Source organism: Pinus tabuliformis, chromosome 4_2, assembly GCF_031772625.1.
Source record: "Pinus tabuliformis cultivar Carrire ecotype Pingquan chromosome 4_2, CPIR1, whole genome shotgun sequence".
In the NCBI taxonomy this organism is placed as follows: domain Eukaryota; kingdom Viridiplantae; phylum Streptophyta; class Pinopsida; order Pinales; family Pinaceae; genus Pinus; species Pinus tabuliformis.
Genome location: NC_142304.1, coordinates 930,010,298 through 930,154,476, shown reverse-complemented (window position 1 = coordinate 930,154,476; position 144,179 = coordinate 930,010,298). Strand labels below are relative to the sequence as shown.

At 37.2% G+C, this 144,179-nt stretch overlaps 1 pseudogene; it reads right to left on the bottom strand.

Annotated features, from left to right (window-relative positions):
* Positions 1-99,103: 99,103 nt before the first annotated feature.
* LOC149172750 (antifungal protein ginkbilobin-like protein pseudogene) lies at positions 99,104-99,490 on the bottom strand (annotated as a pseudogene).
* Between the last annotated feature and the right edge of the window lie 44,689 nt (positions 99,491-144,179).

The following is a 144,179-nucleotide window of genomic DNA, read 5'->3' as shown; positions in this document are numbered from 1 at the left end:
ATACTAAGAGGAATTTGGTGCTCAAGTACCGCCACTGTCTACACAAGTACATCTAGGACAAGATGGAGTTCTTGGACATTCCATCGCTCAGCACAGCGTATTGGTACACTGTCAAAATTGAGTAGAAGTTTAAACACAAGAAGAGGGACTTTGGATCTGCAAATCCAAAGCAAGTAAAAGGCGCCCCCAAACAACATAACAAAGGACCAAGACAAGGCAGGGCTACCCAGCATAGCCCGCTAAAGCTGCAAGCAAAGAACAACACCACAAAGATGAAGAAGGACATAGGAAAATGGTATGAGTTGCATAAGTGCTCCACTCACAATAAAAGTGAGTGTCGGGTGAAGCACTCAATGGTGGCGAAGCTGAGGGCTTCCGAATCAGATGTAGGTTCTGACTTTGAATCAAAACTCAATAAGGAAACTAACAAAAGGAAGCATATCATTGGTTGAGAGACCAATGTTACGATGGCCACCACCAAGATCTAGAAGATTGAGCCTGAAGATCCAGTGGAGAGCGAATGCCTCTACCACTCATAGATTTGGATGAAAGTTTCTCCACTGTAGTTCATTGTGAACAGTGGGAGCCAAAAGAACCTTGTTTTAGCAAAGGCCATGAAGTGGATGGGCCTAAACACTAAATAACATACATAGTCGTAAACCATTGGGTGTCTTCACCAAGGATGAGATCTTCGCTTCATCCATCAATGTCTCCCTCGCTACAGCATCAAGCCCTTCAAGGATGAGGTACTATGTGACATTTCTCCTTTTGACTTTTGTGATGTATTGTTAGTACAACCATATTGTGGAAGAGACATGTTGTATATGAGTCTATACCTCACCCTATGATTATTAATTTGGCTAATTTGTTGTATAGGATACCAGAGGTAGCCCCGTCTACCACCATCTCCTTGATCACTAGAACGAAATGCAGTAATATCATTTCCCATACCAAGAAATTTGTTTTCCTTATGATTCCCCCCCAATACAAGAAGAAGGTTGTGGCCACAACCTGTAGACATGGCCCCCCACACTACAACAATAGATGGACAAGGTCATTGAGGAGTTAGAGGACATCTTCACCTCCCTGCAAGGGTGCCTCTGCAATGTCAAGTCAAACACTCCATCGATCTGACCCCAGGTGCATCATTGCCCAATGGACCAATATATGAGTGCATTCTTCTGTAGAATGATTACATCAGGAGGCAGATTCAATAGTTGCTGCAAAAGGGTCACATCCGATAGAGTTCATCGCACTGTGGGAGCCCAATTATGTTGGTACAAAAGAAGAATGAGAGTTGGAGACTCTGTATAGACTATCAGGCGTTGAATAATATCACTTTCTGAAATAGGTGCCCCATCCCACGGATTGATGAACTTCTAGACCAACTCAAGGGGGGCAAATATTTTAGCAAGATCAACTTGAAGTCTATATATCACCAAGTACCAATCAAACCCTCTGATGTGTGGAAGACTACTTTCAATTCCAAGGAGGGCCTTTCTGAATTGTTGGTTATGCCTTTCGAGTTGATGAATGCTCCTGAAACCTTCATGAGTCTCATGGACGACATCTTGTGGCCATTCACCAACTCATTTGTAGTGTTATACTTGGATGACAACCTGATATTCAGCCAGAGTTGGGAAGAGCACCTCCACCACATTTGATAGGTTATCCAAACACTGTGATAACACAAGTTGTGTGCCAATTTCAAGAAACACTCTTTTGCCATGACCCAGGTTTAGTTTATGGGATACATTATTGATGAATTTGGGGTGCATGTGGATCCATTCGATATTTGTCGGCTCCAACCACTCTCACAAAGTTCTGCAGCTTTCTGGGTCTTCCCAATTTCTACCGCAGGTTCATGTTGGGGTTCTCTAATATCACTTGGCCCTTAAGCGCGCTTGAGCCAGAGGAGTTCTGGGATGGGTGACCTCCTGGGAAGTCCTGGTTACCGGGTGCAAGCCCCGGAAGTGATGATTGATGCTATGTGATTCGTTCTCCACATTTCACTAGTTTCAATCCCACTTCTTCACCCCTGTGAGCATCACCCGATGCAATGAGTGCTAAGTGAACTATTCAAAAATCATGAGAAATTAGTCAGTTACGACTACCTCTCATGGAAATTGTCATACGTTTGAATGACTTACTTAACGCAGTTGAATCCCAAAAATGATATCTCATATAATGCACTGCGTAATCCCCCATACTTAAAAAATAAAAAAATTATTTTGGTCAAATCTCAATAGAAGGCATTCACAAAGTTGAAACATTGCTTCTGCTCTTCACAAGTGCTCACATTACCAAACTTGCAACAACCATTTTATATTGAGACAGATGCCTCTGACTATGCTATTGGTGTAGTCCTTAGTTAGCATGGGAATCCAGTGGCTTACCACAGTTAGACACTTTCAGACACAGTCCAAAAAATACCCCACTTGCAACAAAGAAATGTATTCCATTATGCATGCTTATCGTCAATGGAAGAATTACATTATGGGGAAGGAAACGGTCATCTGCACAGACCCCTGACCTCTACAGTTCATGCAGACACAAGGGAAGTTGCAGAACTATCGCCATTAGAAATGGTCCACTTATCTGCAAAAGTTCCATTTTAAAAATAAGTATAAGAAGGGAAACACCAATAATGTCGTTTATTTGCTCAGCTAACCATCGGTCATGGTGTTGATAACTATGCTCGACTCTTGTGGGCATGAGACCTCAGCGTGGTCACATCTTTACAAGAACAATCTAGAATTTGACATCATATAGCAGGCACTCCTAGATGGGGAGTAAGCTCCAAATTTTCACCTTCAGGATGTAAGGTTATGTCACCTAGCACACATATGTGTTCCTTCAAGTCAGTGTGCCAAGATGATTTGGGAGGAGCACTATAGTCAGGTCAACGGACATTTCGAAGTAGACAAAAGAGTGGCAGTATTGCAGAAGTATTTTTATTGGCCGAAACTTCATCAGGATGTTGGAAAGTACATTAGATCCTGTTAGCCTCCTGTTGCGACAGGTGTTCATTTTTCACGATTGACATTTTTCATGCCAAATATGTCATACTTTGCATGCTGCAGTGTTCCGTATTTCCAGAAGAGACCAAAGAAGAAGCCATGAAGTGTGCTAGTCCAAATGTCACTGCTATCTTCCAATTTTGATGAGTTGTTCCATTTTTGAAGAGTTCTTTAGGTTAAGGGAAGGCCAAAGAACTTAATCTTTGCCTCCCCAGGTTTCAATTTTCTGTTTTAGAATATAGAGAATGATATATGTCCAAACAGCTTAATCTTGGCAGATTTGTAGATAGGTAGAGAATCAAAGGAGCCCAACTACTTAATCTGGGCCCTTGGCAGAAATAAGTGTAGACTTAGATAGTAGAATAGAAAAAAGAAAAAATTGTAAAGCTGGGTCTGCAAGTTTAAGTGCACCCAAACCAAAAAGAAGAAAAAATGTTAGGAAAGTAGGCTGGGTAGGTAGCTTTTGAGGTTGCAGAATAATGATTCATGATCAATTATGTGTTCTAAAGTGTTATATCTTTTCAGATCACATAAATGATGCAGTTTTTCATCTGGAAAAGCTCAATCTGGACATAACTAACTCCCCTTTCTCCTTACTCCCCAAATCACTCACTAATTTCCCCAAAGAGGTCAAGATCTGCTTGAGCCTCTTAGTTTCATCATGTTCCATAACATTGGCCTTGGTGAAGATCTGCCTCACTCAAGGATTTCCATTCTTCTTTTACAAAGATATATTCCCCCAAAATAGCCTAAGGTTCATTACCTTAGCGCTTTCTCATCATCTCCATATTGACTACTAATTTTATTATCTAACTCCCTAGACTCTTCCCTTTCCCCTACTAAAACTATGTATAAAAATCCCCAAAAAAATATTAAATATCCCCTCCCTGGCATTATAGCCCTATTCTCCTAAGTCTGGGAAAAAACAGTCCATCTGGGGTCGTTGTTAACCCATCCGTGTCCTAGCAGGAGTTACTTTGACACCTGGTCAGAATAACAACCTTCAGCACCCCTTTACCCCTTAAAACCCCACATTTTACCCCTCTGCAGTCTTTTCCCAAAGATTAATGTTCAAAATCTTGATTAAATGTTAAGTTATGTCCCCCCTGCCTAAACTAACCCACAAAAACCTGCATTTCCTAAGCTTTTACCCTCCCCGCCATGCTATATCAAAATACAAATATTCGCACGCCCCTCCATTATTCCCCTGCTGATTCACCTGTTGCGTCCACCGTCGGATCGGGCCCTCCCCATCCGACGGTTCTCGGCAATTTCGGAGGTGCCCCGCTGCTCAGTCGTTAGCTTCCGATGGCGAGGCGGTTTCTCCGCCGTACAAAAGACACCTGTCCACTTTCTATTGCATCGGAAGGGCTCTGACGGATACCACTCCCGTACAGAAAGCGGTCTGATGAAACCACTTTCCGCCTTCTGTACGCGCGCCCCATGTCACCTGTCCTGTTCTACGTGCCTACCGAGTCACCGCACCACATCATCTGCACACGTCGGCCTCCTACCGAGTCACCCTTGCCATGTCATCCACCGTACATGCTGACGTCATCCTGCCACGTCATCCGCCATACCATGGTCCCACCCACTGATGTCATCATCAATTTTTGGAGCGAGAGGCGAAAATCGTGCTTAGGAAGACCGGATTAAAATTCTGAGACAGTTTTTCATGCGCGATTAAATGGGCCGAAATGGAAAACCCCTCATTGTGCAGCCCCCAGCAAGCCCAAAAAGGACCGAATGACACATTTTTCTTCGCAAGGCATTCAGAATGGAGCAAAAGACAGTTCTAAAGGAAATAGAGGGCCGAACAGCGGCCACTAAATTTTGATTTGACCCACAACAAAGGAGAGAATCGACTCGATTCATTTGTCAAAGAGTATCAGAGGAAAGATGAAGCGGCAAAGAGTATCAGTTAAATTTTTAATGGAAATCTTCAGTTCCCAAAGCAGGTCAACATTGAATGGCCTCCAGCAAAGTCAAATCAGATGGTGTAAGCCCATCCCAGCTCTCAAATCACAGTTAAAGCACTTAAAGCCACCGAACTACAACGGAGCAGAAGTCCATGCACAGTTATTGCAGAAGCACTGCACCAAGCCATCGAGGACAACACATTAATTCAATTTTGATACGGCTCCCCTCAGCGCAGCCCATAGATATTTTCTTGCATTTATTCCTGGTAGATTTAGTTTAAAGTAATCTTTTACTTTCAGACTTGTTTAGGTCACAACTGTAATAAACAATTTTGGAGAATTTTTCCTATATATACCACCCTCTGCATTGTTTCAAGGGTTGGTCGATTGATAATTTTCGCTAGAGACTCGCATTGTATACCTGATATGTTTTACTTAATCAAAGACTGGTGAAGAGATTGGAGGAACGACTGTCTGCTCTATGTCTAATGATCTGAGGAAGTGAATGTGGAATCCTTGTGCTGCCACATGACTCAATAAGTGCTTCTTACCTCTGTTTTCATCTTTCACCCTCTAAATAGCAGAAAGAAATATTAGCTTAGAACTTGTTTAACTGCACTCTAGGCTCAATTTTTGCTATTTCTTTATGTTTTTTCATCTAAACTGAACTGGACATCAATATGAATTCCCGGTGGCTCATATTTACTCTAATTCACATGTGTTTGACAGTTATTTAGGTATTCTTTACTGACCCTAGATAGATCTCATTCACCCTTCTCTGTTAAGCTGATTGAGAGATTCTTAATTGCCTCTACTTCTTTAGCATTCTTTCCATCCTTTAAACTTGAAAAATTGTTCCATGTGCAGCTACCTTGCTCCTTATTCCTCTTGTGACCAAGAAAACGCACCAACAGTCCTATTCTTTGACTCCATGCCCAATGGTTCAAAACATTCACACTATACCTGCCTCTTTACTTGAAAAACATCAATCTTCCCACCAAAACACAAACAAAACCCCTGAACTCAATAACTAGCCTAAAATCATCATCAACAAAGCTAAATTAGAAAGAGATAGCCCTCTCTAACTGCAGGTGGTCTAGAACCTGCAGCCCAAAGTTGGTTTGTGGTTACCTCGGCCGTATCCTTTCTGGAGCTTCAGGACAACCTGAGTGATAACATATCCTACACCGCTTGCACCATTGCCAAACGAACCATCAAGAAGCAAGGCTTCTATACTCCTTTACCTACTCCTATCCGGCATTGGGAATCTGTCTCCATCAATTACATTTCAGGTATTCCTTCTACTAAGAATGGAAACAATTTCATTTTCATGGTCATTGACAGATTCTCTTCTTTTAGCAAGTGTGGGTACACTTTGGGATCCCATATTCCATTGTCACAAATCAGGACAACAAATTCCTGATTTCATTTTGATCAAGTCTTTGGTCAATGATGTATACAAAACTTACTAAGTCCATGACTTTCCATCCCCAAACTCATGGCCAAACATAGGTTGTCAACAGGATGATCATACACATTATGCGCATGTACAACTCGAAGAATCCATAAACTTTGGATGAAAGTATCCCCTATGTCCAACACAGCTACGACAAATCTCTCCACAACTCAACAGGCCACAACCCCTTTCAGGTAGGGTTGGCATTTCAGCCATTATGCCCCATTGATATGGCCATACCATTTGCAGCCACTCATGTATATTCAGATCACATTCATTTCGAAGCTGAAAGGGCTAATAACTTCATTGAGCACATTCAAAACATTTTCCAAAAATTCCATGATATATAGGATAGAGCCAATACTAAGTACAAGCAGTGCCATGATCAACATCGAGTGTCACATAAGTTCCAGGTGGACGGCAAAGTTTGGCTACATTTGCAGAAGCAGCACCTTGCTCGACCGTACCACAAGCTTTTCCCACTCCGATATCTGTCATACACCATCACCAAGGTTGTTAGTGATAATGCCTTCGAGCTCAACATCCCACCATTCTTTGGTATGCACCCAGTGATCAATGTAGATTGCCTTTGGCCATACTTTCCACCATTCTTGGACACATCTAACATTCCAGAACAACTCACACCAATAGAGCTCAACTTGAACTACATGGAATAGGCCACAACTAATCATATCATGGACACATAGATTAAGAACACTCGCCAACAGAGGATGTGGCTATGTTGAGTTGCCAAAGCAGGCCAACTCTTTTACCAGGGCAAGTGGTTCACCAAGGACTAGGTTCAACAGAAATTCCCTCACCTCATGGAGGCTCTGCATGTACTGCGGAACATTACTTCATAACGTGGGACGAATGATCCAAGTGGATATTGGTGGCCACCTGCCTATTCCATCTAGACCCCACAGTTAGTTTCATTTGTTTCCTTGTTCATTTTAGAATTTACTACTTTTAATTGTTTTTTGAGTCCTGACCTTTCGGAGAAGTTTTGACCCCGTAAATAATGTTTTTTGAGGTTTGATGTAGAAACGTAGTCATCAGTAGGGGCCTATGGAAAAACTTGTAGTACTTGGAAAGACCGTTCCAACAAGGTATCATATGCGCCAAACGAAGATAATATGACTAAGTTACGACCCCGAGAAGTTGGCTGCCCAACTAACTCCAACAGGTCCCACAAACTCTTGGTCTTACATATCCTAGGGTTAGGGTTTTGGTTGTTCACGATTTTCTCATGATTTTCAATAATAAATAGGCCCTTGGACCTCATTGCAATGAAATTCAAAGGCATGTAGCTGCCACATCTCTTCTCAGAGATAAGCTACCATCACCTGAGCGATCTTATTTCCATTCTATTTGTAAGCATAGTACAATATTTTTATACTAGTGAAATGAATTTTTTTCCTATTGCATCTCTGTGTTTATGATTATATCTGTAAGATTGTTGCGTTCATTTTTAATTTCAGATCATCAAATGTAGGATCCTTCTCTCTAGCTGAAAGAATAGTAATAAAAATTTGATATTCATCAAGGATTCCATTTAATGTCCCAATAACCAAGTTTGTACTAGATATTGTTTCACCAATGTCACCTAATTTATCCTTTATATCCTTAATTCTAGAAACAAAATTACTGACACTTTCATTTTCTTCCATCTTAATTGAAAGAAGCTTACTCTTTAAATACAATATTTGATTTGTACTATTCATGTCATACAAATTTTTGATAGTGTCCCGTGTCTCCTTGAATGTTTTGCACTCTCTAAGGTGTGGAATAATGTTGTACTTAACAGACATCCGCAAAATCACCTTCGCTTTGTTTTCCCATCGCTCCAAATCTTAAATTTCAACATCTGTGGCTTGAGGGGGCACTTGCTTGACTTCAACTCTAGACACAATCTTCCATATATTGTAGCCTTCCATCAAAGTCTACAGCGTTCTATTTTTCATAGTTTCTGCCATCTAGCTTGTTAGAGTCATATAAATAATATTCTTCCAATACATTAGCCATGTTACTAATTTTCACCAAGTAGCATCCACCAAAACATACTAATTTTCACCAATAATTTTCTTACACATATGAACCCTCAAGCATAAGTCATAAAATTTTATCCAATATCATTGGATAATATGGTTTTTTCCTTTTCTTTAAATATTTCTTCACCCTTATATATATATATATATATATATATCTATATATCTATATATATATATATATATATATATATATATATATATATATATATTATTATTACTTAATCCTAAAAACAAACCAATATTTCACCATTCACCACCATTGTAGCTCCTAATCTTCAATAATTCTTTAAAAGAACCCTTCATACGAAACAAAATATACCAATTTCATAAACTTAAAAATCACAAAGTTCTCCCAAATCACAAAAACAAGAACTAGAAACAAAGACTGCAACTACCTTTTTTTTACTTAGATCGAACTTCCGATATGTAAAATATCTCACTTTTAGACTACCGGATCTACAACTTAATTCCAAATAAAAAAAATTAAAATCTTCATTTTTTGTTTTTTCAGAATACCAAATTTATCCCTAGGTATGGTATTACTTTTAGAATATATGGATTAAATATACTGTGGTCGATTTTTAAAATATTCATAGGATGTTACCATGTACCAACAAAGGCTCCTTAAGCTCCAGACTGAAGAGATGATGATCTTGTTCAAGAAGAAACAACTTTGTCTCACTGTCACTAAAGCAACTCTTTCCTCCAGTGAGTCTCTCAATTGCACTCTGCAGTCTCAACGGAGCAGCTCTTTCCTCCAATGGCTGGGCTCCCACCTGGTGCGCTCCAATATTGCAGCAATGATGCTGCAACTCCTGGGACTCCCTTCTTTACTTTTATCAACCCGGTAGTTCGTAACAAACTTGGAAGCGACGATGCTATATGCACAAGTACTAGCTCTTACTGCAGGTTGTCACTTGATCAGCTGGCACAAGTTCGCTAGGAGCTTAAGCCAACTTCTAGGAGTTCTTAGAAGAAGCTTTTAACTGTGATGCACGAAAGCTAACTCAGAAGAGGCTAGTCTACTTGCAGAAAGAAGATGAAAGCCGAAAGGAAATGCAAACCTTTGCAAACCTTAGTTTTACCGACTAACCCTACTTGTGCAAGAAAAGAGATGTAAGCTATTGAAATGGATGCCATTGTCTATTAAAGGTAAAATGCTTGTACTTAAGCTATTTCTGAAGGAGAATATGGAAAAATCATCTTTTTGTGTTGTTAATCAATTTTATACAGAATTATTATGCATGCTTTTTAACTATTTTTGACTGTGCAGAGGTTTATTGGTAAAAGGAAATGGAGTGGGCATTTGCATGAGGTTGGGAAGGTGTGGGGAGGACCTAAGGGGTCTCTAGCACCCTTCTGGAGATTTCCACCGTGCTCAGATCTCAAAAAATCTCTCGCGTGAGCTTCTATAGGAGGTTGCAGGGGATCTACAGGAGATTCTATAGGAAGTTCTACAAGAACAGGCCGAAAGTGATTTTTAGAGGGTTCGTGGAAAAATGGTGGAAAAGTGGGAATGAAGGATGGACAAGGATGTTAAGGGGTCTAGGATCTGGTAGATGAAGCTCAGGAATGATGTAGATGGTTGGATCTATTCAAGGATGAAGGAAGCAATGTTGCACAAAAATGTAGAAATTAGGGCGAGTTGGAAAAGTGTGGCGAATGAGGGAAAGAAATCTTGAGTGAAGGATTGAAGTAGGTTTTATGATGGAGGTAGGATAGGCTGGAGTGTCTTACAGATTTTCTGCACACTACTTTCCAAAATTGATCCAAGCAAAGACTAAAAAACTGAGATTTATCTATTTTGACCTAATCTGACCTAAAAACCAGAAACATGATGAACAGAAGTTTATAGATAGGAAATCATGCAAGAAAGCTATCGAAACTGAGCAAGAACAGATCTAAACATGAGAACACAACTGATATCAACTTTTACAACTTAAAATCTAACACTAGCAATTGCATTGGAAGGCAAAAATAGTGTTTTTGTGGCAGCAAATGTTGGGTCTTAAAAATGTCATTCATTTCCATTACACTTTCACTATTATGTCCATTATATCACCTCCATTTCACTACTATGTCACTACATTCATCCCACTTTCATTATCATTGGGCCACATTTATGTTTTTCCAAACTTTATTAATTCTTAGCATTTTTAAGTGAATTTGTGGTTAAAAATTAGAAAATAATGTGCATATGCTTATACCTAGCATGTGGGTTGAGGATGTTGACATGTGTAGCTTGAAAGGAGGGTTCTAGAAGACCCTTATGTGGCACTCTAAGACCAAATTCGAATTTGAGTGGAAAGAATCATGGGATCATGAGGATATGTGTCACATCTCCTAATTGTATTGAAACTCTAAAAAGACATGTGTCTTATCAAATCCTATTTTGATTAGGACTCTAGAGGTAGAGGGAGAGATTCATGGACTCTCATCAATGAGACGACTTCTCATCTTTTTGTATAAATAAGAAATCTCTCTCCTTCATTTGTTAGCTTGTTAGCTTGTTAGTCTTAGCTTAGCTTGGAGTTTATAATTCTTCCTTGATGGCTTTTGAAAGCTTTGGAGAGCTTTGTTATACTTTGTAATTTAGAAGAATTTGAATAAAGCTTTGATGTCCTCAACATGGAAGGAGATGTGAAGTAGATGTCATGGAGCACATTAAAATGTAAGGTAGAGTAGATTTTAATTTGTAATTTTGCTTTGATTTCATTATGTCATTTGATTGCTTTCAAGTTTGATAGATTAGAGTTTCCATTGATGCAACTTTAATTCATCCAAGTGTGTTCAACCAGTTGATTGTAGATTAGTTTTTCTTTACATGTGTTTGCATCAAATAGTGACATGAGATTTGCCTCTCTGCTGAACTTTTTCTTAAGCTTTTCAATTTCAGTTATGCTTTGATTTCAGTCTTATTTATTTGCTGTTGTTAGTTAGTTTAGGTATCAAATTCTTCATGTCAATTGACGTTATCTCTAGAGCCATGGCTTGACCCCGAAAAGATACTTGGCGAGCTACCAGATTATGGGTGAAGTGTTTTGATTTTACTTTCATCTTTGCAATTAGATATCAAGTTCTTCATGTTATTGACGTTATCTCTAGAGCCATAGCTTAACCCCAAGAAGCTACTTGGCGAGCTATCGGATAATAAGTGAAGTGACTTGATTTTATTTTCATTTGCAAGTAGGTAATTTAGATATCAATTCTTCATGTTATTAACATTATCTCTGGAGCCATGACTTAACCCAGAAAAGCTACTTGGCAAGCTATCCGATTATAAGTGAAGTAAATTGATCTTGCTTTCATTAGTCTGCAATTTTTGGTTTGTTTGAGTGCAATAATTTAGATTTTATTTCTGTAATTAGATGGGCAGCAGAGACAGTGATTTCATAATCAATATTTCATCTTTTGTTTGATTTAAGTAGCTGCATATTTACATTCCCGTTCAAGTATTAATAGCATGTTTTGAGACCTTTTGAAGTGCTAAGTTTTGGAAATTAACATAAGGGACATAAACCTTGTCTTGAAATCTACATCCATACTTGACCTTTAAAACTATTCTTAAGACCTTAGAATAGGATTTGCATTCGCGTTAAACACTTTAGGAAACCAGCAAGAACAAAACCCCAAAAACAACATAAACTATAAAACAACGAAGTAAGAAAAAGGTTAACTAAGCACATATGGTGCACCACACTTCATCAGTTTACGATACCCGGATTGATAATTTATGTAGAGCAATTTAAGACGTTAAATTGACTAGACATTTTGGCGATGTTGCTAGGGAAGTGTAATTAGGAGACCTTATTTCTTACATCTAAAAAAATTGAATAATTCTTGAATATGCTCTCCTCCTGCACTCTGTGTGATCTGGAGGATTAGAAAAAGGATTGTTATGTAAAAAAAATATTTAATACTTCTTGAGTATGCTCTCCTACTGCACTTTGTGTGGTTTGGAGGATCAAAAAAATGATTGTTATGTAAAAAAAAAATGGGGACAAAATAAACTTCATCATTTCAATTGATTCAATAAAAAAGAATGAAATAAAAAAAAATGAAACCCAATTGCTTTGATAGGTTCAATTGTCCAATATTGACTGGTTATGGTTTGTAGTGATCCTCAAAAAATTGTATCCTGTTTTAATAAGATTTTGCAACTTAGCTGCGGAATGTAGCCTAGTTCTGCAGCTAACTGTGAATTTTGCAGCTGATTTCAAGGTTTAGCAGGTTATAGGCATCCAATGAAGAAACTGTCCACATGGGCATCTCCGGAATTGTCCTAACATGGATCCTATCCTAGTCACCCAGCCTAGATTGATAAAAAATCAGCTTAAGACCTCAGTCAGAGTCTTATTTTTAGCATGTTTACCTTGAAGTCTTTGCTGCCTGAAACTTAAAATCATTAATCATTCTTGTAAAATTTCACAATTTCAGAAAAAAAGAAGAAAAAAATCTATGGCTATGTCCAATTCCAGTCTCCACTATGGCCTCAATAAAAACCTACATTCTTTGTGGTAATTTTGGTACCGATATTTGATGTTGATTTAGTTACAAGTGCCATTTTGCCCATGGTGAAAAGGAGCTTGGGAAGGTAAATGTAGTAACACACAATCTTAAAGATGATCTGGAAACAAGACTTTTTGGCAGTACTTTCCTAGTTGGTGGCTTAGATGGGAAGTCTGGAGGTCATCCTGGCTATCATGAGGTTACTCCTCCTAGTATGGCAGCTGTAGTTACATTTGGTGCTTCAGCAACTGCAAGAAAGAATATTAAATATCGATGTTGCACTTGCTGGTGTTTTAATTTGGAAAGGATGTGTAAAATCTAAGTAAATTTTCAACTGGTGAAAAATTGGCTATAGGAGACCATGAGTCTGATACTAACCTGAAGAATATTGAGTAGGAAAGCAGTTTTGAGCAGATAAAGGAAGTCGGTGCCTGTGTTTGTCAACTGATCGCGCACACAAGTACTACATTTCCTATAAAGTAGATTTCATTTACTACAAACAATTTCAAAACCATGACCATTAGGAATCAATAAGCATAAATAACAACCCTGCAAATAAAATTCAACCACAACAATATAGAAAAAACGCAGAACAGAAAAAACGTCAAAATTTGAATGCACGATTTGGCCAAATGGAGACGAATTTGAAAAAAATAAAACATGGGTTGTTTCTGCAATAGGGTCAATTAGATAACCCAGAAACGGTTTTAATGAATTCATGGTGGTGTGAGAGAATTTTTCAGTTCTCTGAAGTCTCTCTTTGCTTGCCGTGTGAAAAAAAAACGGAATTTCAATTAATGAACTGAAAGTTGATTTAATTTGGCTTCTTGCGATTTGAAATCAATGGCATGCTGATAATTAACCATTTTTTGATCATACATCTCCCACCTTTTGCCACCCATCTAACACCTGCTCTACCACTTCCCGATTAATAGCAATTCTAATTGGATACGGCTCTTCATTAATAGACGTAACACCTGCTAATAGCAATTCTATTGGATACGACTCTTCGCTAATAGACGTAACACCTGTTAACAATCATCTTAATTAGATACATCTCTTCGCAACCAACCAATAGACGTGGCATGGAGCTTCTTAGCATTCGATGCAGAGGCCATTTGAAAACTCACTCAGATTTTTTTCATGTATATTTCCTGTGATTTAAACCCAAAATTGCCTCTAATTACATTGGTTGCCTGGAACTACCAGAGAGGAAGAAAAAGTATCAAAGTGGAATGAATCCCATGCAAGTAGTTATGTTGATTGTTTTTAGAATTATTGCCTGGATATTCCTGGGAGTTGTCTTAAAACATGAGCTATGGCTCAGTATATGCATACCTGGATTCAAAACAGCGTATTGTTGCAGCATGAAGCTGCACAAATAGTCCAGTCCTTGCTTAGGCCAAACAACTATGTTATTATCAAGAATGACCTTAGTATCCTTCATTATTTATCAGACTTGATCTGCTATTTGTATGGGAAGCATGGGGCTTATTGTGTAGTAACACTGGCATTTTTAGTTAGAGAAGGGATCAATATCATTTTGGTTGGTTTTGTTTCAACTGAAAATCTTCTTTTAAAGATGAATCACTTACTTTTAGGGTTGCAGAAACTCCACAGGGAAGTGCAGAAGAGATAAAAAGCTATGCATGATACAAGTATCCAAATATGTGTAAAACTAATGGTTGGTTGTCTTTTAGCTGCGGAATGCAGCCTGATTCCACAGCTAACTAGCAATTCCGCAGCCATTTTCATACTTCTATAGGTTATAGGTGTCAAGAGACGAAACAAACCACATGGGTAGCTAGGAAAATGTCAGTACATGGATGGTGTCCTATTCATTTGATCCAATTCGATGAAAAAGACCCCGGTCAAAGGGAAGTCAAGGTGTGTGTTATCACTAAGTTGCCGCATGTCAAAAAAAAATGAATCAATGAAATGAATAAAGTCATTTTCTCACTTTTCTAAAAGTATTGATTAATTTTGGACTGATAATGAAGGATGAATGGCTAACATTTTATTCAAGATTTTTAGCTACAGAAATTGTGCACATTCCGCAGCTAAAGTCCAATTCCACAGCTATTCTCTAATTCCACAGCTGAAAATCCTCATTGTTCAAATCAGCCTAACTTTCTCATACAAAATCATATTTTGATGATTCAAGTACTGTTGGAAAGATCTCAACAAGATCTACACAATGAGAAATCCATCATTAGAGTTTGAAATGGAAAATAATGAAATAAATTGCTGAAATGAAGCAACATTCAACTTGGGGCACCAATTCCAGAGCAGGTATAAATTCTTTTGATTTTTCCTTTGAGAACTTGTTTCATCAGTACAAATTCCTAGTTTTGTGTGTAAATATCATAACTAGAGAGATTGATCACCTCTCTCCTTTGATAATCTTACATTCCATTGCAGAAGAAGTATTAGTCTTTTTGCAGGTTCTAGGAGGAAGGACAAATGACTACAAGAGAATGGTGTCTCTCTAAGAGACCAATTTGTTTCATATGAGGATAATCAACAACAAAGTGGAAATATGCTGATGCAAAATCAGATCCAAACATTTGAAAAACTTTCAGATACTATTGTCTCCATCACATCCATACCTCATAATAAACCATTCACCTCATTTCACTTCATACATTCCATTTACATTCACATACACTTTCCATCTCTTTTTGTCCATTCATAATCCACAAATAAAAGCAAGAGGCTCATTCACATGCTTATTACCCATTGCCATTTCTGCTCTCTATTGCCATCTTCCATTTCCACCTTCCCTTTCGTGTCATTTTCATTCCGCAAATAAGCCCTGCTTTAATGCTAATTACTGAGTTCATAGTCCTTTCAGTCTAAGTTCTTTGTAAAAACACCTTGAGGCTTGCATGCCTTAATGGAAAGTCCTCGTGTTGACAAACAATGGGAATACATTAATGTTCGTTGTTCATCAGATCTTCTAGGTGACTCGACATCCTCAAAACTATTCATACCTAGCAAGCTGTGTTTGGGCATCTTGACTCTCATTGTCATCAATGGTGAGAGTTCTCGTGTTGATTAGTGGCATCCATCAATGGCCACTAAGTCAACAATTTCCTACTATGTTCGACATCAGAACATGTTTTCACATAGTAGGAATTGTGCCAATGCATTTTGAAGACATGAAGACTATTATTTTCAGCGTTTTGGAGCAAATTCAGCAAGTTTTAGTAGAAGCAATAAAAAGTCATCTTAACTCTTTATCCATGACTCCTCTTGTTCAGCCACTTGAAGAAGAATATGATCAAAGTTTTGCAGCCACCACACATACAACTGATCCGTTCCAAAGGGTAAGTTAAAGTACATCATTATCTAACTTTTGACCATAGAATTCCTTAAAAAGCTAGAATGATAATTGTTGGAAAAACATTTATCTTCCTCATTTCATAAAATTTCCAATACCATCAGTTGGGGGGGGGGGGAATATATTCATATTCATATCTTGTCATGTCCATATCATATTCAGGAGCCCACATACTTCCAACATATATTAACTATTACATTTTTATTATGACCATACAATGGCTTTTCAAAAGTGCTTAAAGGATGAATTGGATACAAACAAAATCATAGTTGTCACACAAGAACCCACCATCATCCAATCCAATAAAGATATACTTTGCAAACAATAATCAAAATATCATTATGCAAAGTTCAAAGATCAAAATAGAATGCAACAACAACAACAACAAAAAAAATTGGTTGTAACACAAGAACTAACCATGTTGCAATTCAAGTAAAACACTTTGCAAAAAAATATGAAGTTATCAAATGGTATCATTCAAAGTTAAGCCAAAGCTCAATGATTAAAAGAGTTAATGTAATAAATATTGCATGAGGACATGCAATAACTTCACTTGGGGGGTATGTTGGGTCTTGAAAATGTCATTCATTTCCATTACACTTTCACTATTATGTCCATTATATCACTTTCATTTCACCTCCATTTCACTACTATGTCACTACATTTATCCCACTTTTATTATCATTGGGCCGCATTTATGTTTTTCCAAAACTTTATTAATTCTTAGCCTTTTTAACTGAATTTGTGATTAAAAATTAGAAAATAATGTGCATATTCTTATACCTAACAAGTGGGTTGAGGTTGTTCACATGTGTAGGTTGAAAGGAAGCTTCTAGAAGACCCTTATGTGGCACTCTAAGACCAAATTCGAATTTGAGTGGAAAGAATCATGGGATCATGAGGATATGTGTCACATCTCCTAATTGTATTGAAACTCTAAGAAGACATGTGTCTTATCAGTTCCTATTTTGATTAGGACTCTAGAGGTAGAGGGAGATATTAATCGACTCTCATTAATAATATGGTTTCTCATCTTTTTGTATAAATAGGAGATCTCTCTCCTTCATTTGTTAGCTTGTTAGTCTTAGCTTAGCTTGGAGATTATAGTTCTTCCTTGATGGCTTTTGAAATATTTGGAGAGCTTTGTTGTACTTTGTAATTTTTAAGAATTTGAATAAAGCTTTGATGTTCTCAACATGGAAGGAGATGTGAAGTAGATTTCATGGAGCACATTAGAATGTAAGGTAGAGTAGATTTTATTTTGTAATTTAGCTTTGATTTCATTATGTCATTTGATTACTTTCAAGTTTGATAGATTAGAGTTTCCATTGATGCAATTTTAATTCATGAAAGTGTGTTCAACTGGTTGATTGTAGATTATTTTTTCTCTATATGTTTTTGCATCAAATAGTACATGATATTTGCCTCTCTCCTGAACTTTTTCTTAAGCTTTTCAAATTCAGTTATGCTTTGATTTCAGTCTTATTTATTTGCTATTGTTAGTTAATTTAGATATCAAATTCTTCATGTCATTTGATGTTATCTCCAGATCCATGGCTTAACTCCGAAAAGCTACTTGGCGAGCTATCAGATTATGAGTAAAATGATTTGATTTTACTTTTATCTCTGCAATTAGATATTAGGTTATTCATGTTATTGACGTTATCTCCAAAGCCATGGCTTAACCCCGAAAAGCTACTTGGCGAGCTATTGGATTATAAGTGAAGTGACTTGATTCTACTTTCATTTGCAAGTAGGTAATTTAGATATCAATTCTTTATGTTATTGACATTATCTCCGGAGCCATGGCTTAACCCAGAAACGCTACTTGGCTAGCTATCGGATTATAAGTGAAGTAACTTGATCTTTCTTTCGTTAGTCTGTAATTTTTGGTTTGTTTGAGTGCAATAGTTTAGATTTTATTTATGTAATTAGATGGGCAACAGAGATAGTGATTTCATGATCAGTATTTCATCTTTTGTTTGATTTAAGTAGTTGCATATTTACATTCCTGTTCAAATATTAATAGCATGTTTTGAGACCTTTTGAAGTGTTAAGTTTTGGAAATTACCATAAGGGACATAAACCTTGTCTTGAAATATACATCCATACTTGACCTTTAAAAGTATTCTTAAGACCTTAGAATAGGATTTCCATTTGCGTTAAACACTTTAGGAAACCAATAAGAACAAAAACCAAAAAACAACATAAAATATAAAACAACGAAGTAAGAAAAAGGTTAACTAAGCACATATGGTGCACCACACTTTATCAGTTTACGATACCTGGATTGATAATTTGTGTAGAGAAATTTAAGACGTTAAATTGACTAGACAACAAGTATGCCTTGGTCTCAGCTCATGGTCCCAAGGAGGGAGAAATGAGATCAAGGACTGCTTGATAGCCTTTTTGTGGATATTTTTTGTTACCAAACTGTCAAATCAACCTGAAGCATGAACAACTATCCTAATCATAAAAAACAACCTAAGTAACAAAGCAATATTTAACCTATATAACAAAAGTTATCCTATGAATGTAGTAAAAACACATAAAAATACACAAATGAGGTACTGGACACAACCCCAAGAGCTATAGCCTCCTAAGAAAGCTCAAAGCTGCTACAAAGAAGGATTCATCTTCATTGATCACAAAATAATAGTTACATCACAAAAACTGTCTGCAAGAAGAACTCAAAACTGTGCTGATATAGGGCTGCACTGAAGTGTGAAAATAGACTATCAATTAGCTAAACTACTGACTAAAATCTCACTAACCAAACTGAGGCCCTAAGCCTTCTTATTTATAAAAATGGGGACCTCCAACAGTCCTCCCAAAATCAAGGAACTCAGCTTCCTGGAACTAAAGATAACATCAGTCCTACTTGACTTGCTTGGCTGCCTCTTGGCTTTGTGCTCCAAGTTCTTTATGGAGAATTTGAGGTAAGGGCTCAAAAATGAAGGGGACACCCTCCTACAAATCCTCTACCTTGTTTTTTGATGAATTTGGCTGCCAAATGCTCATTAAACCTTTGATTTTGTCTCAAAATTGACCAAAAATATGCATAAAGCACACATTAGACTTTTTGGCATAATGACTAACCCAATTCACTATATTAGCATAAATATGATTAAAAACATACAATAAACTAATGAGAATGGTGGATTAAGTTGAATTAAGAGGTAAAATGAGCCCATATAATTACCTATTTCTGGGGCTCATCACCTCCAGTGGTTCGATTCCCTCTAGTGGATTGTAGTTGCTCTCCTTGTTGTAAAACACTAAGACGAATCATTTACTTCCCACAAGATTAAACTCCAACCGGTTCGCCCTTCCCCAGAAGCTCTGCACAAAAACTCTCTCCAACACACCCTTAACGATCTGTCACAATGACCGCTCACATAGAAAGAAAACTTCACACTCTTAACACTGAACCTCACTCTAATACCAAATCAAAGAATGCACATTTAACAACAACAACTTGGTAAAGAGGGGTATTTATACAAATAGAAGAAGTTTTTGGATCGCCTAGACTTTCATTGGCAATGGCTTCTTCAAGAAGCTATAAAAATATCTAGAATCTTTGAAACAACGTTCCTCGAGAATTTACTGTGGTAGGTTGGAATTACTATTTATCCAACATTTACATGCTTGTGGAATTTGTTATAGATAGTTGGTGGCGTTATTTATCACGTGTTAATGACGAAAATGAACCTGAATTGAAACGTCACAATAATATAGGGCGCCTTGAAATGTTACATAGTCTTCCATATGTGCCAACATATGTTACACTCCTCACTTTAGACCAAAAGAAAAATGATATGCCTAACTTGAGAGATTTTTTCTCTATTCACGATATTCCTAGCACTTTTAATAGAAACAATATGGTAGCCACCATTCCTAGAAAAAAACACATTATAAATGGGATGAGACAGAATACATCATTTTCTATATACGTTCTCTCTTCATTTCTAGGGATTATAAATGCATCTTGCATTTCATTTTTGAGAAGTGTCTTGCACGAAATATCTTGGTTTGGGAGGTGGCTTACACTACATATCTACATATTTAACCAATTATGCACAATAACAGAGCCCTTACCACTACAATTTAGCCTTGTCCTCTACAATTCATCTACCGGGATTGTGACAATGAAGGGCATCTTATGGACAATGATGTAATATGTTAACAAGTTCTTAATTGGAGAATAAGATAAGAGAAACCCTATAACTAGAAATACCTAATGGAGTGAGTCATTCCTTGACCAGGGAATATGTGACTGGGCCTATCTTGTTCCCGCTATTCATTTAAATATAAATAATATAGTTTGTTTAACGCAAAGGTAAAGTTATTACAATGAATAATAATAGTAAAGTTAGTCAACATTACAATCATTAGTATATTCAATACCAAATTTGATAGTTCCCTTAAAATATTGAAGGATCCTTTGAGAAAATATCTAATGGATTTCACGAGGCTTAGGCATGAAATGACTAAGTATGCTAACTACATAAGAAATTTCTGGTCTAGTGGTAGTGAGATAATTCAAGCTTCCCAATAGTTGTCGATATTGTTGGGTTGTGTTATATTCTTTCCATGACTGGCCCACGTTGTTAACCAGGGGGTTACAAGGGGGGTGGAGTCCCCCCTTCGCTGCATCGATTATGTAGCGGGGGGAGTCATAGCAGGTTTGAGGGGTGCAGGTAACCCCACTCTATGGGGTCCAGGGTAGCACCTCAGAAAATTTTGTTTTTTGACCCTACATTAGGTTGGGTGGACCTACCTATGGTTTCATGCATGATTTTTCACACATGGTTTTGGACGCGATGGTTTTTGGTCCATGGTATTGGATGCTTCAGCATGTATAAATATGTATTGTAACATTGAAAGGAATATAATGAAAAATCAAACTGGTAGTCCCGGTTTTTGGATGCAGGGGAAAATCTTTATGTATATGTGTTTTATGTGTTATGATCTCGAGTTGTTTATTTTCTGTGTTTTAGAATTCATATGCAGGTAATTTATGTATGGGATTAAAACTTACATTTGGTATCAGAGCTATTTTGGCTTCAAGGGGATGCCTTTGTTGCTGAGGGGTTTTGCTGGGGCCTATGGTAGACCCTATTCAGTGGGAGATATGCGGAATTGATCCTAGTGGTGAAAGAATATGGTGAGCAGTGGAAAGATAGAGATCGAGAAATTTAATGGTCAGAGTTTTGAGTTATGCAAACTCAAGATAGAGGATCAGTTTGTGGATAAAGATTAGTGGATCGCAATAGATATGAGTACTAAATTAATAGGAGTGTCTGATGAAGAATGGAAGTTGGATCGGAAGGCAGAGAGCACAATACGATTGTGTGTCTCAGATTCAGTATTGCTGAATGTATCACAGGAAGCTACGACTACGGCTTTGTGGGACAAGTTAGGGACTTTGTACCAATCTAAGTCTCTAGTAAATAAACTGTTTATATAGAAAAAGATGTATAACCTGAGGATGAAAGAGGGAGACTTGGTGACAGAGCATCTGAATGCATTTAATATTATGATAAGTCAGTTATTATCTATTGATATTAAAATTTCAGATGAAGATAAGTGCATCAGTTTTTTGTGTTCTCTACCAGATTCGTGGGATAGTCTAGTTATTGCAATAGGTAGCAATACAACTGCCTTGTAGTTTAATGAAACGGTCTCATCCTTGCTGATGAAGGAGATGAGACAGAATAATATGGAGAGCCAGAATGGTGATGCCTTGTCTATACGAGGATGGTCCCATAACAGAAACAAAAATAATTCATCGAGTGGGAGATCAAAATCTAGAGGGAGATCTGAATCTAGAAGGAGATCTAAATCTCTAGAAAACTTGTAAGGGTGGTGTGTTGGAAATATGGAAATGAAGGGCACTACAAAATGGACTGTAAATCTAAAGCTCCTGATAAAGGAAAGGGATCTAATGATGCTCCTTCTGCAGAGGAAAAAACAACCTTAGATGAAGGTGGGGATGTTTACTTAGCTTCTTCAAGTACACATGTAGATCATGAGGCATGGTTGATTATCTCAGGTGCATCCTTTCACTTCACTCCCCATACAGAGTGGTTCTGCAAGTATGAGAAATATGATGGTGGTGATGTCTTATTAGGGGATGAGAGGAAGGATAGAATTATTATTCGCGGAAAAGTAAAGTTGAAGTTGCAAGTTGGAAGGGTTAGAACACTTCCGAGTGTTTTGCATATTCTTACATTAGCCAGAAATCTTATTTCTGTAAGCAAGCTAGATGATGCAGGTGTAAAAACAGTGTTCAAAGAGGATACCTACAAGATGGTTTGGGGGGCACTGGTATTGATGCAGGGAGTTCGAATTGAAACTCTGTACAAGCTGCAAGGTAGCACTGTTGTTGATGGGTATAACAATTTCGTTGTTCTTGAAAGTGGAGTAGAAAATATAGTGGTCTCTGGAGGGAAGACCATGCTGTGGCATCAAAGGCTTGGACATATTGGAGAGAAGGGCCTTAGAATAATTCATGGTAAAAGTATGGTAGAATACTTGATTTCTGTGAAAATTGTGTATATGGGAAGCAAAATCGCGTGAGTTTCCCCTCTAGTGGTAAGAGGGAGAAACAAATATTAGCTCTTGTGCACAATGATGTGTTTGGACCTGTGAAGGTTCCATCACTCGGTAATTCTATGTACTATGTATCATTTATAGATGACTTCTCAAGGAATACATGGATATATTTCCTTAAGAAGAAATCTGAAATATTTGACAAGTTTAAAGAATTTAAGGCTCTGGTGGAAAACCAGACATAGAAGAAGATAAAGGTGTTGAGGTCAAATAACGGTGGAGAGTTTTAGAGCAAGGATTTTGAAGAATTCTGTAAGAAGTATGGTATAGCATGGCAGAATACTACACCATATACACCTCAACAAAATGGAGTTGCAAAAAGAATGAACAAGAAGTTGATGGAAAGGGCAAGAAGCATGCTTAGTGGTGCCAGGTTAGGACAAGAATTTTAGGCAAAGGTGGTGGAGAGAGCATGTTACTTGGTTAACAAATCACCTTCATTAGCGTTAGAGGATAAGACTCCACAAGAGGTATGGACTAGTAAGAAACCCTCTCTTTCACATCTGAGGGTATTTGGATGTGATGCATATGTACATGTTCCAAAGGAGAAAAGAACCAAGTTTGATAGTAAATCTGAAAAGTGCATATTTACTGGGTATAAATATGGTTTAAAGGGTTATAAGCTTTGGAACCTAGTAATAAGGAAGGTTGTGTACCGCCCAGATGTGGTGTTCGGAAAGGTGAAGATGTTATTAAACATGAAGTACAACCAAAAGAACTTGAGAAGATGGAGTTTGAGCTAAAGGAGGAAGACTCAGACTCTACAGCAGAGGAGGAATTAGAAGATGAAGAGCCACAAACTATGGGTGTGAGAAGATCAGTTTGAGAAAGAAGGTAGAAAGAAAGGTATAGTTCGTCTACTTTCTGTTCAAATTTTTCTTTAACTATTATTGATCATGATCCCAGAACTGTGACGGAAGCATAGATTTAGAGGATGGAAAACTCTTGAAAGAGGCCATGGTTGATGAAATGGCATCTTTGCACAAAAATTAGGATTGGGATCTGGTCGACTTGTCGGCTGGAAGGAAGCCCATTGGTAGCAAATGGGCGTTCAAGAGAAGACAAATGCAAAAGAAAAGGTGGAGAAATACAAATCTCGGTTGGTAGAAAAAGGTTATTCTCAGGTGTCGGGAATTGATTTTGGTGATATTTTTTCTCCTGCTTCCAAGGTAGCTTTTATTATATTATTTTTATTTCTTGCTACTACTTTTGATTATGAGGTAGAATAGATGGATGTGAAAACAACATTTCTTCATGGAGATCTGGAAGAGGAGATCTACATGAAGCAACCTGAAAGTTTTGCGGTGAAGGGTAAGAAAGAACTGGTATGCAAGTTAAAGAAGTCTCTGTATGGGTTAAAAGAGTCACCAAGGATGTGGTATCAAAAATTTGATACATTTATACGGGGACTTGGCTTCACCAGAAGCAAAGTAGATCACTGTGTGTATTTTAAATTAATTTTTGATCATGTTATTTATTTGGTCTTGTATGTGGATGATATGTTGCTGGTTGGAAATGACAAAGAAATTATCCAAGATTTGAAGACCCATTTGTCGTCCAAATTCGACATGAAAGATCTTGGTGCTGCAAACTATATTTTGGGCATGGAAATTAAAAGAAATAAGACAAAGAGGAAGCTCTGGTTAAACTAGAGGAAGTATGTCGAGATAATATTGCAGAGGTTTAATATGCAGGATAGTAAACTGGTGAAGGTTCCTATTCCTGTAGGTGTAAAGTTATCTGTTGAACAGTGTCCTAAGAAACAAAAGAGGAAGAGGACATGTCCCGTGTTCCATGTGAAAGTGCAGTTGGTAGCCTGATGTAGTGATGGTTTGTACTAGACCAGACATTGCACATGCAGTAGGAGTATTGAGCAGGTTTATGTCAAAAATAGGGAAGGAGCATTCGACAGCAGTGAAGCGGGTTTTCAGGTATTTGTGTGGCACAAGTGATTATGGTTTGTGCTACCAAGGAAGACTAGGATTGGACAAAGTGTTGGATATTCGTGGCTTTGTTGATGCAGATTGGGCTGGAGATCTGGATCATAGAAGATCTACAAGTGGGTATGTGTTTAACCTATTTGGAGGTGCAGTTAGTTGGATGAGTAAGAAATAATCTGTAGTGGCACTATCTACTACAGAGGCAGAATACATGGTAGCCACTCATGCAAGCAAGGAAGTAGTTTGGTTGCATAGATTTCGTTCAAGTATGGTGTTCGTACATGGTGCTATAATGATATACTAGGACAGCCAAAGTGCCATTTTTTTGGAAAAGAACCCTGCATATCATTCAAAGACAAAGCACATCGATGTTCAATATCACTTTGTGAGGGATATGATCAAAGACATAAATATGTTCCTGGTAAAGGTGGACGGATTGAAGAATATTACAGATGCATTGACAAAATCTGTGAGCTCTGAGAAATTCTCTTGGTGTAGAGAAACAATGGGCATTGGAGGGCTGGATAAATGACTAATCTCTCTTGTGGTCCCCTATAGAAAGAAAACAAGAAGTGGGAGAATGTTGGGTTGTGTTATATTCTTTCCATGACTAGCCCATGTTGTTAATCGAGGGGTTAGAAGGGGGGCGAAGCCCCCCCTTCATTGTGCCGATTGCGTAGCAAAGGGAGTCACAGGGGGGTTGAGGGGTGCAAGTAACCCCACTCTATGGGCAGACCTACCTATGGTTTTATGCACGATTTTTCGCACATGGTTTTGGATGCAATGGTTTTCAGTCCATGGTTTTGGACGCGATGGTTTTCATTCCATGGTATTGGATGCTTTGGCATGTATAAATATGTATTGTAACATTGAAAGGAATATAATGAAAAAACAAGCTGGTAGCCCCAGTTTCGGGATCCAGGGAAAAATCTCTGTGTATATGTGTTTTATGTGTTATGCTCTTGTATTTTTTATTTTGTGTTTTAGAATTTGTATGTAGGTAATTTATGTATGGGGTGAAAACCAACAGATACAATGTTCCATTCACCTCTTTTGCTCCATCATCATTTCTGAATTTGATATTTTCTTCTAATGGAGTACTCACAACTTTAAATCCTTTCATATGAAATTTCTTTAGCCCTTCATTTGTATATTTTCTTTATGTGATTAAAGTGCTTCCATTATCTATCCATACTTCAAGACCTAGACAATAGTGCAATTTTCCAAGATCATTCATCACAAATTATTGTGATAACTTCATTCTACTAAGAATGGAAATTATTACATTTTCGTGGTCATCAATAGATTCTCTTCTTTGAGCGAGTGTGGGTACACTTTTGGATCCCACAGTCCATTGTCTCAGAATGGGATAACAAATTCCTGAGTGCATTTTGGTCAACTCTCTGTTCGATACTAGATACAAAACTTACTAAGTCCATGACTTTCCATCCCCAAACTGATGGCCAAATAGAGGTTGTCGACAAGATGATTGCACAAAATATTGGCATGTACAACTCGAAGCATCCACGCACTTGGTATGAAAGTGTATCTTGTGTCCAACACAGCTACACCAAAGCTCTCCACAACTCAACAGGTCACAACCCCTTTCAAGTAGGGTTGGGATTTTAGCCATTATGCCCATTGATATGGCCATACTGTTTGGAGCCACTCATGTAGATTTTGTTCACGTTCAGTCCAAAGATGAAAGGGTTAACAAATTCATTGAGTGCATTGAACACATCCGCCAATAGGTCCATGATATATTGGACAAAGCTAATGCTAAGTACAAGTAGTTCGATGATCAGGATCGAGTGACACAAAAGTTCCAAGTGGGAGACAAAGTTTGGCTACATTTGCAAAAGGAGCGGCTTATTGGACCCTACCGCAAGCTTTTCCTGCTTCAATATGGGCCATACAACATCACCAAGGCCATTAGTGACAATGCCTTCTAGATCAACATCCCACCGTTACTTGTTCTACACCCAGTGTTCAACGTAGATCTCCTTTGGCTATACTTTCCAACATTGTTGGACACATCTCGCATTGTAGAGCATCTCACACCAACAGAGCTCAACTGGGACTACATGGAGCATGCCACAACTGATCAGATCATGGACGCATAGATCAAGAACACTTGCCATCAAAGGATACATCTATATCAAGTTTTCAAAGCATGCCAACTCCTTCACCAAGGCAGGTGGTTCACCAGGGACCAGGTTCAACAGAAATTTCCTCACCTCATGGAGGCTCTACATGCAATGCAGACCATTGCTTCCTAAGGGGGGAGGAAAGATCCAGGTGGATATTGGTGGCCACCCACCTATTCCACCTAGATGCCCAAGCCAGTTTCATTTGTTTCCTTGTTCATTTTAGCATTTACTATTTTTAGTAGTTTTTCGGGTCCTCAACTTCCAAAGAAGTTTTAATGCCCTAAACGACGTTTTCTATGGGACCGCGGTAGGCCCGTAGCCATTGATAGGGGCCTATGGCAAAACTTGTAGTACTCGAAACCTTTACAACAAGGTATCGCATGTGCCAAACGGAGATAATATGACCAAGTTATGACCCTGGGAAGTTTTCTTCTGAGCTAACCCCAACGGGGCCCACAAACTCTTGGTCTTACATATCTTGGGGTTAGGGTTTTGGTTGTTTAGAGTTTTCTCATTTTTTTAAATAATAAATAGGCCCTTAGCCTCATTATAACATAGTTCATAGGCGTGTAGCTTCCACATATCTTCTTAGAGATAAGCTACCATTGCCCGAGATATCTTATTTCCATTCTATTTGTAAACATAGTTTAGTATTTTTATATTAATGAAATGAAGTGTTTTCCTGTTGCATCTCTATGTTTATGATTATATCTATAAGATTTTTGTGTTCATGTTTAAGTTTGGATCATCAAATGTAGGAGCCTCCTCTCTAGCTGAAATACTAGTGACAAACATTTGATATTCATCAAGCATTCCATTTAACGTCACAGTAACCAAATTTGTACTAGATATTGTTTCACCAATGTAACCTAATTTATCCTCTAAATCCTTAATTCTAGAAATAAAATTACTGACACTTTCATTTTATTCCATCTTAATTGAAAGAAGCTTACTCTTTAAATACAATATTTGATTTCTAATATTTGTCTCATATAAATTTTTGAGAGTGTCCCATGCCTCGTTGAATGTTTTTCACTCTCTAATGTGTGGAATAATGTTGTCCTTAATATACATCTGCAAAATCACCTTCACTTTGTTTTTTCGTCTCTCCCAATCTTGAATTGCAATGTCTATGGCTTGAGGGGTCACTTGCTTGACTTTAGCTCTAGACACAATAGTCCATATATTTAACCTTCCATCAAAGTTTGCAGCTTAAACTTCTATTTTGCATAGTTTCCACCATCTAGCTTGTTAGAATCATATAATTAAGATGATGCCAATACATTAGCCATGTTACCTATTTTCACCAAGTACCAACCACCAAAAAATACCAATTTTCACCAATAATTTTCTCACACATATAAACCCTCAAGCATAAGTCATAAAATTTTATCCAATATCATTGGATAATATGATTGTGTCCTTCTTCTTTTTTATTCTTTCTTCACCGTTTTATATATATATATATATCTATATATATATATATATATATATATATATATATATATATATATATATATATATATATATATATATATATATATATATATAATCCTAAAAACAGACCAATATTTCACCATTCACCACCATCGTAGCTCGTCGTCTTTATTAATTCTTTTAAAAAAACCCTTCTTTCAAAACAAAATATACCAATTTTCATAAACTTAAAGACCACAAAGTTCCCCCAAATCACAAAAACAACAACCACAAACAAATATCACAACTACCTATTTTTACTTAGATTGAACTTCCAATATGTAAAATAATATAAAATATGCACATAATTGAAAAGGAGTTGTAGCTCTCATGTGAGTACAACACCTAGAGACTACACTCAAACAGAGAGATCACTCTACATTCATGAATCAGAAATTACATCTTTAAGTACATAACTCGAAATCAAGAAGTTGCAAACAGACTCCTAAATTCTAGGAACAAATCCTAAACTAAGGAGATACGTTACAACTTATGTAACCTTTTCTCCATTAATAAACAAATAATATAATTATTTTCAACTCCCCCCCTTAATGGAGAAAGGATTCTCCTGAACTCCTAGCATCCTTCTAAACAATTCAAACTTTACACGTGCAAGAGGCTTAGTAAAAATATCAGCCATATTGTCACAAGTTTTACAATATTCAACAAGGATTTCTTTTGACTGTAGTTTCTCTCTAAAAAAATGGAACTGAGTGTCAATATGTTTGGTGTTTTTATGAAACACTGGATTGTATGCTAGTTTAATGGTGCTCTGGTTGTCACTTTTAATGGAGGTTGAGTTTTTCTGTTCTTCTCCCGCATCATTGAGAAGCCTTCTCAACCAGATCGCTTCACACGTTGCTGCACACAATGCTTGGTACTCAGCTTCACATGAAGATAATGCTATAGTGCTTTGATTTTTGCTGCTCCATTCTATGACCCCGGATCCTATGTTGAATGCGTAACCTGTGATAAACCTTCGATCATCCAAGTTACCTGCCTAGTTTGAATCTGAAAAACCTGCTAGAGTAACATTAGATGTGTCAGTGTATAAAATGCCATAATTAACAGTACCACAAAGATACCTCAACACGCTTTTTGCTGCAACCTAGTGACTTTCAAGTGGTGTTGACATGAATTGGCTCAACACACTAACAGAGTATGCCAAGTCTAGTCTAGTTGTTGTGAGATATATCAAACTCCCAACTAGCTGTCTGTACATAGTGGCATCCACCTCCTTAGTGCCATCGTCACTGCATAACTTCAAATTCTGCTGCAATGGTGTTGCTGCTGACCTACACTGATCCATGCCAAATTTTTCCAGCAGACTTCTAGCATACTTTCCTTGAGTAAGAAAAGTTTGTCCAGTATCTCTCCATACTTCCAATCCCAGACAGTAATGGAGACTTCCGAGATCTTTCATTTCAAAAACTTGTGCCATCAGCCGTTTGATTTCTTTGATTAAATTATTTGCATTGCCTGTTATGATCATGTCATCCACATACAAAAAAATCAAAATAATCTGCCCCTGTTTATTGTACTTGGTATACAAATTTGGGTCATTCAAACTCCTATGAAAACCATGCTCTAAAAAGAAAGAATTAATATTTTCATACCAAGACCTGGGTGCTTGTTTGAAGTCATATAGAGCCTTTTTCAATTTGCAAAGAAGATGTTCATGCCCCTACTTTACAAACCCTTCAGGCTATAGTAAGTAAATTTCTTCTTTTAATTCACCATTTAAAAATGCAGATTTAACATCAAGCTGGTGTAGCTCCCAATTGTGTTTAGTTGCTAGAGAAATAAGCATTCTGATAGTGTTTAACTTTGCTACAGGTGCAAAGGTATCATCAAAATCTATACCTTCTTACTGTGAATACCCCTTTGCAACCAGCCTAGCTTTCAGTTTTTCTATACTTCCATCTGCATTCATTTTAGGTTTAAACAACCATTTACATCCTATGGGTGTTTTATCTTTAGGCAGTTCAACTAAATCCCAAGTGTTATTTCTAATGATAGATTCAATCTCTTCATTCATTGTAGCCCTCCATGCCTTAGATTGACTAGCTTCTTTGTAATTAGTGGGTTCTACAATGTTTAAAATATTTGACATCAAAGCATAGTCTTTCAATCTGGATGGTTTTTGAGTCTTCCTACCTGATCTCCTTGGTAGGGGACTTACCTTAAATTTGTTTTCTTCAGATTTATTTGGGCTTGCATTATCACCTTCTTCCTGTTCTTCTTTCTGCTCTTCTTTCTGCTCCTGCTCTCGTTCATCCTCGCTGCTTTCCTCCATCAACAATGGAATGTGCCAATCATCATCACTGTCATCTTTCCCTTCTTGAACCTGTTCATGAAACACTACATCCCTGCTTGCAAATATCTTATGAGACTCAGGATTGAACAACTTATATGCCTTAAATTCTGTGCCATATCCAACAAAGATGCATTTGATAGCTTTAGGGTCTAATTTCTTCCTATCAGCTTTGGGTATATGGGCAAATTCTTTTGACCCAAATACTCTTAAATTATTTACTGTTGGTTTGAGTCACTATAAAGCTTAAAAAGGGGTTTTGAAGCCAAAATATCTGGTAGGGATTCTGTTCTTTAAATAGACAGTAGTATTAATAGCTTCTGCCCAAAAACTATTAGATAGACCCTTACCTTGTAACATGCTCCTTGCGCACTCCACTAAGGTTCTATTCTTGCACTCTGCCACTCCATTCTGTTGTGGTGTGTGTGGCACTGTAAACTGCTAAACAATCCTGTGAGATTTCCAGAATTTGATGAATTCCCCTGACCTGTATTCTCTCCCTTGATCAGATCGGAGAATTTTTACACTTTTTCCAAACTGTTTTTCCACCAAGGTTTTAAATTCTATAAAATACTGGAAAGTCTGACTCTTTTTACTCAAAAAAAAACCCATGAATATCTAGTGCAATCATCAGTAAATAAAAGAAAGTAATATGCTCCACCTAGCGACCTCGTCTGCATAGGTCTACATATGTCAGTATGCACTAATTCTAGGATATCTCCTTCCTTCCTCCTATCATGCACAGGAAACCCTTCTCTATGCATTTTACCTAAGGCATATCCATCACAATTTAACTGAGTACTGTGAAAGACAGGGAGTCCCTCGACCATACCTTTTCTCTGTAATAACATGAGGTCCTGCAAATTCAAATGACCGAATCTCTGGTGCCAGATTTTTTTGGCTGTCGATCCACCTGCAACCATGGCTTGCTGTGGTATACTTTTTACATCCAGTCTGTATAGGCTTCCTACATGCACGCCTGTTGCAACAATTTCTTTTCTGCAATCCTTTATGACACAATGAGTCTTGAAGAATTCGACTTGCATATCTTGATCAGTTATCATGGATACAGATATCAAATTTTTCTTAATTCCGGGTACATATAAAACATTTTTAAGACGACTGATATCACCATTTGGTAACTTTACCGGAATATCCCCATAGCCTTTAATCTCGTATCCACTATCATCTCCTAAATAAATTTTTGATCCATATGTACTTTCTTCAAGAGTTTCAAAACATTCCTTCTTACCTGTCATGTGAGAGGATGCACCAGAATCGACATACCAAATGTCGTCCTCATTAGATGCTGAAAGGGCACAGTCAGCTGTGAACAGTCGAAATTCGTGACTGAGATCTTCATCTTCTTCAACAAAGTATCCTCTGTGCTTCGCCATTGCCAACTTTTTCTTTGCATCATCTGTCTGCTTCTTAAGGCATTCAATCTGTATATGACCCTTCTTTCCACAATAATAACATCTTTTTATAGGATTTGTTAGCTTTGCTGTGCAAAACTATCAAAAATGGATTCAAACACTCTCAAAGGCTGCAAACACACTTATAATCATGCCTAAGGATCCGCATTAATCTCAGCCGTTGGATCTGGCTGATCAACGGTCCAGATCGTGTCGGCATATCGCAAGTCGGGGGAGGTAGTGGCAGTGACAAAGGAGACCTTGCCGATGAGCGATCGCCGATATCGCATCGACGTATCATATCGGCACTTTAAAAAGGAGGCAATGGAGATGGTGATCGACGATTTTGTGTGGACCGTCGATTGCATATCCGGATCAACGGCCAAGATCACGTCGGCTTTTTACTATCGAGGTTGCCAAAGGGACAGGGCCTTACATATGATATGCTTCCGACCTGATAAGCCGGACCTGATGGAATTATAAGTTGTTTTTGATAGATTATCGGGTCCATAAAGATTGGGGCGCAAGACATCATAGATGAGCGATCGTCGATGGGCCAGACCCGATAACATTATTAATTCCTTTTGATAAGATGTTTGAGTCCGCAGGAATATCGGCAATATCAAAGATATTGGGCCTTTCACATATATATTTGCGACCCGATGGGCCAGACCCGACAGCGTTATGAATGCTTTTTGATAGATTATCGGGTCCGTAGCAATATTGGCGCTTCACCAAAGATTGGGGCACAGGACATCGCCGATGAGCGATCGCCGATATCGCATCGACAAGTTGCAATGGAGGACATACAAATGGGCTTTTATATTTCGCCGATGAGTGATCGCCAATATCGCATCGGCGTTTCCAATGGAGCATGGGCCTTTCACATATATATTTGTGACCCGATGGGCTGGACCCAACGGCAGTGTAAATTCCTTTTGATAGATTTTCGAGTCTGCAGCAATCGCCGATATTGCATCGGCGTATTGCTATCGGCGATTTAAAAGGGGCAGGGATTTAACATAAGTTATGTGCCAATGCGATGGGCCGGACCCGATGGATGTACAACGCTCCATTTTATAAAATTTCAAGTCTGCGCCCTTCGCGTTTTTAATGTTTTTTTTTTATTTTCTTTGTATAAAGAAAATACAAAGGGAAGCCTTGAGCAGGTACCGATTGCGATGGAGTTCGGACCCGATGGGTCAGACCCGAAGTTTTATGAATCATTTCTTATATAATTTCAAATACATGCTTAAGCCATTTTCAATGGTTTTGGGCGCATTTTTTGTGTATAAGGAGATATTAAAAAAAAAAAGGATGGGCCTGTTTTAATATGAATTGTGACCCGAAAGGCGGACTTGATAGATGATTGAAGCATGGCCGAACCTTTTAAAGTTAAAATTGAAGCAATGATGGGCGGGAATGAACAGTTTGGGTAGCGTTTCACTGTTTTAAAGCATCACAGTCATAATGGAGCCGTTTTTATGATCAGCAGCAGAAATTAATTAGCTGTATGGCCCAGGAGGAAGCAGGACACCTCTGGGGAGTTCAGAGCATTCAATGGTTATGGTTCCATTGGTATTTCACGCCACCTACTCGAAGGAGGAATGTAGAGCAACAAAGAGGTCAAATCCATTTACAGTACAGCTAGATTTGTATCAGTAGCCCCATTTCTGAATGTAAATGTGGTTGGTGGCCATTTATGGGCTCCTCCACGCATGGGTAGCAAAGATATTTTGCAATGTAACACCATATATACTGAAAAAACAGATGTAATGGGTGATGAGAGTTTGATGAATGAGAGCTTTATTGTTTCCTTTAACTTCTGGAGACTGTAAATACTATGAGACTTGCAGCTTTCGGTCTAGATTTTCAACTAATACAAGCTTCTTTTGCTATCACCTGCTCACTTTCCACTTCTCTTTCTTGTTCTAGGCTGTGCCTGCTTGCATTTATTTGATGTGCCGTGGATTTTTAATGCTAGAGGGGCTGTCATCCCACCTCTGTGTTATAATTTAATGGTTCAATAGAATTGCTTGCAGATTGTTGTTGTTTTAATATCAGGCAGCTGTCATCCTGTCTGTATATTAAACAATAGTTTTGCAGATCTTATAACTGGTTGCAGCTGGCCATCACAGGGTCCTGTGCATCTGCTAGTGTAATTAGTCATCTCCATCATCACCTTTACCTGAAACTGTGAGTAGTTGGTAGTTGAAAGCCTTGTAGTTTGGGGGTCTTCACCTATGTCTGGGGATAATCATAGTCAGAGTAGTTATCTGGCTTAAATGTGCAGCGTATATTCATTTATCCATCATCTTGTCCAACCATAATTATTGAATTTTTAATGTTCCTGAGCATCACTGACTTACAACCTAGGTGAGTTTCTAGGGGTGATAACATTAATTGGCGCCGTTGCAGGGGATAGGAGAATTGGAGCTCAAGCTTCCCTGGGAGAACGACATAGTTTCAAACTTTGATGACAGACAAGGTTTGAACACAGTATTGGTTGTAATATTCTGTTTGGCGACTCCATTGGTGGAAGACCATCCTTTGGCGACTCCACTTTGAAGCTCTGGCTCATTTTGTGAGGCATACTAGAAGAAATCCGCAGAAGTCTCCAGCTAAACCATTGCATGACCCTGAGAAATTTGTTAAATCGAAGAAATCATCACAGAAAGGGGCATCATGATCAGGTAAGCCTAAAAACTCCAATTTATCTCTGAAATATGAGTTTATAACTAAAGAATTACAGCTTGAAGTCTTAGAGCCCAGCACTGTTAGTAAAGAAATTCCTTTAGAGATTAGTTCATCCCCTTGTGCAGTTAGTTCCCCTTTGAATCTCAGTCCAAAGAAAGCTTCCCATACTATCCAAAACATCCCAATATCTCTGCCATCCACTACATTATTTCCTACTATTCCATCTGCTAGTGTTCTTCCACATATTCCAAACATGGCAGGACAGCAAGCACCTACTAGGATTGAGAGGATTGTTGCTGCTAGGTATGGACCTTTCGTATTGCCTGTGCCTCTAAATCCTATGCCTGTGGGAGAATATCAAAAATATATGCCTAAATTTACTGGAACAGAGGGAGTGATAGCAGAAGAACATCTTGAAGCTTTTTATAGTTATGCTGATAATTTAGATATAAGTGAGAATGATGTATGGATGAGAGTTTTTTCCCAGAGCCTTGATGGTGAGGCTAGGAAGTGGTTTAGAGAATTACCCCAAAGATCCATAATAGATATTGAAGCATTAGATGATGCATTTTTGAAGCAGTGGGGAGATAAGAAGGACTCGCTGTATTATCATACAGAGTTTGGAAACTTGAAAAGAGAAAAGGGTGAGTCTTTGCCTGACTTCAATAAAAGATTTAATAGAATGTATAGTAAAATACCAGCTGAGGTAAAGCCTACCCCCACTGCTGCTAAACTCACATATGCCAATGATTTTGACTCTAATTTCTGCTTATTGTTAAGAGAAAGACGATGTGCTACTCTGGGTGATATGCAAGAGGCAGCCTTGGAGGTGGAATCCAATATTTTGCCAGCAGAGAAGTTAAAGAGTCAAGTTGATAGAAGAAGGCTGAGAGGTGAGGCTTCTTCTTCCCCTGCATCAACTTCAGAGCCTAAATTAGAGAAAATGACTAAAATGATCGAGTCATTGGCTGCTAAAATTTCTAAGTTAAAGGTTGAGAAGACTTCACGCAAAACAAGGCAACAAAACACATTTGCTCCAAGAAATCCAAACCCATTTAGAAAAGCAAATGAGCAGCTACAAATTATGCAAAGGGGTGAAGAAGCAAAAGAAGATCATAAAGTAAAAGCTCCCTTTCAGAATGCAGTCATGGAGGGAGAACAGTTTGAAGAAGATGAGGATGAAATTCACTGCTTGGAGGATAAAGGCAGCGCTGCATTTTTAACATTGGCCGAATATGAAGAGTCATTGCTGCAAGAGCAAAACAATCAGAGGTGGGACAATGGTGCTATTCCGCAATCTAGTGAGCAGCAGCAAAAATATAATCTAAGATCCAATGCAAAGAATGCCAAAGAAAATGTTGCACAAGAAGCTGCTTCCCAAACAGTACCACAGAATAGCAGGCAAAGAAGACTAGTAGTTGATCCTGTCACCCTCAAAGCTCCTGCTCAAGAGGTAAAAACTACTGATAAAGTATTCTCTTCTTTTAGTTTTGAGTCAGAAGTGCAGAAATTGAAAATATCCATGCCTCTGGCTGAGTTGGTGAAGAGTGAATTATTTAGAAAACCCATCCTTGAGGCCCTTGGACTAGAATCTAAACAAACCTCCATTGACTCTGTCAATTTGCAAGATGACAAGACTGCTATTGTGCTTAACCCTATGATTGAACCTGCTGATAATAGTTCTCCATATTTCTATGTTTCATTAACCATCCATGATAAAATCCTCCACAATTGCTTGCTAGACACAGGGGCCAGCCACAATTTAATGCCTAAAACTGTCATGGAAGAGTTAGGCCTTCATATCACTAGACCTTATGATGAGTTGTTCTCTTTTGATTCAAGGAAGGTAAAATGCCTTGGATTAATTAAGGATCTAGCCATTACCTTAACCCTGCTGCCCATGAAAAGTATGATGATGGACATAGTGGTGGCTGATGTTCCTCCAAATTTTGGTATGCTGTTGTCTAGAGGATGGATTAAGAGACTAGGTGGAACATTGCAGAATGATCTATCTTTTGCAATTGTTCCAGTGTTTGGATGAGAAAGCAGGAGGTTGTATAGAGAAGCACAGCTGGCATATATCATTAGTGATGAGAAGAATCCTACAAACCATCCCATATATGCAGTGGACACTGATTTTGGAGCTTGCATTCTCCAAATAGAAGAATCTTAGAAAGACGCATTGCAGATCAGGAAACTAATAGCTCAGGCTGAGCATAATACAGGAGGAAAAATTTGGGAGATGTTCTTTGATGGAGCATGTACCAAGGAGACTGTAGGAGCAGGGGTGGTGCTAGTATCTCCACAACAAGAAATAGTTCAGTTATCTCTAAAGCTGGTTTTTCAGGTGACAAACAACATAGCAGAATATGAAGCACTATTTTTGGGCCTTCATGAAGCCAAAGAGAGAGGAATAAAAAATCTGAAGGTGTTTGGAGATGCTGATCTGATAATTCAGCAAGTAAATAAAACATTCCAAGCAAGGCATCCAAGGCTGAGAGCTTATAGAGATGAGGTATGGAGAGTCAAAGAGTTCTTCGATTTTTTCTGCATTTCATATATTCCCATAGCCCAAAATCAGCTTGTTGATTCCCTTGTTGTCTCTGCTAGTTTGTTCATCCCTCCATCGCCTCCCAAACTAGTTTATGAGGTACAAATGAAGCATAGACGCTCTGTGCCTGATAATGTCCACCATTGGAAGGTTTTTGATGATGATGATGAGTTAAATAGGTTCCTTCAAGTCATTGATGTGTTCTTTGAAATCAAAATTGACCAAAATAATGATGTTTTGTTAGAAGATCCCAAGTCCCAACTTAGAGATAAGATTGGCAAGAATAGCATAGTCCAGCTTCCTACTAACCATATCCCTAAAGGTCTAATTCCTCTTGAGAGATTGTTTGACCACAATGATGTGCCTTACAAAGCTGCCCAAAAATAATATCAGTCTGCAGTTTCCAAGAATGATATAACAGGTCCAGGTCAGCCCAAATTCATAAATCTGTCCACTAATCTATCTGCTGATCAAAATGATGAATACTACAAGTTAATGAGGCAATTTGCTGATGTGTTTTCTTGGAAGTACAGTGATCTGAAAACATATGATAGGAATATAATTCAACACAAAATTCCACTTGAGAAACGCACTATTCCTTTCAAACAGAAGCTAAGACCAATGAATCCTATGCTCCTTCCTTTGGTTGAGAAAGAAACTAAAAGTTGCTAGCTGCTAAGATTATAGTGCCTCTCAGATATTCTAAATGGGTGGCTAATCTGGTTTTTGTAAGGAAAAATAATGGAGAAATCAGAGCGTGCGTTGATTTCAGGAATTTGAATAAATGCTCTAAAAAGGATAATTCTAAAAAGGATAATTATCCCCTGCCAAAAATGGAGCATTTGTTGCAGCAAGTCTCAGGTGCCAAAGTAATGTCTTTTATAGATGGATTTTCAAGCTTTAATCAAATCGTTGTGCATCTAGATGATCCAGAGAAAACAACATTTACCACTCCTTGGGGCACGTTCATGTATGCAAAAATGCGATTTGGGCTGATGAATGTTGGAGCCACCTTTCAACGTGCTATGGATATTGCTTTTGTGGGTGAAAAGGATAAATTTGTGCTAATTTATCTTGATGACATAACTGTTTATTCTGGCAACCATCATGATCATCTACAACATTTAAAAAAGGTGTTTTTAAAGTGCAGGAGATTTGAAATTTCACTCAATCCCAAAAAGTCCCAATTTGCTTTGGAAGAAGGGAAACTGTCGGGGCATATAGTGTCTGCTGCAGGTGTTCAGATTGACCCAGAAAGAGTCAAAGCGATTCAGGCCTTGACTCTTCCAAGATCAAAGAAAGACATACAATCTTTTCTTGGGAAAATTAATTTTGTAAGGAGGTTCATTCCTAATTTTGCTAAGTTGGTTAAGCACATAACCTCCATGTTGAAAAAGGGAGCAGAGGTAAAGTGGACTGATGCGGCTAGAAAATCTTTTGAGTCCATTAAGATGGCTATTGTGGAAGCTCCTACTTTAATAAGCCCTGACTATATCAAGCAGTTTCACCTATTTTCATTTTCCTCTAAGGATACCATTGCAGCTGTCCAGTTGCAGTAAGATGAAGCAGGTAAAGAGCATCCAGTGGCCTTTTTCAGCAAGAATCTGAGGGATGTTGAACTAAAGTATGATATTATTGAAAAGCAGGCTTATGCTCTTATTAAATCTTTGAAAGATTTCAGAGTGTACATCTTGCATTCCAAAATAGTTTCATATGTACCTTCTGCTGCAATAAAGGATGTCTTAACGCAGCCTGATGCTGATGGAAAAAGAGCCAAATGGATTGCAAAAATGATAGAATTCAACATAGAGCTGAAGCCCACCAAGCTGATAAGAGGTCAGGGGCTTGCTAAACTGTTGGCTGAAGAAAATTGCAGGTCTTTGGACATTGATTTCTTGTTCAATGTAGCAGAAAATGGTCAAATAGAAGAGCATGAAACTGCTGAAACGCAGAGAGGACAGTCAGTGGCCGAGAACCTAGCTTCATGTAGCTGGTATGCTGCAATAATTAATTTCCTGCTAAAGCTAGAAGTTCCTTCAGAATTTTCGTAAAGTCAAGCAAGAACGTTAAAGCTCAAGGCAATGAAGTATTGCATCAATGGTGGCTTGCTTTATTGGAGGGATCCATCTGGAGTGCTTTTAAGATGCCTGGACAAAGAACAGTCAATAGAAGTTATGCAACAATTCCATAGCAGCATGTGTGGAGGACATCATTATTGGAGAACTACAGCCCAAATCATTCTCAGAGCTGGGTACTATTGGCCCTTTTTATTTTCTGATGTATTTTCTTTTGTTAAATCTTGTGACAGGTGCCAAAGATTTGAAGGTAAGCAGCAGTTAAAATCCCTGCCCCTAAAGCCTATAATTGCAAAAGGACCTTTTCAGTAGTGAGGCTTGGATTTCATTCGTGAAATCAACCCACACTCCAGTGGCCATCACATGTGGATATTAGTTGCCACTGATTATTTTACAAAATGGATTGAAGCAATCCCAACAAGGAAGGCTGATCATAATGTGGTAATGAAATTTTTATCAGAAAACATTTTCAGTAGATTTGTTTGCCCACATAAGCTTATAACAGATAATGCAGCAGCCTTCAACGCAAAAGAGTTGGTGGAAATGTGTGATTCAATGGGCATTAAACTTGTTCATTCCACCTCCTATTACCCCCAAGGGAATGGTCTAGCAGAATCCTCTAATAAAAGTCTGATCAGGATTATTAAGAAGCTGTTAGAGGATAATAAGAAGAATTGGGATGCCAAGCTCAAATATGCACTTTGGGAAGACAGAGTGGCCATCAAATGATCTACAAGATGCTCTCCTTTCAAGCTGGTATATGGTGCTATTTTTCCAATTCAACTTACCCTCCCTATGGCAAAGTTGCTCCAAACAGCGCAGAATGAAGAAGATGATATGGCCAATAGAGTCACTGATTTAATAGAATTGTATCAGATCAAAGAGCAACTGATTGAAAAAGCTACAACACATCAGCAAAAGATCAAGGAAGTCTTTGACAACAAGGCAAAAAGAAATGATTTGCAGGTTGGGGATTTGGTTCTAAAATGGGATGCATTTAAAGAAAAGAAACGCAATCATGGGAAGTTTGATGCTCTCTGGACAGGCCCTTTCATCATTTCACAGATTCAAGGAAACAACACCTTCATACTGAAAAGTATGAGAGGAGAACCAGTCTTTGATGGCCCAGTTAATGGGCGGTTTTCGAAAAATTATGTGATTTAAGGTCTTTTGGCCTTAAAAGCTGTAAATATTGTGCTTTTATCAGTTTTTGTATAGCTGTAGTAGAATCCATGCCCAGTGGAACACTAGGAATTTTGGCTAATATGTTTGTTGCTGGAAAGGCATTGATCTGCAGGTTCTTGAGACCTCACAGGGGGGGATCTCATCCCCAGAAGGAGCCAGTGTTAGCTTTTCTGTGCAAAACTATAAAAAATGGATTCAAACACTCTCAAAGGCTGCAAACACACTTATAATCATGCCTAAGGATCCGCATTAATCTCAGTCGTTGGATCTGGCCGATCAACGGTCCAGATCGTGTCGGCATATCGCAAGTCAGGGGAGGCAGTGGCAGCGACAAAGGAGACCTTGCCGATGAGCGATCGCCGATATTGCATCGGCATATTGTATTGGCACTTTAAAAAGGAGGCAATGGAGATGGTGATCGACAATTTTGTGTGGACCGTTGATTGCATATTCGGATCAACGGCCAAGATCACGTCGGCTTTTCGCTATCGGGGTTGCCAAAGGGACAAGGCCTTACATATGATATGATTTAGACCCGATAAGCCAGACCCGATGGCGTTATAAGTTGTTTTTGATAGATTATCGGGTCCGTAAAGATTGGGGCACAAGACATCGCCGATAAGCGATCGCCAATGGGCCGGACCCGATGGCATTATTAATTCCTTTTGATAAGATGTTCGGGTCCACAGGAATATCGGCAATATCAAAGAAATTGGGCCTTTCACATATATATTTGCAACTCGATGGGCCGGACCCGACGGCCTTGTGAATGCTTTTTGATAGATTATCAGGTCCGCAGCAATATCGTCGCTTCACCAAAGATTGGGGCACAGGACATCGTTGATGAGCGATCCCCGATATTGCATCGGCGAGTTGCAATGGAGGACTTACAAATGGGCTTTTATATTTCGCCGATGAGCGATCGCCGATATCGCATCGGCATTTCCAATGGAGCATGGGCCTTTTACATATATATTTGCGACCCGATAGGCCGGACCCAACGGCAGTGTAAATTCCTTTTGATAGATTTTCGGGTCCGCAGCGATCGCCGATATCGCATCGGCATATCGCTATCGGCGATTTCAAAGGAGCAGGGCTTTAACATAAGTTATGTGCCGATGCGATGGGCCGGACCCGATGGATGTACAATGCTCCATTTTATAAAATTTCAAGTCCGCGCCCTTCGCATTTTTAATGTTCTTTGTGTATTTTCTTTGTATAAAGAAAATACAAAGGGAAGCCTTGGGCAGGTGCCGATTGCGATGGAGTTCGGACCCGAAGTTTTATGAATCATTTCTTATATAATTTCAAATCCGCGCTTAAGCCATTTTCAATGGTTTTGGGCGCATTTTCTGTGTAGAAGGAGATACTAAAAAAACAAAGGATGGGCCTGTTTTAATATGAATTGCGACCCGAAAGGCGGACCCGATAGATGATTGAACCATACCCGAACCTTTTAAAGTCAAAATTGAAACAATGATGTGCGGGAATAAACAGTTTGGGCAGCGTTTCACTGTTTTAAAGAAGCACAGTCATAATGGAGCCGTTTTTAATGATCAACAGCAGAAATTAATCAGCAGTATGGCCCAGGAGGAAGCAGGACACCTCTGGGGAGTTCAGAGCATTCAATTATTATGGTTCCATTGGTATTTCACGCCACCTGCTCGAAGGAGGACTGCAGAGCAACAAATAGGTCAAATCCATTTACAGCACAGCCAGATTTGTATCAGCAGCCCCATTTCTGAATGTAAATGTGGTTGGTGGCCATTTATGGGCTCCTCCACGCATGGGTAGCAGAGATATTTTGCAATGTAACACCATATATACTGAAAAAACAGATGTAATGGGTGATGAGTGTTTGATGAATGAGAGCTTTGTTGTTGCCTTTAACTTCTGGAGACTGTAAATACTATGAGACCTGCAGCTTCTGGTCTGGATTTTCAACTAATACAAGCTTCTTTTGTTGTCACCTGCTCACTTTCCACTTCTCTTTCTTGTTCTAGGCTGTGCCTGCTTGTATTTATTTGATGTGTTGTGGATTTTTAATACCATAGGGGCTGTCATCCCACCTCTCTGTTATAATTTAATGGTTCAATAGAATTGTTTGCAGATTGTTGTTGTTTTAATATCAGGGAGTTGTCATCCTATCTGTATATTAAACAATAGTTTTGCAGATCTTATACCTGGTTACAGCTGGCCATCACAGGGTCTTGTGCATCTGCTGGTGTAATCTTGTCCAACCATAAATATTGAATTTTTAATGTTCCTGAGCATCACTGATTTACAACCTAGGTGAGTTTCTTGGGGTGATAACAGGATTATTTATAGACATACCTCTGTACGGACTCTTCTGCGATGTACCTCCTCCTCTCTGCTATTGTTGTTGTTGTGACTGTGATTGCTACTATGGCAGCTTCCCTCTGAATGATCAATGTTTCACTATCAGAGCAAGATCATCGCTCTGGGGTTTCAAATTATGCCGCCGCTCCTCTTCTTGCAGCAAGATTCCTGTCAATTCATCAAATGTAGGAGCTTTCTCTCTTGCCGCTAGTCTAGTGATGAACATTTGATATTCATCTCTCATCCCATTCAGCGTGATTGTGACGAGATCGGAATCAGACACCTGCTCACCGATGTCTCCCAATCCATCTTTCAGATCTTTAACTCGTGCGATGAATGCAGCAGCAGTCTCACTTTCGTCCATCTTCATTGAAAACAACTTGCCTTTGAGTGCCATAATTCGATTTGTATTCTGGGTTTGATATAAACTTTTGATGGTCATCCAAATCTCAGAGGACGTTTTACATTCTCTGATATGAGGGATAATGTTGTCCTTGACAGACATCTTCAGCAAAACTTTGGCTTTGTTTTCTCTCTTATCCCATTCTTGCTCCTGCGTAGTCGCCCCTATGATTGCATTCGGTCTCTGCTCATCTCCTGTAACTATCGACCATGCATTTGCACCCTCAAGCAAGGTCTGAATCTTAAACTTCCAATTCGTGAAGTTAGATCCATCGAGTTTGCCAGACTCGTGGAGATATGATTCCATAGTGTTACTCATTCTGAACTGATCTACAAGTAAATGAATCTACCCAATTGATTCAGGAGAAAAAAATAAATAAATAAATAAAATCAATACCTGTCAGATCTTGACAACCGATCTGCCACTGCTCTGCTAATTCTCCTGATCCACCTACTGTACCTTCGATTTGGATCCAGCAATATCTGGCAAATCTGCAAAATAATCTTGCTCCAATGAGAAAATCCGTTGTTTCCCAATACAGCCACAAAACTGATCCAATCTGCCTCTCCCGGATAGATCCGCAACTTCTCTAACCTGCAACTTTTTGCAGATCTTCCACCGAAGTGAGGCTTTCCACGGATCTTCCATTGAAGGTGAGGTGGCACCTTTCCGAGCGAAAAATCCACGCTCAAAACAGAAAATATGCAAGGCAAAATCTTGGCGCGGTTTTTTCATGCGCTTCCGTGCCAATCCCGTGGTTTGGCATGCTGGCACGAGTATGGGCCGAACGGACACGCCAATTGCGTTTCTTGGCACGACTGTCAGCGAAGAAAACGCGCCAACTCCCTTCTGCTCAGAGATTAAAAAATCATCTGAGTCCGTGAGCCAGGTGTTACTGCAGTCCACCTGCTCGATCGAGCACAAAGCTCTGTGAGCACACAGCTCTCGTGTACACGCGGCCACAAAGGCACTTTTAGCCACGAAGGTGATTCAGCCACAAAGGAAATAAAAGATCAGGCTCACCCAATCTGAGCTCTGATACCAAGATAAAATATGCACAGAATTGAAAAGAAGGAGTTGTAGCTCTCAGGTGAGTACTGCACCTGGAGACTACACTCAAACGGAGAGATCACTCTACATTCATGAATCAGAAATTACATCTTTAAGTACATAACTCGAAATCAGGAAGTTGCAAATAGACTCCTAAATTCTAGGAACAAATCCTAAACTAAAAAGATACGTGACAACTTATGTAACATTTTCTCCATTAATAAACAAATAATATAATTATTTTCAACTAAATATCTCACTTTTAAACTAAGTGGGATTCAAATTATTCCAAATAAAGCCAATTAAAAAATTCATTCCTTTTGTCTTGTACCAAATTTATGGCCGGGTATGGTATGACTTTTAGAATATATGGATTAAAAATAGTGTGGTCGATTTTTAAAGATATTCTAAGTATGGTTTTACCCTTGTGCACACCATGCCTGGGGCATTCGTTACACATCGTGGAGTTGTTTATCACGTGTTAATGATGAAAACAAACATTTATTGAAACGTCAGAATGATATGGGGCATCTCGAAATGTTACATAGTCTTCCATATGTTACACTCCTCACCTCAGACCTAAAGGAAAACAATGTGCCTGGCCTGAGAGATTTTTGGTCTATTCACTATATTCCTATCATTTTTACGAGAAACAAGATGGTAGCCATTGTACGTGGAAAAAAACGCATTACAAATGGGACGAGATGGAAAACATCGTTTTCTACGTCCGTTCTCTCTTCACTTCGAGCCATCAGAAATTTATCTTGGATTTCATTTTTGAGAAGTGGCTTGCGTCACATATCTTCTTATGGGAGGTGGCTTACACTGCAGATCTTCATATTTAACCAATTACGCACACTAACAGAGCCCTTACCTCTACATTTTAGCCTTTCCCTCTACAATTCATCTATCGGGGTTGTGACAATGAATGGCATCCAATCGACATTCTTGTAATATGTTAACAAACGCTTGACGAGGGAATAAGCCCGGAGCTTAAGTTTATAGCAGATTTTCCGAATATTTGGGAATTAGATGGGCGCGGTTAATCTTTTAACTGTGCTCACATCTGTCCAATTTCCAAATATTCCAAGAATCTGCAATCAACTTAAAGATAAATTCCCAAATATTTCAAGAATCTGCAATCAACTTAAAGATAACTGGAAATAAAATAAAAGAAGCATTATAAGTGACAATACGCGATGGAGTGAGTCTTTCCTTGACGAGGGAATACGTGACTTAGCCAGCTATACCAGCTATACCCGCTAGTCATTGAAATATAAAGAATATAGCTTTTATAGCGCAAAGGTAAAGTTAGTACAGTGAATAATAGTATGGAGTAAATTGTCAATGGAGACATACAAACGGGTAACATGTCTCTACATGATTTTCTAAAATAAACTTCTGAAATGAATAATAACACATGTTTGTGCACATATATTCTTGCCTTTAAAGGCAAAGAAATATCTTTATAGTTAACTTTATACATAACACTTTAGAATTTTGTTATAATTTTACCATCTTAATTAATAATACATGTTACCTCACATAGTTAAATGTGATTATCACAATTTCAATGAATGTTTTGTTTTATGTTTTCCATATTTTTTCTCTCTCCTCGTTTTTGGAATGCGAAACCTCTAAAATTTGTTTCTCGTCATGTTGGTGTTTATTCACTTGCTTTCTATGATATCAACTACATAACACCTTGAAGATCGCTGCCTACCTATACAAACCCTCCATTCCCGACAATGATTAAAATTTACAGGTTGTGGAAATGAAGTAAACCTTGAGTTTTCAAGAGATATGCTAGCAGTCAAAAGAGTATTTATAATGGATGACATAGTGTAACAATAGTATTCATTAAGCATTGAGAATGCTACTGACTATTCGTGCTCCAGAAGAGAATAAAAAATGACAGGCATGTAGAGATACAAAATTTTACTGTTATTGATGGATTGTGTTTGGTTTGGACCCATGTTTTAGAAGTTGAGGCCAGAGACAGTGTGAATCATCATTTGAAGGATGCATAGAAACGTGTAAATAATTTTGATGTCAAGATAGAATGCTCGAAAACTTGTGAAGTCTTATCTGCAACCATAAAAAATAGTGTTGTCTGCCAGAATAAAAAGTGGTGTAAAATAAAAATGGACATACACCCATGGAAATCTGCATTAAAAACTTCTTAATATAAAGCATGGCACAAGTTAATATATTGTAGCATCAACATTTTCTCGATGGCATAATGCTTCGGTCACTTTTTTTAATTAAATATCTTCCTATTATTGTCTGCCATTGGGAGTTTTTGCTTCGAGGAGTTTTATGGTATATAAAGCAAGTTGCAGCTGGAAGCGGATAACGATGACGAATATGCGTTTTGTGTAGAAGGGAATTTCTTCCTTTCGGCCTCCCCCAACACATATTGACTACAGAAGTTGTTAGTATCTCCAGTCATTTCTTCTTCACCTCTTGTCTATTCAAATTCAAGTGGGCTTTTCAAAGAGAACGTTTACGAAGATCAAGTAAAATTCATTTGGTTAACCGTCATTGAAAACACAGTGTATGAGACTTTTGAACAATGAAGATGAAGTCAACGATAGCTATCCACGCAGTGCACATGCAACTATTCCCCTCAGTTACCTGTTATAATTGCCCTCATAGGAGTAATCAAAAGCAAATAAGTTCAATTCAAATGTGGTGATTTTCAATAAAAAGTGTTCAGTGTAAAGGAAATGGAATACATATCACTATATTTACTAAAAAAATATTGTACGTCTACTGATGGAGGTAGCTGTATTTCATCATTTGCACTTGAAGAACGACTCTCTTAGTGACTGGTTTTTTATTTCGGTAATGAAGAAAATCAAACAGCAATTGGCTTGTTAATGGAAGTGACGGTATATAATTCAACCTCTTTGATATGTTTGGAGATATGCATCCATTTCCACAATGAAAAGCATAGAACCGACGTTCATCCAACAATCTCTTTGTTTTGCTGCCATTGAATTCTACGTTGAAGGATTGTTTTTTTTTTTTTTCTTAGACAGTATTTAAAGGCATTCGAGCAATGCAAAAGTAGTGTATTTGTTCAATTGTGGTTGATTGATGATTCATAATTTTCTCGTGCTAGGATATTTTATGGTTATTCAGTAGTTATCATCTAATGACACACTAACACATTGATTATGCCAAAATGAGATGCTTGAATTAATAAATAAAAACTCACTAGTCAGCTCTACGAAGGAGAGTCTGAATTAGGAGAGTCTGGCTCTTCAAAACGCTCTCCATTCTTAATATACTTCAAACATTATATAGCATATATAGCAGTAGGGAAGTTAGAACCATACCCTAAGAAATAGAAACTAATTCCTATCCTAAGGTCTTGTGAACCAACTCACACTATTATAGGATTCTCCATTATCTTCAACACTCCCCCTTAAGAGAGAATGGGTTCACAAATATGCCTAACATCTCCCTAAACATTTCAAACTTAATTTTGCCAAGAGGCTTAGTGAAAATGTCTACAACATTATCACATGTTTTACAAGATACAAGATGGATTTCTTTTGATTGAACTTTCTCCTTGATAAAGTGGAATTGTATATCAATGTGTTTAGTGTTTTTGTGAAACACCAAATTATTAGCAAGTTTCATTGAACGTTGGTTGTCACATCTGATTGTTGTTGCATCTTTCTGTTCTTCCCTGACATCATGGATAAGTCTCCGCAACCAAACTGCCTCACATGTTTCTGCACACATAGCTTGTTACTCTGCTTCCGTTGAAGACAAGGAAACTGTGTTCTATTTCTTACTGCTCCATGTAATCACCCGAGATCAATTGCTAAATGCATAGCCTATTATGGATCTGTGGTCATCTACATTTCCAACCCAGTTGGAATCTATAAATCCTATCAATCTAACATTAGAAGAATTAGTATAAATAATACCATAGTCTATAGTTCCTTGTAGGTACCTTAAAACACCTTTTCTTTCATTCCAATGACTCTCAAGTGCTTTGGATATGTATTAACTTAGCAAAATGACTGCATAAGCCAAATCTGGCCTAGTAGTGGTCAGGTAGATTAAGCTCCCAACTAGCTGTCTATAAAGTGTCGCATCTGCCTCTTTAGAGCCATCCTCACTCTGAATTTTAATGTTCTATTGTAGTGGTATTGTTGAAGACTTACATTGGTCCATCTTGAACCTTTCTAGTAGATCTCTGACATACTTACCCTGGGACATAAAATTTTGTACTGAATCTCTCCAGATCTCAAGACCCAAATAGTATCTTAATTCACCAAGGTCTTTCATTTCAAACACGTGTGACATTTGTTGCTTGATTTCTTTGACTAGAGCAATAACATCACCTATAATAATTAAATCATCTACATAGAAAGAAATCAACACTATGCGCCTCTTTTTATCTTTCATGGTATACAGATTAGGCTCATTTTTGCTTCTGTTGTAACCAAGTTGCAGAAAAAATGAATCAATCTTTTCATACTAGGACCTGGGTGATTGTTTTAGTCCATCTAGAACTCTCTTTAATCTACAGACTAAATTTTCTTTCCCTTTCTAGACAAACCCCTCACGTTGCTCTAAATAAACCTCCTCTTTCAATTCCCCATTTAAAAATGTACATTTTACATCTAATTGGTGAATCATCCAATTTTTCTTAGTAGCTAAAGCAATCAACATTATGATAGTATTTAGTTTAGCTATGGGGGCAAAGATTTCTTCATAGTCAATGCCTTCTTTTTCTGAATACCCCTTTGCTATCAATCTAGATTTTAATTTATCTATGGTTCCATCTGCATTCATCATGGGTTTATACAACCATTTACAACCTATGGTTTGTTTCCCTTCAGGAAGTTCAACCAGCTCCCAAGTGTTGTTTCTAATTATAGATTCATATTCCTATTCCATAGTTTTTTTCCATTCAGTACATTGATTTGCCTCCTTATAACTAGAAGGTTCAACAACATTCATCATACTAGTTATAAGAGAATTTTCCCTATATCTTGCTGGCAACTGAGCTTTTCTGCCTGATCTCGTGAGTGGTGGCGTCGCTTCAAACCTTGTCTGATCATCATTTTCTAGATTTGGCTTCACAACTACATCATCTTCTTTCCCTTCCTACTGTTGGTGTTTCTACATCTGCTGCTGCTCATTGTTTTCACCTGATTCGTCACTTCCTTCTTCCATCAACAAGGGCATGTGCCATTCTTCCTTAGCACTCTCATCTCTTCCATCATTAACCTGCTCATGAAACACTACATCTCTGCTCGCAAACACTTTATGAGTAGAGGGATCAAACAATTTGTAAGCCTTAAATTCTGTCCAATAGCCAACAAAAATACATTTTGTGGCCTTTGAGTCAAGTTTCTTTCTATCTTCCTTTGGGGTATGAGCAAAGGATTTGCTACCAAAAACTCTCAAATCCTTAACTGTAGGCTTATAACCAAATAATGCTTCAAAAGGAGTTTTAAGATCTAAACTTCTTGTTGGACTCCTATTCTTTAGATATACTGCAGTATCAATCGCTTCATCCAAAAAGCTGTTAGAAAGATTTGTACCTTTCAACATACTGTGAGCACACTCCACAAGGGTTATGTTCTTCCTCTCTGCAACCCAGTTTTCTTGAGGAGTGTGGGGTACTGTAAACTGCTGCCGTATCCCATTATCTTTGCAGTATTTGAGTACAAAAGCTTTCTTGTACTCTCCCCCCTTGATCCAAGCAGATAATCCTGAAGCATTTACCTGTCTGTTTTTCAACCATACTTCTGAACTCCTTGAAGTATTCAAAAGTGTTTCTCTTCTTCTTGAGGAAATAAACACAAGTAAATCTAGTACAGTCACCCATAAACAATAAAAAATAGTATGCACCGCCTAACGATCTTGTCTGCATAGTCCCGCATAGATCTATGTGTACCAACTCGAGTATATATCTCTTATTTCTACTAGGATTCACAGGAAATTCAATTCTATGAAACTTTCCTAGTGCACAGGCATCACAATCAATATGAGTAGATTTTAAGACAGGAAGACCTTCGACCATACCTCTTTTATGTAAATGTAGCAAATCATTGAAGGTAATACGGTCGAACCTCTAGTGCCATAAGTCCACTGTAGTCATGGCAGATGATGCCAATTCTTGATGTGGTGTGATTTTGAAACTTAACTTGTACAATCCTCCCACACAAATACATGATGCAATAGGATTCATAGAATCCAACAGGTCTTTAATGACACAATATGATTTATAAAACTCTACCTTGAGATTCTGATCAGTCATAATAGAAATAGAGATCATATTAATTTTTATCCTGGGTACATACATAACATTATGGATATGTCTAATATTTCCATCAGGCAAAACAACAGGAATATTACCATCACCTTTGATTTGGTACCCTCTATCATCTCTAAGATAGATGTTTGCTTCATTGCTAGTCTCTTTGAAGTCTTTGAAACATTATCTGTTCCTTGTCATGTGGATGGATGCACCTGAGTCGACAAACGAGGTATATGTTTCATCCTCCTTAGACGAAAGTGCAGAGTCATATATGAATAGTCTGATGTTCTGACTATGTTCCTCATCAGCAAAATGACCTACGTGCTGCTTATGTCTCTCCCGACCTTCATCAAACTTCTTTTTCATACAATATCTGGCCATATTTCTGGTTCTACCACAATAAAGACATTTGGTCGCAGATTCATTTCTATTGAAATACGTACCCTGAGGTGAAGGCATCTTTCTCTGTGGGGCTGCGCTGCTCTTCTATGTGGGATTTGGCTTTCCTCTTAAGGGATTCTTCTTCGCCATTAAGTCCAGATCTGAACTCTGGGGTTTATGAGTGAGACATTTTTCCTCCTCTTGCATGAGGATCCCCATGAATTCTTCAAACACGAGGGATTTTTCTCTTTCATTTAAGCCACTAATGAACATTTGATACTCATCAGTCATACCATTCATCGTACTTGTGACCAGATCTGTATCTGACATAACTTCACTGCTATCACCCAACTTGTTCTTGAGCTCCTTTATCCAGGAAATGAATGCTACAACTATCTCATTCTCCTCCATCTTGATGGATAGAATTTTTCTCTTCAAGAACAACAATCGATTAGTGTTCTTGACCTCATAGAGATCCTTGAGTGTCTTCTAGATCTCTGGTGCAATCTTGCAATCATGGATATGGGGAATAATGCAGTCTTTGACTAACAATTTCAGGAGAATTCTCACCTTAGTCTCTCGCTTGTCCCAGCCTTGGATTGTTGTTGTTGTTCCTCCTGCAATGAAGTTGGGCTTCACCTCATCATTATTCACAATCGTCCATACATTGTGTCCCTCAAGTAAGGTCTGCAACTTGAATTTCCAAGAAAAGTAATTAGATCCATCCAGATTGTTGTTTTCATTGAGGTAAGATTTTCCTACTTGATTGTTCATCTTGAATGAATAAAAAAATTCAACCCCAATTAAAAAAAAAACCTCAATCTTCTTAAAAAATAAACTGTCTAAAATGTCTGATAAAAATAACAAGCCCGTATCCTAAACAAAGAGAGCCCAGATCTCGCTTTTTTTAATCACCCCCTATTTCAAATGAAGAACCCCTCAAGAATTCAAATTCTTTAATTAATTAAATAATTTAAAAAAACTTTAATTCTTTAATTCTTTCCCCTTTAAAACAATCCCCCCATTTTTTCTTTTTTACAAAATTCACCCCTTTTAATAAGAGACCAGATCTTTAATTAAAAAAAACAATGCACCATACACAAATGTTCAATCTCGAATACGCAAATGTTCAAATGTGTTTTTCCTGATGCACCATCAATCAACATCAAAAAAACAGTGTGACCTTGACCACCCTCCTTCATACGATCCCTCAGAATATCCTTCACGCGGTCTTCGGGAAAGTCGCCTACAATCCGACAGCGAATCCACACTCAGGAAGCAACTATTTGCCACCTCTGCTCACTGAGATTTCATCTAAAACATGCCACCAGTTGACTAGCTGCTTACCATGCCTCCAGGCAAGCAATTTCAACAATACATTTCAGCATGCCTGTCAGACCAGGCAGTAACTCCTCAAAGCAAAATTTATTCGTATATCTTATTCCTTCATGTACATCTTCATTATATACATGAGGGAGAGACTGTTCACTTCATCTCCCGATGACTGTTCATATTACTTATTTATTTATTTACATTATATTCACGCAATCCTGATGATTAGGTGTCAACTTCCCCCCCTTAATCTGAAGGGATGTTGGTGAGTCCAAGCATCATTCTGAATCGTTCAAGTTTTTGTCTTCCAAGCGCTTTCATGAAGATGTATGCAATTTGCTCATTAGTGGAACAATGACGGAGATGGATTGTTTTGGCCTCAACATGATGTCGAATCAGATGATATTTAGTATTGATGTGCTTCGTTCAATCATGGAACTTTGGGTTCTTGGCCAAATTTATTGCAGAGGTATTGTCAATCATGAGTGGAGTTGATTGTACTTGTTTTACCTACAAATATTCAAGAATTTTCTCGAACCACACAATTTCTTTTGTTGCTCCAGCTACTTCCACGTATTCTACTTCTGTTGTGGAGTCTGCTAGAACTAATTGTTTACGTGATCTCTAGAAGATAGCTCCTGATCCAAGACTCGTAGCATATCCTGAAGTAGATACCCCAGTTTCTTTGTCTCCATCGAAGTCTGAATCAGAGTATCCAATCAAGTTGAAGTCATCCACCTATGTATACTTGATTCCAAAGTCTTGAGTTCCCTTCAAGTACCTTAGAACTCTATTTGCAGCAGACCAATGTCCCTCACAAGGCTTTTGCATAAACCAAGATAGGATTCCAACAACAAACAAAATGTCTTGTCTGGTAGTAGTTAGGTAGTTGAGACTTCTTACAAGCTGTCTATACTTTGCTGCATCCTCAAATTCTTTTCCTTCAATAGATGTGAGCTTTAAGTTTTGTTCCATTGGGGTAGTAAGAGGATTGCATTCTGTCATGCCAAACCTATTCAATAGATCTCCAATGTATTTATTTTGAGAAAGAAATATGGACTTTGGATGTTGGGTTACCTCAACACTAAGATAGTAATGAACATAGCCCAAATCAATCATTTCAAAACTTTTCCCCAATTCATTCTTTATGGATGCAATGTAACTGTCATTGTTCCCTGTCATTAAAATATCATGTACATATACCACACGATATACAATTGTTTTTCCAACTTTCTTGACAAATAAATTCGCATCATCAAGATCATAATGTTTGAAATTGAGTTTCAGAAGATGCTCAGTTAGTTTTTCATCAAGATCATAATGTTTTAAATTGAGTTTCAGAAGATGCTCAGTTAGCTTTTCATACCAGGCTCGAGGTGCTTGTTTGAGGCCATACAAGGACTTCAGCAGTTTTCATACTTTATGTTCATGTCCTTTCACAACAAATCCTTCAGGCTGCGAATTAAAAACATTCGCTTTTAGATCTCCATTCAAGAGAGCAGTTTTTACATCCATTTGATGGAATTTCCAACCGTTTTGAGCTGCTAGGGCAAAGAGTGTCTGAATGGTAGCCCATTTTGCTGTGGGGGCAAAAGTCTCCTCATAATCGACCCCTTCCTTCTGTGCAAAACCTTTTTCCACAGGGCTATATTTGTGCTTGTCAAGTGAGCCATCAGCTTTATACTTGTTCTGGTAGACCCACTTGCAGCCAGTTGGATTGGTTCCTAATGCAGGATCAACCAACTTCCAAGTGTCGTTCTTTATGAGGGCATCATACTCCTTTTGCATCGCTTATTTCCATTAATCATGAGAAGCAACTTCTTTGAAGGAAGTTGCTTCAAAATCCGTAGACAAGTTCAATTCACAATCATAAGAAACATCCATATCAACAGGTGAATTAGAGTATATCCACATCATCTCCATTTTTCCAGTTTGAATTTCTAGTTCCTGTCTTTCCAACCTCATCAAGGTGAAAACTTTCAAGTGTCTTTGTCCACCACTTTGGGGGACCTTTCTCAGATGGTCCAGGTTGCTCCGTTGGTTGAGTTGGAATTGAATCAAGATTGAGTTTCCCAATTCTATCAATCACATCACTTAAAGCATCATCCGTTGTTGGAGTTTCATGCGGGGGAGAGTGTTATTCAGATGAAGATTCCACATGTTGATCTAGTATAGGAACCCCCCTTCAAGATGTGGAATCTAATTATCAAATTCTTTAAATGATTTTGCTTTTTTGAATCTATCCAAGCGATCAAGTTGTCGCTCAACAACATTGTTAGTTTTGGATGATTCAAGAGAAATTACATCCCTAGATACAAAAACATTTTATTTACTTCATCATAGAGACAGTATGCTTTGGAGGTGTTTGAATATCTCTGGAAGATACACTTACGACTTCTAGCACAAATTTTTTTTCTATGTACCTTTGGTATCAAGGCATAACAGGTGGAACCAAGGACCTTGAAATGCTTTACCGAAGGAACATGTCCATACCACATTTCATATGGAGTCTTGTTTCTAATACTAGAATTAGATGGACATCTATTCCTTTTATATGTAGCACATAGAATAGCATCAGCCCAAAACATTATCTTTACATTTTTGAATAAGAGCATGGATCATACCATATTTAAGATTGTCTTATTCATTCTTTCAGCTACACCATTCTGTTGGGGATTATAAGGTACAGTTGTTTGATGTTTGATCCCATATTGGCCAAGATAGTTTTCAAATTCATTTGATCTGTATTCTTTTCCATTATCAGTGCGAATAGACCCAATATGAGATTGTGCATCATTTTCAATCCATTTACGAAAATTCTTGAATGTTTGAAAAGCATCAGATTTGTTCTTCAATAATAAGCCCAACACATTCTGGTGTAGTCATCAATAAATGTCATCATATATTTATTCCATTTGCAGAAGGAATAGGCATTGGACCACATAAATCTGAATGAATGACTTCAAGTTTTCTATGTGCTCTTGAATGTGAATCATGAAAATACTGTTTGTTATGCTTTCCTAGAATGCAAGCATTACATTGCTTAAGTTTCCTAGGAATTGTACGCAAACCAGCAACACCATTTTTCTTCAATAAGCGAAGGCTGTTATAGTTCAAATGTCCAAATCTAACATGCCATAATAAACTTGATGGAAGTGTACCTTCTTCATAATGAGAATTGTATGAGAAATTTTGTGCACGAGTAGAGGTTCCTTGCAACTTGAGAAGCCTTTCTTCTTCTATTCCCCTCATGAAAAGTGAGTGCTAAGATGATTTTCTTACCTCAAGCTTGCCATCAAACATATGAATGGAGTGACCTTGCTGGCGGATGTGGACCAAGGACATCAAGTTTCTATTGAGCTGTGGGAGATATAGAACATGATGGAGAAGAAAGTCTCGAAGACTTGGTATTTTAATCTTGATTGTGCCAAGCCCTGATGGCTTGATTTTTGATTGGTCTGCAAAGTATAATGCTCCATCAACATTGTCAGTAAATTCTTCAAAAAAATCTTTTCTATGAGTCATGTGGCAAGTTGCTTCTGAATCAAGCAACCAATCATTTTTCCAAGAAGCAAGTGAAGCATTAAACAAATCTTCATTTACTCCAATATTGCATTGTGCCACAACATAGTGAGCAGATTTAGGTGCTTTACCTTTGTCTATATCATCAGTTTTACCTTTCTATTGGTTTATTTGCTGCTCAATTTTGTCCCATGGTAACTTGCATGTAGAGGCATCATGTGATCCATTTCTCTTGCAGCGTATGCAGTGAAAATCTTCCTTTTCTCCTTGAGAGTGTTTGCCCCCCCGCCTCTAAAATATCTTCCTCTTCCTCTTCAAGAATCTTGAGCAAGATGCTTTTCTTTATGAGCAAGGCACACAACCTCTTAAGAAGATTCAGGGGCTGTTTTCTTTCCAAAATCTTTCTCTCTTTCAGCAAACGTTTTCACAAGAGAGTCATAGGTGATATCTTTGAGATTTCCATTTACTTGCAATGACTTAAGATAATTGGGGTAAATAGGATAAAGTGCCTTGAGAAAAGCGATAAGAGGAATATCCAATTCTACCTTAGTGGATTTGATATCATGCATTATAGACTTTACTTCAGATGCAAGAGCAAGAGGATCATTATTTTGCAGTTCAATAGTGAAGAGTTTAATCATGAGTTGAACAACTTCAAGTGCAAAGTGTGAGTCATAGAGTTCTTTTAGCTTTTGCAAGGTTTCAAAAGTAGTTGAAAATGGTGAAATATGGTGACTCACCTCTTCATTTACAGATGCTACGATTAATGCATAAGCTTTGTTGTTCTTGTTTTCCCAAATGACGAGCTCTTTGTCTGAGGTAGGCTATTCTGGTTCTTTGTCTTCGTCTCCAACACAGACTTCTTTCCACAACTCATTGAAAATGAGCATGTATTTTATCATCTGGGACCACTCAGGACAGCTCTCCTTGCCAGTGAGAACTATTCCCATGATGGATATGATTGAATGCATGTTGTAACAAAAAAAACTTCTGCTGCAAAAGTTTTACTCTTAATGGGAAAAAATATAGTTCTGATATGACAGGACAACAAACTCAACTTGACAGCAAATGTCAATACCCAAGACATATATCGGCACTATTAAAAAAATATATATCGGTTTCTTTTTACATTGATCACCCAGTGCAACCCTTTAAAAAAAATTAAAACATGCACAAAATCGGGGCTCAACTCACATGTACATTATAGGACAGTGTACCAAAAATAGTTCAACGCATGCCATGTATATTCAACACATGGCTCAAATCACATGTGCATCAACCCACATAGGCATTTAACATATTTACATGCATTGAATAGCGTTCAACATTACCAACACTATATTCCAAGGACAACCTTAATACAATTGCATTAACACAATGCTAAAACAACATTAGTACAATGGTGAAATAGTGTTCAACATATGGCATTAACTTCAACGCTTTCACTTCATAAACCAGTGAACAGTCTCTTGTATACCACGGTTGTATACCAATGTATGGCCAAAAAAACTTCAACGCATAGCCAAAAAACTTCAATGGATTGGATACCATACCAATGTAAATACCATGTCAGCATAAATATAATAATTTCAAGTCATCCAGCTGATCTCTAAATCTTCAGAATTTTTTTCAGGATACCTCGGGATTTTTATGGTCACAAATGTAGATATATTAATAGTGTGGTATGTGAAGACCGCAGTAGCTTTAGCGTTCACGGAAATGTTCTATAAGCTAACATTAACGTGAGACAGAGATCCTTGGTTAATACCTCTAGGATCTGAACCAACAGAGAATCAACTAGAATCCAAACAATCTCTCATGCAGATAGAGGCTTTGGTTCACGCAGTGAACTTGGTCATGGAGACATTCACGCACCATTCACGCAGTGAACTTGTTCATGGAGACATTCATGCACCATTCGCACACCACCAGCATTTCATTGCTCCTTCGCATAGCTACGCAGACCATTCAACGCAGCAGCACGGCCTCAAGGGCATTCAACTCAGCGATTCAAAAGATTTCCAGGTCTGAGGCATGGCAGAAATGGCTCAGAATTAATTATGGCAGATAGAGCGCACAGGGGCAGTGGACAAAGAGCTCAGTAGGCAAAAGGGAGTTACAACTAATTTTGGGAGTTGGCTCTGATACCATGTTAGACCAGGTAGTAACTCCTCAAAGCAAAATTGATTCGTATATCTTATTCCTTCATGTAGGTCTTCATTATATACATGAGGAAGAGACTGTTCATTTCATCTCCCAATGACTGTTCATATTACTTATTTATTTATTTACATTATATTCACCCAATCCTGATGATTAGGTGTCAACAATGTCTGCTTCAACAACATCGAGAAATTTTACTTCCTGCATAGTGTGTGGATCACCCTCATGCTGGATCACGACCTCCACACTCACCGTGCCTCAATCACGTGATATTATCTCCCTCCACGAGCATGAAAAAATATCCCATGCAGTTTTCTTGTTCCACGAAGTGCTGGCCTTGGCCTCACACCTGCCAGCATGCTGCCTCCTCCACATAGAGATTTACTTTGTCGCTACAATCATGCAGCCTTCTCAGACGACAGCACAAAAAAAAAATACATGTAGCATGCAAAAAAACACAGCCTTTTGCCCTCACACAAGGTCAACGCGATTTTCCTACAAGCTGTCGTGCCGATCACAAAATAAAATATCACGTAAGTTTAATAGTGAAATCGGTGCGATTTTCTCGCCAAAATCCGTGCTGATTTTGCCTCAGTCGCATCAGCCTCTCTCCATTCAGGTGCAGGCTTCCTGAGCCCTGAAGCTCTGATACCATGTCAAAATGAGATGCTTGAATTAATAAATAAAAAGTCATTGGTCAGCTCTATGAAGGAGAGTCTGGATGTGCAGAACGCTTTCCATTCTTAATATACTTCAAACATTATATAGCACACATAGAAATAGGGAAGTTAGGACCATACCCTAAGAAATAGAAACTAATTCCTATCCTAAGGTCTCGTGAACCAACTCACACTATTATAGGATTCTCTATTATCTTCAATAGATTATGCATAGATGTGAATGGTCTACCGTTCAATGTGTCACATTAGCTTTCTCGATTGATTATTTCATTTTTTTAAAGAAATGAAGAAAGGGTTATTCAACCATACCACTGGTAACTCAATTCAATCTATAAAACATTAGAATATTTGTTGTTCCCTTAAAATTATATTTGTTTTCGCTACATTGAAGTATGCTGATAGTGAGATCATGGCCAAAGAGTACATTTATAGTTGGAGTAACATCTGAAAATTTGATACAGTGTTACAAAAGTTGGTAACAATTGATGAAACTTGGCAAAGAAGTAGATTTCATGAACATTTCTGTTGGAGGGCATAAGGACATGTTTGACAACTTCTTCATTAACAAATTTCTAAGAGGGTGCAAGGGACGCATACATTGTATTTTGATTGCTTATAGATAGAAGGTGACTAGGTATGAATATTTGGAAAGAAGCTATTATATTATCCTTTCCTTTCTCGATAAGATCATCAAAAATATCTTCGTGATGCTAGAGTGCCATGATTTGAATATGTGAGGAGATAAGGGCAAAGGAAAATTGTTTTAGACAGGACTTGTTTTTAGGTAATGAATAGTTGACAGTGTAAAACAAATTCGTCAATTTATATAAAGGCCCTAATGTGAAAATGGAATAATATAAAGAAAGAACCTAATAAAAGAAGTGAATTGAATTTGAACAATGAGCCTAAATACTCTATTGTAAATTAAATAATTCTATGAAAAAGGATTGTTACCATGAATCCCTGAAGATACATCAAGTTTGTCTTGGAGCAAAAAAGAAATTGAAAGTTGGTGTAAACATTACACTTCCAGATAGACCCCTTGTTGATTTTCATTGTTCATAGAACACCTCCCCGTTGATGTGAAAAGGGGAGGTGAGAGAAATGAGGAGAAGTGTCTCTCATGAAAAGAGGGGGAGGATCACAATGTTTCCATCAATGCCAAGGGGGAGACTATTTTCATTGTTTTCATTGATGGACAAGGAGTAGCAAAAGTGTATGATTTCTTCCAATATATGCTTGATATGAAGTATATTTTGCAAGGTATGTCGAAGAAGTTGCAGAGTTTGCATAGTAGCTAAGGCTACTTACATATAATGTTACAAAGACAACTAGGAAAGGAGTAAAGGAGCAACAAAGTATGAAGACACATTTAATGTATGCACAATTGAACATGAATTGATTGATGGCATGCTATTTTCATGAGGATTTGTGATGCATGTAAGCAGCAAGGCATATACATCTTGAACTAGAGTTAATGTATGCACAAATAAACAGGAGCATCAAGGTATGCAAAGGAGGAGACATAATACATGTTGGTTTCTCAAGACATGTGGACGGATGTTAATGCATAAGCTCCTCTTGAGAAATTAATGAGACATATGTGTGCAGAACATATGTTGATGACAAATGTTGGCTTGTTTATGTTTCTATGTACATATAATGGTTGATTTTAATTTTTGTAATGCAAGGAAAATTAAAAAATCCATGAAATCAAAGGAAAAAAGTCGTGAGATCGAAGGCCAGACTACATGACATACAATACAAGACTCAAGGCTACTAAGACAATTACATGAAGAAGTAGTGGCACACTTTGTTGCAAAACAAATATATGGCTTTGGAGAGTGATACATTTCTTTCATATCTTGCATGCATATTGCTTGCATTGGAAAGTAAATATTTTACATCTGTTATGACGCTATAATGTATTACTTGTTTTTGTATGTTGGAAATTTTGTGGTTTATTCTACCATTATAGGTGGATGAACTAAATATTTGGTGCAACACCTATTTGTGTGATAATATTTGAAATATGAAGAGTTTGGAAACGAATGAGTGGAAGGCAAAGAGTCAAGCCTATTTACTTCATATTCTTATGTGGAATACAAACAAAAACTATCTTTATAAAAGATGTGATTTTGGAAGACAATGAAGAGGTTAGAGAATGTGAGAGTTGATTGTAGAGATATTCATTAGTTACCTCGCAAATACATGAAGCAGATTTGAGGAGAGAAATAGGAAGATCTGACAATAGAAAGAAGCAGAGACATAAATGGAGGTATGAAAATCTATAAACCAGGTAAATCAACATGTTATATCTTGTATGTTTCATGGAATTTTAGTCTCCTTTCATGTTGGATATTTATAAAGAATATGTGGCATCATGTTGAGATAGGAGCCTCCCTTGGGTTGTAGCCTGCAAAAAATTATGGGAGTTGGGGCTTCCTTACATGTTGTAGCTTGTAGAAAAATTGAGGTAGTAAGTTCCTATAGGTTGGAGCATAAAGAAGATCAGAGGTAATAAGGGAGTAGGAGTTTTCCTCTGCATCACAACAATAACAAATGGTGGTGTTCTCCTTTTATGGGCTTCCACTTATATCTGTTATCCATATGTGTTTTTATTATTTTCTTAGGTGATGTTTTTCATTACTTATTACGTGTTATTCACATATTCAATCCGTTCTTCATTATTTGTTAAATTGCTCATTTAAAAAGTTTAGTTAATTAGTTTAAAGAAAATCAATTAAATGACTGTGAATATACTAAATTGATTCACCTTGCGAAACCAACCCATGTCATCCACCCTCACTTTAGTCAGGCTTCCATAACCATCCACATAGTAACCATTGATAATTAAATTGAAATTTTAGAAGGCCTATTATGAAATAAACAGTCCTATAGGTGCAATTATATAAAATAATTGAGAAATTTATAAATAATTGAAAAATTACGGTTAAAACATTTTATTAACATACATGAAGTTGATACATGGTGTACACACACAAACATATAGAAATAATCAACAAAAACTTTTATAACGTTGGGTAAGTCCAAAGAGGGATAAAATCCATGGATCTACAACCTTTTTTCAAGTTTTTTAGTGTAAAAAGGTTTGTAGTACTTCAAAAGATTTGATCTTCATGGCACTATAATAGATTTAGGGCTAAGATGAATGTACACCTACACTAAATTCAAAAATGCTAAGAGAGTTGTTGACTTTGAAGAACCTTCAATGGAAAAATCCATTAATCATTTTAAATTAACAAAATATATCATACTAATCATGATATATGATTTGTTTATAAACATAAAATGAAATAAAATAACTTTACAATATACCTAATTAGGTGGACAATTAAACAAAGTTATATTCAACTTCTCTTTATGAGGTTTGAATTAGAGATTGACTAAACGTTAGGGGAATCAACTTGTCTACACCTCAATATTGTAGCTTACTCAAAATTGTAGCTTACTTTGAAAACAAAAGCATTGACAACATGCCAATGAAATAAATGATTGGACAATAGTTTGTTTATTTATCAACAAGATGTTGATACTCAACGTAGCAAAAATTTAAAAACAAAAGAATAATATTTATTAGTTTGTTTATGCACTCCATGCAAATGAAATAGATAACTAGACACTAGCTTGTTTATGTGTGAAGAAGAGAATAATACCTAACCTAATAAAATTAAAAAGCAAAAAAATAATACACGAGAAATAAAGCAAAGCTGAAGCACCTGATCGTCATGGCTGCCTGAAATGAAATAATATCAACTCCAATAATGGCAAACGTTATTGTGATTCTTATCAATCTGCCTTCGACGCCCCCGTTTTGTAGCCCGCGCGGGACATGGTTGTGTTGTGTGGGTAGGATAACCACTGTGACGTCAAGGATGATGGTGGTTTTGTTAGTCACGTAAACCGCCATTTTGGATACAGACCGCCATTCATTCGTTCACACGAATAAACAGGCGGCCATTTATTCCTTTTGGATATTCCTTGTGTGTAGCGTGCGGAGCTGAATATTTTAGGATTTGATTTATGAAGTAATGTCAATTATTAAATTATTTTTCAATCTAAATGAATGTATTTCATTTTGTGTTAACAATCATTTTTTTAATACTATTTTTATTTAATTGGATTAGATTTAGTTATTAGGAAAGGGATATATTTTATTTTGTTTGGCTTCACATAAAAAAATAATAAGTTTAAAGCTACAGGAGTTCAAGCGTTTATATCAATGTAAGTGATTATTTCAAAATAATTTTGAAAAATATGCTTTTCATACTTTGATAATTTTATAATTCAAAAAATAATGCATTTCTTACACATGAAGGGTTTATATTTAGTGTAAGTGACCATTTAAAAATAATTCAAAAAAATGTGTTTTTCATAAGTGACAATTTTATAATTCAAAAAATTATTCATTTCTCATACTTCACATGTGAAAGGAAGTGATTTATATTTTAATTCATTATTTCATATTTATGATTGAAAATTTATAATTAGTATAACTATATACATTAAATTAATGCAGTCATATAATTATCTATACCCATCAATCCATAATGAACATCAAAACACTTACTACATGATACATCCCATGTTGCTAATATTTAAAAAAAATGAAAAACACTAATTCAATTATAACTTTATTTTAAATTATCATTATTTTATTATTAACTATAAATAATTAATACATAAGTCAAACATTTATACAATTTAAAAAATATGGACCAAAATTGTTAATCATGGCCATTTACCCCCACTTTACCATAGAGATTCTTAATCTATAAATAGGCTTTGTTACAAAAGCATGGGCCAATCCCATGGCTTATCAATACCACATCCCAAAAAACCATAATTCACTTCATATGACACGTGTTTATATAATAAATTATTTTATTAGTCAACTTCATTAAAAAGCAAAAAAATGACATAACTACTTTAGAGATAAATCTAAACATTTGATTTGCGTATAATACTATGAGTATTCTAGAATACTTCATTGAGCTAAAATACCTAACAAACACCTAATAATTACAAATAATTAAAGTGAAATTATGGAAGCTCTTGTCCATTAGTCATGGTAACATTTATATCACCATATCATTTAATTTATTTTTGTTGAAGCAACAGTAGGACCTTCTTTACCATTAATAATATACAAAATTTACAAAAAGCCACTCCGAAAAGTGGCAAAGGAGATCAGCCTCCCAAAGGAACCGAGAACGGGCCTAGGCAGAAGACTCGGCACAAAAATTTACCTTTCAACACATCAAAGCTAAACAGGAAAAAGCTAAAAATGAACCTAAGTAGTGGACGGACCAAAGCGAAAGAAAAAAGGCCCCACTGGCCTTCCACGACCAGGGGAGAATCGAACCCCACAGAAACCAAACAACAAAGAGGGGCCCATGCTAAACCCGCTGAAAAAAAAATCTTTCGTCAGAATCTGCAGTGAAGAACCGCCAAGCCCTATCCAATGGCTCCAAACAAAATCGCAAAGGAGATAAGCAGGCCGCTTAACCGGCAACGCCCTCCACCTGCTAGCGTGCGATGGGGCCCCACCAAACTGCTCATTCTATCCCGAGGATTGATTTCCCTCACTCCATCGGACGACTGAGCTGAAAATCGTGCGCCCAAAGTTGTCGCCCTTTAGGGAGCGGGGAGAGTGGTTTTTGGAGCAGGCCCTCCACCACATGTCCTGCTCTCTATAGCATTGCTGCCAAAAAATTAAAACCACTTTTGACATGAAAGCGATGCGATTGGTACGAAACCGCTCACTGGGCGATATTGACATTAGCCAATGAAAAAATTAGGTGATCTGAAAGTTTAGATGTTGCTTTCTTTGGTCAGGGAAACTCTATCGCCAGTTGCAGAGAATATTCCTGATCATGGTTAACAATGCCGCCAACTTTGTCTTACCTCCCATTGTATACCTTTCAGTCCAACCTTGTGAAGCCCTCTGACCGCAATCCAAAACTAGTTGGATTCTATCTTTTTGCTTCTATACTCTTCTTTGTCCTCCTCCGCTTGGTTATGACAGAGGTTTTTCAAATCGCTCTGCGCCATTGTAATCCACCTCCTAAAAATTATGCTATCCTTGTTGCTGACACCTTGATTGGCTAGAATGTTCGCCAATTTGTTGGCCTTTCTCCTCACATGAATAAATCTGAGAGTACGAAGTTCCTGTAGATGCACTTGAATCCTATGAAGAACCTGAGTGAACCTCCAGTGTTTTGTGACTTTTTCCGGCCCTGCTCCATTACTGATTCTCTTGGCCGAATTTATGACTAACTCTGAATCCGCTTCTATAATGACATTTTGACAATCGTTCTATATCAAAAATTCTAAGCATTGTTCCAAGGCCATTAGTTCTGCCATGTTGTTAGTGGCTTTTCCTAAGTGTCCATGGAAGAGGGAGATTATGCTACCTGTATCATCCCTTAGAACTCCCCCAAAGCCAACAACCCCCGGGTTGCCTTTGAAAGCTCCAGCAATGTTGTACTTTAAAAATCCTTCAGGGGAGGATGCGAGAATTCCTCCACCTTGTCTCTCATGCTTGATTTCCTTTCTAGACCTTGAGGAATAAGCCCCTGCATGTCTAACAGTTGGATGATTCTTAACTCTTCTACTAAGGGAGGAATTTTGGGGAGATCCCTAACCGTGGTGCCAAATATCTCCTTAAGTTGTTTTACGATCAGCTTCACCAGGCTAAGTGAGTCTGTCTTTACCTCTTTGAATATTCTTTTGTTCCCTTCTTTCCACACATTCCAAATAATGAAGCTCGACAAGAAATCCCAGGCTATATTGAGAACTTTCATTATTAGAAAAAGTATTCCTCCAATTGTTAACAGTGTTAGCAATACTTTCTTTGTCTCTATTAGACTGTTTGAAGATGTTGGTAAAAAAATCCCATATCCTGTCGGTGAAGATACAACTGTTGAGAAGATGCTCGATAGTCTCGTCATGGGCCTCACAGAGATGACATCTGGAGGGTCCCAGCATGCCCCTCTTTTTAAGGTTGTCCCAGGTTAAAATTTTCTTATAGTGAACTAACCACATGAAGAGTTTGATTTTCATCCAGCCTTTGTGTCTCCAAAGCCTCTGCCAAGTTTTATTTGGAGCTTGGGGTTCTTGATCTAGGAGAAAACCTTTTGCTTCCTTATTATTAAAATTTCCCTCTTTGTTGTTATCCCATCTCAGTTGGTCCTGCCCTTCTGTTACTAAACTTATTCTTTGATCCAACATTCTCTTAAGGGACTCTGCTCTACTGTTGAGGGTCCTATCCTCTCTGCCCTCTATTTTTTTCCACATTCTCCATTTTCCAACATTATGTGGATTCTCCCAAAAGTCTTTCACCTTTACTAAACCTTGATTGTCAGACTCATGCTTGAGGCCTAAAAATTCTTCCTTCAGTAGATTAGGTTCTTGTTGCCATTTGTCCTCCGAGAAAAGTGCCAGATCTCCCTCTCTGATTTCCCTAAAACTATTTTTTTGAACCACTTCTCTATTCTCCCAGGCCTTGTTCCATATGGGGGAGCCTTTCACTATTTCAGTCATGTATTATTTTAGAAGCCAGCCAGGAATTGGCATATTTTTCCTTCCAGATGCTTGCCCATTGAGCTTTAGGGTCCTTAACGCACTTCCTCCAAAGTTTGGCTCCAAGAGCCTTGTTGAGAATCTCAGGATTGTCCAAACCCATGCCTCCTTGGTTCTTGGCTTTGCATATCTTTTCCCTTGAGACTAAAGCCCATTTTTTCCTTGTTTCCTCTTTGCCCCAAAGAAAATCTCATTGAATATTCTGAAATTTCTGTAAAACTCCTATTGGAGCTAGAAGGGCTGATAGCATAAAGATTGGGATCGCTTGGACAATATCTTTAGTAAGAACCAATCTGCCAGCTAGATTTAAAGATCTATTTGTCCATTTCCTGACTTTGTTTTGCATTTTAGTTACACGAGGATCCCATATACTCTTGTGTCAGGGTTTAGCTGTAATAGGAACTCCCAGATACTTAGAGGGAAGAGATTCTCTTTGAAAGCTTAAAATTCTGGAGACATTTCTCTGGATGGCAATATGAGTGTTAAAGAAAAATACTTTTGAATTGGAAAGGTTTACTTCCATACCTGTAGCCTTCGCGAAGTCATTCAAAATTTGTTTGTAAGCAAGTGCGTCTTTAACTGTGGTAATTCCCTGTAACATGGTATCATCTACAAACTGTTGATGAGTCGGAACTTGCCCATTCTCCAAAAGTTTGAGTCCTTGAATTTTTCCCATTACTCTTGCATGCTTGATGGACCACCCGAGCCCTTCCATCATGAGGATGAAGAGAAAAAGAGAAAGTGGATCTCCCTGTCTAAGACCCTTGGAAGGGAGAAAATGTTCAGAAGGAGAGCCATTCACTAAAATTAAAAGCTGGAAGAAGTCACAAGGGCCATGACCCATCTGACCCAATTATGATCGAAACCAAATGTTGTGAGCACTTTTTTGATGTACATCCAATTTACTTTTTCATATGCTTTGGCTATGTCCAGTTGCATGATCATGCCCAAACTCTTGTTGCAAGTTAACAAGTGAATTACCTTGTGAGCTTGAATTATGTTGTCCAGAATTTGTCTTCCTTCTACATACCCTGTTTGTTCCCCGGGGATGAGCGTGGGCAGCAGGGGTTTAAGTCTGTTAGCCACAACCTTGGAAATTATCTTATAGACAACATTGCATAGGGCGATGGGCCTGTATTTTTCTGGTGTTTGAGCATTATCCTGTTTTGGAATAAGGGCAATGAAGCTTTCAAAATGCTCTTGTTCTGCCTGGAGTCTTCGACAATCTCGAGAATATCCCTTTTAACAATATTCCAACAGGCTTTGATGAAATCCACATTACATCCATCCGGACCTGGTGCCTTGCCATTTTGCATTTCCTTGAGGACCTCGCTAAACTCCTGTTCAGTCACAGGTCTGTTGAGATTACAGTTATCCTCTCTGGATACCAGTTTAGGTATATGTTTAATTAAGTTCTTAATGAAAGGTTCTCTTCCTGAAATTTTTCCTTGGGAATGTCCTGAAAATGCTTAACTAACACTGCATCTATCTCCTCATGGGATTCAAGGATTTGGCCATTCTCGTCCTTGATCAAAGAGATTATGTTGTGAGTTTTGTTCGCAATGGTAGATCTGTGGAAAATTTTGGTATTTCATTCTCCTTCTTTTAGCCATAGAACCTTGGATTTTTGTTTCCAAAAAATTTCTTCTTGTTTAGACAACATTTCCCATTCTTGGTGATATTTCTCTGCTTGATCATTTTTGTCTTTACCATATCCTTTAATTTCAAGTGATCTATTATCTCATAAATAGATGTGTGCACCATTATTAACCTCATGATAAGTATCAAACCAATATCTTTTGCATGACATGTGGATTGATGCATCAAAATCTATAAACCAAACATTATCATCATTAGTTTCTAGTGATAAAGTAGCGTTGGACACAAATAATTTAAGATTGCTAAAATCATGACTAATTGCTTCTTCTCTATCAACATAATTTCCTGAATGTCTTCTTTGTTTAAATTTGTCAAACCTTCTTTTCATGCAATTCTTAGAAAAATAACTACATTTTCCATAATAATAACACACATCAACTCCACTTGATTTGGAATTTTTCCTTGGTGAAGGTGTAGCTTAAAATGAATCCTCACACTTATATATATATATATATATATATATATATATATATATATATATATATATATTATTCCCCTAATCCAAAAACCAAACCAAGATTTCACCATTCACCACCATCACAAACTCATCATCTTCATTAATTCTTTAAAAAATCCTTCGTACAAAACAAAATTTACCAATTTTCATAAACTTAAAAACCACAAAGTTCTCCCAAACCACAAAAACAACAACCACAAAGAAGACCGCAACTACCTTTTTTTACTTAAATCAAACTTCCAGCATGTACAATATCTCACTTTTAGACTACCGGATCATCAACTTAATTCCAAATAAAACCCATTAAAAACTTCATTTCTTTTGTCTTTTTAGAATACCAAATTTATACCCAGGTCTGGTATGAATTTTAGAATATATGGATTAAATATATTGTGGTCGATTTATAAAAATATTCAGAGTATGCTTTAACCCTTACGCACGCCATGTACTAGCAAAGGCTCCTTGAGCTCTAGACCGAAACAGAGGGTGATCTTGGTCAAGAAGATACAACTTTGTCTAACTCTCACTACAACATCTCTTTCCTCCACTGGATCTCTCAATCACACTGTTCATTCTATACGTAACAACTCTTTCCTCCAATGGTTTGGCTCCCTCCAGTGGATTGCAGCTGCTCTTCTTGGAGTAAAACACTCAGAAGAATCCTTTCCTCCACACAAGCTTAAACTCTCGCCAATTCGCCCTTCACTAGAAGCTCTGCTAAAAAACTCCCTCCAACACACCTGTAATGATCCCTCACATTGACCGCTCACATAGAAAGGAAATTTCACACTCTCAGCGCTAAACCTCACTCTAATACCAAATCAGAGAATGCACACTAAACAACAACAACTTGGTCATTTGATTACTAAACAGGGTTATTTATACAAATAGGAGAAGTTTCTGGATCGCCTAGACTGTCGGTGACAATGGATTCTTCAAGAAGCTACAGAAATATCTAGAAACTCCGAGACAACTTTCCTAGAGAATTTGATGCGATATGTTGGAATTATTGTTTACCCAACATTTACAGGCTTGGGGAATTCATTACACATAGTTTGTGGCATTATCTATCAAGTGTTAATGATGAAAACGAACCTAAATTAAAACGTCACAATAATATAGGGTGTCTCGGAATGTTACATAGTCTTCCATATGTGCCAACATATGTTACACTCCTCACTTCAGACCAAAAGAAAAATGATATGCCTGACCTGATAGATTTTGTGTATATTACTTATATTCCTAGCACTTTTACTAGAAACAAGACCATAGCCACTATTCCTAGAAAAAACGCATTAGAAATGGGATGGAACAAAAGCATCGTTCTCTATGTCCATTCTCTCTTCATTTTGAGTGATCAGGAATTTATCTTGCATTTCATTTTTGAGAAGTGGCTGCACGACATATCTTCTTTTGAGAGGTGGCTTACACTGCATATATGCATATTTAACCAATTATGCACACTAACAGAGCACTTACCTCTACAATTTATCTTTTTCCTCTACAATTCATCTACGGGGGTTGTGACAATGAAGGGTATCCAATCGACATTCCTGTAAGATGTTAACAAACGCTTGATGGAGGAATAAGATAAGAGAAGCCTTATAATCGGCAATACCTCATGGAGTGAGTCTTTCCTTGACCAGGGAATACATGACTGAGTCTTTCATATTCCCGCTAGTCATTTAAATATCAAGAATATATCTTGTTTAGCACAAAGGTAAAGTTAGTAAAATGAATAATAATATGGAGGTTGTTTGTAAATTGTCAACGCTGATAAGAAAACAGGTAACATGTCTCTACATCATTTTCTAAAATAAACTTTCTAAATGAATAATAACACATGTTTGTGCACATATACATGTTTGTGCACTTATATTGTTGGATTTAAAGACTAAACAAAATATCTTTATAGTTAAGTTTCTACATAACACTTTAGAATTCTGTTAAAATTTTACCATCTTAATTAATAAGACATGTTATTTCACTATAGTTAAATACGATTATTACAATTTCAACCATGTAAATAATGAATATTTTGTTTTATGTTTTCTATATTTTCCTTATTTTTTCTCTCTCCTTGTTTTTGGAATGCGTCTTGTCATGTTGTTGTTTCTGGTTTCATATATTCGTAAAGACCATAATAGTTTGATTCACTTGCTTGCTATGGTATCAACTAGATAATACCTTGAATATCGTTGCCTACCAGTACAAACCCTCCATTGTAGACAATCATTAAAACATACAAGTTGTGGAAATGATATTAGAAAATCGAAGAGATGCACAAGGATGAAATCAAATCTCATTGATAAAATTGCTTGGACAACCAGTACATTATATAGGCACACATAGACATCTTCTAGGGCTATCTAGATCCAAATAATTCACATTACCAATTCACAACACAAACTAAGAAGACACAACTCATGACAGATAGACTCAAACACTCACTACAAAAATACAACTCATCAACTCTATCTAGACATATCATTTCTACATTATTCCAACATCCCCCCTTAATGGAGAAATGGATTTTCAACGATGCCTAGTTGTTGTCTACATATTTCAAAGTTCATATTTCCAAGAGGCTTGGTAAAGATGTCAGCAATATTGTCACTTGTATTAGAATACACTAAATGAATTTCATTTGATTGTATCTTTTCTCTTACAAAATGATGTTGGACTTCAATATGTTTTGTTCTGGCATGATAAATTGGATTTTCCAACTTCATAGAACTCTGGTTGTCACATTTGATGCTGTTAGAGTCGGTCTGGTCATCCCTCCGTCAGAGATCAAAACTCTTTTTGCATTTCATGTTTAGGTGTCCCATCTCACTTGATCAGTTGCTTTCCGTTAGGAACATGCCATAAATATGATGGAAGGGCTTTTGTCATTCATACCCCTCATGCTTTGCACTGCTAGCCCAGATCTGTCTATCAAAATCAAATTTTAAAAGTCATTTGCAGTCCTTGTTTCAGTTTCTAGGTCATAACAATCATTTTAGTCATTAGGTCTAGGGTTAGTCAAGTTGGTCTTCGACAAAGTCTAATAAATCCAGCAGGCCAGAGGGAGGTTCTTGATGAAGTTCTTGATAAGTTATTATTTCAAAGATTTTTATCATCATATAGATGGATTATGACTTTTCTTCAAAACTCTGTTTTGAAGACAAGTCGACATTTCGTTTTTTGTAATAATTTTCCAAAATTTTCAGTTCTTGAATTCTTCAGGCACAGCCCTGGTCTCCTTTGCAAAATCCCATGTCAGCTATCCCTGCAAAAAATTTCCAAGAAATTCATCATTTCAACCAAAAAATCAAGGAGGAAACAAAAAGTCAGAGTTCTGTTAATTGTGAAAAAGTGTCAATTGCAAAACATTACAAAATGGTTTTTGGAGAACCAAAATTCAAACTGATGCCTTTATAGAGGTTTTTCCATGAAGATGAAAGTCATTCTGCGTGCCAAGGTTGGAGAAAATCATTTCAAGGTGAATTTGGGTGAGCAATGTATGTTTTGGAGAGAACTGGTATGTAGCTAAGCGGTGTGGTGCATATAACAGGTGGCGCAGCGCACTGGAAGCGCGTGGCGCACTGGGGATTTCTGCCCAGTGTTAATTTTAATGGGTGCGACGCACATAGAGAGTGCGACGCACTAGGTTCTTGGCGGGCGCACATAGTTCAGAGCCTGAAATTGTGTCAAATCTCTTCAAATTCCTCGTCCCTTGCGTGGAGTTATCACATAGGGCCTTCTATTTTGACATTGCTTCATATTTTATGATAAGAGATGTTGGTGTAAGGGTGATAAAGGCTGAAACAAAAATTCAAAGCCAACACAATCAAATTTGCTACTAGGGTTTTAGAGCTCACAGTTTTTTCACCAAGGACTCTCCTCCTTCCCCATTCTCCCTTGTTTCCTCATTTCCTACCCCCACACTAAGCTGATCAATCCTACATTACATTCAAATCCCAAAACCCTAGCCCTTATAAAAATCTCCTCAACCCTATACAAATAATCCTAAACCCTAAAACCCTATTCCCATAATTCAATCCCTCAAACCCTCTCCCATATTTCCCTATTAAAATTCTCTCAATAATTCCCATTCGTCAATATTGTTTCCCCGTCCTAATAGTCCCTATTGCATTTGTTTTTTCCCTTGGTGGCAGAAATTGAAATACAACACCAAAAAGAGTAGTCCAAGTACAGTTTATAAACAGCAGTGGTCTTGTCTTCAAGGTATTTTGTCCAGCAGTCATGGCATCGGGGCATTCATCGGACTATGAGGTAGAAACTCAAAGTGACTCTCCCTTGGAAGAACAAGCACCCCGGAGACCTCATAAAAGTGGCAGACATGTTAGGGAAGAACCGACCACCCTTTTATAATTTCAGGCCTGCTCTCTTGCTATGCAGTGTTTTCAGCGTCAGTCATGCTATGAGTTTTGTCAAAAAAAGTGGCTAGTGTCCAATTTCATCATGAGTTGGCCCATATTTTTGTGCTGCACTTGCACGGAGATCAAGCTATCTTGGTTGGTGTCACCTTCACACTTACACCAGAATCTGTCTCATTAGAAACCAGTATACCGAATATTGGTGAACCATGGCACAAGAAACAGAAGATTGACCAGCAGCATTATGAGCCATACATCAAAACCAATTTCTTGAGATAGCTCAACAGAGTGTTCCCATTCCTGTATCTGAAAGATGAATATGCTCCACTAATGAGATTGATCATAAAATATTTCAGCTGTGAGGGACACTTCTCTCGTCTCTATGCTTATCACATCAGGTTGCTCATGCATTTTACCAAGGTACGAATGATGAACGTTTCGTATTTCATTTGCCGCAGCATAGAGAGGATGACCACCTTTATGCAGCATAAAACCCCTCAGCAGCAACTTAACAATGTATATCATTTTGCTCTTATTAAGATTTTGGTGGTTCATCTACTTGGATATCAGGGAATCACTTGGGATGATTTCATCTCTCGTGACTTCTTCAGAGCTTCGCGGAGATTATCAGAGGTTAAGCATGAAGGTGAACCTTCTCATCAGTATGAGCACCATGAGACTGCTAGTGTGCCAGTTTTCATCACATACCAGAGTGGCACTAGACATTTGTTTGCAGCGGGGAAGCGAGTGTTATCTCCACCCGGGGTGGAAGGGGCCTCGTTTCCTCCATCAGCATCATAGGTACAGGACAAAGGCAAGAGCCCAATGTAGGATCAGGGGTCTTCAGGTGAGCCATCAGGTGAACGAGAGACCGAATTCATTCTCCTTCATGATACTGATACAGATACGGGTCCGCAAAGTGCACAGCGTAGAGAGATCACCTAGGAGCAGAAAACTGAGATCGAAGCCTTATCCCTTGACTTGGAGAGGGCTAAGTGGACCATGAAGTACTTGGAGTAGAGGAACAAATAGCTTGACGATCAGCAAACGATCATGGAGCTACAAAACATTCGTGAGAATCATCAAGCTGCACAAAGAAGAAGAATTAAGTTCACCTCTTTGGAGCAAGAGATTAATGAGGATCGGGAGGCCAATCTCGAGAGAATTAACATGCACATAGAGAGGTTTTTGGACAAGTCCGACAAGGACCACGCTTTGCTTAGACACGGGGCTTTCTATTACATGGCGCGAAACAAAGTGTGCAAAGCCGGAATCAGGAATTTGAAGGCGAAATTGAGGAAGGCAATCAAGAAGCAAAAGAGGCAAATGCAGCTCGATCATCTTTAGATATTGGCGAAGGCCTCTTTAGCCTAGCATAAAACTTGATAAGGAAGCTCCAGCCCAAATTTCAAGAAAATTGGGACAGTTTTGGTACTTTTTTAAATTTTTGTGTAAAAAACAGGGTTTTTCTCCCTGTGCACTGCGCCACGTGGCGCTCGCTTACAATAGGAGGCTCCAAATGCAAAAAAGTTTATATTTTTGGATTTTTCATAAAAAATCATGACTGTTGGTGCATGTCCAAGAAGTTTGGGCAAGTTTTGAGTCCTCAGGAGGTCAAAAACACCCTAAAAATGACCTCTCCGCCCCTAATTTTACACACAGGAAGTAGTCTTGAGAGATTGAGGTTTTGGAGGGGAAAACGGGAACCAAATTCAGAAATTCCACCTGGGTTGGAAAGAATACAGATAGAGCTTTCCAACAAGTACACGTGGGCTCAATTTGGATGTCACTAAGTGCCTCAAAATCAGCTCCAAAGTGGCATGACGCATACAGAAATTGGCATAGCGCACAGAGGTTTTTTGGCCCAATGTTTCACCTTCTAGCTCAAAAATTCGGCCAATTTGACTAGTTTTGCTTTGTAATGTTATTTTTGACTTATCTTGATGTAATTGGGTGAACATGATGTAATTTTGACACTTAGTTAATTTTTGTAGAGTATTCATTCACTAAAGAGTGAAAATTTAATGAATGAATCAGTTTCCTACCTTATAGATGCAAGTTGTTTTGATTGCCTAGATTTTAGTGCTTTGTTTAGAATTGGTTGAAACAGCTCCCAGAATGATGAGCTCGACCCCTAGAGGCAAGGGAATGGGTTGATCTAGTCTATATCATGTATTTTCTAAGTCATTGTCAGGGTTGGACTCTTTGGAAAAGCTTGGCACTCTATTGTACATTCTATCTCTCCATTTTTGGCTAAGGAAAGACCAGGGTTTTGCAACACTGTTTGGGATCCATGTGGCTTTATGTTTTGATGATGTGATTCTCTAAGTAATTATAAGTTTATCTAGTGTTATGTGTATCATTTTCTTATTTCTTCTTCTGAATTTGAAACAAATGAGTGATTAAGGTGGAATCCATAACTGTTATGCTCTGTCTTTGAAATTTGTTTAAATTTTCATGTTTTTTCAGTTTAAGGAGAATTCTTGAGACTCTCTTGCTCTCCTTAGCTCCTCACCTATCTGATCTATCCATCTCACTTGATTTAAAGCATCAAAACAAATGCCTTCCTTGCCCCAACCATACCTCTAGAGAAACTGTGCCTCATCCTCGAGCCCAAATTTGCCTTTCCCATTTCTTCAACGAAACCCTCAAAAAACTGAATCAAATCCTTTGTACTTAATACCTAGCCTAAGATTAGCTTTTATTACAGTCATCTCGAGCCCCATCACTTGTCTTTTTCTGAGATCGACCCAGAGAGAGCCCTCTCCTGTCCTCGTAGGGCTAGCTACGAGGCTGAGCGTGGTTTAATGTGGACCTAGAACCTTGTCTTTTCAGCCTAAGACAACTCTAGGCTCTAACAGATGCTTGTTGGTCCTCTTTACTTTTCTCCAACATCTTCAAGAGTCTTCCTTCACCAAATAGCTTCACAAGTTGCAATGGTCAAAGATTTTTATTCATCTTCTGTGGATGACAAAGAAACAGTTGGTTGTTTCTTACTGCTCCATTATATGACCCCCGACCCTAAATTGAATGTATATCCAACGGTTGATCTTCTATCATTGGGATTTCCAGCCTAATCTGAATTAGAAAAACCTGCCAACTCAACATCAGATTCATCAGTGTACAAAATACCAAAATAAAGTGTTCCCTTTAGATATCGAAGGACTTTCTTTGTTGCTTTCCAATGGATTTAACAAGTCTTAGCCATAAATTGACTAAGGATTCTTACAAAATATGATATATCTACCCTGGTAGTGGTGAGGTAGTTCAAACTTCCCACCAATTAACAATACAAAGTTCCATTCACTTATTTAGATCCATCATCATTATACAACTTTTCATTCTATCCCAAAGGAGTAGGCATTGGTTTGCATTCAAACATATGAAATCTTTCAAGGATTGTCTTTGCATATTTCTTGGTGTGATGATTGTCTTACCAGATTCCCTCCAAATTTCAAAACCCAAACAATAATGCAATTCACCAAGATCATTCATTTCAAATACCTGTGACAACTGAATTTTAAGTTCTTCAATCAACCTGAGTGCACTGCCTGTTATGATAAGATCATCAACATAAAAACATATCAAGGAAATATTCCCATCTTCATCTCTCTTGATGTACAAGTTAGGATCACTTTTTCTTCTCACAAAAATTTTGTCATAAAAGAATGAATCAATCTTCACATACCAAGATCTTGGTGCTTGTTTCAAACCATACATAGCTTCCTTTAACCTGCAAACAATATGCTTCTGTCCCTGCTTTCAAAACACTTTAGGCTGAACCAAATAAACTTCTTCTTTTAATTCACCATTCAAGGCAGCGGATTTGACATCTAATTGATGCATTTTCCAATTTTTTTGTGTAGCTAATGCAATCATGATTCTAATTGTATTCAGTTTAGCTACAGGTGCAAAAGTATCTTCGTAATCAGTGCCTTCTTTTTTTCAATAGCCTTCTGCAACAAATCTAGCTTTATACTTATCAATACTACCATCAGCATTAAATTTTGGTTTGAACAACCATCTGCATCCTATGGGGAATTTATCTTGAGGCAATTCTGTTAATTCCCATGTGTCATTCTTCATTATAGACTTGTATTCATCATTCGTTTCATCTCTCCATTCTTTATATTCCTTATCTTCTTCATAACTTGAGGGTTCTACAACATTCATTACATGAGACATTAATGCATAATCTTTATACCTTATAAGTGGTTGAATTTGACGTGATGACCTCCGTAGAGTTTTATTGCTTTCATCCTTCTTCCTGCTTTATGGAGTCTCTTGTTCTCTTCCTAGAGTGTCATCACTGCTGGATTCTTCCTCCTCTTGAAATTGTACCTTTTCTTGTACCATTTATTGTACCTGTTCATGTTCTTGTTCACAACATGCTTCTATTTTGACATAACCATTAATATCATGCCATACACCTGTGTTATTCATTTTATCACCTTCATATAAATTTTCATGAAACACCACATCCCTACTTGCAAGAAATCTATGTGAAGTAGGATAAAACAACAAGTATGCCCTTTGATCATCACAATAACCAATGAATGTGCACTTAATTGATTTGCATCAAGTTTTTTCTTTCATATTTTGGAATCTGTGCAAATGCCTTGCATCCAAAAACTCTTAAATGATTCACTTTTGGTTTATATCCATAAAATGCTCAAAATGCATTTTCAGATTTAAAATTTTGGTTGGACTCCTATTTTTCAAATAAATAACAGTATTAATGGCTCCATCCCAAAAACCATTAGAGAAATTTTTACCTTGAAGCATACTTTGTGCACATTCCGCTAGTGTTTTTTTTTCTCTGAGCGACTCCATTTTGCTAAGGTGTATGAGGCAATGTAAACTATTGTAGAATCCCATGACTTTTGCAATATTAATTAAAAGCTCTTGATTTGTATTCTCCCCCCTGAACAGATCTGATAATTTTGATGTATTTCCCAGTTTTTCTTTCCACCATGTTTTTGAATTCCTTAAAGTATTCAAAAACATCACTTTTATTTCTTGTGAAATAGAGCCAAGTGTATCTAAATCTATCATCAACAAAAATAATAAAGTATAATTCTCCTCAAAGAGATCTAGTTTTCATAGGTCCACATACATCAACATGAATTAATTCAAGTATTTCTCTTTGCCTTTTTTATTCATGTATAGGAAATCCCCTCCATGTTTCTTGCCAAGTGCACATGCTTCACATTCAACATGATTATTCTTCATAACAGGAAGACCTTTAACTATTGTTTTTCTTTAAAGTAACATTAAATCATTCTGATTTAAATGCCCATAAATTTGATGCCATAACTTTTCTACCGACATTGTTGTAGATGACAATACTTGATGCCCTGTCCTGCTCACATTCAACTTATACAAGCCTCCAACTCTGGTACATGTGGCAATAACCTTATATCAATCCTGGATATCTTTAAAAACACATTATGACTTGACAAATTCCACCTTTAGATCTCGATCAGCAATAGTAGAAACATAAATTAAATTCTTTTTTATACTGGGAACATACATCACATAATGTATCTATCTGTCTTTTCCATTAATTAACATTACACCTATTACTCCATATCCTTGAACTTAAAGGGATCTATTATACCACGGATAAACACATGTTCCATCAATGTTCTCATGATATTCATCGAACCAATCCTTATTACAAGACATATGGAGTGATGCACCCTAATCAATGAACCAAGCATTCATATCGTTTGTCTCAACTGACAATGCAACATCAGAAACAAAGAATCTGAGATTTTTAAATCCATCATTGATTGAAGTGTCTTTGTCCACAAAACTCCCATTATGCCTTCTGTTTCTCTATTTAGACTCATTATATTTAATTTTATAGCATTCTTTAACAAGATGTCTAGGTTTACCACAATAATAACAATCGTCATTTCTTTTATCATGAACTGGAAATTTAGATTGTGCCATACCTTTCTGCTTTGCTTGAAACTTTCCTCCTTTGCTTTTGTCCCATGGCTTACCTTTGTATGGTTGCTTACCCTTGGCTATCAATGCCAAATCTGAGTTGTTTGAGCCCAAATTGAAGTTCTTCATCCTCTCTTCCTCTTGTAGAAGAATACCAGTCAATTCATCAAAAGTAGGAGGCTTCTGTCTAGCTGAAAGACTTGAAACAAAAAATTGATAATCGTGCATTACGCCATTTAATGTGATGGTGACCAAGTCAGTATTGTACACCTTTTCACCAATGTCTCCTAACTTATCACTTAGCTCTTTGACACGGGAAATGAAATTGCTTATACTTTCATTAGCCTCCGTTTTAATTGACAAAATTTTGGTCTTCAAGAATAAAACCCATTTAGTATTAGATGTTTCATATAAGCTTTTGAGAACATCCCATGTTTCTTTGGATGTTTTACAATCCCTAATATAAGGAATGTTGTTGTCCTTAACTGGCATTCGTAGCAACACCTTTGCTTTTGTTTCCTTTTTTTCCCAATCTGGAATAGTTACAGTAGCAATGGGTTTGGGCTCCACCCCACTCACAATGGGCCACAAATTATTTCCCTCTAAAAGTGTTAATACTTTGAATTTCCAATTTGTATAATTTCCTCCATCAAGCCTTGTGGAATCATTCAAATAAATTTCAACAAGAAAAATTTACATAATGACAAAAAAAAATTGATGCACCCAAATCCACCATATCTACACCCAAATTCACCAGATCTACATCCAAAACCAAATGCACATGATCTAAAAAAACAAGGTTTAATCCTGCTTCCAATAAAATAAAAAAACCAAAACTACTTCTTATTTGTCCTTTTTCTACCAAACCCTATTTCCAAAACTTTAATTTCCTTTCTAGTCAAATACACTCAATTTTTAACTTTCACTCAAAATAAAGTATTTAACTCCTTATATCTAGTAAATTCTTTTTCACCATAAAAAAATGTTTTTATCTCGTATTTATCCATTTAAAAACCTTGACGTTTACAAAACAAAATTTCTTTATGAAAACACTATACACAACATGACTTAAAAAATAGTGAATTGGTTCAAAGTGAAAACTGAACTCTTCAACAACAGCAAACACTAGCTTTGCACAAAACAAAAATTACTTATAGCATGCTTCACTTTATTATTCCACATTTCATCTGAAGCACAATGTTCAACCGTCCATTTTGATTGACAGACGAGTTCCCAAATGTGTCTACAATCGAATCTGGAACCGCATTGTTATAGGTAACCCGTGACAAGGCCTGAGAATACCTCGGACCTAAACAGTCAGATTGCACACAACAGTTGTAGATAGCCAATGAGAACCGGAGCTTGATTGTACACAACGGTTGCCGACAATCAACACTTCAGCGATTTTTCTCAACCAAAAAAAATAAAAAGCCTTGAGAGCAACACCGTAACAACAAGATTTCACAGCCCTCATGGATGTGAGCCCTATTTCTCTCAGATCTGAATTTTTACTAGATCTTTTCCCCGGCTCTGATACTATATAGAAAATCAGAGAGATGCACAAGAATGAAATAAAATCTGATTTATCAAACTATTTGGATAATCTAAATCCAAATAATTCGGATCACCAACTGGCAACACAAACTACGAAAACACAACTCATCACAGATAGAATCAAATACTACATACAAGAATACAACTCATCAACTCATCAACTCTATTGAGAGATATCATTTCTACATTATTTTCTATTGGGAGATATCATTTCTACATTATTCCAACAAATGAATTATAACTTGAGTTTTCAAGAAATATGCTAGCAGTCCAAAGAATAGTTACAATGGATAACATAGTCTAACAATAGTATTCATTAAGCATTCAGAATGTCAGTGACCAGTCGTGCTCAGGAAGAGAAGCACAAATGCCAGGGATGTAGACATACAAAATTTACTGTGTTTGGTTTGGACCCATGTTTAAGAAGTTGAGGCCGGAGACGGTGTGAATCATCATTTGAAGGATGCATAACAACGTGTAAATAATTGTGATGTCACGATGGAATGCTCGAAAACTTGTGAAATGTTATCTGCAACGATACAAAATAGCGTTGTCTGCAACCATACAAAGTGGTGTAAAATAAAAAACTACATACATCCATGGAAATCTAGATTAAAGGCTTCTTAATCTAAAGCAGGGCACAAGTTAATATATTGGGGACTATTATCCTACTTCTCATCTGAACGCTTTCTTTTATTCTTATTGCAGCAGTACCATTTGCTCGATGACATAGTGCTTCCGTCGCTCCTTTTTATTAAATATCTTCCGATTATTATTTTCCATTGGGAATTTTTGCTTCGAGGAGTTTTATGGCATAGAAATCAAGCTGCAGTTGGAAGCAGATGACGATGGCGAATATGGGTTTTGCATAGAAGGGAATTTCTTCCTTTCGGCCTCCTTTTTCCTTATGCTTACATAAATAACAACACACAATGACTATGGAAGTTGTTAATAACTCCAGTCATTTCTTCTACATATCTTGTCTATTCAAATTCAAGTGGGATTTTCAAAGAGAACGTTTACAAAGATCAATCAAAATTCATCTTGTCAATCGTCCATGAAAACGCAGTGTATGAGACTTTTGAACAATGAAGATGAAGTCAACGACAACTATTCACGGATTGCACACGCAACCATTCCCCACAGTTACCTGTGGTAATTTCTCTCATAGGAGTAATCAAAATCGAGTAAGTTCAATTCAAAAGTGGAGATTTTCAATAGAAAGTGTTTAGTGTAAAGGAATGGAATACCTACCACTATATTCACTAAAATATATTCTATGTCTGCTGATGGAGGTACTTGTATTTCATCAGTTGGACATGAAGAACGACTCCCTTATTGGTTTCTTATTTCGGTACCAAATAAAATCAATCGCCAATTGCCTTGTTAATGGAATTGAGAGGATGGAGCTCAACCTCTTTGATATGTTTGGAGATAGGCATCCACTTCCACGATGAAAAACATAGAACCAATGCTCATCCAACGATCTCTTTGTTTTGTCGCCATCGAATTCTACGTTGAAGGATTTATTTTATTTTATTTTTGTTTTTCTCACACACTATTTAAAGGCATTCGAGCAATGCAACAATAGTGTAGTTGTTCAATCGTGACTGATTGATGATCCACTCGTGCTAGGAAATATTTTTATGGTTTTTCACTAGATGTGACCTAATGACACACTGACCCATTCATTATTCATGCATACAAAAGGTCTAATGTTCAATGTTCTGCATTATCTTGCTGGACTGATTATTTCTTTTTTTAAAGAAAGGAAGAAAGAGAGATTCCATGATAGCACTGGTAACTCAATTCAATCTAGAAAATATTATAATATTTGTTGTTCCCTTAAAATTATATTGTTTGCGCTCCATTGAAGTATGATGACAGTGAGATCATGGCCAAAGAGTCCATTTATAGTTGAGTAACACATTAAATATTGATGAAACTTGGCCAGGAAGTAGATTACATGAACATTTCCATTGGAGGTCCCAAGGGCATGTTTGACAACTTCTTCATTGACAAATTTCTAAGAAAGGATGTATACATTGGATTTTAAGGAGACGAGGTCTTAATATTTGCAAAGAAACTATTATATTATCCTTTCCTTTCTCGATAAGATAATTGTAAATACCTTATTGATAGAGTCCCGTGATTTAAATATATGAGGAGATAAGGGCCCAGGAAAATTATTTCAGACAAAAGCAATGAATAGTTGACAGTGTGAAAGGTATTCTTCAATATATATGAAGGCCATAATGCCGGAAGGGAAGAATATAAAGCAAACACCTAATGGAAGAAGGGATTGAATTTGAACAACGAGCCTAAATATTCTATTTAAAAATTTAAATAATTCGATGAAAAAGGATTGTTACCATCAATCCCTGAAGATACATCATGTTGGTCTTGCTCCATAGACCCCTTTCTTGTTGATTTTCATTGTTCATAGAACCCCTTCCCATTGATGTGAAAGGGGGAGGTAGGTAGAGATGAGGAAAAGTGTCTCTCAAGACAAAAGGGGGAGGATCATAGTGTTTCCATCAATGCCAAGGAGGAAGACTATTGGAAATGTTGTCATTGATGGCAAAGGAGTAGAAAAAAGGTATGTTTGGGTCCACGATATGCTTGGTATGAAGTATTTGTTGCAAGTTATGCCAAAGAGGTTGCAGAGGTTGCATAGAAGGTAAGGCTACTTACATATAATGTTACAAAGACAAGTAGCAAAGGAGTAAATGAGCAACAAAGTATGATGGCACAAATGCAAGGAAAATGAAAGAATCCATGACAACAAAGGCAAAAATCCCTGACATCAAAGGTAAGAATACATGACATTAAATACAAGACTCAAGGCCACTCAGACAATGGCATGAAAAAGTAGTGGCACAATTTGTTGCAAAACAAATATATGGCTTTGGAGAGTGATGCATTGCTTTCATATGTTGCATGCATATTTCTTGTAATGGAAAGTGAATATTTTACATGTGTTATGCTGCTTGCTATAACGTATTACTTGTTTGCATATTTTAGAATTTTTTTTGGTGTATTTAATCATTATAGGTGGATCAAAATAATATTTGGTGCAACACTTATTTGTGTTCTAATATTCAAAATATGAAGAGCTTGGAAACAAATGAGTGGATGGCAAAGATTCAAGCCTATTCTCTTCATACTCTTATGTGGAATACAAGCACAAACTATCTTTATTAAAGACGTGCTTTTGGAAGGAAATGAAGAGTTAGAGAATGAGAGAATATGAGAGTTGATTGTAGAGGTATTCATTAGTTGCCTCGTAGATTTGAGGAGACAAAAAGGAATATTTAAGAAAGAAAGACGCAGAGACATAAATGGAGGTATGAAAATCTATAAACCAGGGAAATCAACATGTTATATCTTCTATGTTTCAAGGAATCATGTAGGAGGTTGATAAAGAACATGTTGCATCATGTTGAGATAGGAGCCTCCTTTGGCTTCTAACCTGCAAAAACTTATGGGAGGTGGCTCTTCCCTGCATGTTGTAGCTTGCATAAAAATCGAGGTAGTAGCATCATATATGTTGGAGTCTAGAGAAGATTAGATGAAATAAATGAGTAGGAGTTTGCCTCTCTATCACAACAATAACAAATGGTGGTGTTCTCCCTTAATGGGTTTCCACTTATATCTATTATCCATATGTGTTGATGCTATTTTATTATGTGATGTTTTGCATTAATTATTACTTGTTGTTCACTTATTCAATCTATTGGTCATTATTTGTTAAACTGCCAATTTAAAAAGTTTAGTTAATGAGTTTAAGGAAAATCAATTAAATTTCCATGAATGTACTAAATTGATTCACCTTAACAACCCAACCCCTGTCACCCACCCTCACTTTAGTCAAGTTTACATAACCATCCACCTAATAATGGTTGATAATTAAATTGAAATTTTGGAAGGCCTATTATGAAATGAACATGCATATAGGTGTAATTATATAAAATAATTGAAAAACTGAAAATTTATGGTTAAAACATTTTAGTGACGTGCATGAAGTTAATACATGGTGTATACACACAAGCATATAGAAATAATCAGCAGAAATCTAAGTTGATACATGGTATATACACACAAACATATAGAAATAATCAACATAAATCTATTATAATGTTGGTTAAGTCCAAAGAGGGATAGTATTTTTTCAAGTTTAGTAGTGTAAAAATGTTTGTAGTACTTCAAAAGATTTGATCTTCTTGGCACTATCATAGATTTAGGGCTAAGATGAATCTACACTTGGCTGAATCCAAAAATGTTACGCAAGTAGTTGATTTTGAAACACCTTCAATGAAAAAATCCATTAATCATTTTAAATTAACACAATATATCATACTACTCACAATTTATGAGTTCTTTATAAACATAAAACGAAATCATATACTTCTACAGCGAGAATAATGAGGTGGACACCCAAAACAAAGTTATATTCAACCTCTCTCTATGAGGTTTGAATTAAAGATTAACAAACCCCATGCGAATCAACCTTGTCTAAACCTCAAAACTGTAGCTTACCTTCAAAACTAAAGCAACTAGACCATGTAAATGAAATAGACCATTGGAAAATAGTTTGTTTATTTATGAAGAGGAGGTTAATACCTCAAGATAACAAAAATTAAATTATAAGAGAATAATATTCATTAGTTTGTTTATGCACGCCATGCAAATGGAATAGATGACTAAGCAAGAGTTTGTTTATTTATGAAGAAGAGATTAATACCTAACCTAACAATCATTAAAGAACAAAAAAATAATGTTTATAGATGATTGGAAAATAGTTTGTTTATTTATGAAGAGGAGGTTAATACGTCGAGATAGAAAAAATTAAAAAATAAGAGAATAATATTCATTAATTTGTTTATGCAGGCCATGCAAATGGAATAGATGACTAAGCAATAATTTGTTTATTTATGAAGAAGAGATTAATACCTAACCTACCAATCATTAAAGAACAAAAAAATAATGTTTATTAGTTTTTTATTTATAAAGAAAAAATAAATAACTTAAAATACAAAAGAATTATGTAAAGTATACCCACAACAGTTTGAAAAGAATGACTTCTATTCAACTCTAACTTAACCTTAGATGAGAAAACTACAGTAACAAGAATTATATAAAGTATAGGTACAACAATTTGAGAGAAATGAATTCTATTCAACTCTAACTTAACCTTAGATGAGAAAACTACATTAACCAAACACATTCCAAACACATTCCAAAGATGAGATATGATATTCTTGAAAAGAGGTAGATACCAACGCATTATCAAAAAGCATGCAATATCCCTACATAGATGAGAGATTCCTTAGAGTTTTATTTAAACGGAGATATTGGATGCATTTGCTATTGCTCCTTGTTACGCCGTAAGGCGTTTCTCTTTGGGAAGAACTCCCTTATATTCCACTGTGTCCTATTTTTGACCATTGATCTGATGTGTTAGACGATTAAAAGAGCTTGTGCCGTTGGATCAGATCATGTGAAGATTGCATGTGTTTGTTGAACTTCCAGATAGACGGTGATCACCTGTTTCATGGCGACGCTCTGTTTCTCTTTTCCACTTTCTCTGCTCTTCTTGTTTCTCTTCCTTTCCTCCTCCGCTCACACATTTCATGATGATCGACAATCCCTATTGGAGTTCAGGTCGCTCGTCACCCACAATCCCAATCAATCCATGGCTGATTGGAGTTTAGCCGTCCCCTTGTGCAATTGGAGTGCGGTTACCTGCACCCACCACCATCCATTGGACAGAGTGACCACGCTCAACCTCACTTCTATGGGTCTGCAGGGCACCATTTCTCCTGCCGTCGGCAATTTGTCGTTTCTCCACTCCCTCGATCTTTCTAGAAATAAGCTTCACGGTCATATCCCACTTCAAATGGGGCGCCTCTTTCGGTTGAGAACACTCACGTTGTCTTTCAATCAGCTGGACGGAAGCATCCCCATGGAGTTGGGTTCTCTTACACGTCTACAATTCCTAAACTTAGCAGTAAACAGCCTCACAGGTACCATTCCCTCTTTCATAGGCAACTTTTCATCGTTGACTGTTTTGGCTTTAGGAAGAAATAGTCTCACCGGTGCCATTCCTCCACAACTGGGTTTGCTCACAGGTTTAGAAACACTTGAGCTATCAGAAAATGAATTGTCTGGGACCATTCCTACTTCTTTGTCAAATATCTCTACTCTGACCCAAGGGCCTATCTTATTTTGAGATCCCTACAGATTGCAGTAATCAATTTCCTGAAGATTTTTTATTTGGTTTGCTTCTTCAAATGATAGGGAGATATTAAAGAGGAGTTGGATTTTGAGATCCCTACAGATTACAGTAGTCAATTTCCTGAAGATTTTTTATTTGGTTTGCTTCTTCAAATGATAGGGAGATATTAAAGAGGAGTTGGATGTTGCCCTTATTGATTTCTGATTTTTATATGGGATAGGGTGGGTTCTGTGTCTACTACATCATTTTGAAGAAATGGAAGACATCTCGTGTCAGAAATCTACAACATTTTTCATTATATTAAAGAATATGGGATTTTCAGAGTTAGCACATCTATTTACACATCCTACATGTGCAACTTAATCTAGCCGTAAATGATTGGTTTTAGCCTTTAGGGAGTCACATTCTGATATAGAAATTTGTGTTGAAGGATGTAAAAGGACAACATTTTCTGAAATAAGATCATATCATTACAGCACTCGTCTAGGACACAATAGGAACCTCTCTTTAGCCATTTCCATATTGAAATAGATAACACCATTCACCGTGACATATACAATAATCATTCTATTTATAGCAGACAGAAATAAAAAGGAGAAAAACAATGGATTTTAGAAGATGTTTGGATTGTATTGAAGATGACACAACATTGAATTAACAATCAAGTTTTATAATAGAACTTTCAATAATCTTTATGGTCTCGAAAGCATGCTGACAGACTAACTTTTGGTGTGATACTGAAAGAGATTTTCCTTGCAATCTTGCCCTTAATTTTCTTCAAACCAATGGATTGACAGAGACTTGAAAGAACCGTAGTCCATAACAACTTAAACAAGTAATTACTGTTCATGCGGTCCTTTTTCGAGTGCCCAACATACCATAGTCCATGTAACTTACATCAATTACTTCAGTCAAACGTAACCATATATTGTGCATTTTAAATTCCAAACATACGGAGGGTGCTCATTTGACAAGAGAATTGAAATCTGAATACTGAGAAAGATTGTTGTGTTTCTCTGCTTGGGAAATCAACTTGGGAAATCAAGAGTAATCACATAAGTTTTAGTGGATCCACCAAAGAAATTGTCACAGATCTTGAGTTGGGTTCCCATATTTGACAGAAGAAACAGAGGACCATAGGAGATCCAGACTTAGTATGATGATTTGGTGGTTTTCAGCATTTGGGTTTATACATTTGGCACAAAGATGAAATTGGCCCATAGGTTTTTCAGGAGCAGGAGATGGATCTGTCATTGAACTCAAAAAATGTTAATTTTGAGTCTACTGTAGCTACATTATTGAGCTATAAAGTCCTTACATTTTGTAGTTGGGTGTTAATAATCATGAAGAGCAACAATTCATGTCAATGGATCAGCAGTTCTTCAGGAAGAGCTGGAAGGATATTAGAGGATATGGTGGTATGCATGACTTGGGTTATCTTGCTACTTGATTGGATTCTGGACCTTCTTCACCACCTTCACCACCTGTGTCATCACATGTCAATGGATAGGTAGATAAAGAGCTGCACAGGGACTTAAAATGAGATGGTTTCTCTGGTGTATTCCTTCATTGTATGTTTGTGACCAATCTTATCCATTTCTCCATATGACTGAAGTCTTAAGTTTTCATAACGAGTGGTCATCAATGGGTTTTGGACTTGATGTGTTTTTAGTTGATATTCATGCAATTTCGATAAAATAGTCGCCCCAAATCCTTAAATGGTGGAAACCATCATTTTGTTTTCCTGAATCACAAACAGAAATATTGCATAAGAACACAGATGAAAAAGATTATTCTTATTCTATGTAGTTGTCATTGCCCATTCTCTTTACTAAAAAAATATCTCCATCTATAATGTGTGTTGCTTTCATTGGGAGGCTTCATGATTTTAGTTGCTAGATATTTACATCCTGGTTTTGGCAGTTTCTAACTTTCTAGTGTGATGCCTTGGGGTATGAGGCTTCTGTTTATTTTCTCTGCTACAGTGACACTGAGTGCCTCCTTTTCAGTGGCCAAATTCTCTGAGGATAAGGTTAATTAAGCAGGATAATAGGGTAAAGAAGTCCTCTCACTATGCCACCACCCTGGTTACACTCCCACTCTTAGGGACTTGTCTATTAGAAAGGTGAAACTGGATTTTGGAAATGTACATATCGTTGACTGAAGCTCAATATCATCAGTTTTTCGGGATGCTGGATTTAATTCATTATTTTTTCTTTCACTGTAATTCGTCACTACAGTTGGAAGATTGAATGACAAGAAGCAATGTGACACAATGTTGTTCCTTGTTTTCTAGTCCTCCTTTCTGATGCAGCAGCATCACCCTAAGCAAATCATTTTGTTTAGCACCCAAGGGAGCCATGTAAATTCTAGAAAGGAGATTTAACTTTTGTGTAGAAATTGTAATGGGAATCTAGGTTGTTAGTCTAGCCATGTTGCTCATTGCAATATTGCCAATTAGTAGATGAGGTGTTAGATTGTTTTAGTGGCTGGCCAAGTGGGCCTTTGCCAATGTAACAAGAGTAGAGTTAGAAATCTAGTACTTTTAGTTTACTGGACAGATGTCCAATTTCTCTTTGATTGTAGAGATATTTTCCTGAAAAATACCATTTTATAGAAGTATTTGTAGAATAGGAAGGGAAGCTCCCAGCCTAGTACGAGAAAGGATTCGGACAAGAGTTCCATAAGACTCAATTGTATATATTTTCTGGTAAAGAATTAATACGACCTTTTTTTGAATCTACTCTGTGTATCAAGCCTGCTAAGTTGCATGTGAAAAAACAACTGTTTAAGATCTTAAGCTGGAACTAATGTACAGACACTTGAGTAACAACTAGAAACATGGAATCTAGCTCAATATCCTTCTCTAGGATAGCATGAGGCAAAGGAATGTTTCAAGACATCTGGAAGTTGGAACCTTAGATTTTTATATCAGAAAGGTGACAAAAAAAAGGAAGAACCTTGATGAATATTAAACCTGCTAAGTTGTATATGAGAAAAACATCTGATTAAGATCTTAAAATGGAACTATTGCACTTGGGTGACAACTAAAAACATGGAATCTAGCCTTTGACAATTTTAAATTAGTCGTTATCAAAACAAGATGAAAGAATGTAGTAAATGATATTTATAGACAATATCCACACTAAAGAATAGTTAGACAGAAAATGAGATGCTAATATATATGTCACATAAAATGTGTAACAAAAATGAAGGTGGCATTGTTTATTTTGGGAAATGCTACTGTATTTACAAGCGTTTCAGGTATTTTTGTTCCAGGGCATGGAAGCAACCTTTAAGGAAAATCAAAGAGAAAGATGTAAAGATGGGATTATACAATGTGATACAAACCAAGTCATTTGTAGATAAATTGTAGAAGAGAAGATCTATGGTTTATATGTTAAGCTAAATGTGCAACTCTGAGTAGAAGCTATGGGTTCATACTATCACCTCAATGTACTATTATGGGTATTATTCTTCTCTTGAAATTGATGTAACTATTTTATCTCTATTTAATAATCCTCGTTGTTGTTCAGCTATGGAAATCTCTTTTGAAAAAGGGTTCAATAAGATGCTAGTGTTGTTCATGGGGCAACTCGGACTGTCAGAACTTAGACCTATGACAGCATGGAGAGGAAGAAATACTCAGAGAAAATGCAGGGTTAGATAGCCTGGAATAACATCAAGAGAAAACTATCAAGATTCAAAACTAGTTTAGATAGACGAAGAAGGACAATAGTTTCGGTGCTGTATCTCAGGGTACATAAACCAGAATTACAGGAATTAACAACAGATGTGTCTGAGCAAGTTGAAAACTCTAGGAGATCGTTTGTCTGTAAAACAGAACACAAAATGAAGATGAAGAACAACATTGTGAATATTCTGAATCCTAAAATGACCATGGGGTGGATCTGGAGGAATTTCGTCCCATCCATATAATCAAGACTGTAGATAATAACCTTATCCAAACTCTCCATCGTTCTTGTACTGAAGCATGTTAAAGGACAGAAAACGGGAACTCATACAATTTACACAAATTTTGGGTCAATTAAATAGTCAGCACAAATGAATTCAAAACAAGAGGGCTCTGCTGATTCAGAGAATTCAAGATTAGCAGTTCAGTGAGGTTAAGAAGTGAATTTATACAATGTTCCTTGAGGTTGAAATTAAACGTGAATTCTGCTATGTGATGAACTAGGATTTGGTGCCTATTATATTGATGAAATTTTTGTGTTGAGGGTTACTTTTATTTCAGATCTTCTTTTTCCAGGTTTTTTATTAGGTAAAATGTTTGTTCTTTTAAAGTAGAAATATCATTATACTAAGAGGAATTTAGTCTTAGAAGAATTGTTTAGAGTTTAGCTTCAATAACAAAGTTCGAAGTCATTAGAATAGAGCTCATCACATCACTTAAAATAATTGAACTTGGATGAGTCCTTTGCATGTTGTTGGTTATAAGAGCCCTATGCACATTGATGATGTACCCCAAGTTGCAGATGTGGAGAGGGCAGGTCAGATATACCATAAATTCAGAGATCAACCAAAGGCCAAATGTCATACTGGTCATTAGCAAAAGGCTTATTCCTATCTCTCTGGAAGGAAGTACTTTTGACTGCATCCTTAGTAGCACTGGAAACTTGTGGATCATATGTAGGTCCATATTTTATAAGTGCCTTTATTCTGTTTCTACATGGAAAGAAACAATTTGAAAGTCAAGGCTATGTGCTAGTTTGCGAATTTCTTGTGGGTCTTCATCAATCTCAAATTTGAATTTTAGAAGTATCCATTTACTAACAAAGTTCCATTCAGTAAACTCAGGGCTAACACTCACACTCAGATATATTCTTTTCTTAGGAGACCAAGAAGATCAACTTCTTTTATTTCTTCACTTCTTATGTTAAATCTATTGTTTGCTGCAACTTTGTGATTGATATCAAGCAGGGGACAAATCTTGTGAGGTGTGTCTGCACTAAATGCTGGCTGATGTACTGCTTTCCATCATTTTTTATGTATTTGGGGTTGAACCTCCAGTAACGATTCTTGTTATATTTCTCTCTAGTACAATTTCTAAATTTAATGATATCATATTGTACTAAATTTAATGATATCTTGTTTGTGACTAAAGAACATCAAGAAGGTTGCTAGTGCTCAGAAACAGGCTTTTCTTTTATTTTTAATGAGTCAAAATTTTCTTGGGCAGAATTTGGCAAAAGAAATTGTAAGATCGAGGCAAGCTATTCAGCGCCTTTATGAGAACAGGGCACAACTGAATTCGATATCTATGCACCTTGGAGAAAGTGGTGGTAATTTTTTCTTTACTACTTGTTCTCGGATCATCTTGCATGCAGTTTAATCTCTGTTCTGTTATTGAATTTGCAGTTGTTTCTCCCTACCTTTATCTGACAATAGCCATTTTTTACTATATATCAAGCAGTTGCAAGCTAAATATGATATTAACTAATTTGTAGTTGTTGTTCAACTTTCAGCGTTGAAGGACATTTCTGGACGTTCTCTGTATTGCTTCATCTCCGGTAACAACCTTAATCTCCTTTCCGAGTTTTTGCTTCATTTCTATTTCATCCATGGACCATGATAGAAAATCCTCTTCCATCAATTGTACATTAGCCACTGAGCAGCTACATAGTCTTATAAATTTGATTCAAAATTATTTCCCGATTGAAATGATTCAATTATATATATGCTTTCTTGATAATTTAAATTTTATTCCTTTGTGTTAAACTAATGCAAAGTGGTGCCATCGTGACTGTCTTGTTTCTAGTGAACAGACTCTAGAAAATCTTAGATACAAACTTCAATAGCTTTGCTTATGTCTGTCGGAATTTTGGACTAGTCATATCCCTGTATTGATATTATATTCCACTTGGCATTTTTTTTGTCATCCACACATTAAGAAAGCGGAAAACAAATGCATGTACATTTACATTTAGAATGCATGCGGAAATTGATTTAGGACTTAGTGTGTGCTCTCTGCTCTATGTTGAAACAATTTCACTTCTCTTTCCTTAGTAGCTAGGATTTTCACTGCAAAAAAGAAAGTAAACGACTGTTTATCATCTTAGATTGCATATTTAGGAATTGTATATGTACATCACGTGATCAACCTTAAAGGAAAACTTCTTAAGAAAGATCAACTGTAAAATACATTTCAATAAACATAAAAATGCTTTGGAACCTAACGCACACCATTTAGAAGTCTAGGCTAGAGACGTGTTCCGGCATCGTAAAGCCTGGTAACTATCACTTTCATCGTAGGTTGGGTGATTCCTCCTCTTTGAAACGACAAGTGCCAGTACGGACTTGTGCTCCCACGTACCGTCGAGTATATATTGGGAGACCACAGTAGGTTATATCCTTTATCCTTAGGATACTATGCAACAAATAAAGAACGAATAAATGCACGGCGCCGTGAGCTTTACCAAGCAAAAAAAAACATCATAGAATGTCAAAAACACAAAAAACAAAAGGGTGACCAACCTTCCTCGTCTGAAATGGCCCACCTTGAAAACAATCCTCCCTTGCAATTATCAGACTCTTTATCTTCTCAGCAAACCTCTCAAACAAATACATCCATGCCTCATTGCCCTAACCCCTCCTTCGCACATGCTTTCAACAACGTTTATACTGATCAAGCACATCGAGATTTCCGTTCAAAGATTGATAAACTTCCACCTAAATGCCCATGCTCCATTTGTCTTGAATCATATCCTGGAATACATATCCGCAATTCCAACCACATGTATTGCTGCTCCAGATGCGTCTCTGAAACAAAGGGTCATCGCTTCTCATTATCAAACAACATGGACCCTGGCCCTCAACCAGCTACCCTTACGTCTCTTTCACAAATAGAAGAAATGCTCATTGCTAGGGTTAACCCTATACTGCAGGTAACACATGCACGTGGTGGCCAGTGGCCACACAATTTGTTTTCCTCAAGACATTACAAAAATCGCAAACATGTTGCCACGACGTGTTGAACACTTGGACATCCTAATTGTCACGCGTCATAGTAATGACCATAAGGCTTATGATTTCATTGTCAGTAGACATCGCGTTCTCGCTGCATTAGAATACAAATTGGCAAATGACCCATACTATAAGAATGTTTGTATTGATTCCAACACACTGGCATCCTTACCAGCAATCCCCATTGATGTCTCCTCCTCCCTTCACCATTCCAATACTATAGAAACCACTGTCCGCCTTCCACTTGAACCACCCCATGAGCTCATCGAAGATTTCACAGACCCATCCGCTGACCAAACATCATCGTTCGTACCCATCATACCTAATACAAATACAGAAATCCAAGAAATCTGCCATTATTTGCATGCTTACAACCACCAATCTGATACTACAATTGAGTGGCCAACAATTGGCTTATTTCCATTCAATGAATACAACACAGAAGGTCTACTCTCTATGGCTTTCCCCGCCCTTTTCCCGACAGGCGCTGCAATGCCAAATCAACCAAGAATGAAAGCAGTGCAGTTACATGAATATGCACTTCATCTCATACGTTACTACGATAACAGATTTGGAAGCCACCCACGCTTTCGTTATTACATATATAATCTCATGATGCGGCATCGCAGTCAAGCAACAGCGTCGATTTTTGTGAAAAAAAACATCACAGATAACTTTCCAATATCTATTCAAGATCTGAACATTCGATTAGAACAATTTCCAGATTAGCAATTGGCAGAGCAAGTCATGCGATTCGGTAGCTCTTTACGTGGAACAAGGTCATTTTGGCACAAAGCTAAAAATGAACTAACGGACATGATATCTCAACTCGGTTGCCCGACGTTCTTCTTCACATTAAGTGCAGCTGATACAAAATGGCCTGATCTTCATGTAGTCATGCCCGGATGTCTTCCTTCTGATATTGCAAAACAACAAAAGTGGAGAAATGATAACATTATCTCTAACCCACATTTAACATCACTATATATGCACCATAGATTCACAGCATTTCGTGAGATTATCTTAGAGAAACACTTGAATACAAAAGATTACTGGTACAGGTACGCATTCTACCGCATTTGTTTTCTCCAAGAACTCTAAACAACATTCCTCACATATTGCAAAATTATCTTACAAAAACGCATACTTGATAGGTATGAATGGCAACATAGGGGATTTGCGCACATCCACGGTTTCCTTTGGATAGAAAATGCACCTGATATGGAGAATCTCAATTGGGAAGACACAGAAGCAGTTGATATTACAAGGCAGTTCTTCGATTTATTTCCGGTTGGAACCCTCGTGCTTCTTCGACTTCAAACCAACCAAATGCTTGGACAAATCCCGAAGACCCTTGCCTATTGTCCACACCACAAATCTTCAGAACCAATCCTTTCAGTGACTATGAACAGCTCGTCAATTGTGTTGAACGTCACACAAAATGCTCAGAAAGCACGTGCCTAAGAAAAAATGGATCCTCACTCCAATGTCGTTATAAAGCACCGTGGGAATTACATCCAAAATCGGCCTTATTCATTGATTCCAATGGCCAAAAAACATACACCCCTGCTGGCAACGACGATCGACTCAATAGCCATAACCCTACCATCCTATCTATTTGGCGTGCAAATGTTGACTGCCAACCAGTACTCTCCATACATGCTGTACAAAAATGTATCGCCAAATATGCATCCAAAGCAGAAAAAAAATCTGAAATCTTCCACCACATGCTACGTAGAATTGTCCTGGCTTCACCCATTGCTGACCCAGCAACATCCGCATTTCGAAAATTTCTTGTAGAAACCCTTGTTGATTGTGACATTGGAGCACAAGAAACCTGCCATATGCCGCAAAAATTACCATTAACATTATGTAGTCGGCCATTCATTTATTTAAATGTAAACCAAAAAATTCTTATGCGCCTTCCACAAACGAACACCGTCTCCACTACATCCCCGCACTTCATAGATACATATATCCAGCGCCCGTCTACACTAGAGTCCACATCACTAATAGAATTGGCAAGATCCTGGTCATATGATCCTCGTCGCAAAACAAACAAATGGAAACAAAGGCCTACAAAAGCAATTGTTCGGGTCATACCACGTTACTCCTCCATACCATCCACAACAGAACCTTGCTACGCTGACTTTTGCAGGGTTGAACTTATGCTATACAAACCTTTTCGCCATATCGTACAAGATATAGGAGATTCTGTTGCAGAATTCATCGCAAATTGGCAAACATTTCGTCCATTCTACAATCCTTGGCATCAACACCGCACACTATCTGATATTGAATCTGTCACAAATGATACCTCAACTATAAATGAAGCCAATCCAACAGACACCATGGAAATAAATGAATGGGAATTACTTTCCCAATTACACCCTACAAATGAGCTTCTCATAAACGACCTTGACATGCTTGGTCTTCGTGGCTTTGATGACACCCATAACTGGAATCATACCACTATCCCATTGGATCTACAAAATAATGCAATACAATTCATTGAGAATAGCCGCTCCAACCACTGCATTCTTCAAACACATCAGCATACCCTACCGACCCTTACTACATTATCTCCAATGCAAAGAAAAGCTCTAAATATTATTTTTAATCATTTTTCTAGGAAGGATTATTTACCCGCTCTCAGAATGATAATACAAGGCACTGCTGGTACGGGAAAATCCCTCCTTATTAATTGCATCAAAGATATGCTCATAGGCCTTGCAAGCCTGGAACCTTCACCGATCATGCTCCTCGCCCCTACAGGGGTTGCTGCCTTCAACATACAAGCATCGACAATCCATTTTGCTTTGCACCTTCCTATAAAGGATCTTATGCCCTTAGAAGGTAATGCTCTTGCAAAATTCCAAGAAGAACTCAGGCATATAAGATACATACTAATCAATGAAATGAGCTTCATTGGGCCAAAGCTTCTCAGCCATATTGATGAACGTCTTCGCGAGGCATTTCCCCACCAAAGAAACACTCCTTTCGGTGGTTGTTCCATAATATTGGTTGGTGATCTTGGTCAGCTACCACCCGTCAAAGACATACCTCTATATGCAGGGACGAGCCACGGAAGCGCATTGTGGAACACCTTCAACACAGTCATCACATTAGACACAATATTTCGTCAACAAGGCGACGACATCGCACAGGTTACTTTCAGGAACATTCTCCAGAACATTAGAGATGCAAATCCAACAATCGACGACTACAACGTACTCATGTCGCACACAGATTCCTTTTTATCAGAAGAAGAGATATGTTCATTCCATGATTCCATGCATCTATTTCCAACAAATGCTCAAACAATGGTCCATAATAAGAAAATGATGAAATCTCTAAACACTCCTATCGCACGATCCATTGCTGAAGATGACAACACATATTCCAGTGTTTCCTCTGAAGACGAGCAACTTGAGCGAATTGTATTGCTATGCAATGGCGAAAAAGTTATGTTGACTTCCAACCTTTGGGTTTCAGCCGGTCTTGTTAATGGTTCCCTTGGAAAAATTGTAACCATCTTTTACAAAGAATCAACTGCACCACCACAATTTCCAACATTTGTTGTCGTAGATTTTCTCAAGTACATTGGGCCTCCTTGGGATGAAATAAACCCCACTCACTTGCCTATTCCAGCAGTAAAAAGAAATGGTCATGCACAAATTCCACTGAAGATGGCTTGGGCTTTAACCATACATAAATCTCAAGGTATGACACTTCCAAAATCAACAATTGACATTGGAAAAATAGAACGTCAAGGTCTCACATTCACAGCTATTTCAAGAGTGCCTTCTCTACAAGATCTCCGGATTAACCCCGCATTTAGTTTCGATCGTTACAGTGAAATGAAGGACAACAAAAACATTGCTCACAGAAAACACACAGAAGAAATTCTCTGTTCAATGCCTCCTCCAGATAATCTGCTCCAACCCATACTTTGACATCAACAAAAGGTTTCCTCCATTTATTTACCTCATTCTATTTCATAACATACTTTTCATATCTTTCAACAACAACCAACTTTAATCAACATTAGTAAATAAGAAAATATTAGAATGTCTTTATATTATCTGTACATCTCATTCTAACCTTTTCTTTCTTTTGCAACAGGCCACATGGGCTCAGAAATAACATACCTGCACAACTACATGTAGATTGGCAAGCAAAAAAACTGCATCTCCAGCTACGCATTAACCTCCAATGGTGTTCAATATGCCGTTATTCACCATGCATCTTCCGCTAACAATATATAAATCCCCATAGCAAAGGTAACTTCATTACCATTCATTCCAGATTCATTTTAACACAACTCACCTGCAAAGTATTACTAATAAATTTCTGCAGCTGATTTACATATTACTAATTCTAACAAAATATACATTTTGCACGTCCATTACTGCTTCTTCGGGTCTTCGCTACCTCCACCATGTTTTCATACAACTTCAAATATGGAATGAGAAGCACAATTTTCTTTAGACTATTATATTCCTTCTCGAACCTCTTTTGTTACAATTCACTGTTTGTATTTTCCATTTCAAACTTGAAAAAGGATGTTTCAAGATCAAATACCGTTTTCATGGTTTGTTTCCTCGCAACTATTTGTGTTTTCCATTTCAAACTTTAAAAAGGATGTTACAACACACTATTTGTATTTTCCATTTCAAACTTTAAAAAGGATGTTACAATACACTATTTGTATTTTCCATCTCACACTTAAAAAAGGATGTTTCAACATCAAATACCATTTCGATAGTTTATGTCCTCACAACTATTTGTGTTTCCCATTTCAAACTTAAAAATGGATGTTTCAAGATCAATACCATTTTGATAGTTTATGTCCTCACAACCAATTCATTGTCAATGGGTTTTAACATATTTTGTTGACAAAATCAATTGATTTTAATGATTATAATACATGTTTTCAATATATCTTCATATTAATTTAATTTTCCATTTGAATAATGATTTCTTAAATAGCCCTTTCCAAATCAATATGTTTGCCCGGTTGTTGTTCGCATATTAATTTAATTTCCCATTTGAATAATGATTTCTTAAAATACCCTTTCCAAATCAATATGGTTGCCCGGTTGTTGTTCGCATGGATTCATTCAATTATGTTCACCTTTAACTCCACAATTTTTACCAACTACAAACAAAGGTCTCTAAACATGTTCAATGCATATTTATGGCTACTTGCATTCCATTTCAATGGTTTTAGGCATCGCTCCCTCAAATTAAAACTCGAATTCATCGACCCTTGCTTTCAAAAAAGCCTGCAAAATCCTATTCACATTTCAATATTCTTCCACACACTATGCCTTACGGCGTTTCCTTTGCAACATTAGGTGCAAATGCTAGTATTAGTTCAGTTGATACTAAAAGCTATACTGCTCGTATGGGATGTAACATTCTGCTCCGGATTGAACGTAAGCACCGACGGAATTGTTGCATAAGCCGCAGCTCTCATTGGAGACGTTGGTAAGGCAGTTGGTGCAATCGCCGCCAGTTACATATTGCTCATTGCAATATGATTGGCCGTAGGCCGTAGGTGACCCCCCAAAACCTACACTCGACGTCTTGTAGTTGTAACTGGTAGAGGCCCCCGTTTTTTGTTCCAGATGTACGAATAGGCTTCCGAGAGTGTCGAAGTAAGGACATCCGCTTGGAATTTTGGCGTCGCTACACAAGGTTGTTACCTGCGCACCCGCCACCACGAGTAGTAACATGAGAGATAAAGCAAAGCCGAAGCACCTGATCGTCATGGCTGCCTCAAATGAAATAATATCAACTTTAATAATGGCATGGTTGTGTTGTGTGGGTAGGATAGGGTAACCACTGTGACGTCAAGGATGATGGTGGTTTTGTTAGTCACATAAACCGCCTTTTTGGATACAGACTACCATTCATTCGTTCACATGAGTAAACAGGCGGCAATTTATTCCTTTTACATGAACCACATTCCCTTTGTGCAACGTGCAGAGCTCCGGACAACTAAAAAATATTAAAAATTAATTTCAATTAAATTAGAGTAATTAAATATTTTAGGATTTGATTTATGAAGTAATGTCAATTATTAAATTATATTTCAGTGTAAATGAATGTATTTCATTTTGTCGCAACAAGCATTTTTTTAATATGGTCTTTATCTAATTGGATTGGATTTAGTTTGGGTAACCGTTTTGGCCCAAAAAACAATTTTCACATTAAAAAAATTAATTCAAAGCTATGAGGAGCTGATGTGTTTATACATTTGAAAACACTTCAAAATAATGTGCATTTCTCTTACAGTTTCATAATTTAAAAAATTATGCATTTTTCACACCTCATAAGTTAGAAGAAGTGATTTATATTTTAATTCATTATTTCATATTTATGATTGAAAAATTACAATTACTGTAGTTATATATATTAAATTAATGTCGTCATATAATTATCCATAACTTTTCATCCATAATGAACATAAAAACACTTACTACACGATACATCTCATGTTGTTAATATTTAAAAAAAATGAAAAACACTAACTCAATTATAAATTTATTTTAGATTATCATTATTTTATTATTAACTATAAATAATTAATATATAAGTCAAATATTTATACAATTTTAAAAATATGGAACAAAATTGTTAGTTATGGTCATTTGCCCCCACTTTACCATCGATATTCTTAATCTATAAATAAGCTTTGTTACAATAACATGGTAGAATAACCATCGTTTATCGATACCACATGCCCCAAAAACCATAATTCACTTCATATGACACTTGTTTATACGACAACTTTTTTTATTAATCAATTTCATTAAAAGTCAAAAATATGGAATAATTACTTTGAAGATAAATCTAAACGTTTGATTTGTGTATAATAATATGAATATTCTAGAATATCTCAAAGACGTAAAATACCTACCAAACACCTAATAATTACTAATAATTAAATTAAAATTATGGAAGATCCATTCCAAAATTCAATTTAAGTAAAACGAAAAATAGGGCATAACTAGTTCATAGATAAATCTAAAATTTTGATTTGTGTACACTACTATGAATATTCTAGAATATTCCATGGAGGTAAGATCTCTACCACCCACCTATTAATTATTAATAATTAAATTAAAATTCTTGAATCCTTATTCCAAAATAGGCTATGAAACATGGATAAACATGAAAACAATACCCCATAATACACCTAAGATTGCTAGAAGTTAAAGATGCAAAATATTCATGGGGAAATGCATGACAATGAAGATGCATGAAAAACAACCAAAGTTGAAGCTTATGCCTTCTACCAGGGATTTAGTTAACCAAAGAAAAATGTTGGACAATTGATATTGACTGAATGGTTGGTGGCAGTTGGTGTGTTGGCATTGATGTCAACTGAAATAACATTAAGGATAAAAGCAACAAATATTAGCATTGATGAGCATGTTGCTCAGGGGGAGTCTCATGGTTGCTACAATATTCTGTAAAGAATCACCATAGTAGCAGGCTTAGTGGAGAAGCCTTAAAATGATGATTATGGTTGTTGGGGAGCCCCAGATTTTGGAGGAGATTCTACACCATGTGTTTAACTCAAATGCTCCTCAAAATGGCATATTTGGACAAATATTGGAAGGATCTTTCCAATGACATGCCAAAGTTTGCAAATGACCCTCTAGATATAAAGTTATGGCTAGTCAAAGTAAGGACCTAAAATTGATAATAGTAGTGCTCGCAAGGCCCACAAGATGAAGGCACGGAAGCTCGGAAGCGCGGAGGTATATTTAAAGAGATTTAGGATGGCATGAAGTAGGGGTCGCACGAACATAGATCAGAAGTTCAGAACCATGGAACCTCGAAAGTCTTAAAACCCCATAGAAGTATGCTAGAGAGTGGGTGGCAGAATCCTAGAATCCTCGAAACCTGGAATCCTATAAATTTTTATAATTGGAATTATTGGAAATTGTTGGGATTAAGGGCTTCAAGCATTAGAGTTGGTATCGGGCCATGGGCACATTGAACTACTTACAAAGGAAAATGCTTGCAAAACCAAGGATCGACAGACCCTTTCTCTTTCCTATGACAGGACAGGTGATAACATATTGTTGGTTGGAGATGATGTCAGCATGACATAATCCTAGACATGTGGCAAGCAATTTTGGTGTTCTTTGGTACCAGAAAGGCTCATATATGGGTGACAGATGGACCTCTCACAGGCTTGGCATGGATGACATCAGCACGATGTCACCCTAGCAATGGGCATACCTTATGTTACAAGTCATTTTATTGCATTCACTCAAAAGGCCTAAAAACGAGATCAATCAACATCCTTGAACACTTTTCCATAATCCCTTTGCAAAGCTCTAAGCATTACCTCCTCAAAATGTCTGAGTTTCTCGGTCAATCAGCTCAAAAACATTGTTTTTAGCCCCAAAATAGCATGCATGCCTATCCACCTCAATTGATCCATGTGGGTTGCTCTAATATGCAGGTGTGATGGTTCTAGAATTTCAGGAAAATTAAAAAATATTTTTGAATCTTCTACTTCCATAAGCTTTTAAGGTTGTTTCAACCATTTACCATGGATATAGATCTCAAATTCCTTCTCTAAAGGTATTATCTCTTATCCTTTGAGGTTAGCTTCCTTCATATTTTGATATTAAGCCTAGAATAGTAAATCCTAAACTACCACATTCACCCTATAAATTTACTGCCTCCCATGGAGTCTTGTTTGACGTTTGGAGATTACTAGCGCCCTCATGCTTCTTATTTGAGCTGAAGGAATCATCATCCATTTTCATTAGGGTTGACCATGAAGGTTTTCTTTGTGGAAAGGAAGGAAAATATAATTGGGGAGACATCTACAAAGAAGGGAAAATTTTAAGGATAAAAATTTATCTCAAAGTGTAGATGCCTTGGTGAATCTTACTATTCTGTAATATGCAAACTATAAAATATTTGGTGATATATTTATAAAAATATTCAAATTTATAATGATTTTCGTATAGTCTCTATAAAAAATTTGCGATCTTTGGTAAAATAATTTTATATTGTAAAAAGTTGGCGAATCATTTTTAGAAAAAATAGAAATTGGTTCATCCTTTTTTGGTGAAAAAGCATGAAAAATTAGCCCACCTATGAATATTAGCCACTAAAGTTTTCCCTACTACAAAGTTAGCTTCTATATATGGTTGTAACTCTCTCCTTTATTTATCAATACAAAAATGATTATGTTTTCCTATACTTGTGTTAGGTTGGTGTTTATGTATTTCAATGCCATGTTTACTCATTTATTAGATACATTGGATTATGCTATGTGAAATAGTTCTCTTGCTTGTCTTAGTGATTGTTGTAGGTTCCATTTATAATGCGTTGAGCTAGGGTTGGAGCTTATAAGTGAAGCAGAGAGGAGGACTTACTATAGATTCCAAGTAGGTATCTTATCTATATTCTAATCTCTCTAAGGAAGGAGAAGATATATTTTCTCTTTTTTGTTATAGATTAGACCACTAGATCTAGGGAGTTCAATTTTTTTCATAAGAGTGAATTTTCCACATAACAACTTGGTGACCATACTAGGGATTGAACCTAAAATCTCTGGTTTTGAGCCTCAAGGAAGGAAAAATTATGCATGAGAGTAAGAGTGGTTTTATTAGTCAGCCTCTTGACCCCTAAGTGTTTTGAGTAGTTCCATCATGACCGGAACCAGTTTCCCTTTATACCACTCACTCCTTTAGGAGGATTCCTCTCTCAACTCTTTTTAGACTCCAAAAATATAAAAATATTACTAAGTACTTGCCTTTTCGAGCTTGTTAAAGTAGATGAAAATATGTTTTCCGAGTATAAGTTTAACCCTTTTTCATACTGGGATAGACTATTTATGAAAAAAAATACTTTAGTCGAACATGACTAAATAGTTCACCTGAGTATCGTTTAATGCCTTTTCAGAATCAAGAGACTAAATTTATGAAATGTAACCTTTGGAGTTTTCTTTTTTCGCCTCTTTTTCAAACTCTCTAAACATTAAAAGGAAGTCAAGTTACACCTCTGCTGGACTCATCGAACATGACGGGGCCAAAGAACTCCCTCTCAGGGTTTGTTAAAAATACTTAGAAATATTTATATGAAGGACAAACATATAGATCAAGCATATTTTATCCTAATCAAACTTGTAAAAATTAAAGAGGTATTGACCATAAATGGTTGGGGAAATTGGTAAAACGGTGTACTTAACCTATTAATGGGAAAGAGCCCCTCTTGAACATGAAACTTTTTGTATTCATCTCCATGATTATTGGGTTGGGAAATCTGCTTGCCTCTTTGGTTAATCACACTATATCAAAAGCCTCCATAATCGATTTTGATTCAATGCTGCCAACTCCATAAAGTGTCACCGATATGTTCAAGAGAATTCCTTCAGTTGATATCTGCTACAATACTCTTAAGCCTTCATTCATGTCTTCTGCTCCTGAACTAGCTCTTCAAGAACATCATTTCGTCTCAAATCTTGATACCCATTTCATGTTGTTGATGAGGAATACATCAAGGCCCTCTTACAATGGGTTGCTTCGTGTAGACATGAGTTCATTATCCAGGAAGATGACTTAAAAACTCCCTTTGGTATCTTGGAGATTACATACCTCAATGGAAAGTTTCCTCGGTTTTGACAATAGGTCCTCATTGTTGACCTTTGACCAAAATATTTTGTGTGGTGTTTGACTTCAACTCATTCATTCACACCACATAGAATGTAATAGAGTAACTTAAGAGCCATTATCATTATCGATGACGTCTCTCGCATTTTTTAATAACTTAAATCATTGACCGATAATTTGATAATGTCTACCATGTTCGACTCCAGCTCATTTATTCACATTGTTACACGTGTATTTTCGAGTGACAACGTAGAAGACTGTAGATCTAGTTCCATCAATCCTAGCTGTGATTTCATGATTGTTACAAGATTACAAAATATGATGGGTATGATCATTGAGATAGTCCTCCAAGCATGGGTCCACTCTCAGTTATCATTGGACAAGACTTTTTGATCATTATACATGTAATATTGGCTTATATGTTGAGCATGGGTTTTCCTCCCTCAGCAATCATAACATGATGATAATATGTATTATAACAGATGATGATTTGAACCAATTTTTTCTTGATCCTAGCTTGTCACAAGGTAAATCACTTCACTCCTTAGCCACTACTTCTAACTTTGTACTTTAAGGGGCAATCTGTTACAGGTAATTTTTTCAGAGTCACTCAAAAGACCTAAAAATCAGATCAATCAACATCCTTGAACACTTTGTCATATTCCATTTGCAAAGCCTTAAGCATCACCTCTCCAAAAAGTATGAGCTTCTAGGTCAATCAGATCAAAAAAATTGTTATTAGCCCCAAAACACCCTACATGCCTATCCACTTGAAATGTTTGCAAGTTCCATAACTCAACATTAGCACTAATCAGCATAGGTTGCTCTACTCTGCAAGTATGATGGTTCTATATTTTTGAGAAAATTAAAAAAAATTCAAATATTCTCCTTCCAGAAGCTTCTAAGGTAGTTTTAACCATTTACCATGGATAGAGATCACAAATTCCTTATCTAAAGGTCTTATCTCTTATCCTTTGAGCTTATATTCCTTCATATGTGGATCTTAAGCCTAGATTGGTAAATCCTAAACTACCACTTTCATCCTATAAATTTACTACATCCCATGAAGTCTAGGTTGACTTTTGGAGATTACTGGTGCCCTCGTGATGTTTCTTTGAGCTTAATGAATCATCATCCATTTCCATTAGGATTGACTATGAAGTTTTTCTTTGTGGCAAGAAATGACAAGACAATTGGGAGACATCTACAAAGTTAGCTTTTATATATGGTTTCAACTAGCTCCTTTATTTATCAACACAAAATCCATCATATCATATTTAAGATAAAATTATGAGGATAACCATCCAAGAATAATATGTATACAAAGGAGGTCTTGTCATTTATTTCTTCCAAGAATTGTTCATTTATGTAATGTAAAGTTGTGGATCTATATTTTTGTGAGTTGGTTGCATAACAAGGAGGCAAACATAACTTTCCTAACCATATTTTCACAACTGACTTGGCCCCTAATGAGCCAACCTCCAATTATAACAAAATACCTTTGATCTATTGGTTTATGTGCTTGATCCTTAGATTTGATAGGTGTATGTTGTTAGCTCATGTGTAGTGGGCTTGGGTTTTATTTACTTTACACTCTTGTACACATACTTTGTCGTCATTGTGTTTGTGTTTAGCTCACGCCATTCTTGTTGTCTTGAGGGAATTTATTCTAATGAGGAAGGACCACTTTCCCATAGCTATAAGGTTAACCCTTCCACTACTTTAGACATACCCATTTTAGGGGTCGTTTTGGGTGACTCTAAGGGGTCTAAACCTCTATCTTTCAAAATGGTTGGTGAAACTCCTCTGCGTTATTCTCATTCCTCTGTGACTCATATCTCATCACCCAACTTATTAGATGGCGGTGTGTTGGCCCACCAACAAATCCCCCTCATTTTTTCTCAAAATGATGGGTCCCCCGTTGCGATTTTTGAAAAATACCCTCTTTATTAGCACTTGGGTGATTGATCAATGTGTTCCTCATATCTTCATTGTTTCCTATCTTCATTGTTTGGATTTTAAGTTTTCCAATCCTTTAGGGATTAGCGAGGTGTGTTGGTTATATTCTTTTGTTTCGATTCTTGTGATTGTCACTTTCATTCCTTGATTTTACTTGGCTTTTGCATATCAATTTTGATTGCATAAAGTTTTTCTAGCTTTGAATGACCTCTTATTCGATTTATTCATTTTGACAATTTTCTAATGAACGGATCTTGGCGCATTCCACTGCATATTTTGATGTTTGACTACTTTCGTCATTTTGGCACCTTGCTCTAACGACTAATATATAATTACATGGTTATACACATCATGTTATATATATATATATATTGTTTACTACGTTATATATATATATATGATCATAGTTATGTGTATAAAACATTATATAAATGTGATCTATTATAACATAAATTGTTCACAGTTTTTTCCACTACCATAAAACTATTAAAACATAGTTTAATGTAAATTGCTACCATAAATCCACTATTATTCACACATATATGTAATATATTAACGAAGTATATAATGTGTAATGTAACACGGTAAGGAAAAAACAGCCAAACAAAAAAATGAAGGGGGAAACAAGATAGCATGTTGATCAAGACAAACAAAATAAATATGTGGAGAGTAGGAGAGGTAATGAGCAAAGCTACCATATAAATATGTAAAATAATGCAGTATTTAATGATTGAATGAAATAAGGGTTCACATCACATAAATACGTAGAGTTATAGATGGCATATAATGACCGTACCCCATCCCAAGTGGAATTCAAATAAATGATCATTTGGTACGTGACTGCTTGGTTCACATCTGAGTTGACCGGTTCACACCTAATACCGCAGACGTCAACTTGGCGTCCATCCCCTTGACTCTTTTCGCTACTTCGTTTGAACAAAGCCACTTCGTTTGAACAGAGCCAATGAGCGCCAACCTCCACGCTTCGCCATCCACATGAATTATCCTTCAGATCTTAACCATATTCCACTATCATTCAACTTGAAGTTGATTATGCATTGATTTTCCAAGATATGCGGGTGTAAACCGTTTTTAGGTCTACATGTGATAATGAATTAAATCGAATGAAAACCCCCCTCTATATTTTGTCGTCATATATGCAATTATTCTGCAAAATCTCCTCTAGGTTTGTGGGACTGTGATCATACAAATTTGATAGTGTAAAACGTGGCCACTTGCCCCATTATTTTTACCTAATATTTGTTATGGTCATCGTGTCTACCGTTGCAGGTGAAGGATGAGGTTGTGAGCTTATACTTGGCCAGAGATTTGAAATGCTACGTAGAAACTAAAGGTGAAGTCACCACCCAACCAACCTATAATAGGTCCAGGTCTTGTTCCATGTCAAAGAATTATAGATGCGTTTGGATATATGTAGTGTACGCTATTTTACACTGTCAAATTAACATACAACCTTGGAAAGTGTGCCAATCTAGCCAGCTCATCGCCTTGTAGCTCATTTCAGATACTGCTTCGGCTATGACCTACCCATTTTCACTCGTATCGATATGGTGATTAGATTGTGCCCCATGGCACGTCGTGACACCTTGTGACTACAACGCATTGCTAGATCTAACAATTGAACCATCATCCGGTTTCCAAGGAGCATGAATCGTAGGATCTTCTATTACAGAGATCCTAATCTCAGCGATTGAGATAAAAAATAAACCCGCTATTGATTTCCCTGGATCTCGGTAGAGAAGTTTGGATTGTCAGAGATAGTTATTATCAGAAGTATCAAAGCAAATTATCCACACAGATTTCAATCACGTGTTTTCCTTTCCAGATCGGAGTAGAAAAAAATCATATTTACAAGCTGATGTCAAATGTAAAGGGTGCAATCTTTCTATATACGGTTATTTTAATCATGAAATTCTTGTAATCTTTCCTTGATGAAAATGTTTGTTACAATCGGGGTTACCGTTTATATATGTCTATTTTTGTAGGAACAAAGACAAGCAGGGTGGTTATATAGCATAGTAAACCTAAATCAATTTGGTTGGACCTCCCAAGGTTAATTGCTAATAGGAATTCGAATTTGATTTGTTTTCTGCAGAGAATCGTCAATTGGTTCATTGCATGCTTGTAGTTGGCATTGGATGTGACGACATCAGTCGCTCTCAATATGTCTCAGCTATTTCTAAGCTATCTTTGTATATTTTGTTAATTACTTATACTATTCCCTTTAAACGGCTATAATTCAACCCCACTCCTTTATATATCATTGTCCTAGTTCATAGGAACTGGTTTTATTTTGGGGAATTCAGTTTTGTATATTAAGGACAGATTGCAAATATAAATGGCGTTCGGAGCTTTGTAAAAGGGGGTATTGGTAGCTATAGTAGTAGGGTACAACGTTGTTCTAGAGGGTCGAGGGATGTGGTCTTTACAGAAAAAGGAGTAAAAATGTTGGGTTATTTCATACAGTAACTGCTTGATTTGATTCAATCAACTAACGCCTATATATCACATTTGAATTTACTTTGATTCAATCTACTAACGCTTATATATCACATTTGAATTTACGGTTACTTTCTCTTACGTCATCTAAATTTTCTGTAATTTGACTTCTGAAAATTCCAAGGAAACAACTCCATTATTGTGTGACTTTGCTCTATGAACAAACAGGGACTATATTGCATTTCTCCTGTTATTTCTTATTATACATGCTTACATTCGATCATACTCTCCCTTCAACGACTTTTGTCGAAAGGATGAGGTTGGTTTCAATATTCTTCAACTCTAATCTTCTCTGAATTATTTATGGAGAATTATATTATTGAAAATGTTGCTTTTAAATAATTGAGATAATATACATATTATCTCTCTAATTTGTTATTATTTTTCATCATTGGTTTACTAAATTGTTTAATGAAATGTTGAAAAATTATAGGTTTATAAATTTTTTTATAGTTAATTATTTTCTTAACTTAATTTCAAAATAGTAATTAATAAATATTACTTAGTTCTTTAGTTTTTGGTATTCATGGTTAGTTAAAAATAGTAATTAATAATATTACTTAGTTCTTTAATTTTTGGTATTCATGATTAATTCTTGATTTGTAACATTAGAACAAGTACATATTTCTCTATTTTTCTTAGAAGGATCAAGAGCCTTTGTGTTTACGTAGTTTCTTGTCTTTTACATACCATAGTATGAGTTAACTCTATTTTTCTTTTAAATTATAATTTCATTTGTAATTTAAATTTAGTTACATATTTTGCATTAACTATATACAATAGAAATATATTTTATTTCATTATTATTGTAGGAATTTACAGGGTAAGTTCCTCAGACAGAACACCAAAGGACACCGCTCACAACCAGATCTCAGATCAATACACCAATATTTTGACGTGGTTAAAACCCTCAAAGAGGGAAACAGTCCACGGCCTGAGCCAACGCGGCCACTTCAGGCAATTTATTAATAAAAGAATGGAAATTTACATATGCTTCTCTCATAGACGGATTACCTACAATTGAACCTCCATGTGTTTTAAATAGAATTCATGGACCAATCGGGTGTTAAGCCACGGATCAAGTGTTGGTAATACCGAGGAGAGAATGAACCGTCGGATCACTACATATCGTGACCGTCGGATTGTAAGTTACAAAATGTACAAGGTAAAGAAACACACTTTACCTAACTCTATACCTAACTCTATACTAGACCAAGTTGTACTTAACTATTTCCTATGTGTCGAAATATCCTAACATCCCCCCTTAAGAACAACTTGGGATAGGATTGAAGGATTTACAAATATGAGACAATAGGAGAAGGAAGGAGGCACTAGAGCCTATCCCCCCTTAGTGACAACTTCCTGAACTCCAACCATAAATCGAAGTTTAGTGAACTTCGCCTCTGTGAGAGCCTTTGTAAAGATTTCTGCAACTTGATCATCTCTTGAACAATATTGCACTTCAAGAACATGGTCATGAATAAGCTTTCTGATGAAGTGCATGTGCAGTTCAATGTGTTTGCTGATGTTGGACTGGATCTTTGCATAGCTGAATGGCACTTTGATTATCACACCAAAGTGTAGTCGGATGTTGTTGCTAAAAGACAAACTCTGGCAGGATCTGACGAAGCCACAACGCTTGCTTACTAGCTTCTACAGTAGCGGGATACTATGCTTTTGCTGAAGAAAGAGAAATGGCACCTTGTTTCTTGCAAGCCCATGTAATAGGTCTTGAACCAAGAGTGAACACATAACCTGCAGTAGACTTCCGATCATCAGGGTCACCAGCCCAATCAGAATCAGTGAAACCAACCAATAGAGGAGTTGCTTCGACACTGTAATGGATCCCAAACTGAACTGTACCTCGAACATAACGAAGTATTCTTTTAGCTGCTTTCCAATGACTTTCACGTGGGTTTTGCTTTTAAATAATTGAGCTAATATACATATTAGCTCTCTAATTTGTTATTATTTTTCATCGTTGGTTTACTAAATTGTTTAATGAAATGTTGAAAAATTATAGGTTTATAAATTTTTTATAGTTAATTATTTTCTTAACTTAATTTCAAAATAGTAATTAATAAATATTACTGAGTTCTTTAGTTTTTGGTATTCATGGTTAGTTAAAAATAGTAATTAATAAATATTACTTAGTTCTTTTAGTATTCATGATTAATTCTTGATTTGTAACATTAGAACAAGTACATATTTCTCTATTTTTCTTAGAAGGATCAAGAGCCTTTGTGTTTATGTAGTTTCTTGTCTTTTACATACCATAGTATGAGTTAACTCTATTTTTCTTTTAAATTATAATTTCATTTATAATTTAAATTTAGTTACATATTTTGCATTAACTATATACAATAGAAATATATTTTATTTCATTATCATTGTAGGAATTTACAGGGTAAGTTCCTCAAACAGAACACCAAAGGACACTGCTCACAACCAGATCTCAGATAAATACACCAGTATTTTGACGTGGTTAAAACCCTCAAAGAGGGAAACAGTCCGCAGCCTGAGCCAACGCGGCCACTTCAGGAAATTTATTAATAAAAGAATGAAAATTTACATATGTTTCTCTCATACACGGATTACCTACAAATGACCCTCCATGCGCTTTAAATAGAATTCATGGACCAATCGGGTGTTAAGCCACGGATCAAGTGTCGGTAATAACGAGGAGAGAATGAACCATCAGATCACTACATATCGTGACCGTCGGATTGTAAGTTACAACATGTACAAGGTAAAGAAACACACTTTACCTAACTCTATACCTAACTCCATACTAGACCAAGTTGTACTTAACTATTTCCTATGTGTCGGAATATCCTAACATCCCCCCTTAAGAACAGCTTGGGATAGGATTGAAGGATCTACAAATATGACACAATAGGAGAAGGAAGGAGGCACTAGAGCCTATCCCCCCTTAGTGACAACTTCCTGAACTCCAACCATAAATCAAAGTTTAGTGAACTTCGCCTCTGTGAGAGCCTTTGTAAAGATCTCTGCAACTTGATCATCTCTTGAACAATATTGCACATCAAGAACATGGTCATGAATGAGCTTTCTGATGAAGTGCATGTGCAGTTCAATGTGTTTGTTGTGCTGATGTTGGACTGGATCTTTGCATAGCTAAATGGCACTTTGATTATCACACCAAAGTGTAGTTGGATGCTGTTGCTGAAAGCCAAACTCTGACAGGATCTGACGAAGCCACAAGGCTTGCTTACTAGCTTCTATAGTAGCGCGATACTCTGCTTTTGCTGAAGAAAGAGAAATGGCACCTTGTTTCTTGCAAGCCCATGTAATAGGTCTTGAACCAAGAGTGAACACATAACCTGCAGTAGACTTCCGATCATCAGGGTCACCAGCCCAATCAGAATCAGTGAAACCAACCAATAGAGGAGCTGCTTCGGCACTGTAATGGATCCCAAACTGAACTGTACCTCGAACATAACGAAGTATTCTTTTAGCTGCTTTCCAATGACTTTCATGTGGGTTTTGCTTTTAAATAATTGAGCTAATATACATATTAGCTCTCTAATTTGTTATTATTTTTCATCATTGGTTTACTAAATTGTTTAATGAAATGTTGAAAAATTATAGGTTTATAAATTTTTTATAGTTAATTATTTTCTTAACTTAATTTCAAAATAGTAATTAATAAATATTACTTAGTTCTTTACTTTTTGGTATTCATGGTTAGTTAAAAATAATAATTAATAAATATTACTTAGTTTTTTAATTTTTGGTATTCATGATTAATTCTTGATTTGTAACATTAGAACAAGTACATATTTCTCTATTTTTCTTAGAAGGATCAAGAGCCTTTGTGTTTATGTAGTTTCTTGTCTTTTACATACCATAGTATGAGTTAACTCTATTTTTCTTTTAAATTATAATTTCATTTATAATTTAAATTTAGTTACATATTTTGCATTAACTATGTACAATAGAAATATATTTTATTTCATTATCATTGTAGGAATTTACAGGGTAAGTTCCTCAAACAGAACACCAAAGGACACCGCTCACAACCAGATCTCAGATCAATACACCAGTATTTTGACGTGGTTAAAACCCTCAAAGAGGGAAACAGTCCACAGCCTGAGCCAACGCGGCCACTTCAGGCAATTTAATAATAAAAGAATGAAAATTTACATATGCTTCTCTCATAGACGGATTACCTACAAATGACCCTCCATGCACTTTAAATAGAATTCATGGACCAATCAGGTGTTAAGCCACGGATCAAGTGTCGGTAATACCGAGGAGAGAATGAATCGTCGGACCACTACATATTGTGACCGTCAGATTGTAAGTTACAACATGTACAAGGTAAAGAAACACACTTTACCTAACTCTATACCTAACTCCATACTAGACCAAGTTGTACTTAACTATTTCTTATGTGTCGGAATATCCTAACATCCCCCCTTAAGAACAACTTGGGATAGGATTGAAGGATTTACAAATATGACACAATAGGAGAAGGAAGGAGGCACTAGAGCCTATCCCCCCTTAGTGACAACTTCCTGAACTCCAACCATAAATCAAAGTTTAGTGACACCTCTGTGAGAGACTTTGTAAAGATGTCTGCAGCTTGATCATCTGTTGAACAATATTGCACTTCAAGAACATGGTCATGAATGAGCTTTCTGATGAAGTGCATGTGCAGTTCAATGAGTTTGATGTGCTGATGTTGGACTGGATCTTTGCATAGTTGAATGGCACTTTGATTATCACACCAAAGTGTAGTCGGATGCTGTTGCTGAAAGCCAAACTCTGACAGGATCTGATGAAGCCACAAGGCTTCCTTACTAGCTTCTACGGCACCGCGATACTCTGCTTCTGCTGAAGAAAGAGAAATGGCACCTTGTTTCTTGCAAGCCCATGTAATAGGTCATGAACCAAGAGTGAACACATAACCTGCAGTAGACTTCCGATCATTAGGGTCACCAGCCCAATCAGAATCAGTGAAACCAACCAATAGAGGAGCTGTTTCGGCACTGTAATGGATCCCCAACTGAACTCTACCTTGAACATAATGGAGTATTATTTTAGTTGTTTTCCAATGACTTTCATGTGGGTTTTGCATAAACCGAGCAACAAGGCCAATGGCAAAGGAAAGGTCAGGACGAGTATGGGTTAGATACAAAAGTTTTCCTACAAGTTGACGGTACAAGGTAGCATCAACTTCAGGAGAAGTACAAGTGACTGAAAGTTTGACTCCAGACTGGAAGGGAGAAGCGGCTGGCCTATAGTCTTCCATGTGAAAATGGCATAGAATATCACAGGCATACTTGGACTGGGAAAGGGAAATACCCTCCTTGGATTGCAAGACTTGAAGACTGAGAAAATAATGTAAGTGTCCTAAGTCTGTCATTTGAAATTTCTTTTTAAGGCTGGGCTTCACATGGTTTATAAGGTTGGGATCACTACCGGTAAGGATAAGATCATCAATATAAAGAACAAGAATGATAAGAGACTTGCCCACTTTCTTGGTGTAGACAGTATTATCAGAATGACACCTAGAAAAGCCAGATTCTAAAAGAAAGCTATCCATTTTGGCATACCAAGCTCGAGGAGCTTGGTTGAGACCATAAAGGGATTTCTTAAGCCGACATACAAGGCTGGAGTCTGCTTTTATGAAGCCAATGGGTTGTTCCATGTAGATTTATTCATGCAAGTCCCCATGCAAGAAGGCAGATTTAACATCCATCTGATGGACTTCCCATTTGATCGAGGCAGCAAGGGAAAGAACAAGGCGAATAGAGTTCATTTTGGCAACAGGGGAGAAGGTTTCAGTGTAGTCAATGCTTTCAACCTGTGAAAAACCTTTAGCAACAAGACGAGCTTTACGTTTATCAACTTTCCCATCTGGTCCATACTTGGTTCTGTAAACCCATTTGCATCTAACAAGTTTTTGTCCCTTTGGTAGAGGAACATGATCCCATGTATCATTTGCCAATAATGAATGATATTCTTCATTCATAGCTGCTTCCCAATCTGGATGGCCTGAAGCTTCTGCAAAGGTGTAAGAATCATAATTTACTGGAGCTTGAGCCAGTAAAGAAGAGGCTCTGTCAAACTAAGAACGTGTGCCTCGCTGATCTGTAGGATCACCGACAAGATCACCTGCTGCATCTCGAGTAGCACGAACCCATTTTGGAAGCTGAGGAGCTGAAGGAGGATCCTGAGATGGTGGGGGAGGATTGTCATCCTCACTTTCATCATCTGAAGAAGAAATGTTTTCAAAAGTAGAAGAGATAGGGAGAGGTGGCACATCCACCAAACTAGGCTCGCAGGTCGATATATTTTCATCAAATTTTACATATCTTCTAATGATAACATTTTTGGACTTAAATGGAATAAGTCTATAGCCTTTGACATCTTCAAAATATCCAACAAAAGTACATTTTTCACTCTTAAGTTCTAAAGCTTTATGCTTTTCATCTGGAATATGGGCCCACGCTTCACTTCCAAAAACACGAAAGTGACTTACATCTGGTTTGATTGAGCTCCATGCTTCTTCTGGAGTGATATTCTTTAAAGCCTTAGTAGGAGTGCAATTTATTATGTAATTTGCACAGTTAATTGCTTCTGCCCAAAAACTAAGACCAAGTCTTTTAGATTGTAGCAGACAATTAGCCATTTCCTTTAAGGTGCGATTCTTCCATTCAACTACACCATTTTATTGTGGAGTATATGGAACAGTATGTTGCATTTGAATTCCATTCTCAGTGCAAAAGTTGATGAATGTGTTTTTAACGCCATTATCAGATCTTAGCTTAAGAATTTGATGTCCAGATTGTTTTTCAGCAAAGGCCTTGAAGGCCAAAAATGTGTTAAATACTTCACTCTTGAGTTTTAAGAAGTATACCCAAGTGTGTCTGGAGAAATAATTAATGAAAGTTAAGAAATACTTGCGGCCAGAGAATGAAACAACTGGAAGTGGACCACATAAATCGCTATGCACAAGCTGTAAAGGGGCTGAGGCATGCCAAGAGGCACGTTTTTAAAAACTGTCCTGATGATGTTTTCCGAGTACACATCTGGAACAAACACCATCTCTGCAAGATACCATAGGAAGACCTGTCACCATATTTTCTTTACATAGATGTTGAAGGGAGCGATAGTTTAAGTGACCAAATCGCTCATGCCAAAGTTTGCTCACTTCATCGTTATGAGCAACAAATACTGAGGGAAGATTTGATGACCCAAAGTTGTGAAATTTATACAACCTTGTAGAATCATCAGCAATGTCAGTAGCTAAAATCTGTTTAGGATCTCTTAGGTCCTTGATTACAACATCATGAGGTGAAAATTCAACAATTTTACCTTCACCTGAATGAGTTATCTGATATACAGAAAGAAGGTTGTAGGATAAGGTTGGAACACATAATACATCATTAAACTGACCATCGTCTAGATGAACAGTTCTAGTCCCTACAACACTAAGAGATCTATCATCACCAACATATATATTTTTAGTGTTACAATCATTTAAAGAAGAAAACATGGCTTTGTTTTTGGCCATGTGATAAGAAGCTCCAGAATCAATGAGCCACTCATGAGAATGAGAAGAAGAAGATACATTTAGTGCATAGCCAGACCGAGATGCTTGACAACCACATGCAGAAAGTGCCATTCATGAAGATGAAGTTGAAGTTGAAGATTGCTCCAAATGGATGTTATGTTTCTTCATCGTTGCTTCCAAGGCTTCCATCTTCTTAAAGCATTTGGATTCTAAGTGTCCATCTCGATTACAAAAGTTGCAATGTCGATCAGTCTTCTTCCATTTGTTTTTATTTGTCTTATCATTTTGTTGAAATGATTTTTCATTTTGAGGCTGAGATTGCTTAGGACCCTTGTTTGGTTTAGGACCATTCTTTTTAGGCTATGACTTCTTAGGATTCTTTGAATTTGGTTGTTGCTAGGCGGCTAACGCTTTCTTGGAAGAGTTTCCAAGATTAAGAAGACCAAGGTGTAAGAGTTTTTCTTGTTCTCTTATTAAAGAATCACAAAAAGAGTCAAAGGAAGGGGACTTGTAGTCTGTTCCTTGAGAAATGAAGGCTTCTCTTATGGAATGGAAGGTGGAAACAAACATAGAGTAGGCTGGTCCCAACTTAGTAAGAATGGAATAGATAAGGTTACTATCTTCTTTCTTAACCTTAACACCTTCCAAGAGATATCTAAGGGTCTTGAACTTGGACAAGAAATCTTCAATGCAAGAAAATTATTAGGGTCCAATGTAAGCAACTCATTTTCAAGTTGATGGGCTCTAAGTTCATTTTTAATCCCAAAAACTTTATTGATTTGTTTCATTGCTTCATCAGGAGTATCAAGTTCTGCAATATGGAATCTAAGATCTGGAGAAATAGACATCCCTATCAATCCACGTGCTTGATCTTGCCTGTTTTCCCATTTAGCAGCCTTATCTTCATCCTTCGATTTCTTGTCTTGGCCTGAGGCTATTCTGTAGAGACCTTTACTTCTAAGTAAATCCTCAATGTAGGACAACCATTGGAAGTAGTTGGTGCTGTCAAGGGTAACTTGGTATTGACTTTCCATTTCAACGGAAACTGAAGCTAAAGATTCTAAAACTAAGTGTTCCAATGGATAGATCTCGAAAAATTAGGCTGGTTTAAAAAAAATGGCTCTGAAAACGGCTTCCGGATGAAGAAGTTATGGCTTTTTGAAAAAAGTTGATGAAGTCGCTGACGAAGTGCGGGAATGTGCGGAAATGAGAAAATCCGCCCCTAAAAAAATGGAGATTTGAACCCAAGACCTCTTCTCTCTTAAACTAGCTTTGAGCCAATCGAGCTATACAAAAACTTTTAGAGAGAGAAAGAGAGAGGGGGGGGGGGGGGTGATGCTTTGGGTTGCGTGCTTGCTTTGAGAAAGCTCCTTTTCCCTACAAAACAAAAAACACAGAACCCAACACGGACATGCAAAGAAAACGAACCTTACGGCTCGAAGTTAGCTTTAGTCGAAAAACTAAATGTTGGTATAGGTGCACAACAAACTTAAATAAACTTAACACAGCAGAACAATCAAGCACATAAGAGACAGTTTTTAACGTGGTTCACCCAACCAATCTGGGCTACGTCCACCAAACATAGGCATCAGGAATTTATTAATCAAATTGGAGATTACATAATGAAAAACTTCATAAAACTCTCACCCTCTCAGCAAACCATCCGAATGGTTGCCTATTATATAGCATAGAGAATCTAACAGCCTCATTAACTCCCTCACATCAAATATAGGAGGCATTAACTCCCTCCCAACAAACTGGAGTTAATCTAGGACCTGAATTCTATTGTTGTCATCAGCTGAGATTTTTCCTATTTTGCTCCAAACAGAAAATCTCAACAATCTCCACCTTGACAACAATTCCCATGATGCCCTGTTATTATTATTTTATCTTTTCTGCAAGCCAAGAGAAGCCAAACACCAGTGTAGCTTCTCCAACAAAACTGGTTTCGTGAACAAGTCTGCACAGTTCTCCTTTGTATGCACCTTTTCAAGAGAAACTCCCCTTTCAGTGATAACCTGTCTTACAAAATGATATTTGATTGGAATATGCTTTGATTTACTATGATAGGCCGGATTCTTAGCCAAATGTATTGCACTTTGACTATCACAAAGTAACCTGATGTTGTCCTGTAACCTACCAAACTCACCAAGCAAACCTTTCAACCAAACCGCCTCTTTGCAAGCATGAGAAGCAGCAATGTATTATGCTTCAGTAGTGGATAAAGAAACAATGTTATGTAGCTTTGACATCCAGCTTATAGCTCCACCTGCAAGAGTAAAGACGTACCCTGAAGTTGATCTTCTCTTATCCAAATCACCTGCAAAATCGGAATCAACATATCCGCAAACAAATTCACTGCTCTTATTGTAAGAAATACAATAACTACTTGTGCCTCTCAAGTACCGAAGCACCCATTTCACTACTGACCAGTGTTCTTTATCCGGATTTGACATGTACCTGCTGACAACCCCAACTGCATGTGAAATATCTGGTCGAGTACAAATCATCGCATACATTAAACACCCTACAACATTGGCATATGGAATTCGAGACATATAATCCTTTTCTTCATCTGTATTAGGACATAAACTCGAAGAAAGCTTATAATGGGAAGCTAAAGGGACTGAAACATGCTTCACATTATCCATACCAAACCTCAAAAGTATTTTCTCAATATGCTTTTGTTGTGATAGCCATAGCTTACCATTGCTCCTGTCTCTGAAAATCTCCATGCCCAAAATCTGTCTTGCGGCTCCTAGATCTTTCATATCAAACGTCCTTGCCATCTGAGCCTTCAACCTGTTAATTTCTTCTATGCTTTTGCTTGCTAAAATCATATCGTCAACATATAATACCAAGATAATGAATATGCCATTATTCAACTGTTTGAAATAAACATAATGATCATATTCACTTCTAATATATTTCTGACTCAACATGAAAGAATCAAACTTCTTATACCACTGTCGAGGCGACTGCTTCAGGCCATATAATGACTTCTTGAGCCTGCAGACAAATTTCTCATTGCGATGCTGAACAAACCCTTCCGGTTGTTCCATATATATTTCCTCATCTAAATCACCATGTAGAAATGCAGTCTTAACATCTAACTGCTGCAACTCTAAATCAAACAAAGCCACTAATGCTAACACAATTCTAATTGAAACAATTTTAACCACTGGTGAAAATATCTCATGAAAATCTATGCCAGCTTTCTGAGAAAACCCTTTTGCAACCAGTCTCGCTTTGTACCTGTCTTCCGTATCATTCACACCCCGTTTCACCTTGAACACCGACTTGCATCCCACAGTTTTCCTGCCTTTGGGAAGTTCAACGAGATCCCACATGCCATTCTTACCTAAGGCCATCATTTCTTCCTTCATGGCTGCTTTCCATTTGTCACTATTTGAACCTTCTACAGCTTCCTGATAACACAAAGGTTCATCATCATTAGCTATCAAAGCAACTGAAGTAACATGATCATCATACCTTCTCGGAGGGCGTTTGATCCTTGTAGACCTCCTTAAGAATGTTTCTGGTGCTTCCACAATTGGCTGTCTATCAACTGTAGGAATTTCTTCATGATCGCCATCTGAGACCTGTTCATGACCTCCATCTGAACCCTGTTCATAATCTGATTCTGAAACCTATTCATGACCTCCATCTGAACCCTGTTCATAATCTGATTCTGAAACCTGTTCATGACTAGAATCTGAACTATGGTCGTTATGATTATCATTAGAAATGCTGTCAAACTGAATATGCTAGAAATTAGATACATTATCCTGTTTCAATCTTCTATCTACATCTAACTGTACAAGAGAGGATTCATTAAACTTTACATCTCTGTTGATGATGATTTTGCGGGTAGTAGGATCCCACAAACTATATCCCTTTGTTCCATCACCATACCCAACAAAGATATACCTTTTCGATTTCGGATCTAATTTAGTTCACTGATGTTTAGGCACTAGAGCATATGCATCACAACCAAACACTCTGAGTTTATAATAGTCACAAGGGTGTCCTTTCCATACCTCTTGCGGAATCTTGCAGCCTATTGCCGTTGATGGAGATCGGTTTATCACATAACAAGCTGTTGCCACTGCTTCTGTCCACAACTCCTTTTGCAACCCGGCGTTACTCAACATACACCTTGCTCTCTCTAGAAGAGTCTTGTTCATGCGTTCAGCAACTCCATTCTGCTGAGGAGTATAAACTGTGGTCTTATGTCTTTCAATCCCTGCATCGTTGCAATAGCTGTCAAATTCCTTGGAGGAAAACTCACCACCATTGTCAGTTCTTAAACATTTTATAGTTCTACCAGTGTTGTTTTCTACCAATGCTCTAAACTGCTTGAAAACCGTAAAAACATCAGACTTCCGTTTCAACATGTAGACCCACACTTTTCTAGAAAAGTCATCAATGAATGATACAAAATACGACGAGCCACCACACGACGTTGTAGGGGCTGGACCCCAAACATCTAAATGAATATAATCAAGTATCCCTTTACTAGTATGTTTGCCTGTTTTAAACTTTTGTTTACTTTGTTTTCCAAACAAGCAATGTTTACAGAAATTTAACTTTCCAGATCTTAGATTAGGAAGTAACTTACGGTCAGCCAAAATTTTCAACCCTCGTTCCCTCATATGGCCCAATCTTTGATGCCATAAGTGAATGGAACTATTGTCATGTTCAGACACAGGCACATGATCTGACCCAGTTCTACCTTCTAATTGAAAAAGATTTCCTACCTTCTTAGCCTTCATCACTAGTAAGATACCTTTATAGATTTTCATAACTCCACCTTGAATTACAGTTTTATATCCATTCGTATCAAGTGCTCCTAATGAAATTAGATTTTTTCTTAGATCTTGTACATGTCTCACGTCAGTTAACATTTTGGTTGTGCCATCAAACATTTGTAGTTGTACACTTCCTATTCCAATAATACTGCAAGTGACATCATTACCCATGTACACGACTCCATCATCAACTGATCTATATGTTTTAAACCAATCTTTATGAATACACATGTGGTTAGATGCCCCGGAATCTAACAACCAATGTTGATCATGTTTTGAAACATTAACATACAATACCTCATCACTCATACCTGAACCAGATACTGAACCCGTATCTGTGGTGTTGGGTTCCTTCTTTTCTGTCAAAGAGCCTTCTTTAGAAGCCTGCTTTCACTTCCAGCAATCCTTTTTCAGATATCCAGCCTTGCCACAATGCCAGCACTTCATCTTTGGCTTCTTTCCTTTGAACTTTGAACGAGAGTCGCTATGCTTTCCCCCGGAGTGTCTCTCTCGTGAGCAACCTATGGCCATCATTACCTCTGATGTACAGGTGTCTGCATTCGACCTATTCCTCGTCTCCTCAGCCAAAAAGGCTCCAACAACATCGTCAAACTCAAGGATGTCTGATGTACTAAAGCTTATGGAAGTAACAAAGTGATCCCAGGATTCAGGCAATGAACATAATAGAGTTATTGCCTTATCCTCTGAATCAAATTTCACATCTAGACTGTCTAATTGCACCAGTAGGGTATTAAAAACATTCAGGTGATCAGCAATCGAGGTACCCTCTTTCATCCGCAAACCGTAAAGCTGTCGTTTCAAGAGAATCTGATTTGTCAAAGATTTCGTCATATAGAGCTTCTCAAGCTTCGACCACAGGCCTGCGGCGGTTTTCTCTGACACAATGTTGAACAAAACATCGTCCGCCAGACATAACCGAATTGCGCTCAGAGCTCTATCGTCCATCTCATCCCATTCATCCTCCGTCATGGAAGGAGGCCTTTTGTTTTTCCCCAACAGTGCTTTTGCCACACCTTGTTGAACCAGCAGATCGTGCATCTTTACCTTCCAGATCTCAAAATTATTCTTGCCATTAAATTTCTCAATTTCAAACCGGGCACTTTGAGTTTTCGCCATTTGTATCAATAAAAAACACAATAATCTCCAATACCAATGTTTAATTACCAGCAAAAAAAAAAAAATTGCCTATTCCTTTAAAACAAAATATCTTCCCTTCACACAAAAAAATTTCCGCCTATGCCTCTGTACTTTTGCCTTAAAACAAAAAACTGCCCTTTTCAAAAAAACTTTCTGCCATATACACATCTCAAAAAAATAAGATACGTCCTTTTAACAGCTTCATGCTGCATTAAATTTTTTGCACCATACATTACACTATTTCTGCGCAGTTCTTCTGCTATCAAAAAATGTTTTCAAAATTGTTGACCTCTGCGAGTACGCAATGAAAGGAAATTTTGCAACTCCGTTGAATTTGGTTTTATTCTACCAATAGTTGGATTGTATGGACGGGAAAGTCGATAATTCCAAAGTCAGAGTTGTTTGGCAATAAAAACAAATTTTCAAATGGCGGCCTGGCACTAGTTTTTCATAAACTTCAGATTAATAATTTGATGCAGTATTTTCTGTGCAGTTGAACACCAAATATAAATTCGAATTCTACTCTTCTAATTATCCCTGGCAGTGTTCCAATGCAGTTCAAATGTGCACCAGCAATTTACAAAAAAACAGGCTCCACGCAGTATGAACATACCGTTCAGGCTTCCACGCAGCAATCATGTGGAAGTTTTAAAAAACACAATGAATCTAATGCGCACTCGCACCAGGTATAGCGTGTGAATAGTTTTAAAACAAAATCAAACCATTCATACCTCCACGCGCATAACATACTCTATTCAGCAAGAACAAAAAAAATGGCACCACGGCTCTGCGCAGGTATTACAGTGCTCAGCGGGCACAAGCAGCAACAAAACAAATAACCTTTACGCAACACCTCCAGCACCACGCTCCCTCAGCGCTCCAGCTCTTCACACAGAAAAAACTGCCAGCAAACGATCCAGGCAATAGGTAGTTTTTAATCATCCACGCACGCAGAGAATCCTCTCAGCACCAGCACCTCCAACTTGCTCTGATACCAATTGTTGGTACAGGTGCACAACAAAATTAAATAAACTTAACACAGCAGAACAATCAAGCACATAAGAGACAGTTTTTAACATGGTTCACCCAACCAATCTGGGCTACGTCCACCAAACATAGGCATCAGGAATTTATTAATCAAATTGGAGATTACATAATGAAAAACTTCATAAAACTCTCACCCTCTCAGCAAACCATCTGATTGGTTGCCTGTTATATAGCATAGAGAATCTAACAGCCTCATTAACTCCCTCACATCAAATATAGGAGGCATTAACTCCCTCCCAACAAACTGGAGTTAATCTAGGACCTAAATTCTATTGTTGTCATCAGCTGAGATTTTTCCTATTTTGCTCCAAACAGAAAATCTCAACACTAAATATTTTCAAAAATGAACCTTGCGGCTCAAAGTTAGCTTTAGCCAGAAACTAAATATTTTCCTCAATGTTTCTGATTTTCCGAGATCACACTAAGGCGCAGGGAAAAGAGCATACGCATGAGAAAAATCCTTCCTTTCTGTTTCTGATTTGCCCAGATCGCATAGAGTCGTAGGGCAAAGAGCATATGTAGAAATGAAAGGTATAGATCCGGTAATAAAAAAGGCTAAATAAATTGAAACCGAAATAAACAGAGAGAAAATAACTGTAAACTGCAAATAAACACTGTATACCTCCAGATCTTAAAAATGACACAACTAGGGCTACCCGAAACCTTTTCGCGTGAAACGAAAGGGGTTCCTCACTGGAACAGATGCTCCCAACACAACAAAGAAGTCCTCTCAGCCTGAAAGCAGTCAGAAACAGTAGATCTAGGAAACGACAGTCGGATGCAATTCTACCGGCTTCAGATTTGGATCAGCAATGGACGTGGCCCTCAAATAGCTCTGATACCATGTAGGAATTTACAGGGTAAGTTCCTCAGACAAAACAATAGAGGACACCACTCACAACCAGATCTTAGATCAATACACCAGTATTTTGACGTGGTTAAAACCCTCAAAGAGGGAAACAGTCCACGGCCTGAGCCAATGCGGCCACTTCAGGCAATTTATTAATAAAAGAATGAAAATTTACATATGCTTCTCTCATAGACGGATTACCCTACAAATGACCCTCCATGTGCTTTAAATAGAATTCATGGACCAATCGGGTGTTAAGCCACGGATCAAGTGTTGGTAATACCGAGGAGAAAATGAATCGTCAAATCAGTACATATCGTGACCGTTAGATTGTAAGTTAAAAAATGTACAAGGTAAAGAAACACACTTTACCTAACTCTATACCTAACCCTATACTAGACCAAGTTGTACTTAACTATTTCCTATGTGTCGGAATATCCTAACAATCATTTTCACAAGTTACATCAGTTTCTAGTGTCTCTTCCTTGTATCATATTATATTAGGTAAATGGTAGAATAGACATACTAATACATAGATTTAAGTTCATGTACATATAACATAGATAACTTCAGGATTCCTTAGGATTTTTTTTTGCAAGAGGAAGAGACCCAAAGGCCAACGAAGCCTTTAAACCCATAGGAAGTGACCATCCCAAATGGCTTCGGTTATCTAAAGAGTTGTTGACATCCCCTTCGCTGACAAAGGTCAAAATCCCACGTCAACATGGACTTAACTAGATATTGTCCCTCACCTAGTCCTTACCAAGATTCCATGGCAGCTGATGTCAATTCGATGAAAGAGCATACTATGTCCACAACTATTGTCACAAGCAGTGTATGAAAGACAACTTCTATACCATTTTTTACTATCATATATCATGTTCATTCCATCTCCATTAAGACTATATTCTATTTATGTAAAAACATATCAAGATCCCGTCTCCCTTCATTTAGTACATCCAATATGGGTTCATCCACATCATTGAACATGCCCCCTCTATTTCTTTTGGGTATAGGCTCTAGCTCCACTACGATTAGCATAACCAAGTCCCAATTTCAAGGTTCAAACTCAATGTTTACACCCAATGCTTGATTTCCATTTGGTTGGAATAATCATACTAAGTCCATGTCATTCCCTAGCACAATTGGGGGCGCTTATGTTTCCAGTGGGTTCTCATTTCATTGGGGTAATCAAACATTATGGGGGTAGGATTTTTGTAATAACATTCACTTTCTTTGGAATGTCCAAGGGGATACGAGAACTATCCCTAGTACTACATTTAATATTTGGGGTACCAAGATTTCAGTCATCCTTTTAGTCTAGGAGGCTCTCTTCTTGGCACATGCTTTGGTCTTGGAGGTCAACAACCTTTTGGGAATCATTTGTTTTGTAGGTTCATTCCCCTTGCGGGCATAACCTTTACGATATACACATGAGTGTTGGAGCTAACTAGACTAGTCAACCAACTTCATCGAGCATCCCTCCCACTTCTAGAAACCGTGTTATGGGAAGATCACAACCTCCAATTCAGTGTAGGGGGCACCAACACCCCCCCAAGGAATCATTCAACTCCTTTCTTAGAAACCTTTCATTACATGACCTTTCAAAGTTAATCAACGATCCCATTATGTATAACCCTACATGGTAGATAGTCCCACTTAAACTACCAACCACATACCTAAATTCAATGGTAAATCCTGTGAAGACCATGTATCTCACATTACCACCTGCCACTTATGGTGCTCATCGAAATATCTCATGGATGATAAGATCAGGTTGCATCTTTTTTAGCAGCATTTTACGAATGGTGCTAGTAAATGGTACATTGATCTAGAAAGTGCCACTTATGATAACTTATTTATTTACCATGGGAATTTTTTAACCATTACTGAATGCCTATGAGGTATGAAACTAGAACCAACATGCTCACTAAATTTCATTAGAATATCTCTACCAACATCTCTTATCACATCCCTCGGTGGAGACATAGATGAATCTTATCCCATTCCAAGTTTCATAATGTGTTAGTACTTGAGCATTTTTCCAAGTCTCTATTTCCTATGATTATTTATGATGTAGCTAAGGTAGGAGCACAAACTGAGGAACAAGCCATCATATGTGACCGTCAACTGGAGTTTATTTATTCTCAAGTGGGTACTTTATATGAAATCATTCCTGAAGCTCCTTAGTCATTGAACGACATATCAAAACCAAATCCTGAATCTCATGCTCATGGTGTAGATGGGTATGCCTCTTTTGGAATCATAAACAATTTAACCACTCATATGGCTCAAATGAACATCTCTTTTAGCGCCTCTACTACTAAGCCTACCATTAAAACACCTAGTGCTTTTGTTCAAACTTCAAGGTGAATTTTGTGCAATCAACAACTTTGAAAAACCTTCAACAACTTGGAGGAAACATTACAACTAAACCAAATCGAAAATTATTTTATCATTATCAATGCATCAAATGAAATAATATCACCTCCAATAATCCATTCAAATGGAAAGTGTTATTGCAATCCTTATAAATATACTAGCAACACCCCATTCTATAGCCCTCATGGGACATCGTTTTGTGGGTAGGATAACCTCTATGACGTCAAGGATGATGGTGGTTTCCTATCATACTTCATTAGTCAGTCAAAAAAACAAAAGATTCATTTTGGATACAGGCCACCATTTATTCCTTCACACACATGAACTATGATATCCTAAATTTTAGGAATATTCTAGGATTTGATTTAAAAAATAAGGTGAATTATTAAGATATATTTCAATTTTATTATAAAATGGATGTATTTCATTTTGTAAAGAAAACAATTTTTTTAATATCATTCTTATCGAAACGGATGGAATTTTAGTATTATGAAACATATATATTTAATTTTATTTGGGAAACCATTTTAGTGAAAAGAAGATTTTTAGATAAAAAATAATACAAAAAATATCTTACGATAGATTATGAAATTATGGGAGTGGTTGGTTGAAACTCGTGAGAATTTCACTAGTTCATACCTGCATGTAAGTTTCCATCTCAAAGTAATTTAAAAATTATGTTTTTCTTAGACCTCGCCATTTTATAATTCAAAAAATTATGCATTTCTCACATCTCACAATTTAGGAGTGATTCATAGTTTAATTCACTATTTCATGACTTAAGAATAAAAATCTATGATTAAATTAGTGTAGTCATATACCCATCTATAAGCATCAATCCGTAATGAACATCAAAACACTTACTACATGATACATGTCTTATTGGTAAAATAAATAAATAAAAAATCATAAAAATTAACTAAATTATAATTTTATTTTAAATTACTATTATTTTACTATTAATTATAAAGAATTAATATGTAGGTCAAACATTTATACATTTAAAAAATATATGGAATAAGATTCCTAATGATGAAGATTTACCCCCACTTTACCATGAAGATTCTTAATCTATAAATAGACTTTGTTACAATACCAGGGCTTATCAATACCACTTGCTAAAAATCATAACTTACTTCAGATGACACTTTTTAATACGACAGTTTTTTCTAATTAATCAATTTAAGTAAAAGGAAAAAAAAGGCATAACTAATTTGGAGAAAAATATAAACTTTTGATTTGCGTATACTACTATGAATATTCTAGAGTATTTTGTGTAGGTAAAATCCCTATTATCCACATAATATTTATTAACAATTAAATGAAAATTTTGGAATCCCTATCCAAAATAGACACACCTATCCATGTAATGACTAGTACATATGGTTAAAGATCAAACTAATTACATCATAATTCGCCTTAGATTGTTAAGGTTTCACAGTATTCATGGATCCATTCATGATAAACAACCAAGACAAAACATTAACTCCTCTACCGTGAGATACAGTTAGCCAGAGAAAAATAGGTAACCTCTCTCACCGTTTTGGGTGACTCCGTATTTCTTAATCAAAATTTGGAGAAGAAATCCTTTATAATGAAAAAAACATTAAATTTTTTTATGAAAAGAGTTAGGAAAGCAATGAAAGGGTTCTCTTCAATAACATATTTCCATGTTCTCCATGATCTCAATAAAGATGCAGACTTATGTGCTAATGAACAATGTTAATCAAGATTGGGAGATTTAAAAATCAGTGGCCAAATTAGGCCTTCTTCTATTCCTCATAGCTAAATGGAATGGAATTACACATATATGAAGGACCACATTATCAACTAGATATGGTATAACATGTAAATTTTGTTTTTTTATTGGAACATCTTTGGAAGGTATTGATGGGCCTCATTAATAGGTATAAATCAAAGCCCATCAAGCCATGCTTCAAGATACACTTACCTCCCTCCTTGCATTTCATGCCATGTTTTTTTACTATAATGTGTTTATTATGGAGATTAAGGGATGTTTATCATATCTTATGGCCTAACATGATTAATTTATAAGAAAATGGTGCATTTATTGTGGAAAACTACGATGGATACAGTTGGAGGAAATATAGGAGGCTCGTTCCCCGCATTAACTCGCCAACCAACTCAGCTGCTTATTGGATAGTTACTCCACTCAATAGCTTTGACGATCTTAGGAGGATAGATCCTCTTTTACAGGGATTTTAAAGGGAATAAACCTGCCTTCCAAGGAGCCTGCACCCTCACTCAGTTTGTATAAATAAAGGAGCTCAAAATCTCATAAGGATTTAACTTTTTAGAGGAGCATAGTAACCGCTAGAGCTATGAACTTGTACTATTCATTTTCATTTCCACATCATTAACTTGAGCACTTTTCGAGATCAAGGAGAAGAATGTTCTTTCCTTCTAGCTAAGGGTGTTCTAGAAAGCTCAATATCCTTATGTTAGAGCCCAACCCAAGAACTCTAGTCTCTCTCCTTTGTATATTTTTACTATGCATCTTTCTTTTTTATACTTAGATTAGCATAAATTATTGTTGTAGGTTTTGTTGATATAAAAAGTTGCCAATGTAGATTTGTTAATCATATCCCTTAGAAAGTATGGTTGTAGAAATTTTATTTGTAAACACAAAAAGATGGGCTTCCTTTTGATGTAGTATTTAGTTCTTGAATAAAATTCAACTCATCCTTTCCTTTCAAGTTTAATTTCCTATAGTTAGTATTATTAACATGCTTTAGACGTTTTGCAAGTTAATGAATATTTGTGTTGTGCAATACATAATATTGGTTTGTAGGGTATAGCACTATCATTTTCGTTTCTAACCCTACCATCACTGTCATCTTTCCATCCTCACTGACTTCTTCAAGCATTCTGCATACAAAAAGTTTGGAATAAATTTGTTAGAGGTCCTTGTTTGCATTCCCTCCTTGTTCAAGATGTTCTCTTGAGGAGTAATAGGCTTCGAAAGCACATCCAAAATACTCCCCAACCTTCCACTACCCTTCCTCACCTTCATATCACCTTTTAATTCCTAAAAATTCCCTCAGATTCAATCCTCTAGAAAAACAGGGAAATCATGTAGCATCTTGTAGCAATCTTGTAGCACCGTGCAAAACCCCTCCAAACTTGACCAAAATTTTCCTTTAAGGTTAATTTTTCCTCTTATCCATTCAAAACATCTCCTAGGCCTTGAAACAAATTTTGAGGAAGATGAGTGACCACTTAGGACCTTTCTTTTAATCCCTGCAACTTATTTTTGCAATTATGGTTGGTGATTGAATTTATGGATTGAATAGCATAGGGGTAGATTACATTTCCATTTCTTAAAGAATTTAATGATTTTTCTCATCACTATATAATCTCCTTTGAATGCAATAGTTTAAGATTGATTTCATGCTATTTAATTTATGTAGCTAGATTAGGTTTATTTTTTGCAATAGGTTAGGGTTACCATTTCAAGAATCTACATTTCTTACAAGTAGATTAGCATTTCCTTTTATTCAACATTTAAATTTCTTGCAAGTATATTAGAATTTCCTTTTATGCAACATTTAAATTTCTTTCAAGTATATTAGCATTCGCTTTCTCACAAACCCTAGATTCAGTTTTCAAAATAGTCTCTTTATACTTTTGATTGATCCACTACCTTAGAGTAGGTTGAGTATAACTATTGAGTACAACCTAACTTACTGTGTATACATCACTATCACATCCTCAGTTTGTACAAATATCGTACTAATGAATTAAAGTTGGTATCCTTCGGAGTTGCAATACCAGATCTCATCAGTTTTTTGTGCTATTGTCGGGGAGGTACCTAAGTAGGTGTTGATTATTCTTTAAGTTGCTTTCCCTTTTCATTTTATTTCCTAAAAAATGGGTTTTCCCCCTTTGCATCAGTTTTTGTTTATCTAGAAAGATTAAAAAAAAACACAAAAAAACACATTTATTTCATGCCTCGTAGGTTTGGGGATAACCTAGGAAGATTTCTTACAAAAACCTTCACCCTATAATTAATCAACCATCACTCTTCCTTGGTGTCTATTGTTATCACCAAAAAAAGGTTGCCTAGCCATTTCTAACAAGATGGATCGAAATACGCCATGTAGGATTGATTTTACCATAGTAAAATCACTTTCACTATGGAAAATAATTTAGTAAACCACTTTTATTAAATGATTTTCTAATTTAAATCAAGAAACCCATGAGAATAATTAGATAAATCATTATTTATTTAATTTCCTCTAGGAATAATTATTAAATCATTGTTTAAATAATTATTCCATGTCACATTTGACTAAATCACCTAGGAATAATTAAATAAATCACTATTTATTTACTATTCATTATTTTGATTATTGAAATAATTGTTAAATCACTATTTAATAATTATTTCCACTTCACACCATTCTTAATCCTCAAGGAATTATTAATAAATCATTTGGTTTGTTAATTATTTCTAAATAAAGATCTTTAACCATTTTAAATATCTTTTCCCTCTCTAATAAATATAATAAAGTATTCCTAGTGGTTAGATCTTGATTTGGTCAATATTGTTTTATTATTCTCCATTTTCGAGATTAACTCAATACTTTGTTATAAATAGGAGGGTTTTCCATTAATTCTTCTTCGTGATCATTATCATTGTCACCATTTTCAGCGCTTTTCTTTCAAGATACCATTTGAGTTCTCCACATTTTTTCTGGGTTTTTCACATATTGAGAGAGAATATTGTTTACTGAGGCATCAAAGACATCAAACGACCCATCCCATGGAGGGGGATTTGTAGACCCTTTTGTAGATCTCCTTCACGAGGTGTTTTTTATAAAGAATTTATTTAATTAAAGTCTTTCCATTAAGGTTATTGAATTGGATAGCTTTACTGCAGTTTGTTGTTTTGGATCATTTATATTTTTGTTGCATGTTTTTCCATTTTGATTGCAGATCTGAATCATAAGCAACCATCAAATTGTTGTTAGGGTCACTTTTCACCTAGTGACTTAAGTGAAGTGTTTTTTGCACACCTTCCAAGAAATTTCACACTAATAGATAGTGACTCCACTGGTGTAATAACAACATTCTTGGGTTACTGAATTTTCCGTAAAATTTAGGGTTTTCTACAGTGTTTTTTAGCTTCTCAATTTCTATTTATAGTATTATTTCCTTTTTCTTCAAATTTTTGGATTCTAGTGGTTTTCTGGTTATTTTCGCAGGTCACAGGTACCGGTCGAGTAGGAGACGGTGAAATTTGTGTAATATATGTCGACTGAGAGTCCTGGGAGAAAAATTCACTTTTCAACCATTGATCTGCATTCCAGAGCACACTATTTGGCCCAAAAACTGTGTTTTCAATTGTTCCATCTTCTTTTGTTACAACGCACGCTCACTGAAGCTACTACTAACTGGTATGTTGATCAACCCAAGGCCACTCATTCAACTTTTGTGACTCTTTCCAAATATTTTCTTTCCTATTTCGAGTTACCTCTCCGTTATGACACTCATATTGAATTATTGACTTCATTTTGTCAACTCTTGCCATCGCCTTTCCGATAATGATATGGAATGGCATGGAAGGAGCATCCGTAGAGCTCTTGAATTTGAAGATCGCATCTATATTGTTTAGTTCCTTAAATCGATTTTGGCCCCCATTTCTAAATATGTCATGTAACACTTCCCCTAGTCTAAGGAAGATGCACTCCAAGTAGGCTTAGAATTTGATCTGATTTACGATCAGTCATGTTATGTTTACACTTTCATCCCATATCTCCCTCATCCTGGTGATAATAATTCACTGAGGGAATCTCATATCACGGATGGAATAGTTGGAACCATTTCAAACCATCAACCATATGCTCCACCTCTGAGGAGTTATGGTCCACCCCAGGGATGAGCCAAATCCGCTTGCAATTATCCCTCCCCCAATCTCCCCAGGGAAACTATTATCAAGGTCCCAGCATGCCATATGCATATCCCCATCTACATCAGTAGATGTTAGTGCCAACTATTACACCTCCAATTTATCCCAATGTTTCCCCATCTCCTTGTTATCAGTATGCACCACCTAGTGCTCCATCCACTCTAGCACCAGCGTCCCAGCCCCCCATGCTTCCACCCCCTCTACCACAATAACCAACTCCTCCACAAGATCAAGTGTATGCTAAGCTGAGCAGACCCAATACCCCTAACCCCAAGAAAAGGAACAAGGGGAAGGGTAATCAGAACCAACAATCTTGAGGTAATCAGGGCAACCAAGGTCCTCCACCCAATGCCCCTCAGGGTCCTAAGCCTAATCCTGCAACCTTGAAATATGGCGGTCAATAAAAGAAAAACAAGGGTCTTCACATGAACAAACCTTGTCCTTACTGCAGTGTATATGGTCATTATACTCATGAGTGTCCCCTTTTACTTCTTGTGCGCTAAGTATGGGAAGCTCAAGTATATGCTTCTCGAGGATCGCAACCCACCGCTCCTCCTCCACCTCGTGCTTCATCTCAACTAGCAATGCTTACCAATCCTTTCCCTCACCAAGGATATATTTCTACCCAACCTGCATAAGGTCAAGAAACTCAGCCAGCTCCACCATATGATCACCATGAATATCAAATTCTTATGATGAATCTGATGAGGTTAATACCGAGCAAGTCAACCTTTAGACTCAATCACGCAAATATGACACACCATCTACTAAGTTAGCGACTGAGTCCTAACCCAAAGTTTCAACTAATCCTCTGTCACCATCCAATGGTACCTTAGATATCCCTCAACCTAAGGTAGAGGTTATTTTAGAGATCCCCAAAGGTCCATTACGTCTAAATGCTACTTCTGCTGAAATTGCACATACCTATAACATAGTAGATGACTTGGCATAGTCTCCTACTCCATGTCAATTATGGAGGTCCTCCAAATGTGCCCATCGCAATGAAGAGCTCTATTATCTACTTTGGGTGTTGTGGATCCCAAAGATGATCATCTGATTTTATTTCATCTTGGCAAGTCAGAAAATCCTCCCCTACGTTCATTTGTTGCATTTCAAATACCAATCTCCATTAGAAACGCCATTGTTCATCGGTGTGTCATTGACAAGGGCATCTCAACCTATGTTATGGCTTCCATTGTTTGGAAGTAACTTAGTTCTTGTAACCTATCCCCATCCACCATCACTCTTCGTGCATGGGATGGTCATCCTTCACAACCCCTTGGCTTTTTTTGAAACTGCCTAGTCACGGTTATAGGCAAGACTGTCTCTATTAAAATTCAAGTTTGGGTCGTAGTTTTACCTATGCTATGTCAGTTTTCACATCTATGGTTCACCGTAAGATGTGGTTTCCCCTCAATGGAAAGATCGTCAACGTTGATCAGTTGACGTAATATGATCCCAAAGCCCATATTTCACCTCATTCCAACATCTCTTATGTGGCTAAAAATAAGAACATCTCGTTCCTCACCAATGTCTGTCTAGGAGTTTTTAAAGTCGCACTTTTCTCGGTGCTTATTATGGTCCACCACCTAACCCTTCCGAGCCTAACTCATATAGTGTTTACATGCTCCAAGCATCACAGACTGCCCACAATGGGTCTTGTATGCCTTCACAATAGACAACACCTTTGCAACATGTTGTTCCTGACTCAAACTAGCCTTCTGTTACTACTCCTCAAGGAACCTTTGCTTTGGTTGGTATCTCTCCTAATCCTTTCCAGCTAGGAACCATTCCCCCAGGTATTAACCATCTCGGAGTAGTTCCTCCAAGCCATTACCCTTCTAGTCATATGCCATTTTTATCCCCCCTCTGGGTTTTATTCTACACCTGTCATGGCTTCATTGAGTTTACCCAACATGACCTTAGCAATCCTAGTCTAGTACATCGATCCTCTCACAAATACTCCATCCAATCAAATTAAACCTTACCCTGCTTTGACCCTAGTCCAACCTGTTTGCCTAACCTTGCCTTTGCTTTAGTTCCATAGAAAACTCAAATGGAGCCGACTCTTGTTGCAAAAGCATATGGTGAGGGGGACAAAACCTAGAAAAAGGGAACTAATGACAAGACACCACCAACAAATCCAGCTCCTCCTAAGCCGCCAAAGCCTATTCCTCTATGTTCTTTGTGTCATTTTATTGGTCATGCCACGATTTTTTTTTCTGAACTCCCTCATGTTAAATATGTGGTCTCTAATACCTTCCCTGATTCTAGCATTCTTGAGGTCCATGTCATCTTACCATAATCAACTAATAATAACATATCATTACGCACAAATTACCCATGTTCTGTGTTTGATAATTATGGCTATTATTCTCATCGTTTTCTCCGTCTCAAATATTTTCATGATACACTTCTTGTGCTTCGCGAATTAGAGGTCGCTCATAGTGAGTCTTCCTCCCCTCTACCTGCGAATTTTGGTCCCACTCCTACACCATAACAAGAGGTCTCTCCAATACCCATTGTGATCGTTACCCCTGATGTCGAGATGACAGATGATACCGCTACCATTCTCTACCTATCGCCATCCATGAGATCAATGTATTCGAACTCCCTTGATGTCTCATATTGTGGTTCTGTTGAAAATTATTTGACGAACATCTTGATCTCAACATCGATAGATATTCCATCTACTTGTCATATGTCTTCCAACCTTGATGATGTGCATGTGAACCTTGTCTCTCATGAATATGATTCAGGTAGCTCTTCTCCATCACACGCTCCCTATTCCTCCAGTCAACTGATCTTCCATTCTAACAAAGACATCATGGAAGCGATGACCACCCCTGATTATATTTTGGATGATATGCACCATCGTGCGTACTTCCTTGAGCAACAAATCCACAAACAATATGTCGTGGAGTCAAAATACTTAATTCATGGTGAAGTCGACTGGTTTAGAAATCCCATTCTCACACCGGATGCTTTTGAAGAAGGAAATATGCCTACCATTTTCCCTACCATAGAAATTAACATTTCGAATAAAATAGGGATTGAGGAAAACATTACCTTGGGGGTACAACAAACCCATGAATAAATTGATGCTTACACCAATTTATTCAAGGAATTATGTGATGTTTTTGCCCAGTCTTATTCTGAAATACTTGGACTTGATCCCACCATTGTTGAACATCACATTGACACTTGGCCCAATTCCATACTTGTCTGCCAAAATAAAAGGCCTATCCATCCTTCCAAACATGAAGCTATTAAATCTGAAATCGATAAACTCAAGCAATTTGTTTCATCCATCCCATTTAATACACCACATGGGTATCCAATCATGTTCCCATTCTTAAGAAACAAGGAACCATTCATGTCTACACATACTTCTGCAATCTGAACAAATCTTGTCCCAAAGACAATTTTCCCACACCTTTCATAGACCAAGTCATTGTTGAGTGTGTGGGGCATGAGGTCCTATCCTTTGTGGATATATTCTTTGGATATAACCATATATGTATCCGTTATGCCAATCATCTTTAAAATGATTTCACTAGCTTGTGGGGAAATTTTTCTTACAAGGTCATGCCTTTCAGTTTAAAGAATGTTGGGGCCACTTTTTAGTGTGCCATGTCCTCATGTTTTCATGACTTGTATCATATTATATTTGCATATCTAGATGATCTCACCACTCATTCCAAACGTCAGTCGCAACACCTTCATGATTTGCGTACCATGTTCCTTCGATGTCGCAAGTATAACATTTTCCTCAACCCACTTAATTCTGTCTTTTGTGTTCCTACCGGTTGACTTTTGGGCTTCATTGTGTCAAAGGACAGTATCACTCTTGACCTACTAAAAGTTGAAGCCATCCTTGAACTTCCTCCTCTTCTTACCCTTCGCCAGCCTCCAAGGCAAAGATAACTCTCTTCGTCAGTTTGTTACTAACTGTGCCACCACGGCTCATGGGTTCCTTAGATTCCTTCGATATAACATTCCATTTATTTGGGATGATCAAGCTCAATAGTATTTTGATGCCCTCAAAGATTCTCTCACTTCTTCTCCGTTGATTAATCCACCTAACTTTAAGAGTGATTTCATCTTATACATCTCTGCGTCCACCTATTCGGTCGTTGGGGTCCTCATACAGGAAGATTTTACGGGAAACGAGCATGTCCTATACTATGTCAGTAAGAAACTTAATGCCTCCCCTATGTCCTATTCCCATGAAGAAAAGTTGGTGGTGGTTTTCATTTCCTTTGTTCAAAATCTTCGTCATTATATCTTTATGTGTACCACCAAAGTTGTGACCAATTCCAACCCCATGGATTTCCAATGAGTCGATGGATCATTAGTGGGAAGTACACTCGTTGGATCATTATCCTTCAAGAATTTGATCCTAAATTCATCACACTAAAGTATAAGAAAGGTTTAGCTCTTGCTGAACACTTTTCTGAATTTCCCACCAGTGCGCCTGATTTCCCATGAAATGACAATCTTCCATATGAACACTTGTTCACCATTACCTCAGATGATCCTTCATATGGTGACATCCTTACCTATCTACAAACCTAGAAATTCACCCCCTACCTCACTCGTGACGATCGATGATGTACTCGACATCAAGCCCCTCGCTACCTCCTCATCAGTGACAACCTTTATTATCATGGTGTTGACACTATCCTTCATCGTTGTCTCACCCATTTAGAAGATGAGAAAGTGCTCAATGCCTACCATGGTGGTGCTTGAAGTGGTCACCTCTCTAGAATGGATATTGCCTAGAAAATCATACGTGGGAGGTAATTTTGGCCTTCTCTCTTTAGTGATTGTATTGAGGGAGTCAAACACTATCCCAATTTCCAGTTATTTTCCCCTAAGGTGTGCGCTCCACTTGCTCCCCTCCATCTCGTCATCATAGCCGATCCTTTATGTAAATGGGCTATTGACTTTATGGAGTGTCAACCCCCATCAACTGATAACCTCAAGTATATTATCATGGACGTCGACTATTTTACCAAATATACTAAATCCATGCCAACATTCAATAACACCACGACTACTGCAACCCTATTCTTCTTTAACCATGTTATCGCTCGATTTGGGGTTCTGAAACAATTGGTATCTGACCATGGATGACACTTTGAAGATAAGATATGGCATGAGATATCCTCTCTATTAGGCTTCGAATACCAATATTCATTGTCTTATTACCCCCAAGTAAATGGCCAGGTTGAAGATGTCAATAAGATCCTTTAGAGTATGCTTAAATGAACAGTGAATAAACATAAGACCAACTTGAATTTAATGATCTTTCCTTCTTTGTAGGCCTATAGAACTGTTCTGAAGACTTCCACCAGGTTCACTCCTTTCCACCTTGTTTTCGGAGAAGAGGTAGTCTTACCAATCGAGTGACAAAACCCTTGCCTTCACCTTCCCTTCGAACTCCTCCCAGACAGAAAAATGGCTTATCATGCTTCAACACACCGCCGAAGACTGTCATGTTTCATTGCAAACCATTAAAGTGGACGGAAAACACACCAAATCTTAGTACGACTGTAAAGTCCACCCTTTTACCTTCCATGAAGGTGACCTTGTTCTTGTGTATGACCAAGCTCATGATGTCCTGGTGCATGGGAAGTTTGAAGTTTTATGGCTAGGGTGTTATATCATCCATAAGTTTTTGGGAAAGGGAGCATACCTATTAGAGGGTCCAAAAGGAGAAATCATTCCCAATCCTCAAAATGCACTCTACCTTGAGAAATTTTACCCATAGAATTTCCCATTGAAATGTGTGTATCTCTTTCTTTCTTCTTTCATTTAGGTAGTCTGCATCCCCCACCTTCTTATACATTGTATTCTTTCTTCTTTTATATGGATCCATCATCCACACCTTATATCAGTTATGCTGATGGTGCAAATTGCTTCACTAGGAATCTTGCCTCGATAGCTTGGGAAATTTTCAACCCCTTGCTTTCGTTAGTCCACTCCAACGACATCCGCATTGGATCTACCACAAATAACCAACAGAAATATGATGTTGTGATAGGTTTTTTAGTCAATGCCCTTGATCGTCGCATCCTTTACCTTCATTTTTGTCTTGATTCCTTGGTCCTTGTCATGCAATTGAACAACGTTTATCGTGTGCATAATCCTGTCCTATTTAGAAAATATCTACGAGTTAAGATTTTGGCACTTGAATTTGCATCCATTTCATTCAATAATGTTATTAGAACCCAGAATCACTATGTAGATACCATTGCAAATAACATTCTAAATTGGCATTTATCACATGTAAGAAGAAATCCATAAACAAATGACGAACCACAATCATCATAAAAAGTTACATAATCATAAATATGTATCGGCATACAATGTTTTGAGTCCACTACTCTAATACATCCGACATGCTCATTGATGTGTTATCTAAAACAGAACTAGGGACCCACATGTCGCTATGCATAATCACTATCAGCTTGAGGCTCTCGAGCCAACGACTCCATCACACCAGCCCATATATCTCGTAGTGCCTGACCAGCCATAAAAATGTGCCACCTGATTCCTTGCCACTCCGAGGGAAGACCAATGCACTCATATGTATACCAATCTTGTAGCTCATGCCACCCACACCTCCCCCTCCTCCACCTCATCTCAGTAGCTACCCCTAGCAACAGATCCTGGACCCCTATGGGCCCCCATCATAGATTTGAACATGAGGTCAAATAGTGGGGATATTCTCAAAGAAGAGTGAGCATAAAACTGTCCCAAATGAATAGTTATCATTGGTCCTCCATCTTCATAGTGTCAACTATCGTTTCAACAATGACAACATCATCTAGGACCACACATAGTAGGTCCCTCCCAGCATACTCTGCACCAACATCATCTTCCCTCCAGTGATATGGTGGAAGGCCTAATTACACAAGATCTGGAACACTGCTGCGGTTGTAGCTCATCTCTCAAGCCTCTAGTGGTCACTGATATGTATGGTCATTCCCTTAACACGACTCTCTGGTACATAGTGATGATCAACAAACTCACCTATATGCCTCATCAGGTAACATTGGATGTATCTCCCCTACCGCCCCCAAGGGGGAATCCTACCATAAAATATATGTATTCGATCATGATCTTGATCACGTGACCTTGTACTACAAACACCTCCTAATCTATGTCCTTGTAACTCACTATCCTCAACAGTAAGGCCTCACCAGCCCTATTCATAGGGTTCTCTAAGAACTCTAGCAGGCCATATCTTATCGCCAATCCTCTCACTACATGATTCCCTTGAATATCATCATGGAGGGACTCCAAATATCCTTCTTGCCATGATATGTTCAACTCTTCCATACCTACAAAATACCATTATGTTTTTTCAATCCATAGTCAAAGTCATGCATGTCTCGTACTTAGCTTCAGTTCACAACAAACCACCAATCATGCCCCTCCTCTAGACCCAGAACTCATTTTTTCCCTCAAAACTGTGTTGGACACACTTTTCAACCTAGTTCTTGTGCTCAAGAGCATAGAACAGGTGCCCAGAAGTGTTTTGTGAATGTAAGGATAAGTAACAGTCCCCCATAGTGAACTGAAGCCCTAATATGAAAATTTGATCCACAAAAAATGATGAGTAAGGTTAGGCCACCTACCTCCAACTTCTAGATCTTGATTCCAACAGTTAGTTTTTTCACTACAATCTCCACAATATTTAGGGCCTTCTCCTCCTCTACAAATTCTCCACAACCCACTATGCAAATGAATTAGATTTGGGGGCAAATCGCCCTTTTATAAGAAAAACTCTAGTTTTTCTGTCGCCCATTGCGACCAAACCATAGCTTTGTTGGATGAACTGTCAGCACCATTGGAAAGATATGACCGAGTTCTATAATGGATCTCCCTTTTTTTTGGTAATTTGATACTTCACCATAAAGCCATTTTTTCATGAAGTCTCACTTTACCACCTATTAAAACCAAATTTCTTCATCTGAGCCACCCATACTCTAGTACCACTTTACCTTTGCACTGGTTGTCTCACGTGCCAATTTTCATCATGAGTAACCATCCTTTACTCATGTTTTTATGGTACCCTTCGAGCCTTTCCCCTCATGGTAGCATCATCAACTCACCTTTGTTCAGACCATCCAAGATGAGTCACCCTCGTATTTATGGATTCTATTTCTAGTCCCCTTGAGTCACGTTACACTGTTTCATATGTCATCCTATCGCATCCATCGTATTTTATTCATATTTTTCCTCCATCTCTTTTGCTCCATATTTTATGAACCCATGTTTGAGTCATCAACCATTCCCTTCAGAATCAAGTCAGTTGCTTCTAGTTCAACCATCCTTATTATTCTATGAGAAGAGAAGTCATAATTCATCCACCCATCTTATTTCCCTCCATCATCATCCTTTGTGTCACTCCATCAGTCACTCTACTATGATTCCTCATGCCTTTGTTAAGGATTTCTTATTGCCTTAACTCTAGTGGGCCCTCTTCTATAGACCATAGCACATTTATTCTAGAAGAGTGGTCTAGAGGGAGGTGTGCCATGGCTCCTGATTCCATATTTTTTAGGTGTCTTAGATCAAGCAAAGGGAATCATCATTACCCCTTCACTAGGTTGTTTCTCACGTGCTCGAAACTAGCTTCTTATCGCAGGATTGAGATTTGTACACCTGACGGTTCGATGATCTAGACAATTGTCCTAGTGATTCCAGGGTGTGTGAAAGATGTTCCAAAACTCATGAGGGGTGGCCCTTTAGGTAGCCCCCACATGCCTGGATAGCCAAAGATGTTGATCCAGCCTTAGATGCAGTTCTGCAGATGTCATGGGTTTGGTTTCTGTCACTTGCACTGCCCACAACACACATGTCTCCTTCAGATGATCCATTTATATATTCAGAGCCCTTTCCTCTTCAACAAGGCTTCTTTGGTTTCGATTCCCCTCCTCACCATGTTAGCTTGACGAGAATTATGTCTCATGTACTCAGATGTTAATGTATTTGGTTATTGTATTATTTTCTAGCCCATTGATGCCAGTGTATCATGTATCATGTACTTTGTAGCGCATTCCCACATTGTTGGGTTGATCGTTATTCTTTGTATGCAGTTATATCGGTGGGTATGGGTATGCCTCAACAGCCTCATTTGAGATCATGTACTCCCACATAAAAGGAGACTTCTATCAGTTTAGTAGGTCTCGCCCCCTCCATTTGTGTCCATCCTTGCAGTGATTCAGTTCTCTCTCTCTCTCTCTCTCTCTCTCTCTCTCGTTGATTCCCCTCTTTTGTCCAGTGGAAGTGTAACCTACAATGTATTCCGGTCATATGATTTTCTCCCAACACTCATATATTGGGGGCAATTTGTTATCACCAAAAAATGATCACCTAGCCATTTCTAACTATACAGATCGAAATACACCATGTAAGATTAATTTTACCATAGTAAAATTGCTTTCACTATGGAAAATAATTTAATAAGCCACTTTCATTAAATTATTTTCTTATTTAAATAAAAAAACTCATGCGAATAATTAAATAAATCATTATTTATTTAATTTTCTCGAGGAATAATTATTAAATCATTTTTAAATAATTATTTCTTGTCACATTTGACTAAATCCCCTAGGAATAATTAAATAAATCACTTTTTATTTATTATTCCTTATTTCCATTATTGGAATAATTGTTAAATCATTATTTAATAATTATTTCAATTTCACACCATTCTTAATCCTCATGAAATAATTAACAAATCATTTTATTTGTTAATTATTTTTAAATAAATATATTTAACCATTTTAAATATCTTTTCCCTCTCCAATAAATATAATAAGGTATTCCTAGTAGTTAGATCTTGATTTGATCAATACTATTTTATTATTCTCCATTTTCGAGATTAAATCAATACTTTGTTATAAATAGGAGGGTTTTCCATTCATTCTTAACCATGATCATTATCATTATCACCATTATTGTCTCTTTCCTTTCGAGCTCCCATTTGAGTTCTCCATATTTTTTGTGGGTTTTTCACATATTGAGAAAGAAGATCATTTACTGAAGCATTAAGGACATCAAAGGACCCATCCCACATAGGGGGATTTGCATACCCTTTTGTAGATCTCCTTCAACAGGTGTTTTTCATAAATAATTTATTCAATTAAAGTATTTCGATTTGGGTTATTGCATTGTATATCTTTATTGCTATTTGTTGTTCTAGATCATTTATATTTTTGTTATAGATTTTTCCATTTTGATTGTAGACCTGAATCAGAAGCAACCATCAAATTGTTGTTAGGTTCACTTGTCACCTAGTGACTTAAGTGAAGGGTTTTTGCTACACCTTCCATGAATTTTCACACTAACAACTATGGACCTCCTACTCTAACCATAGAGGAATTGGAGGACCCTGTAGGTGATCATCCAGTGATATTTGAAGAACCCATAGGAGAAGAACAAATTGTATCACCTACCCAAAAGATGGTTGATAACAGTCAGCCTCGCCTCTTTCTTATTAGAGAAATCAATGGGGAAGCTGGAATGAAAAACGTAAGTTCCACTTCTCTCCCACACTTCCATGGACTAACATTTGAGGACCTTGATACTTTCATGTTTCCGTTTGATGTGGTTTTTAGAACCTATAATTACACTTATGATGAGAAAATGCTAAAGTGTAACAACCCTGATGAAAATTCCATGTAATAAAAATAATAAAGGAAAAATAATAACCATGGTTGATGGGAAACTTATTCCAAGCTGAATGTTAGGCAAGGCATCCTAGTGTGGGTGTTGAGTTCGGTTAATATGGCTAAGGAAATCGACAAAGGAAATGGCTAAGGATTTGGGAAGGCAAAATGGAATTTTTGGCACATTTATTTATGGAAATAATGGAAATTAGGAGAAAAGGGAAGTGAAAGGTCATAGGTTGCATGTGAGGAGGAAAATGAAGGAAAATAATGGAAATTGAAGAAAATAGAGGCCTTATTCATAAAAAGGCTTATGAGGATCAATACACGTACTTTTTTTAGTTCAGTTTTGGAGCTCTCTCATTATTATATCTCTCTCATACACTTGGATACTTGGAATTTTCTTGGAGCACTCTTGGACAGTGTAGCATAATTGGAGTTTGGAGAAATAATGAAAAGGAAGAGTAGGAAATTGCAAGAGGACATTGAGATAAGTAGTTACAATGGATTTGGCTTGCATGCATTGAGTTTCATGTATGTTTTCCTCACAAGTTTTGACATGCATGGCATATGCATATGGATTATTAGTCATGATCTGTCACTGGCATGGAGGATTTCCTGGATTGATAGTGGATTTACCAGCCTTTCCATTTCCTCGATAGACATGGAGATTGTTGGTTTCATTCCTTATTTTGTCTTGGTTGGTTCTCATGTTTCCTTTCACTTATGTTGAGTTATTAGTTCCTAGAAGCCCTGGTTGGACAAACGCTTTGGATGCCCTGTAAAAACTTTAGCTGAGTTACTTGTTCTGGAAGCCTTGGTTGGACAAACACTCTAGAATCCCTTCGTAGGTAGATTTACTATTCCTAGAAGCCCTCGTTGGACAAACACTCTAGAAGCCCTGTGGTAGCTATGGGTTGA